We start from the raw sequence: 144179 nt of genomic DNA, 5'->3' as shown, positions 1-144179 counted from the left end.
CATTATTAATCCATGAAAGTCACTTAATTTTTAATTTTTTTTAATTTTTATTTTTTCATTTCATAAATTAACTTATTAAGTCAAGAGCCTTGTACTTGATTAAATGATATTTTCTAGTGTTTACAACAAAATTATTTAGGATTTAAATTAGGAACGGACCCAAGTAAGGGCCCAAGCTCGCCTGGGTCCAATTTTTTTTTTTTTTTTTTTGCCATTCTATATTTCATTTTTGTAGTTTGGCCTCCTTTCTCCCCAATCAGTCTAGCTAGCTTAACCTAAATAGCAACTATCCAACCTAGAAATTTAACAAAAAATAATAAAAATATTCACAATGGTGATTGTATTTTAATTAGCAAAAAAACTATTTTACTACTAAAAAAAAAAAAAAAAAAAAAAAAAAGTGTTAGAGAGGCTAAAGCTAAATTTTTTGCAATTACAGTATACTGGTATAAATACTAGTTGACTGTAGCAAGTTGTTAAAAATAAAATACAATATTTTATTAAGATTATATCTCTTCCTTTAATTAATAAACTCAACGACTCTCTCTTCCTTATTGTTTTAATGAGTTGTTTATATTATTTTAAATGAAGTGATAAAGAAAATAGAACATTTGATATTGGGTTTATTGTTAAATAGATAAAGTAGCGTTTTGAGGTATTAAAAACTAAAATTTTTAGCACCATTACTATGAATGTTTTATCTTCAAAAAAAAAAAAAAAAAAAAAAATCATAGCCAGCCTAGTATTTAAAAAAAAAAAAATTGTTTTTGTTTTTGTCTTTATTGGTAGATGATTGCATTTTAATGTATTTAGAAACAATGATTTTGTGTAATTATAACTTTTTAATACTATATGGATGTCTATTTGGAGTTTTCTTTTTTCTTTATACTCCTGCCCCTATTAATTTAAAATCCTAAGCCTGTCCCTGATTTAAATCCCCTTCTCTCTTCTGTAATAACTATCAAATTATTTATATATAAAAAAAAAACCATAATTTACTGCCAAAATATATATTTCACAAACTCATTTATTTATTAATTTTAATATTAAAGTGCGGTAACAAATTTATTAATATAGTATTATCAAACTGATGTGATTTTAACTAGAATTAATCAACACAAGACCTATCATATGGTAAAATCGAATATCTTTGAGATAATGTTTTACATCGCAAAAAAAAAAAAAAAAAAAAAAAGTCCATCAAGTTATCTCCATAAAAAAAAGTCCATCAAGTTTTAACAACAAAGAAGAGCCTAAATGCTAAGAGCATTAATGTCGGCCTTTTCAGCATTTTAGTCAAATTAACCCAAAACTTTTTAGTTTTGCTAATTTAACAGCTATACACACATATCAAACCCAATATTTATTTCACCACTTTATTTAAATATTATTTTTCTCTCTCTAAAAATTAATTAATTTTTTAATCCTCTTCCCTCTTTTCGACTTTCCCAACAAAACCTCCTTCTAAAACCCAATGGAATCTCCTTCAACAACATCACCAAAAACCCTTGCCTTCAAACAAAATCAACAACTTTTTTACAATTAGTAAAACAAAATCAACAAGTTGAACCCATCTCCCACCATCAGTTGAAAGAATTCCCTATTCCCTTTCACAGAAACCCAAACCAAAATCAATTGAATCTGACCTCCATTGTCGCTATTGAACTATACCACATCTACCGCACAAATCAAAGTAAAAATAAATACAAACCCAACAGCTACCGGACCCACCATCAGAAACCACCACACCCACCGCCCAAATCAATGCAAATAGCAAAAAAAAAAAAAAAAAAAACCACAAGAATCAATGTTCTTTACCCAAATCCATCATTGCTAGGTGGCAACATCTACTACCACCACCAGATTGTAACCAAAACTAGTACCACCACCACCACCAATTTATGTTGATCAGTGCATGAGAGAGAGGGAGAGAGAGAGAGAGAGAGAGAGAGTACTGAAAGGCAGAGAGTTAGGAGGGGAGAGAGAGAAGTGAGAATGAAAAAAACATTTTGGGTAAATTGCGAATTGCACCCCTAAAGTTTGGGGGTGTTTGGATTTTACATTTTGAAATTTCAAATTTTGGATTTTACCCCTTGAAGTTTGGGGTATTTGGATTTTACATTCTGAAATTTCAAACTTTGAATTTTACCCCTTAAAGTTAGGGAGTGTTTGGATTTTATACCTCCAAATTCTGAAATTGTAGGGTGTAAAATCCAAACATTCTCAAACTTTAGGGAGTAAAATCTAATCGTCTCTAAAATATAGGGGGTAAAATCCAAATTCTGAAACATTAGGGTATAAAATTCAAATATTTCCAAACATCAGGAGATAAAATCCAAATTCTAAAATTTCAGGATGTAAAATCTAATCATCTCTAAATTTTAGAGGTGTAATTTGCAATTTACCCAAACATTTTTATTAGGTGTAGCAAGGAATAGTATCTCACTAGTTGCGGCGAGATTACTGTTTAATATTAAGGTTTTTTTTTGATAATTTGCTAAGATTGATGCATTTTTTTTTGGGGGGGTGGGGGGGGGGTGAGCTATATTTTTAAATACCCTAATGTGAATGCTCTAAGGGTCGTTTGGTTGGGTGGATTTTAGGGAGGATGGAAAAAAGAGAAGAGAAAATGGGAGAGAAAATGCTTTTTGAAGTGTATGGTTTGGATTTTAAGGAGGGAAAACTAGTGGGGCTTCGGTGTTTTCTCCTTGGACCCACCAAAGTACTATCTTCCCAATTTGGGGAGAAAATAGAGAGGAGAGAGTAGTTGTAGTCAAATGATTGAACTACCCCTCATCTTACGTTTCGCTCTTCTTTTTTATTTTTTATTTTTTTTTTATTATATAGCTTTTTTTCTCTTTTTTACTAGCATGCTTTTTATTTTTTAATTAACTTGGGTGATTGCCTCTTTCTAAAAAAAAAAAAAAAAAAAAAAACTTGGGATTGCCTCTTTTTTTTTTTTTTTTGGGTTGGCTGTTTGATTCTTCTTCTTCTTCTTCTTCTTCTTTTTTTTTTTTTTTTTTTTTTTTTTTTTTTTTTTTTTATAAATAATTGAGCATCATCTTTTAATAAGGGCATATGTGTAAATTTATACAAACTCTATTTTTTATCTTCTCATTTTTCTTTTCAACCAAATAAAAAGGTTTTTCTTCTATTCTTTTTTTTAAAATTTTTTATTTAATTCCCTTCCCATTTTCTATCTAACTTTCCCATCCCCTAACCAAATGGACTCTAAGAGCATTCCCATCATCTCATGCAAAACATTCTATCTATTTTAACATAAGAATCTAATTTTCTATTTTACATACTTTTCAAAACATCTACATTAGATTATCTATTTTACACTACATTACATAAATATTAAAATTTTAAAATTGTTTTTCTTTCTTCACACGCAATAACCACCACCCACTCTCTTCATTCAATCTCTAGATATGTCGAGAAAGAATAAAAAATTATATGCAAAGTGAATAATGTCAGTGTAAATTTATACAGTTACTATAACAATTTTGCAAATTTACACATTTTTAGCTTAACGATGTAGATGATTTTTGAGGTTGAATATGTAAATAAGTAAAAGTGATACATTTTTCTATTTTGCATTGTTTGATGTAAATGCTTGGAGAATCTGTATCCACTCATGCTATTTGATTTAAAATCCAAACCCATTGATAGCATCATTGTATTCAAAATTTGTACTTAGGGTCTGTTTGGAATCCACTTATTTTATTGAAATTGAAAACTTTTTTACTAAAAGTACTGTAAATAAATGTAAATATTAGTAGAAATAGTACAGTGAGATTCATGAATAGAATCAAAAAGTGCAGTAGGACCCACGAATAGTATCAAAAATAAGTTGAATAGTAAAATAAGTTGGTAAAAAATAAGCTAGCCAAACAGACCCTTAATTATTTTGTCCTCTTTTATGAGTGAGTTTGGTTCAACTTTTTGAAACTTGGCTTTTTGAAAAAGCTGAGTGTTTGGTAAAAACTGTTAAAAAGTGCTTTTTGAAAAAGTTGAGTATTTAGCTAGCACTTATAAAAGTGGTGGTTTGAGTGGTAAATTACCAAAAAGAATAATGAATATTGTAAGGGCACGATTCCTTTGCGGCCCATTAACATTTTTGGGCTCACACACGAAAGATCCCTCACAATATGATTTGTAGAGAGTGGGCTTGAAAAGCTTGGGTTTGGTCGCGGGGCGATGTTCCGATCCTGATTTTGGAGGGATTCCTATAGGAAAAGGAGTTGGGCTTGAACATTTAAGCCCTAAGGCATCGCACCCTATGGGATGGGACTCCTCGGAGTTGATCTGAGGACCATTGAGGCCTTATCCCGATTACCCAACGACGGATTCTTCAGTGAGGTCCGGTGTTGTTGAGAGGTTCTCCCCCATGTAGTCTTTCTTTTTCGGAGGTGGGATGGGACTCCCTTTAGATTTACTTTCCTTCTTCTTTTATACTCGTCTGCGTTAATTGTCCTTCGTCCACGTGTAGGGTCAATCTTTACAAGGCTGATATTTGTCCCATCAGTCTAATCCCGGAATTGTTGGGGATGGTTGATAAGGCTGCAGAGTACGGCTCTGTCATGTGTTGGGTCTTATCTGGAAGGATAGTAAGGATAACTTCCCCAAGATATTTTGGATCTCCTTACAAATTCGTCCCTATACCAGTTTTACCCATTTATTCCGGTGGGATTCAAGATCTGCCGAGGACTGAACTGTCCTCGGCTGCCTCCCAAAATTTTTTTGTGCTCTGTATTGTAAAGCTTGGGCCACAGTTCTCCTCGGCCCGGGCCTTTGGACTCTCTAAGGGCAAATGGGCCTGGTCCATGAATTATTGGGCCCCACAAATATATAAAGGAGTTTATTTCATTTTTAAATTAACTACTTCATAATACTTACTAAAAAAAAAAAAAGCTACTTAATAATAATAATAAATATATTATTGTCATAATTATTTGTTATTACTATTACTATTATTGGTATTATTTTAATAATGTAGTTTTTTTTAGCATCAATGTTATTCTAAAAATTTTGAACCTAGTATGTTATCTGTCTTACTTTAATAATGTTATCTATTTTTAATAATATCAATATCACTATTTTAATAATGTTTTTGTCTTATTAAATATGATGTTATTTGTTCTGGCATGATGATTAGAAGGGGTCTCAAAGGGTAAAGTTGGGTTTTTAATAAATATCTATCTAGGTTAGTTATTGAGTACAGAAACCAAAGAGTCTAGAATTAATAATCCGTAAAAAAAAGTGCTTCACAATAATAAAAGAGTAATATTGCTACAGATACAAATTATTTTACAATATTTTTACAAAATGTTGATGTGACCAATCTCTAATTGGTTTTCATCTAGGCCCACCATTAATATCATTTTTTTCATTTACCAATAATTACTTACCACATTAACAGTTTATAAAATAGTTTGTATCTCTAATATTACTCATAACAAAAATTAAGAAGTAATACAAAAAATTTAAAATAAAATAAACAAGCATGGATAATTTACATTTTTTACCAAATGATATTCTTACAAGGCATTTTTTAAGGGTTAACAAAATATAGGAATGACGTTTAATAATATTTAAATTATATACATAGAATTATACTATGCATTTTATTATATACTTTTAAGTATATCCATGCATATGCATGAGGTTACAAGTGAGTAATATATTAAAGTGGAAGCACAAAGACAATCAAAAACTCTCAATGTTATTTATTATGTTCAATGATATTTATTTTCAAACTAAATAGCTGACCAACATTTCTTCATGAATCTTGTTAATGGATGTCCTAATCAAACTAGTGGTACTAAAAAACTAAGGTTGTCAACCTTAGTTTTTTATACTATCATAATCAAAATACAATGTTCGTATTAACAATTTTTTTTTTTTCATAATAATAATACTTATAAAATCGAAATGAATATTGGCAAAATTCTTTAAATATTTCCTTTTTACGAATATTGTTCAATGTTTCTTTCTCTTTTTTTTTTTTTTTTGAGAATCCTGTTCAATGTTTCTGTATGTACACAAAGATTACAACCAAGTATAACCTAAAATCTATATCAGATTTTTAAACCACAAAAAATAACTAAATTTTATCAGATAAAAAGAAAATAAATTCAATGAAATTCAATTGATAATAAACTTCAATTTTTGTTTTAGAGAACTAATTTATAAGGTCCACAGAAATTACTTCCTCAAAAAAAAAAAAAAAGGTCTACAGAAATTAATGAAATCTTATTTTGATTAAGAAAGCCCTCAAAATGAGGAAATAAATACATTAACCTAAAATTTTGAATATTAAATTAAAACATAAAGAAATTTAAAAATAAGAAAAATATGTCTTATATTTTTTTTTTTTTGAGAAGGATGTCTTATATATTTTGTCATTCTCATACATCTTTTAGTCACGTTAGCTTGTAATAAATTTATCTTATAACCCCTTGACATTACTATATATATTTAGACTTAGTATTTTGGGTGCAGAATAGCATAATAAATGTAACCGCATCAGTTTTGGGTGGTGGGAACGCTTATATCACAGCTGAAGCTCGAAGGAGCGACAAAGAAACCAATGGTTTTGTGTTCAAATATTGTTCAATAATAGGAACTGGCCCTGCATTTTTAGGGAGAGCATATGGAGACTATTCGAGAGTTGTGTTTTACAAATCAGTATTTTCTGGTATTATAAACCCACGAGGTTGGTATGAAAATCTTGAGCAGTTATAAAATTATTAATTTAATCATTTAATTGAGTTTATCATTTATCATTTTTTGTTACGTAGGAAAATGATCACATGTGCAGAGATAGAATGCACAGGACCAGGGGCAGACATGTCAAAGCGTGGGAAATGGGTGAAGAATTTATCAGAGAAAGAAGTGCGATGACTTGTCAGTGTACAACGATTCATAAACCAAGGAATGTGATTGCAAGAACAGCTCATCCACTTATAATCTCAGTTTCCCATATGTTATTGCCATGTTCCTTTGGTCATTCTTTATCAAGTGTCACATTATTATTTTTATTTTTGTTGTATATTTTTAGTTTTTCAAATATTTTGTCATTTTTTATGGGTGAATTTGGTTCAGTATTTTGAAACTGAATTTTTTGAAAAAGTGGGATTTTCAAAAAGTGCGGTATGAAATTGGGTTTTTTGAAAAAATTGAGTGTTTGGTAAAAGCTGTTAAAAAAATACTTTTTGAAAAAACTGAGTATTTGACTAATACTTATAAAAGTGGTGGTTTGAGTGGTAAATTAACAAAAAGAACAATGTATATATAAGAGAGTTTATTTCATTTTTAAATCAACTACTTCATAATACTTATTAAAAAAAAAACTACTTTATAATAATAAAAAATATATTATTGTCATAATTATTTGTTATTACTATTACTATTATTGGTATTATTTTAATAATGTTATTTTTTTTTAACATCAATTATTTGTTATTCTAAAAATTTTGAATCAAGTATGTTACTTGTCTTACTTTAATAATGTTATCTATTTTTAATAATATCAACATCACTATTTTAATAATGTTTTTGCCTTATTGAATATAGTGTTATCTGTTCCGCAATGATGATTAGAAGGAATCTCAAAAGGTAAAGTTAGGTTTTTAATAACATAAGTAGGCAATTTGGTAATTGAAAAAAATAATTACTGAAAGTTGAAGTAGTTTTTTTACAAAAACTGGTTGAAGGTCCTTTGACATTTTGAGAAGTTTTGCACTTAAAAAAAAAGTAACTTTCTTACTAAAGCAGCTTTTTAATATCCACTAAACTCCTAACATTTTAAACTTTGAAATAAAATGTATTTTTTGTCGTCTGAAAGTGCAAACAGACGGCACTATTTCTTGCTCTTCGTTATACTCCCAGGGCCTTCCTCCAAATGAAATCGTGGAAAATTTAAAAAGCAAATTGTGGCAGTCAGTAGCTTATCTTGTATGCGATGGGCTAAACATATGCAAGGCTCGCGGGATAATTATACAAGGCACGCCTAGTTCATAGAACTTCAACCTCAGATGCATCACCCTAGTGCAAATGGAAAGGTCCTTTCCACCAAAAGCTCCTGTACGATCGCTGAACCCAAAAAGCTGTCGACAACCTAACCCTACGTTCAGATAATAGATCACTCAAAACTTGGTCAGACACGTGTAGATATCTGTGTGTAACTCAATCTACTCTTTGCTTTTTACGTTCCAATACACTATTTACTAGTACCTAATGCTTGTCATCTTTTATTTTATATTATCCTTTGCTGAAGCTTGAACTTAATGCTCATCACTTTTTGCTTTTTTGATTTGACTCTTTCAACTTTCAAGTTTTGTTAATCTCTCTCGTTTTACTGTCAAAAAAAAAAAAAAAAAATTGTTAATCTCGTCCTCGGTTGGCTAAGCTTCTTCTGCACAAGCTATGGTCTCAACTTTCCAGTTCCACACCTCTACTCGCTATATTTAGCAATTCCTGTGCTTAATTGCAAACTTTTATTGCAAAGGAAAAGCTTGGAGGATTGGCTCAAAAAAAAAAAAAAAAGGGAAATTTTGGAGGAAAGTTCCTGAAATAGTAGGCAAAGGTTGCAGAATTCTAAGGTTCGTATAAAACTTTTTTTGTGTACTCCTCAAATCCCCTATCTCTCTAGCTCTCCCTTGTCTCTCTTCCGGGGTCTTGTTCTAGTCTAGCTCGTTATTACTTTGTGTGTACTAAAACATAATTGACTACCGTTTCGAGTCATAACTGCCTCACTTTTTCTCACCATTTCAGAGTGTTTAAGATCATTTTAAGCACAAATTTCGATGAGAGGAGAGGAGAGGACAAAAATGTTCTTGTAATGGGGGCGTTAGAGGTCAAATGCATTGCGAATCCCAGGTAAGTAGTACTATGGTCAATGCACAATGCTTGTTTAATGTAGTTGTTGGCTCATTTTTTTAGGGTTATGTGCATTCGCTCACTATTTATGCGTGCTTATTTTGAAATATAAATCGTCTTAGTCCACTTTTTATATTTTATATTTTGCTTTGTACCCTATTAATCATAACCGATCCTAATTTATTTTTGTACCGTTCTACCAAACTGTACAACTTTTCCCTAACTATCTTGTGTCATTCAAACTGATGTACGACTAGGCTGTGTTATTTATGGTACCATTAACAATAATTACAAATTTGCCAATGGTTTATAGTTTTTCAATAAGTGTTTTGGTATGGTTTATATTCATCGGATTATTTTGCTTAAAATATGAATTGTTTAAAGTAGAGTTTTTTTTTAGTTAAGTAGTAAAAATATAATTGTACTTTGAAAAATATATGATAGAGTGAAATTTCTGTTATACCACCAAACTAATGAAAATCAGTAAATGATTTTCATTTTTGCTGAGGAATAAGTTGATATATAAGTTCAATTACTACTATCATTCTAATCTATATTGCCATATCAATCTCAACATTAGTAAAGCGATAAAACAAATAAAAAAATAATTTGGTAATCAAGTGAAAACCAAAAATGAACTTCTTCAATGGAAAAACTACTCTAGGAGTAGTGTATATTTTTTGTTTTCGTTTTTTTAGCAACAGTAGTGTACCTTAACAAGAAAATTCAATACAAAAGTAATTTACAAGTACTCACAAAACCTTTGCGATTAGACTTTATTGACTCAGCAAACATCTCATTGACATAGTCAATGTAACTCTAGAACCTTTGGAACTTCTTTACGAAAAACGTGTCTGCTTCACTCTAGAACTTCGGTATCACACCACACGCACTAATGCAAGGTTGGGAATTATGTGAGTTCATCGGTACATGGTTTATCAAGGTTTTTAATCAAAGATATGTCATAAGGGTGCAAAACCAAGAACTAGAATGAACAGGGTTTATGGTTTTGAAACAAGGGAAGTGTTCTCAATGATACAAAGTGATATGATTGCCTCTCTTACTAATAGAAACGTACTCACAAAATCTACGTCTCTTGCTTGAGCGAGCCTCCAACGAGAGATAGCCGAAACTTACGGGTTGGAGCATTGTTTCATTCAAGTGACAAGGGGGTTCTCCTGGGTGCTCGAGCAAGCTTAGTGTTTCACTCGAGCGAGAAGGCAGTTTGCATGAAGAGCTTTCCCAATTTCCACTTCTTTGAGTCTCTTCAAATATGACTTGTTCTACAACACTTGCCCAACACATTACAACCCTTTTCCATATTACATTTTAATGGAGATTGCAAATCTTTTCATTTGACAATTCTGTGACGAAACTTCATTACAAACTTAAATCTTGATTATAGACTTAAATAGTACAATAAGCCTTGAGAAACCACTCGCCAAAAATGGGGACTCACTATCTACTATTAGAGACTCTCTCGGGTATGGGGTTTATTCACTCAAATTCAACTAGTTACAGAGAGGGTATCCTTGCTTATTTATAGTTCCATAAGTTAGCTACTGATTGGTTAGGAAGTTAGCTACAAAAATCTACCATGTGGCTACCATGTGATTGGCCAAAGCCTAAGCAAACTTTTCTAACTAACTGATAAGCTTTGCACTTGTTACTAAGAACCTATCAACTAACTAGCTTTTTATTACAAGTGACAAAGACTATTACAAGTAAAAAGAACTACTTATCAAACAACATAAGCAGTAGTGCTAATCATAAGAAACTAATGATTGAACTTGCTGGATGGTAACAAGCTGAAACAACTTGCTCTAAGAGGGGCAGTCCTGATGCAGTTCATTTTACTATCCAACAAATTCAATCATTAGTTTCTTATGAGCAGCACTAGTGCTTATGTTTTTTGATGAGTGGTTCCTTTTACTTGTAATAGACTTTATTAGTTGTAATAGAAAGCTGATAGGTTTTTAGTGACAAGTGAAATAGTTTGTTTTTTAGTTAGAGAAGTTTGTTAGGCTTTAGCCAATAATGGCCACATGATAGGTTTTTGTTGCTAACTTCCTAACTAATTAGCAACTTGCTTATGTAACTATAAATAAGCAAAGCTGCCCTCATTGTAACTATTAGTAAGTTGTCCGTGCGATGCACGGATAATATTATAATGTTTTATGTAAATTTGTTTTTGGAAATAGTTATACATATATTATAGCATATTTATTATAAAAATTTGTTAGTAATGATTTCATCATAAAATGGTAAAAATTATAAATTGCACATACATATCTATTATAATTATTTCATTCAAGTAATGAGCAATAATTGAAAAAAATTTGGAGTAATATTGTATAATAAAAGCTGATAAAAGCATATTAATTCATACTATATTATTGATTTTTATTATGTGATATAATAAAAAACTTCATTACGAAATCCTTTTTTTCTTCTTTGATGCGTTGTTATGGTGACGCTTATTATCATCATCAGTTTCTTCATCTTCAGCGTTTGAAGTTTTGTCCATCTATATTTGTTCAAATTTTGAGCTTTCATTAATTTTTTCCTTTTGTTACATTATTTGTATTAATCACTAATGAATTGGTATCGGGAGGTTCTTGATTGGATCTTACAAAGTTTGGACTTTATCGCTAAGATTTTTTGTAGGTATTTGCATTTATATTATATTTCAATGATGTTATAGTTTTTTGTAAACGTTTTTATTTATTTATTTATTTTTGTTAATTTTGGAATAGTGCAACAAAAAGAATTAATATAACATATTGGATTATATATATATATATATATATATATTTTTTTTTTTTCTTCCATACCTTTTTGTCATTTGACGGTGCATCAAAAATCTTAGCAACTATGTAATTTTCAAAACCATCCATTAAATTGAATTCATTCAAATGAATTAGGAAAATCAATTTTTTCCCTTTTTTTTTTTTTTTTTTTTTGCAATCACGTGGGATTCCTTCTCCAATATCAATAGTTTTACAATAATTTAAATAAGTTGTACCTCAATTTGTTTTTCAACAAGATCTCAATCAAATATCACAAAATTTGTTTTGTCAGTTGCATCAAAAACTTCAGTCTTAATCCTGTATCTAAAGTAGTTTGCAATTGTGTATATATATATAGTAGTTATAGTGAGATAAATATATTATAATATTTGGAGAGTATGTAGTTAATGTGAGTGTGGGGCCTGAAAATTGGAATCCCGGCCCACTTCACATTAAGGGCCCAAAGCCCAGGCCGAGGAGCCCTATCTTCAGGGACACACAATAAAAGCCCCTTGAAGGCCCAAGGATGTGGCCGAGGACGACTCTATGCCCGACATCTCGCAAAACGCCCGAATAAAAGGACAGATTCAGCACAGGGGAAAAGGCTGCCAGCACCTTAATGTGGAGCCCATCGCCTGACAAACCCGTACTCGTGCCATGCTATCCAGCTCTTCCCCAACCACTCCGACGTGAGGGTTGATAAGACGAGTAACCACCCCAAATAAGGAGAAACTGACACGTATCTGAGGAACGGGAGAAAATACCAATATAAAAGGGGGAGGGATATCATTGTGAAAGGGGGGATGCCCACAAGGAAAAATCCTGGCAGACACTGTTGCCCACGGGGGAGGATGAGATGCTACTCGGACTAAGTCCGAGGAGACGGACCTTTCAAACCCCATCCATGTAAGGTTTGCCCCTTCAGGCCAAATTCACCTTCGCATGGGTTTCCATGAAAATCCCGATCAAACCCCTGCCCAGCGCCCAATGGCAGGCCTTTCCAAACCCTCTCTCTACAAATCATATTGTTCGGGCCCTTTACACACGAGCCCAACGCCATCCTGGGGTCGTAAAAATCGTGTCCTTACAGTGAGCGTCTTTAACTTTGGGATAGAAAGATTTGTTTTTGTTTCACATTTTGCACACCAAAATGATTCTACATGTGGTTTGACATTCCTTTCACAAAGCACGTGCAAAATGTAATACTAACCCATTGTTGTATCCAATTACTTATTGTTGCAATACCCTAGCAACTCACATCTTGCAATGAACTTTGAAATTAATATGTATTTTTTTAATATAAATAATATGATGTATTGTTATTTTTTTATGTAAATGATGAGTATAATTTAAAATGATTAACAAACTTGTTTCGTAGGATATCATTCAATGCATCTTATATTTACTATTCAATGTATAGGATCGTGTTTTTGACCATCCCTATCATTGAATTTTTTTCAAAGAACATATTAAGTTAATGGCATTTTGTGAGATAGTATATGTTATTTATTAGACCTTTTGTTATTATAAATTTTAGATATATGCATTTGTCAATTATTTCAGCAACCTTAGAGATCTCAAGATTTATATATATTTTGTGTTGCATTGGTTGATGACAAAGAAATTTTGTTTGCATAAATTGCATAGAACATTGAATTGAAATTGGGGAAAAATGAAGACATGATTTCATGAGAATGAGATTTTCTAGAAGTATCATCTACATGTGGGGAGGTAGAAAAGAGTTTGTAACTGGGTAAGAGTTTTGGCTTTAATTTACACGTGGGAAGGATCATACTTGGTTTATAATATGTAAGGTAATAACTGGACTTGAGTTTTTCATAAGATTTGGTCTATTTTTAAAAGGTAGTCAATTTTGTAGAGAATAACTTTTGGTCTAATTGTCAAGAGCAATCCATATTGTATATAATAGTAAAAAGAAGTTACTATGATCTATTGGGTAACAATAAAAAAAAAACTTAATAAAAGGAGGTAAAAAATGCTAAATTTATATGATAGTAAAAATAAGTTACTATGATCTATTTGGTAACAGTAAAAAAAAAAAATTAATGAAAAGAGGTAAAAAAAGACTAAATGCAACATTAGAGTGCTACGTGGCAGGATCATATGAGCTGTTTTATATATATATATATATATATATATTGATGATTTGAATTTGAGTGAATAAACCCTATACCCGAGAGTTTTATTTTCTAAGAGTATGTCTCTTGAAAAGCTAGCCTAATCTTTCATTCTCTAAGTAACTTAGCATTCCAAACAGCAAACCCATCCTCCAATTCCCCCTTTTTTAGAGATATATATCTCTCTCTCTCATACATGACTAGGGCAAGGTCCCATTACGGTCTTGACATGGAGGAGAAAAAAATTGAAAAAAAAGGGAAAAGATATATACAGTCTCTCGTTGGTGATTCCTCATTTGTCTTGCTAATCTGGTTGATTTGCACCTCATTGATGTTGGGACTTGGCTTGTCGGAGCTCTTCTATTAGGTATGGCACTGCTCTCAACTCTCTTGCCATTCCGCTCCCTTGTCAGGGACGACACTACTCTCATTTCTCTCCAGACTTGTAATAATCTTTGATTGCACTAAATGATTACAATTGACATTGAAAAAAAATTACATTGAGCCTTGTCATTACAAGTAAATTTTTGTAAAGATTACAACCAAATTTGTCATGCAATTAGCCAACACTAGGTAACTTTTACTCTCATTAGGTGAATCATCTAATCCCTCACTTTTAAACTCATCACACAATGTCACATCAATTGCATTTCCTTTTGACCTTAAAAAGTTTAGACACTTGCTTCGAATATGCCCTAAACTAGAACACTCATGTCACTTTGTGCATTTGTGTTTTTCTCATTCTTAGCCTTAAAGTCCTTGTCATTTCGGGAATTGCGATTGGATCCATTCTTGGGCTTATTAATAGGTCTAAAGGATTTAATTTTTTAAAGTAATTATTCAGCCTAGGCATAAAGAACTTTCTAAACTTCATAGCAAACAAGGCTAGGTCATCATCGTTCAACCAGTCCTCATCAAAGATATCACTCTCTTCTTCCCTGACTATTTTAAGGCAGGAATTGTTTTTCTTAGACTGAGGTAAGCAGAATTTATATGTTTGAAGTGAACCAGTTTAGCCCTCAATCTTGACAGTGTCAAAGATCATGCTAATGGTAGTTACCTTGGGATGGAACCTCTCATGTAGAGATCTCGTGAATTTCCTAATCTCCTAGAATCTAGAGACATTTATAGCTTTTAGTTTCCCGCAGTCTTTGTTCTCTCATAAATTATTTCCAAGACAACCCTTGACCCTTTGATTGTTTCACTCATGGATATTCTCTTGAATTCCTCTTTTCAAACTGCCAAAAAGATGACATTGATGCCTTTACTATTGTTGGCTTCAATAAGTTCATATTTGGGCCATTTTTCTACTGGGGGTTTTGTTTTGGTTAAAAACTCTTTTCTACTAACAACCTTAACTCTTCTTCCATGGATTTGAGAACGCTTTTATGTGAACCTTCCAATAAGCACATATATATATATATTTATATATATATATATATATATATATATATATAAAAGCATGAACCTCAACTATAGTAGCTTGTGGCGCATTGTATAATATATTTTCATTTAAGCTTCAGCCTCATCAAAGTTTAGCATTCATTTCAAAATATAAATTAATGAGGTTCAAAAAAATTTGTATGCTTCTCTCTCTCTCTCTCTCTCTCTATACACACATGCAAAAATATAATTTACACTCTATAAGTTTGATGAATTGTCATTTTAGTTCGTTTAACATCTCTAGTAGTTGAATTGCCTAAGATTATACCATGTGATGCATTCTTAAAGAATAAAACAAATTCAAACAAAATCCATAAACAATTTAACACACAATGAATATAAAAATAATAATTATATTCTTAAGTTGGAAAAGTAATTAAATAGTGTTGAATTAAAGAAATTGACCTTAATTAATTAATCAATTTCCTAAGTTGATTAATTAGTCCAATTACATGCAAAACCAATTAAGGCACAATCATATCACTAAACTGAAGTTAAGTGCAACAGAAAATAAGTTTGACACGCGGTTTGATCACAATGCAAAATACCATTGCAAGAAAAATCTCATCGGGTGAGTTTCAAGTTACCACTCTCAAAGAATCTACTAACAAAAATATATGTAACAAGTATAAGGAGTTTTACCCTATTCCGAAGTACCTACCTACAATAGAACCTACTGATTTATAATGAAGCTCAGATTTAAGCCTAATCGGACTACTTATTGCAGCAAACTTCTTCTTTGCATGCCACTGTCCATGACTAATTCCCTACAACAATCCTTGATTGTTGCAGGATCTTCACACAAAAACAGTAATAAGATCTTCAACTGTTGGTGTCAAAGACTTTATTTGGTGCAAAACCCAAAGGCGCATTGGAGTCACAATAGTATCTCTTATTTATTTATTTATTTCTTTTATTCATTTATAATTTTTATGATCTCACCGGTTCAATAAGTGGAGTCTAGGGTTTCAATATGAAAGCCTTAGGTTTTCTGCCTTTACAACCTTATTTAAAGTGGGGCTTTATAATGGGCCTTTAAATAGGCTCTCCAACTAGGATTACTCAAACCCACAAATACCATCGGTTTAAATTAAAATGTTTTTGCCAAATTTTGAAATCAAGTAGTTCAATAGATTGAGAGGTATCGAGGTAGTATAGAGATTTAATAAATCTTGATTGGTTGAGTGTAGTCAAACTTGGTATCATGGCTGTAGATTCAACAATTCTTAAGTAGTGTTCTTGTGTCTTCAATACGTTCCACTTGTTCATATTTAGATACACTTAAAACTTAGTCTCAAATACATAAAAGCGTGTTTTGACTTGAATTATGCCAAGCATGAAAATTTGACCATAACAAATAGGTTCATATTCTAAATTATATTAATCATAAAAGTTTATATTTGACATTTTTCAAATATTATAATTGAATCTTATTTCTCAAATATTATAATATTTAATGAGAATTATAAATTTGTCATAAAAATAATTTCTTATCAAATATTTCAAATTGAACTTATAATATACACGCGCATAGGCTAGTTTACTATATACGGAGTTTACATACTTCTCTTAAAATCTTTTTCATTATACTTTGCTAACCCCCCAAAAAAAAATTAGTTGACATCATCATAGTAACTCCAGTACCTTTAGGCTTCATCTATATGAATCCCTTCACAAATTGCACGTTTACTTCGTTCCAAAACTCTAGGATCACATTTTATGCATTGATGCTAGGTTAGGAATATATTCTGTGGTTTTAGTAGTACATGGTTTCTCTAGGTTTTTATCAAAGATACGTCATAGGGGTGCAAGATCAAGAACTAGAATAATGGGTTCTATGGTTTGAAACGAGGGAAAAGCTCTCAATGTCACACAGTGATATGGCCTCAAAATTATGTACCCATAAGTATTTATGTTGGATGTATGAGTGAAGTCTTACATTGAATAATGATAAGAAGAATAAGTGATTAATATAACACAATTGAACTCATACGCATTGAGTTTAGGCCTTTTAGGTTAAGGTTATCTTTATATATTATATTAACTACTCAATTGGAATATCCCCAAGATGTTATCTCCCCAACAAGTGATATTAGAGCTTACGGTGATGTATGGCAAAAGTGACAAGGTTATTAAGGTTCATTTTGTAGTTGGAGCAGGGACGGGGGTGCGTGTACTTGGAGCCCTTTTGCATATGAAGTAGGGATAGGTCCCTTTCGTAATTGAAGCAGGGATGGTATATTGCACCAAACAAGCTCATAAAAGCTCACACAAACAATCCTGAAAAAAGACCCAACAAAGAAAGTATTGTCAATGGTGCTAGATCATGGTGTGGCGCAAGGTTCCCATGGACATTGAAGTGTAGGCCAGTTTCCTATGGATGAGCATGTGGAATTGCAATTGACACATGGCTCTCATGGATAGCGTACAAGAGGCCGACAAATGACAAATTGATGAAGAAAAAAGCCATTATGGGAAGATGGAGCAAGTAGGAATTGTTCATGACCCACAGAGAAGTCTTGAAACTCAGAGAGAAAGTAACTTACATGTGAGAGGGAGTTGTTGGGTATAAAGGTGTAAGTGAAGTTCTACATTAAATAATGATAAGAAGAATTAATGGTTAACATAACATAGTTAAGCTCATATCTATTGAGTTTAAACCTCTTGAATTAAGTGCGTCTCTATACAGTAAATTAACTACTCAATTAGAGTACTCTCCCTAATATATATTCTCCCCCAACAATTTATATGTAGGGTAAACTTTCCTAGTCTCCTTTTAAACAAATATGTCTTGTTCTTCAGCATTTAACCAACACATTACAACCTTTTTCCATATTACAATATTACACTATCCTTGGATATCGCCAATCTAAATTCTAACATATAGTGGATGCTTTATTGCTCTTTTTTTTTATTCAATAGTTCTCTTGTCTATTAATAAGCTTCATTTGTTTTTTATATGAATGCTATTAATAGAGTTGTTGCTACAGCGAATGTACTCTCATTTCTTTTTACCCGTACTTCTGCTCCCTTATTAATATTTTGTGAATATTGCTATGGTGGGATTCTACATTATAGGTACCAGTACCACAGCGGTAGCAGTACTTATACCATCTACAAAATGTTACAAGTTACAATTATAGAATTGAAATTTGTTTTCCAACTTTCATATTTAAATATGTTTTAATCATAATTTTGTCATAAAGCACACTAAGTTGGCATTGCAGTAGTCAAAGCTGGTACGATTCTAGGTTCATTCAAGGATATCTAACAACACAAATTTGATCCCTTATGAATGAAATTATTTGTCACATAATCTTTATTTATAAATATTTTTTTAGAAATTGTACATTTTTAGACCCTTAACACAAGTTGTTTAACCTAGTTATTTAGCCAAGTGATTACTTAGATAAATTATTCAGTCCTAAGTTAACACAATAAAATCATATCATGTAAATAATGCGAAAATATAAAGAACACAACGATATGATAACCCAGGAAAGCCTAACCGATAAAAAAATTGGGGAGGATTTAACCTAGTTATCCTTAAAGTAAAACAAATCCACTATGAAAGAATTGAAGTTTGTACAATAAAACTTAGACCACTAACATCCTATTACTACCTTGAGTAGAAAACTTACTACCACAATCACATGACAGCTCCGAGTCCACGAACTACTTCTTTCTTTGATCCACTGCAACCACAAGTTCTCCTACTTGTGACTTTGAGACTCCACTCAAAGGTTTTAGATCTTCTTTAAGTTCTTTAAGCAGCAACTGAAGAGATCAAGTTCTTGACACGAATCTTGATCTTGATAACCCTAAGTGTGTGTATGAAGGTGAACACCTCTAGATCTCACAAAAGATTCAACACACAACTCTTTAAAGACTTCTAAAACGAGCTAGAGTCTTTCCTTTTATACTTAGAGTAAAACACAAAACCCTACACGTCAAATGGGCTTGGGCTGAATTGGAATTTCTGCAGAAAAATAAATCTGCACGAGATTCGATCGATCGAGTCTAATTTTCGAGCGATCGAGCCTTGCAGATTTAGTCCAATAATTTTTGCAACCACTCGATTCCAATTTTACAAGAAAACACACTTTGAGCAAGCCCAAACCTAGGCTCTATGTTTTGATCATGGTTTGCCAACACATTACAAATTGAAGTTCTAATACATTAGTTCCTAAAGTCTTAAAACTCAAACTCCCCATTTGGCAATCCGTGACAAAACACATCACAAAAGTAAAATGCTCAAAGTTAAAAACAGCTCATTCAAATTTCAAATGCCCTAAATACCATTCAACCTAACTACTATCTACCAGTTGTTAAAGTAGACTACAGCCACGACGGAATTAACCTGTAGATTCCTGAAACACTCAACAAACACATAAATGCACGTGATGAAAATACAAGTAAAACAAACTAAACTTCTTGATTTCACAAAACATAAAATAAAAGACATATATCATGAATATCCTCATAAATATAAATCAATAATCAAATGTACCATATGTGAAACAAGAAACAAAGAAAGAAACAAAAACATAAAGCATAATGTTCTCCCCTTAACATATACAACCCATAAAAATAAATACATCAAATCCAAAATGAATACATCATAAAGCCAAAACCAAAAATACATCATGTAAAGCTCCTAGATACAATCTATCATCTCCAATCTCCCCATATCTCCATATATATGTACTTCCCCTTTTTGTGACAAATTGCTAAAGGGCAGTCAAGAATCTCCATCAAAAGGTGGAGCTAGTGGAGTAGAACCTCTAACACCTGCCAAATCTGCTCCTAAAGCCTGAAGCTCAGTGAGCACATCCAACAAAATCTGTCAATGCACTGCCTAAATGGTCATAACTGTATCCAGCATGCTCCGCAAGGACGAGTCGCTCAATGAAGAAGGTGGAGGATCCACAGCAGCTGTAGGTTCTACGTACTCTTCAACAGTAGGGTCACCAAAAGAAGGAGGCCTAGATGCATAACCTGTAGAAGACTCAACTCTAGGGTGCTTAGAGCTAGCTTTCAACTGAGCTACTTTTTACCTAAGAAAGGTGGCACCTATAGGAGCTATGATATGGACAGTCTCGGATGCAGGAAAGTCCTCTAAACCTAAGTCCAACAAAATCCTATGAATAAAAACTGGAAAGAATAAACCATGAAATTTTGCACTACTCCTATGAACCTCAACAAGAGAAGTTGGCCACTTACTTATAGGAGTAGTCGATTTCTCCCATCTGTATTCAATGGAATTCCAAACTCTCTCATCAATAGATTTCAAGAATGTTTTTATCCTTATTTTCCAATAGGCATAGTTGTTTCCATCGAAGTGAGGTGGGATCACAAGAGAGTGACCGTGTTCCAAAACAACAAGGGTCAAGAATTAACTCTTAAATCAAAAAATCTAAAAACATAAGAGCTAACCTTCTTTGATACCACTTGTACGTTTTTAGACTCCTCAACACAAGTTTTTTAACCTAGATATTTACCCAAGTGATTATTTAGATATATTATTCAGTCCTAGGTCAACACAATAAAATCATATCATGTAAATAATGCGGAAATATAAAGAACACAACGATGTGATAATGCAGGAAAATCTAACGAATAAAAAACCTGGGGAGGATTTAACCGAGTTATTTTCAAGGTAAAACAGATCCACTATGAAAGAATTGCAGTTTGTACAATAAGACTTAGACTACTAATATCCTATTGCTACATTGAGTAGAAAAATTACTACTATGACCACGTTACAGCTCCGAGTCCATAGACTACTTCTTTTTTTGATCCACTGCAACCAAAAGTTCTCCTACTTGTGACTTTGAGACCTCACTCAAAGGTTTCATATCTTCTTTAAGTTCTTTAAGCAACAACTGAAGAGATTATCAAGTTCTTGACACAAATCTTGATCTTGATAACCCTAAGTGTGTGTATGAAGGTAAACACTTCTAGATCTCACAAAAGATTCAACACACAACTCTTCAAAGACTTCTAAAACGTAGTTAGAGTTTTTCCTTTTATACTTAAAGTAAAACACAAAACCCTACATGTCAAACGGGCTTAGGCTGAATTGAAATTTCTGTAGAAAAATAAATTTGCACGAGATTCGATCGATCAAGTCTAATTTTCGATCGATCGAGCCTTGCAAATTTAGTCCAATAATTTCTGCAATCACTTGATTCCAATTTTACAAGAAAACACACTTTGAGCAAGCCTAAACTTAGACTCTATGTTTTGATTATGGTATGCCAACACATTATAAATTGAAGTTCTAATACATTAATTCCTAAAGTCTTAGAACCTAACTGAAACATTTATAAAGATATTGTTAATGCCTTGCATCAATTTGTATACATTGATTTAATTATAAGACATGTAGTTGAGATTAGAACCTAAATGTATAGAGAGTTTTCTAGATAAATGAACAATTTCCTCCTAGACTTTTCATTGCCAAATTGTCAAATTCTCTCCATTAAATTCCTAGTTTAACACAATTAACCTTGCTAGAGCCTTGAAATTCAGTTTTTAGTATTTCCCATGTAAGTTTGGCTTTGTTCATGCTAAAAATTATAGGGAAGATGGATTAACCACACCTTGTTGGCTGTACCGAAAAGTTGTTGCATCAAGTGGTGATTGGAAGTTGCTGCCATATGGAGACAGTGATGTGGGCTAAAATGAGGCTGCAAAGATTGGCTCTGACGATAGTGATAGATGCTAAAATTCAAGGAAACATTAATGGCCATACAAAACAAACGGAGAGTCTTATTTAGAAAACAAAGGGAACTTGATGTACTTTTGTTGACACACCTAGGACTGGAAAACTCTTACACTGTATTTAGTTGGAGTAAAGGGGCGGATGGAAAACTTAAGAAAGAAAAATGAAATAAAAAATATGATTTTTCCTTGATTTGGTTCACAAGGGAAGTAAAATAAGATGCCTCGATGAATTCTGCCAAAACCTACCAAAAACTGATCTTCACAAATTTGGGTCCATAAGGATGTACTTTTTGTGTATGTTTTGAGAAGATGTAAGGATGTACTGACTTAACTACACTTCAGCAATTACCCAATGAACCAAATACTTACACATAACTACTATGCATAATAATTCAACCATCTTTTCAAAGGTGTCAGCATCATAAACCAATAGGTACAAAAGAAAAGAAATCACTTTTCCATACATTTTCCCACTAGCATAAAACAAATAATTGATAGAAAAATTAAACAAATAATGTTAGTTTTTAGACCCTTGAGACAAATATTGTTTAACCAATTTTAAGGCCAAGTTGTTAATTAGATTAATTATGCAAGCCTTAAGTTTAAAAAATAATCAAACATATCATGCACAATAGAAAATTAAATAACACAAGATATGATAATTCATGAAAACAAATTAAACAAACTAGTTTCAAGGTAAAAAAATCTAGGAGGACCAACCCAAGAAGAACAATCTACAATCAGATAGAGATTTATAGTCAGAATATTTAATTCATAGTAATGTAAGATAAATTTAGAGTTGCGGAATAAAATACACATACCTCTAGCCATAGTTGTTTAAGTCTTTGAAGAAAAGAAGACTCACTATATGATGATAGTGTATATAAAAGGGTCTTCTAGTCTATGGCCTTTAATTACCTCACACATATCCTTTTGATGGAAACACAGGCTATATATATATAGGCTAGACTAGGGACCCTTTTAGATGAAGATTTCCATACCTCTCCTTCCATCAAGGAGCTTAAAAATTGTAACTTCATGGTGTTTATTAATCAAATGGGTCACACCATTTGAGAGTTACTAAAAGATGTTATATCTAAAATGTAACTTTCACAAATAGGAAACTTAAGACATGAAATAAGAAACTTAAGACATGAGTTTCTTCTTCAAATGTGGGCCACATAAAATTTTCTTTAAGGAGATATAATCCTACATTCTCCCACTTGGCCCACATGAAATTTAAATAACTCAATAAGTGCTTATCATTATGCTATAGCCACGATATTATCCATGTCACTAGTTGTGAAATGCTCCCACTCAATTAAAGAATCCAATACATGAATCATGGCGGTAATCCCCTCAATTATAACGAGTATTTCCTTCCATGTATTACAATGTAATGTAATCCTTACATGAGTACTTTATGGGCCATTAATTCTTTATGAATGGACTACCTATTAGCCATTCAGGTCCTCCTCTAAGCATCCCCACAGATATATTGTCTTTTATTTATCCCCATGGATTAAATAAACTTTATATATATACTTTATGTGCACAAAATATATATTATCTTTTATTCTCTAAGAATAAGCAAATATGTGTCCCAAATACAAGACAACTAAAGATAAATTAAACATCAAATCAGTTATTAAGTCCCATATGTTCCATGTGGTCCTTATATGGTTTGGTCGGCAAACCTTTAGTCATGGGATCAACAATCATGAGCTTAGTACTAATATTCTCGATGGACACCTTTTGTTTCTTAACATTCTCTCTAACCTTGAGGTACTTTATGTCTATATACTTACTTCGGCTTCCACTTTTATTATTCTTAGAGAAGAAAATTGCAACCGAATTATCACAAAAAATCTTTAGAGGTCTCGATATAGAATCGACAATCTTGAGACCTATGATAAAATTTCTTAACCATAATGCCTGTGTTGTTGCTTCATAGCATGCAACAAATTCTGCCTCCATGGTAGACGAAGCAACAAGTGTTTTCTTAGTACTTCTCCAAGATATAGCTCCTCTAGAAAGAAGGAAAATATATCCTGAAGTAGACTTTCTTGTGTCTACACACCTAGCAAAATCTGAATCTGAATAACCAATCACCTTCAATTGATTAGTATGTTTGTAAGTCAACTTGTGATCCTTGGTACCTTGCAAGTACCTCATAACCTTTTTCGCAGCTTTCCAATGATCCAAACCAGGGTTACTTTGATATCGACCTAATAACCCCACTGTAAGCCCGATATCAGGCCTTGTGCAGACCTATGCATACATCAAGCTCAAGGAAGTCAATACCGTACTGGAGGCTGTACCGGTTTGGCCAATGGTACGATATATTTCGGATATCGGTCAATACTAGTGTATCGTTTCGGGTTTACCGCTATTATATATAAATATATATATATATTTATAGACACACACTCATTAGGACCATAATAATAATTATATATATATATATATATATATATTAGCAAAGAAAATTTATAAGTTTAAAGTTAAAAAAAAAAAAAAATTATCCAGCAAAGATATAAATTATAAATTATATATATATTAGCAAAGATAATCTATATCTCTAATATGAGTTCTGGACAAACAGCCCCCACCTATTCGCGTAGCCAAACACAGTTAACAAAAAATAGATCAAATGGTGTAGAAGCACCTTTAAAACCCTTGAACCAATTTGTACCGTCCATTATTAGGTCAACCTCCTTATAAAAGCCTACAGTACAAATTTGCATTCTCCTCTGTCTCATACTCTCATTGCCGCCTCTGTCTGAAGTCTATGGTTTTCAGTCTCAACGTATGCTTCTCAGTCTCCATCTCCTTTTTCTCACTTTTCAGTCTCTACTACACTTCGTCTTCCCCAGTTTTTCAAACACAGAGTAAAGCAACAAATTATTTCTCTCTCACAGCCAACCTTCACTTGCTCTACCTCTTTCTCTCCCTTTCTCACTTTTTCTTTTCTGAAGAATAGATCCAGCAAACAGGTAGTTGCTCTCCATGAAGACCCAATCCGTGGGTTTGCTACCATCTGTAATCTGTTCATTTTGATGTTGGGTTTTTTTCTCATCTTCTTCTTCCTTCTCTTTTCCTTTTTTCTTCTTTTTTGTACCGGTCCGAAACATCTTTACTGGCTGAAACAACCGAATTTTGCCATTACGGCCGGTATTTTTTCCGATACAAAACAAGGGGTGTACTTGTACCGGTGCACTAGCCGGTATGTTATATACCGGCCGGTACGGTATGAAATTGACTTCCTTGATCAAGCTACCTACCGCAGATGCATATGGTATGTTCTTCATTTGCTCTCGCTTCAAATCATTTTGAGATCATTGATTCTTACTAAATTTGTCTCCTTGCATAATGTGTGCTACTGTAGGTATACAATCTTTCATTCCGAATCTCTTCAATACTTTTTCAATATAGGCCTCTTGAGACAGTTCTAACACTCTTTGTGATTTGTCTCTATGAATCTCAACGCCAATGACATATGAGGCTTCACCTAAATCCTTCATCTCAAAGTTTTGGGAGAGAAATTGTTTTGTCTCATGTAACAAGCCCAAATCACTACTTGCAAGTAGAATGTCATCCACATATAGGACTAGGAAAATGTATTTCCTCCCACTGACCTTAAGGTATATACATTGATCAACAATGTTCTCAACAAATCCATATGAAGCGATAACATTGTGAAACTTTATATACGATTGTCGTGAGGCCTGCTTTAGCCCATATATAAATTTCTTTAACTTGCAAACCAAATGACTGTCTTTATCATCATAAAATCCTTGAGGTTGGACCATGTATACCGCCTCTTCTAGATCCCCATTCAAGAATGCCGTTTTCACATCCATTTGATGTAACTCTAAATCAAAATGAGCTACTAAGGCCATGATTATTCTAAACGAATCCTTCTTAGAAACCAGAGAGAAGGTTTCATGGTAATCAATGCCTTCTTTTTGAGTAAAACCTTTGGCTACAAGTCTAGCTTTATATCGTTCAATGTTACCAAAAGCATTTCTTTTGGTTTTATAAACCCATTTGCAGCCAATAACTACTGCTTCCTTGGGCAACTCAACGAGATCCCAAACTTTATTTTTAGCCATAGACTCCATCTCTTCCTTCATGGCATCATACCAAAGTGTGGAATTACTATCACTCATGGCTTGAGAAAACAAAGTTGGATCATCTTTAGGCTCGATATCAAAATTAGACTCTTGGAGATGTACAATATAATCATTAGTAATTGCTGGTTTCCTCATTCTTGAGGATCTTCTTACACCTTCTGTTTCTCTTGTATTTTCAGAAATTTCAGTAGTTGGTTTAATATGAGCTTGTTCTTGATGGGTTTGTTGCTCCTCAAGGATATCATTTGAGGGTAGTTCAATAAAATCTTGTGCCTTCTCAAACTCTATCATTCTAGGAAAAGCACTCCCACTAAGCTCGAAGTCCTCAAGAAATTTAGCATTTCTAGCCTCAACTATTCTTGGAGTGTGAGAAGGACAATAAAGCCTAAACCCTTTGGAGTTTACTGCATAGCCAATAAAATATCCGCTAATTGTCCTTAGGTCTAGTTTCTTTATATGTGGATTATAAATCCTTACTTCAATAGAACAACCCCATATGTGCAAATGATTTAAACTCGGCTTCCATCCATGCCATAATTCAAAAGGTGTTTTGGAAACAACCTTAGATGGAACCCTGTTTAAGATATACACAGCGGTTTTTAAAGCTTCACTCCATAAGGATAAAGGAGTATCGGAGTTACTCATCATACTCCTTACTATATCCATATGCGTACGATTCCTCCTTTCAGAAACACCATTTTGTTGTGGTGTACTTGGCATTGTATATTGAGCAATGATGCCCTCTTCTTGAAGGAACTTAGCAAATGGACCTAGAATTTGTCACTTTTCTATGTACCTACCATAATACTCCTCACCTCTATCTGATCTAATTATTTTAATTTTATTTTCTCTTTGTTTCTTTACTTCTGCCTTATAGGTTTTGAAAGCATCTAGTGCCTCAGCCTTATCATATAAAAGATAGAGATACATATATCTTGTATGGTCATCAATGAATGAGATAAAATATCTCTGACCATTTAGGCAAGGAGTAGCAAATGGTCCACATATATCAGTGTGTATGATTTCAAGAATTTCAGAGCTCCTCTTGGCACCCTTAGTGCTCTTGTTGGTCTGCTTACCCTTAATGCAGTCCACACAAGTACCAAAATCAGTAAAATCAAGAGTTTTAAGAACTCTATCTTTCACCAATCTTTTAATTCTCTCTATGGAGATATGTCCCAATCTCCTATGCCATAGCATTGAGAAATTCTCATTAATCATGCTCCGCTTTATACCAACATTAACATGCATATTTAAATAATTGCATTCAAAACTGGGGTCAATATCAATTTTAAATAAACTATCAACTAAGGTTGCACCTCCAATATGAACTTTATTTTTAAAAATACTTAAAATTGAGTTTTCAAATAAAAATCCATAACCAACAACAAGAAGTTTGGAAATGGAAATTAAGTTTCTGGAAAATGAAGGTACATAGAAAACATTATTTAAATCTAATACATATCCAGCTTTTAAAATCAGACGAAAAGTTCCAACTCCCTCAACTCTTGAACACAGTCGATTTCCTGAATAGATGCATTGTTCATTTCCTTTCGGCTTCCTTAGATTTAGAAAACCCTGCATGGAGTTGACAGTGTGAATTGTGGAACCAGAGTCAACCCACCATGTATTATTTGGAGCTTCAACAAAAAAAGATTCATGACACACTAATGAAATGAGATTACCTTTCTTTTCAAGCCATTTCTTGTACTTTAGGCAGTCTTTCTTCATATGCCCTTCTTTCTTGTAGAATAAACACTTAGCATTTTCATTCTTACCCTTCCTAGCATTTTCTTTAACATGAGTGGCCAAATGAGCACTTTCAACTTTCTCATGTTTTTATCTCTCTTCATCTTGAACACACATAGTCAAAAGTTCATTTACTGACCATTTATTTTTATGTGTGTTATAAGATATTTTGAAAGGACCAAATTCAGAGGGGAGAGAATTCAATATGAAATGGACTAGGAATGACTTAGAAATCTCAATTTCTAAGGACTTAAGTTGAGCAACCATGTCCCTCATTTCCATAATGTGCTCACGCACATTCTTAGAATATTAAAATGTTTTACTTGAAAACCTTTTCATCAAGATGCTTGCCAAAGCCTTATCAGATCTCATGAACTATTCTTCAATGGCTTTCATAAAATCCTTAACCTTATTACATTGAGGGATAGAACCCCTAATGTTCTTATTTATATGGGATTTTATGAACATTAAACTTAAGCGATTAGATCGCTCCCACCGTTCATAGTCGAGTTAGTAGGAATTGTTGCAATAACCAAGAAAAAAAATAAACTTTAATGCTATGAAATATAGACCTTAGTTCTAAATCAACCAATGTCAATTTAGTAGTAAATTCCAACTTTCCTATGGGTAGAGGTGCATCACACGTGAATTTACTAAAATACTTTATTAATAAGACTAGTAAATATAAACAATAAAAATAAAATTTTCCATACCTTTGGGCCTAGGAAAATTATATTCTTAATGCCTAATTCACCATATTATTCCAATTAAATCATAAAAATAATAACCTTCCCTATGGGGCCAAGTTATTGCTTTTCACGAATGAATTACAATTTAGATGTCTTTATTCTTAATGAAGTATTATAAAAATTAACTTGATGTGATTATCATTATGGCTTAAGATGCTATGGCTATTCTTAAGTCATTTTGATATTCATCCCTTCAAATGACATCATAAAGATAAACTAAACGTCATATTTGTCAATTAAAATAAACCGTAAAATCATATTTAAAGACAAGTGTAAGAAACTATAAATACACTAAAAATATCATAAATTTTAACTATGTAATGATTAAATTTCCATATATAGTCACAAACTTTATAAAATTACTGCACACTATATGTAAGTCAAACAAGATAAGTTCTTCTAAATAACAAAGAAGCATAATAATCTATATGCAAAGATATCAATTATAATGATAGGTGTTGACTTTCATGAGAAGCTTAAATTTGAAAAGCCAATCATAATCTCCACAGAAACATTCGGCCAATGCCAAATGCAAAAGGAATAATTTTCCATAGATAGTCATCTATATCCGAAAACTATCCCATATTAAAGCCATCCAGCCCAAATGATGGTAAAAGTTATTAGGCTTCAATACTATATGCTATGACCCACACATGAGATACATGGCATAAAACTTAATTCTATTCCATGCTTCTTAAAACTGGGTTTGTTGACATTAGTTAAAAGGTCAGATTTTGATGTCATAGTTAATTTAGTTGAAAGGTCCTAGCACAAAAGAATATGCAATGCAAATACTTTATATCCTTAGATCCATATGTTCCTTGGAAATTTAGCCAAATCATAGAAAAATCTATGAATGAAAAATTACTAAACAACATAGCATGAAGGAGGCTCTGATACCAAATGTAAGATAAATTTAGAGTTGCAGAATAAAATACACATACCTCCAGCCATAGTTGTTTAAGTCTTTGAAGAAAAGAAGACTCAAAGTCTTTGAAGAAAAGAAGACTTACTATATGATGATAGTGTATATAAAAGGGTCTTTTAGTCTATGGCCTTTACCTCACACATATCCTTTTGATGGAAACACAAGCTATATATATATATATATACATATAGGCTAGACTAGGGATCCTTCTAGATGAAGATTTCCATAACTCTCCTTCCATCAAAGAGCTTAAAAATTGTAACTTCATGGTGTTTATTAACCAAATGGGTTATAGCATTTGAGAGTTACTAAAGGATGTTATATCTAAAATGTAACTTTCACAAATAGGAAACTTAAGACATGAAATAAGAAACTTAAGACATGAGTTTCATCTTCAAATGTGGGCCACATAAAATTTTCTTTAAGGAGATATAATCCTACAAGTAAACCTAACTAAAATTAACAAACTTAGCTCTAAATCCAATAGACTTCTCTGAGATGAATTTGTTCCAACATGAAGGTCTAGTTCACGCTATGATCTTCAGTACACTTGATATTTGAAGCTTGGGTTGCAACTTGATTCTGCCGATACTTATGGTGTGAGTGTGATTACCGATAAATGCTTGAAAGAGTAAAAGGCACAAAATTTCTCAGATCTCAAAAGAGTAGCTCTCCAAAACTTGAAAAACATGCATTAGGGTTTTCTTTATATACTTAGTGAATTTGGACTGAAACCCTAAAGTTTGATGAGCTGTAGGGCTTTAAATAAAATTCTATAGAATCGAGTTTCAATCGATTGAGCTACAGCTTCCATTGGTCGAACCTATTAGACTTTGTTTTCTTGAACTTGCAGCTTCTTTGTTATGGAGCTACAGCTTCTTTGTTATTGGTCGAATCTATTATTTGCATGCTCTTAATTAGGAACCCTGAACATTTCGATAGCCACACCTCTCCATCCCCCCTTCAGAAAACATTAATGTTTCTTTTTAGTTTCTTTATTTGCTTTCCTGATGAACCTACATGTCTATTGTGGGAATTTAATTTCCTTGCCTGTCATGTGATGCAATGAGATGATTGATAATGATATGTTGAAATTGCACTACTAGGTGCCAATAGACTTTGAAAACATGACCTGAAAACGGATCGTTGATCACTCAAGTCTCTATTCAATCAAATCTCAAAAGAAACACCAAATTCATCCACTGCACTGCACTTGGGAAGTTAATCCACAAACATGAAACCATAGCAACCCTAACACTTTTCCAAATATAAAAGAGGGGAGAAAATATCAAAAATCAAGGATGCTCTAATATATAAATCCTATAATGAGTTCATTTTAACGTACACTCCAACATAGCAAAAATGTAACTGTCAGGCCAAACCATGTTAAATCTTTATTTTGCTTCTATTTTTCTCTTTACTCTCTTTCAATCACTCAACAACTTCAACATAGTAATAAAGCCAAATTCCATCTTGGACAATGTTTTGATACACCTAAAAAACTAGTTACCTATTCAGTCACGTTGAACCTCATGGCCACATCTACCACAATCATTACCCATCAAAGCTTGCAACACCATCACCAACCCTAGAATGACCCTAAGATTAGCGTGCTTACTCTTTAAGGACATGATCCTATAATAGGTTTGGACTTTTTGGGCCATGATATTAGAAGACCAAAGGAAGCTGAAATAAGTTGAAAAATCCTAGCATTAAAGGATTTACTGACCGGAAAATAGATTGCTCCAATTAGTAGTTGATTTGGTCCTTGAAGTGATGATTGGCACTAGCTTGTCGAATGGTGCTCAAATTTCATGAACTGCCATGCATTTGCAGAAGCCTTGACTGAACATACATAAGATCAGTTGTGATTGTGACACATGCTTGGATTGATTAAAGCACAGGTCTTGTAGTTAGTTCAAGAGTCTGTTACAATTAGTTAGAGTTAGTGCACATGTAACACATTAAACACATGGAAATTATTTAAGCATACCTAATTAGTTAATCCAATAAGAATGAGCCATTTGTAGCCAATGGGAATAATGCATGAGTTGTAGAAACGAGACAATGAAATCATTACTGATTATAACAAAGAGGAATCCAATTGTTGCATTGTTTGTTGTTAATTCTCTTTAGTCTTTCTCCTTTTCTTGGAGGTGGTGACGCCCCTTAAGTAGTCTCATTCTTGCTCTCATCTATATTTTTCTTCGATGTCGTGGCTTTCCCGAAGTAAGCTACATTTTATGCAAACCATTAAACACCCAAAATTCTAGAGGTGCTTCCACATAAACTATAGATCCATTCAACTTCAAGAACCCACTCAACACATCAATTACACTAACTCTAAAGCCATACCCAAAACCCTAAAGGAATTAACACAAAATCCTAGCATCCAAATCATCAAGAACCCACTTGAATACCAAGAATATCCAAATTCTAAACCAGGCTGCATACAATTGGTATTAGAGCATCAATTCATAATAGTCGAAGGAATTTCACAACTCCCTAAAACCATTGCAACTTGCCAAAACTCCATTGACCATTTAGGGAGAAGCCTTTGCTCCAAATCTGTTGAAGTCCATCAAGATTGAGCTCCTAAGATTCAAGGGAGAAGATCCGTCTTGTTAGGTATACAAGGCAAACCAAATCTATAAATTTTACAACACCCTAGCACGCCAAAAGATTCTTATTACCTCCCTACACATTGAGGAAGAAGCCTTAGTATTGTTCAAAGATGCGTAGGAATTAGGCATATTCAATAGCTCAGAGGCTTTCTTAAGGGCTCTACAAATCATGTTTGGATCAACAACTTATGATGATCCATTGGGGGCTCTTATAGGATGAAGATAAACATCAATGATGGGTAGTTAAAAAGAATAATTCAAGTCTCTTTCCAACCGAATTAAGGGGTTCTCAGAGAGTCACAAATTGAACTGCTTCCTAAGTGGCTTAAGGGATCAAATAAGGATTCTAGATAGGATATTGAATCCTCCCTTATTAAACGCTTCCTTCGGCCTCACCTCATGTAAGAAGGTCATCAAGGCACCACAAGATAAGGGCAAGCTTCCCATCAAAGATGTAAAACCAATGAGTGACCCCATCATAGAACAAAATCCTACGATACTCATCCAAAAGATTTCTTTGGTGCAAACGGAAGGATGACTAAAGAAGCGCTTGTGCTACAATTGTGATAAAAAAAAGGGTATGTTGGTCACAAGTGCAGGTCCTTGAAACTCTACTCAATAGAAGGGTGCCAGCCATTCCAAGTGCACAAGCGATAGCCTATGTTCAAGAATTGGATGAAGAAGTAAGTAATGTCTTCCATGATGAGCATGGAAATATTTGGTGTTATGTGACAATTTCCTCACCTTATAGACAAGGTGCCTTAGGGAGGGATAATGTTGTGAGACTAAAGGAAGCTGAAACAAGTTGAAGGTTGTAATAAGGTGCCTTAATTCCCATGAAGTAGTCTCATTCTTTGTCTCACCTTTATTTATTTTGGAGGTTGTAACTCTCTCAACGTATGCCACATTTCATGCACCATTTAACATCTTAAACCCCAGAATTTCTTCCAAACAAACCCTGGACACATTCCACTTCAAGAATTGACTCGACACATCAATTACCCTAACCCTATAGCAATACCCGAAATCCTAAAGGCCTTAAATACCAAAATCCTAGCATCCAAATTATCAAGAACCCACTTAAATATCAAGAATAACCAAAACCTAAACTGAGTTCCTTACACCATAATATCTCTTAAACATCTATTGGAATTTAAAATTGTTAGTGCATATTTACCATTGCATGAAAGACCATAAGTTTGCATTTGAGACATAAGCAAAAGAAAGATACACATTCTTATAAAGAGAAAGGCACAACAATCTTTCACGAGATAGTTGAGAAAAAATTGCACAAGGAGAGATACTTTTGTTATATATTACATTTCAAAAAGAAAGCAAGCATCATCTGTCATACTTCAAATGTTTATTCTCTTGACGCATCTGAGAGATAATCCTTGTTAGCATATTTTATTTGTAGGCGTCCCATGGTTCGTCAAAGAATTCAAAGTCTGCAAATTGACGCTGCAACCAATTATTTGAGGTGGTCAGAAATATGAAGAATGTACAACTTGACACGATTTGTTTGACTATGCATGCTTAGATTGAGTACATTTATAGGACTATTAATTACACAACATATTTGTAAATTCCAGAATTGTTTTTTTGGAATTTACCTCCGGGAGAATTCCAGTATTGTGAGAATTGAAAATCAGCAAATAATCATCGTCAACCATGTCTTCCGAAGCCCCTAAATGTTCTCCGGCGTGAACGCTTCCTTCTTCAGCCTCAGGTAGCTCCCTTGGCTCAAAAGTGTTCATGTTATGGCTTTGGGTTCCAGATTCTTCTGCAGATTCAAATTTACTCCAAGAACCTAATTGGCTTAAGTTACAATTGCTTGCCACTTCACATAACTTCGATTCATCTACCCAACTCCTCGTCTTTACTCTTGCCCTCTCCCGAGCCCTCTCCCGTGCCCTTTCCCTTGCTTTCTTCCTTGACTCCCTTGCAAGAGGGTGAAATGCACTCTTGCGTAACACTGACTGCCCAATCTTCTTCTCTTTCGTCGAAGTTTTCTCTTCCAAAACACTGTCCAGCTGATCTCTGTCATGAATTGCCACAGGATCAATGCCAGACACAGTTTGATACTTAGAAGTAGAAGAAGCACTCTTGACACCAACGCCGAAACTATGCTTCTTCTCTATTTCCAGCTTCTTGATTTCATCTTTTGAATTTATGAGTAACCACTCAAGGGTTTCGCTGGCCGTGTCACAGCCTAGCAAATCTTGCAGTTTGAAAAAATCCGGGGCAACTTTAACGGACAATCTCATTCTCCTTTCCCTTGGTCCTCGAGCAGTATTAATCTTGACACGCTGATTTCTCTTTCTTGATCTTTTTCTGGGGATGTGCTCGGCCATGTGTACATTGATGTCGCTGCTGTTGAAATTCACCATGTTACTGTTAGCTACAGCTTCAGTTACGGTATTCTCATCTCTCATAATAAAGGAATGCTGGTGAAATAACTGGTCATATATGTGTTGGAAGAAAACGTCGTTATCTTCATAAGAAGGATCAAGGAGAAGGGTTTGTGTTTCTACAACTGGAGTCGAAGTCATTGAAAAGAGGCCTCTGCAAAAATGTTTGGTCACAAAACACCAGGAGAAGGATAAAGGTGTTACTTCTCTAACAGGGTTTTGATGTTTTCGAACTTTTTGTTTTATGCTTTTAGCTCATTAATTTGTCTTATTTTTGTTTTGTTTTTGTTGCGTATCTAGTATATTTATTGCAACATCTTGTGAAGCAATCTCGTTGCAGAAAAACAAAAGTAATTATTAACCTTTACTAATTTCATATTATACACTCCACTGAATTGGGATTAGATTAAATATAATAGATTCTACTAATTAAATTCATCATAAAACTCTCTTTTCGTATGGGAAAATTTAATATTTATTTATTATACTCCAGAGTATTTTATGATTTTCCCTATTTTTATATACATATTTCCAGTTACACTGCCAATAAATAAAAATAAATCAGCCTGTAATTTGAGCAGAAGTGGAGACATATTTAGTCTTAAGCTGTTATATTTGATTTGGCTAGTGTAGGTTCATGTTGTGACCTGATTCTTAATAAATAATTAAATAAGGGGAAAATAGGGTTCATGTTGTGACTTGGACTGGTTTATTCATCCCTAGCTCCTTGCAAAAGCATGTCTAATTCCATCAGCTCAGCTTGAACCCTGTTATTTAGGGTCCGTTTGGATTGAACTTATTGTTGTTGAAACTGAAAACTGAAAATTGAAAATTGAAAGTACTGTAACAAAATAATTTTTAAATATGTGAATAGTATCGTGGAATCCATTTTTAATATTTTTTAATACGTAAACAGTGATAAATAGTGCTGCTACAGTGTTACTACAGTGTTAGTTGTCCCCTGGAACGCGTGAAGTGAGGAAAAAAAAGAAAAAGTGGAAAAACGCAACTTTGGATTCTGCGGAAAACGCTGAATCCAAACGGCACCTTAATATGGCAACAATATTCAATCTGTTTAATTTCTCTCATATCTTTATTCAGAGTAGATTTACTCTAATCATGTAATTGACTCCTTGTATATGCATATGATGTTATCCTAGCTGTTCTAATTTCAATTTAATTTTTTAGATTGTTCTTGTTTGTTAAATTTCACCTCGTCTCCAGTATTGATGGACATGCGTAGCTGCCAATCTTAGATGTTTTAGCAGCCAAGAAGTGCTTTCATAGCAGACAATGCTGCAAGGGACAAGCTGCACAGGATCATTAAATTAAAGAAACAAGGCATCAATGCGGATACTTTGAAAATCAAAATTGAAAAGAAGATGGTTAATCCTTCCGAAGTGAGGCACATGCATATAATAGATGCTAGAATTATAGTGTTAAAGAAGAACATGTCTGGATTTTTATTCAATAAAATTGTGGCTTTACGAAATAGAGGGGAGGCATTGGATTTTTGGAGAAAAGCATGGGATTGGAATAAATGAAAAAATTGATCTTTTGGGGGAAAAAAAAAGATTGATAGAGAAAATTGCGGAATTGAAGCAATCAAATCAAATTTCAAAATTTTGGTTGTGTATGTAATTCCCATTATAAAAATGGGTTATATTGAAATGTATTATCATGTATTATAAAACTGGGTATTCAAAGGATTACTTCTATGTCTTATATACGAAAAGGTTCTCCTTCCCTTCCTTGTTTTCTTTTTCTACAATTTGTTTATGGTCCTGGCTCCTGGTTTGTGAAACGTGTTCTAAGTATTAGCAAGGTATTCTTACTCCTTTCTTTCTTTTGTCTTCACTTAATTCCTCTTTGGTTGCTGAGAAAATCATGGAAAATGAAAGTGAAAGGGAAAGAAAATGACCTTGTGTATTTGTTAGTATTTTTGTTTGAAATTGTTGTTTTTCTAATTGTTATGTTTGGTTAATGAGAAAACTTAAAAAAGGAGAACTGTGTGTGTGAAACTTTGGGTTATTAGTCAAGTAAAACTTCGCATTTTTAGGTGGTAGTTTCAAAGGGGTTAATGAAAATCATAGTTTTACCAATAAACAATACACTCTAACGACTGTTTCTGTGGTTTTTCAAACACCCAATAAGAATGCTTCGTGGGTATTGTAGATAGTTGGTATTAATGTACATGTAACTGGTACTAATCATGGTTTTTGTCTACATGGCTGGTTTTCATGAGGGTTGGTGAAAGAAATAACCTAGCAAATGCTAGTTGTAAGATCAGTCTAATCTTACAACTAGCATTTGCTAGGTTATTTCTTAGTGTGCTGGAATTTCTTTGTGTAATTATAGTTATTGTATTTTAGTTTTCACGGATTTTTTTTGTTATTATGTATGAGAAATTGTGACGTTATTTTTTTCAATCTATGAAATATATACCTTAAATCATAAGGTTACTAAACCATCTTGTGATTGAAAGTGATTTGCATTTTTAATTGTTATTAGGACACAACTTGTGCCTAGTGTATCAGTACACTGGATACGTTAGGATGCAAACATATGTTATTAGAATTATTATATTATATAATTAGTGCTTTAAAAATTGAAAGCCATAATTCAGACTCAGTGTGATTCCTTGGCTATATATGGTAGGATATTTTGTTATGTTCCTAGTATCCCACATGAATTTAGTGTAAATTTAACTATATGTTTATAAGCTCTTGTGCACCTTCCTCATGTAAGTTGGATATAAATACCCCATTACACAAGTTTTATTCAAACTAATATTTTATATCTTTAATAACCACTGCAATTGAACACTTTCGTGCACATAAATCTCCCATATTTTTCTTGTTCTCTATCACTCCATCACAAGTTTTCTACATGGAACGAGAGCACTAGCCTTGGAGCTTTTTTTATTTTTATTTTCCTCTTCTTGTCATTGCTTCTGCATCTTTAGCCGCAACAATCAACCTAATCTCAAAAGAGTCAAAACTACCACATGCTTGCCATCAAAAGGCCCATACCCAAACTAAAACTCACAACACTAAACAAATTCTCACATCCTCTCTCCCCCACTCAAAAACATGTCCTATATATATATATATATATATATATAACTCAAGTCCTCTTCTCTTTCCTTTTTTTTTTTCCCCAAATCATACGGATCCTTGTTTCACATTTTTAAAAATCTCAACTCTTTTTCTTTTGATCCCATTTTGAAGAAATACTTTCACCAAAAAATAAAAATCAAATTTTGTAAATTTTTTCATTTCTTTAAGGATTCCATGCATAGCTTGAGGGAGCGAAAGTACATAAGCGTGGCGAATTCCTCTCACTTCAATGAACATGATCCAGTCTAGAGATGACAACCAAGAGCACGATTGGTTGCGATTCTAAGGGTTTTACATTATTGGGATTGTTAGTGTGATACCACAAATTGTATAAATTGAATTGTTTAAATGTTTGTTGTGCAGTCATGTGCTAAGTTCCATATCAAATCCATGTTTACTAAGTGAATCTTGAGTTCATAAGTAATTATGAGGAGCCTTATAACATGACTAGTCATTTTGGGATGTAAGTGCTTGGTATAACACCATGGATCCATAGATCTAGCCACTGTCATTTGCAATCCAATGACCTAGTCATCTCTAGAGAGAGAATCACCAATGAGAAAATAAATATATTAAACCCAAATCTGTGTTGATCATTACATGAGAGAGAGAGAGAGAGAGAGAGAGAGAGAGAGAGAGAGAGAGAAGAGAAAAGAGTTACAGACAAAGAGAGATAGAGAAACGAGAAAATAAATAAAAAAATAGTTTTTTTTTTTTTTTTTTTTTTAATGTAATGATGAACCATGTAAAAAAAAAAAAAAATTGAAAATTTATTAAGCCCAATGCATGAGCTTTTTGGGTGGATTTAGTTATATTTTTGGCTAAATGTTGTTTTGAAGAGTTTGCTATGAACGCTCTTAGAGCATTAGCATCCAACGTTCTAAAGGACATTTTTATCTATTTTGCATTTCAATGTAGCACCATATGTGTAAAAAACTAAAAAGACCCCACACCTAGTAATGCAACAATGTTAAGATTTTTTCATTTTGCTATGATTACATCTAAAAATAAATGTTTATTGTAACAACCTAAAACAATATTATTTTATTGCACCCTAATTATTTTAATCTCACCAAACAGTCTCTCTCTCTCTCTCTCCACTATAGCAATCTCTCTTTTCTGTCTCTCTGTTCAGAATAAAAATAAAAATAAGAATAATATTAATATTTAAATAGAGTATAGGATAGAGGATGTGTTATTAGAGCAATTACATCAATTTGGCCAAATTTTTCCAACTATTTTACACTAACAACCTACTTTTTCTATCTTACAAAGCAGTCAAATTAAAATATCTATTATACTTTATACACTCTAACTTATTTAAATAATATTTTTTATTATTTTATTAATAAATATCTCTTCATTAATATATATATATTTTTTCCACCCCCAAGCCCCGACCGTATCTCTCTCTCAATTGTCCTTTGTTTCTACTTCTCCCTAAACTCTCTTCCTCTCTCAAATCTCAAACCCAGATCGGCGGCAGTCGGCAGCAACCTAGTGGCGACAGATCGACAGCAACCTGGTAGCGGCAAATCGGCAGCAACTTGGTGGCAGCAGATCGGTGGCAGATCAATGGCAAATCCAACGGGTTTTCTGGTGGGTTTTTCATGTGAATTTTTCTTATGGGTTTTCCATTGGATTTAGTTTTTATTGGTTTTGGTTTGGGTTTGGGATGAGTTTTTCTTCAAGTTTGGGTTGATTATGGTTGGCGATGCTGGGTTGCGGTGGTGGTGTTTGGCGGTGTTGAGTTGTGGTGATGTGGGTGGTGGTGCTGGGTCTGTGTGGTTGGCGCTTAAGGGTTATCACTGTGTGGTTGGCGCTGGTGCTGAGTTGTGGTGATTGAGTTGAAGAGAGAGAGAGAGAGAGAGAGTAAGTGGAAGAGAGAAATAATGTTAAAATAATGTATAGAGGTTACAGTAACCGTGTATATGCATAATTTTAGTAACTGTGTATATGCAAAATTTTACACCTATTGATGATGTAGGTTTTTTTTTTTTTTTTTTATAATTTTTATCAAAATGTGTAAAATCACTTACTATATATATATTATCATACATCTTTTAGTCACGTTAGCTTGTAATAAATTTATCTTATAACCCCCTTGGCATTACTATATATATTTAGACTTAGTATTTTGGGTGCAGAATAGCATAATAAATGTACCCGCCATCAGTTTTGGGTGGTGGGAACGCTTATATCACAGCTGAAGCTCGAAGGAGCGACAAAGAAACCAATGGTTTTGTGTTCAAATATTGTTCAATAATAGGAACTGGCCCTGCATTTTTAGGGAGAGCATATGGAGAGTATTCGAGAGTTGTGTTTTACAAATAAGTATTTTCTGGTATTATAAACCCACGAGGTTGGTATGAATGGAACCACCACGGGAAAGAGTAAGATCGAAATCCTTTTCATTCTACATTCATCTTTTTGTTAATGATGTGGGTACAAATTTGAACTAGGAGTCCTAATATTATTTTGATATAAGACAATTATTTGAGCCTTGAAAATCATATCTCGAGCAACATTTTAGCCCTTATGTTTTCTGTTAAAATTATATTTAAATGATTAAATTCATAATTTTATTAACCGCTCAAGATTTTGAGGCAATTGATAGTTTATTATTTTTCATTTTTTGCTGTGCAGGAAAATGATCACATGTGCAGATATAGAATGCACAGGACCAGGGGCAGACATGTCAAAGTGTGTGAAATGGGTGAAGAATTTATCAGAGAAAGAAGTGCGACGACTTGTCAATGTACAACGATTCATAAACCAAGGAATGTGGTTGCAAGAACAGCTCATCCACTTATAATCTCAGTTTCCCATATGTTATTGCCATGTTTTTTTGGTCATTCTTTATCAAGTGTCGCATTGTTATTTTTATTTTTGTTGTATATTTTTAGTTTTTCAAATATTTTGGCATTTTTTATGGGTGAGTTTGGTTCAGCATTTTGAAACTGAGTTTTTTAAAAAAGTGGGATTTTCAAAAAGTGCGGTATGAAATTGGGTTTTTTGAAAAAGTTGAGTGTTTAGTAAAAATTGTTAAAAAGTGTTTTTTGAAAAAATTGGGTGTTTGACTATCACTTATAAAAGTGATGGTTTGAGTGATGATTTGAGTGATAAATTACCAAAAAGAACAATGTACATATAAGAGAGTTTATTTCATTTTTAAATCAACTACTTCATAATACTTACTCAAAAAAAAAAAATTTAATAATAATAATAAATATATTATTGTTATAATTATTCGTTATTACTATTACTATTATTGACATTATTTTAATAATGTTATTTTTTTTAGCATTAATTATTTGTTATTATAAAAATTTTGAACCAAGTATGTTATCCGTCTTATTTTAATAATATTATCTATTTTTAATAATATCAATATCACTATTTTAATAATGTTTTTGTCATATTGAATATGGTGTTATTTGTTTCGTAATGATGATTAGAAGGAATCTCTTTTATGTTTTTAATAAAATAAGTGGGTGATTTGGTAATTGAAAAAAACAATTGCGAAAAGTTGAAGTGATTTATTTCCAAAAACTGGTTGAAGGTCCTTTGACATTGGGGGGGGGGGAGGGGGGGGGGGGGGGTGGTGTTTGCACTTTCTGAAAAAGTAACTTTCTTACTAAAACAGTTCTTTAATATCCACTAAACCCCAAACATTTTAAACTTTGAAATAAAATGTATTTTTTGTGGTTTGAAAGTGCAAACAGACGGGCACTATTTCTTGCTCTTCATTATACTCCCAGGGCCTTCCTCCAAAAGAAATCGTGGAAAATTTAAAAAGCAAATTGTGGCAGTCAGTAGCTTATCTTGTATGCGATGGGATAAACATATGCAAGGCTCGCGGGATAATTATACAAGGCACGCCTAGTTCATAGAACTTCAACCTCATCAGATGCATCACCCTAGTGCCAATGGAAGGTCCTTTTCACCAAAAGCTCCTGTACGATCGCAGAACACAAAAAGCTGTTGGCAACCTAACCCTACGTTCAGATAATAGATCACTCAAAACTTGGTCAGACACGTGTAGATATCTGTGTGTAACTCAATCTACTCTATGCTTTTTACGTTCCAATACACTATTTACTAGTTAGGGCCGGAGTCAGAAATTTTTGTTTGGGAGACCAAGTTGTAATACTAATATATTTATCAAGACAACCATATATACACACACATAAATACACATGTTTTTTTAAATTATATACACACTTTTTTATTTGATAAGTTATATATATACATACATCAAACAAAAAAAGAGCTTAATATTTTCAATCAAAATTATATTTGATGGCTATCTTTCATAAAATTAATAAAATACATTTTCACAATTTTCATAGTGAAATTCTTAAAAAAATTTCATTTTCTATAAAAATTATCAAATTTTATACTAATATAAGTAAAATTATTCAATTGAACTAATGTAATTTTCAAAAACAAGAATGATCCAAAACTTGGAGGAACAAATTAGGCTTCAAACATATTTGAAGATATTTTGCTTTGACCCATTATGTGGCAACTAAAAAGACATTTCGTGTGTAATTTTAGTGATAATAATTTTTTAATGAGTCAATGACTTGTTAATCGTCACTAATGAGGCCGTAAAATCACCAGTGAGCTACACGATACTCGCACGCTTGAAATAGCGACCTGCAAGAAGAAATAAGTGATCTAACAGAGGGAATCGGTGTGGTGCTGGCCAAATACCTTCCGAAGGTTAAGTTAGAACTATTCTCAATTCTAGAGTGCTAGAGAGGGGTAAATTATGCGTACATTGATTTGTGAGGGTATTGGAGTTTTTATAGTAGTAAAATGTTGGCCTCTTTTCCTTGATGTAGAAGTCATTTTCTTATAAGAATCCTCTTGAATAATCCCAAACGTGATGGGTAAGACATTTCCTTATAGAGAGAGTCTTTCGTTAATGCGTGTATCTTCCCAAATTCTTCTTGTACTAGGATTTCTATTTCCTTTAGGATTCTACCAGGATTCAAACATTTGTAACAAATATTTTAAGTTAGAGTTCCTGCTATGTCTTGGGCTTACCCATTGTCGGCCCATGGACTAGGATCCGTCAGCCCAATTTTCACCACTTCAGTCACATAACAGGTTGAAAAAGATAAATTTAAACATGTTTGGTACCAAACTTTTTTCAAATATTTAATAGATATAAAAGCACATTTTATAATAAAAAATAGAATTGCGAAAAATAAAGTTATGTCTCTATAACTATTAGACCAACTTTTTTTTAAAGCATCATTGGACTAATTCAAATACTTAGGGAGAGCAACTCTTATTTTTGTAGTGTAAATTTTGAAAACATTAAAACAACTATATATATTTAAAAAAATTTCAAAATTTTGGGGGGCCATGCCCCACCCCCTTCAACATGGCTCCGCCTATGTTACTAGTACTTAATGCTTATCACCTTTTATTTTATATTATCCTTTGCTGAAGCTTGAACTTAATGCTCATCACTTTTTGCTTTTTAGATTTGACTCTTTCAACTTTCAAGTTTTGTTAATCTCTCTCGTTTTACTGTCAAAAAAAAAAAAAAAAAAAAAAATTGTTCATCTCGTCCTCTGTTGGTTAAGCTTCTTCTGCACAAGCTATGGTCTCAACTTTCCAGTTCCACACCTCTACTCGCTATATTTAGTAATTCCTGTGCTTAATTGCAAACTTTTATTGCAAAGGAAAAGCTTGGAGGATTGGCTCAAAAAAAAAAAAAAGGGAAATTTTGGAGGAAAGTTCCTGAAATAGTAGGCAGAGGTTGCAGAATTCTAAGGTTAGTATAAAACTTTTATTGTGTACTACTCAAATCCCCTATCTCTCTAGCTCTCCCTTCTCTCTCTTCCGGGGTCTTGTTCTAGTCTAGCTCGTTATTACTTTGTGTGTACTAAAACATAATTGACTACCGTTTCGAGTCATGACTGCCTCACTTTTTCTCACCATTTCAGAGTGTTTAAGATCATTTTAAGCACAAATTTCGATGAGAGGAGAGGAGAGGACAAAAATGTTCTTGTAATGGGGGCGTTAGAGGTCAAATGTATTGCGAATCCCAGGTAAGTAGTACTATGGTCAATGCACAATGCTTGTTTAATGTAGTTGTTGGCTCATTTTTTTAGGGTTATGTGCATTCGCTCACTATTTATGCGTGCTTATTTTGAAATATAAATCGTCTTAGTCCACTTTTTATCTTTTATATTTTGCTTTGTACCCTATATAACCGATCCTAATTTATTTTTGTACCGTTCTACCAAACTGTACAACTTTTCCCTAACTATCTTGTGTCATTTCAAACTGATGTACGACTAGGTTGTGTTATTTATGGTACCATTAACAATAATTACAAATTTGCCAATGGTTTATAGTTTTTCAATAAGAGTTTTGGTATAGTTTATATTCATCGGATTATTTTGCTTAAAATATGAATTGTTTAAAGTAGAGTTTTTTTTAGTTAAGTAGTAAAAATATAATTGTACTTTGAAAAATATATGATAGAGTGAAATTTCTGTTATACCACCAAACTAATGAAAATCAGTAAATGATTTTCATTTTTGCTGAGGAATAAGTTGATATATAAGTTCAATTACTACTATCATTCTAATCTAAATTGCCATGTCAATCTCAACATTAGTAAAGCGATAAAACAAATGACAAAATAATTTGGTAATCAAGTGAAAACCAAAAATGAACTTCTTCAATGGAAAAACTACTCTAGGAGTAGTGTATTTTTTTTTTTTTTCGTTTTTTTAGCAACAGTAGTGTACCTCAACAAGAAAATTCAATACAAAAGTAATTTACAAGTACTCACAAAACCTTTGCGATTAGACTTTATTGACTCAGCAAACATCTCATTGACATAGTCAATGTAACTCTAGAACCTTTGGGACTTCTTTACGAAAAACGTGTCTGCTTCACTCTAGAACTTCGGTATCACACCACATGCACTAATGCAAGGTTGGGAATTATGTGAGTTCATCGGTACATGGTTTATCAAGGTTTTTAATCAAAGATATGTCATAAGGGTGCAAAACCAAGAACTAGAATGAACAGGGTTTATGGTTTTGAAACAAGGGAAGTGTTCTCAATGATACAAAGTGATATGATTGCCTCTCTTACTAATAGAAACGTACTCGCAAAATCTACGTCTCTTGCTTGAGTGAGCCTCCAACGAGAGATAGCCGAAACTTACGGGTTGCAGCATTGTTTCATTCAAGTGACAAGGGGGTTCTCCTGGGTGCTCGAGCAAGCTTAGTGTTTCACTCGAGCGAGAAGGCAGTTTGCATGAAGAGCTTTCCCAATTTCCTCTTCTTTGAGTCTCTTCAAATATGACTTGTTCTACAACACTTGCCCAACACATTACAACCCTTTTCCATATTACATTTTAATGGAGATTGCAAATCTAAATCCTAAAAATCTTTTCATTTGACAATTCTGTGACAAAACTTCATTACAAACTTAAATCCTGATTATAGACTTAAATAGTACAATAAGCCTCGAGAAACCACTTGCCAAAAATGGGGACTCACTATCTACTATTAGAGACTCTCTCGAGTAGGGGGTTTATTCACTCAAATTCAACTAGTTACAGAGAGGGTATCCTTGCTTATTTATAGTTCCATAAGTTAGCTACTGATTGGCTAGGAAGTTAGCTACAAAAATCTACCATGTGGCTACCATGTGATTGGCCAAAGCCTAAGCAAACTTTTCTAACTGATAAGCTTTGCACTTGTTACTAAGAACCTATCAACTAACTAGCTTTTTATTACAAGTGATAAAGACTATTACAAGTAAAAAGAACTACTTATCAAACAACATAAGCAGTAGTGCTAATCATAAGAAACTAATGATTGAACTTGCTGGACAGTAACAAGTTGAAACAACTTGCTCTAAGAGGGGCAGTTTTGACGCAGTTCATTTTACTATCCAACAAGTTCAATCATTAGTTTCTTATGAGCAGCACTAGTGCTTATGTTGTTTGATGAGTAGTTCCTTTTACTTGTAATAGACTTTATTACTTGTAATAGAAAGCTGATAGGTTTTTAGTGAGTGCAATAGTTTGTTTGTTAGTTAGAGAAGTTTGTTAGGCTTTAGCCAATAATGGCCACATGATAGGTTTTTGTTGCTAACTTCCTAACTAATTAGCAACTTGCTTACGTAACTATAAATAAGCAAAGCTGCCCTCATTGTAACTATTAGTAAGTTGTCTGTGTGATGCACGGATAATGTTATAATGTTTTATGTAAATTTATTTTTGGAAATTGTTATACATATATTATAGCATATTTATTATGAAAATTTTTTAATAATGAGTTTATCATAAAATGGTAAAAATTATAAATTGCACACACATATCTATTATAATTATTTCATTCAAGTAATGAGCAATAATTAAAACAAATTTGGAGTAATATTGTATAATAAAATTTGATAAAAGCATATTAATTCATACTATATTATTGATTTTTATTATGTGATATAATAAAAAACTTCATTATGAAATCTTTTTTTTCTTCTTCAATGCTTTGTTATGGTGACGCTTATTATCATCATCAGTTTCTTCATCTTCAGCATTTGAAGTTTAGTCCATCTATATTTGTTCAAATTTGGAGCTTTCATTAATTTTTTCCTTTTGTTGCATTATTTGTATTAATCACTAATGAATTGGTATCGGGAGGTTCTTGATTGGATCTTACAAAGTTTGGACTTTGTCGCTAAGATTTTTTGTAGATATTTGCATTTATATTATATTTCAATGATGTGATAGTTTTTTGTAAACGTTTTTATTTATTTATTTATTTTTGTTAATTTTGGAATAGTGCAGCAAAAAGAATTAATATAACATATTGGATTATATATATATATATATATATATTTTCTTCCATACCTTTTTGTCATTTGAAGGTGCATCAAAAATCTTAGCAACTATGTAATTTTCAAAACCATCCATTAAATTGAATCGTTCAAATGAATTAGGAAAATCAATTTTTTCCTTTTTTTTTTTTGGCAATCATGTGGAATTCCTTCTCCAATATCAATAGTTTTAAAATAATTTAAATAAGTTGTACCTCAATTTGTTTTTCAACAAGATCTCAATCAAATATCACAAAATTTGTTTTGTCAGTTGCATCAAAAACTTCAGTTTTAATCCTGTATCTAAAGTAGTTTGCAATTGTGTGTATATATATATATATATATAGTAGTTATAGTGAGATAAATATATTATAATATTTGGAGAGTATGTAGTTAATGTGAGCGTCTCTAACTTTGGGATAGAAAGATTTGTTTTTGTTTCACATTTTGCACACCAAAATGATTCTGCTTGTGGTTTGACATTCCTTTCACAAAGGACGTGCAAAATGTAATACTAACCCATTGTTGTATCCAATTACTTATTGTTGCAATACCCTAGCAACTCACATCTTGCAATGAACTTTGAAATTAACATGTATTTTTTTAATATAAATAATATGATGTATTGTTATTTTTTTATGTAAATGATGAGTATAATTTAAAATGATTAACAAACCTGTTTCGTAGGATCTCATTCAATGCATCTTATATTTACTATTCAATGTATAGGATCGTGTTTTTGACCATTCCTATCATTGAATTTTTTTTAAAGAACATATTAAGTTAATGGCATTTTGTGAGATAGTATATGTTATTTATTAGACTTTTTGTTATTATAAATTTTAGATATATGCATTTGTCAATTATTTCAACAACCTTAGAGATCTAAAGATTTATATATATTTTGTGTTGCATTGGTTGATGACAAAGAAATTTTGTTTGCATAAATTGCATAGAACATTGAATTGAAATTGGGGAAAAATGAAGACATGATCTCATGAGAATGAGATTTTCTAGAAGTATCATCTATATGTGGGGAGGCAGAAAAGAGTTTGTAACTAGGTAAGAGTTTTGGTTTTAATTTACACGTGGGAAGGATCAGACTTGGTTTATAATATGTAAGGTAATAACTGGGCTTGAGTTTTTTATAAGGTTTGGTCTATTTTTAAAAGGTAGTCAATTTTGTAGAGAATAACTTTTGGTCTAATTGTCAAGAGCAATCCATATTGTATATAATAGTAAAAAGAAGTTACTATAATCTATTGGGTAACAATAAAAAAAAAAACTTAATAAAAGGAGGTAAAAAAAAAATTAATGAAAAGAGGTAAAAAAAAGACTAAATGCAACACTAGAGTGCCACGTGGTAGGATCTTATGAGGTCTCTATTTATATATATATATATATATATATCGATGATTTGAATTTGAGTGGATAAACCCTATACCCGAGAGTTTTATTTTCTAAGAGTATGTCTCTTGAAAAGCTAGCATAACCTTTCATTCTCTAAGCAACTTAGCATTCCAAACAGCGAACCCATCCTCCAATTCCCCGTTTTTTAGAGATATATATCTCTCTCTCTCAAACATGACTAGGGCAAGGTCCTATCACGGTCTTGACATAGAGGAGAAAAAAATTGAAAAAAAAAAAAGGGAAAAGATATATACAGTCTCTCGTTGGTGATTCCTCATTTTTCTTGCTAATCTGGTTGATTTGCACCTCATTGATGTTGGGACTTGGCTTGTCGGAGCTCTTCTATCAGGTATGGCACTGCTCTCAACTCTCTTGCCATTCCGCTCCCTTGTCAGGGACGACACTACTCTCATTTCTCTCTAGACTTGTAATCATCTTTGACTAAATGATTACAATTGACATTGAAAAAAAATTACATTGAGCCTTGTCATTACAAGTAAATTTTTGTAAAGATTACAACCAAATTTGTCATGCAATTAGCCAACACTAGGTAACTTTTACTCTCATTAGGTGAATCATCTAATCCCTCACTTTTAAACTCATCACACAATGTCACATCAATTGCATTTCCTTTTGACCTTAAAAAGTTTAGACACTTGCTTCGAATATGCCCTAAACTAGAACACTCATGTCACTTTGTGCATTTGTGTTTTTCTCATTCTTAGCCTTAAAGTCCTTGTCATTTCGAGAATTGCGATTGGATTCATTCTTGGGCTTATTAATAGGTCTAAAGGATTTACTTTTTTAAAGTAATTATTCAGCCTAGGCATAAAAAACTTTCTAAACTTCATAGCAAACAAGGCTAGGTCATCATCGTTCAACCAGTTCTCATCAAGGGTATGACTCTCTTCTTCCCTGACTATTTTAAGGCAGGAATTGTTTTTCTTAGACTGAGGTAAGCAGAATTTATATGTTTGAAGTGAACCAGTTTGGCCCTCAATCTTGACAGTGTCAAAGATCATACTAATGGTAGTTACCTTGGGATGGAACCTCTCATGTAGAGATCTCGTGAATTTCCTAATCTCGTAGAATCTAGAGACATTTATAGCTTTTAGTTTCCCGCAGTCTTTGTTCTCTCATAAGTTATTTCCAAGACAACCCTTGCCCCTTTGATTGTTTCACTCATGGATATTCTCTTGAATTCCTCTTTTCAAACTGCCAAAAAGATGACATTGATGCCTTTACTATTGTTGGCTTCAATAAGTTCATATTTGGGCCATTTTTCTACTGGGGGTTTTGTTTTGGTTAAAAACTCTTTTCTACTAACAACATTAACTCTTCTTCCATGGATTTGAGAACGCTTTTATGTGAACCTTCCAATAAGCATATATATATATAAGCATAAACCTCAACTATAGTAGCTTGTGGCGCATTGTATAATATATTTTCATTTAAGCTTCAGCCTCATCAAAGTTTAGCATTCATTTCAAAATATAAATTAATGAGGTTCAAAAAAATTTGTATGCTTCTCTCTCTCTCTCTCTCTCTATACACACATGCAAAAATATAATTTACACTCTATAAGTTTGATGAATTGTCATTTTAGTTCATTTAACATCTCTAGTAGTCGAATTGCCTAAGATTATATACCATATGATGCATTCTTAAAGAATAAAACAAATTCAAACAAAATCCATAAACAATTTAACACACAATGAATATAAAAATAATAATTATATTCTTAAGTTGGAAAAGTAATTAAATATTTGTCAATTTACGAAAAAAAATATTACAATAGTGTTGAATTAAAGAAATTGACCTTAATTAATTAATCAATTACCTAAGTTGATTAATTAGTCCAATTACATGCAAAACCAATTAAGGCACAATCATATCACTAAACTGAAGTTAAGTGCAATAGAAAATAAGTTTGACACGCGGTTTGATCACAATGCAAAATACCTTTGCAAGAAAAATCTCATCGGGTGAGTTTCAAGTTACCACTCTCAAAGAATCTACTAACAAAAATATATGTAACAAGTATAAGGAGTTTTACCCTATTCCGAAGAACTTACCTACAATAGAACCTACTGATCTATAATGAAGCTCAAATTTAAGCCTAATCGGACTACTTATTGCAGCAAACTTCTTCTTTGCATGCCATTGTCCGTGACTAATTCCCTACAACAATCCTTGATTGTTGCAGGATCTTCACACAAAAACAGTATTAAGATCTTCAACCGTTGGTGCCAAAGACTTTATTTGATGCAAAACCCAAAGGCACATAGGAGTCACAATAGTATCTCTTATTTATTTATTTATTTTATTCATTTATAAATTTTATGATCTCACTGGTTCAATAAGTGGAGTCTAGGGTTTCAATATGAAAGCCTTAGGTTTTCTGCCTCTACAACCTTATTTAAAGTGGGGCTTAATAATGGGCCTTTAAATAGGCTCTCCAACTAGGATTACTCAAACCCACAAATACCATCGGTTTAAATTAAAATGTTTTTGCCAAATTTTGAAAGCAAGTAGTTCAATAGATTGAGAAGTATCGAGGTAGTATAGAGATTTAATAAATCTCGATCGGTTGAGTGTAGTCAAACTTGGTATCATGGCAGTAGATTCAACAATTCTTAAGTAGTGCTCTTGTGTCTTCAATATGTTCCACTTGTTCATATTTAGATACACTTAAAACTTAGTCTCAAATACATAAAAGTGTGTTTTGACTTGAATTATGCCAAGCATAAAAATTTGACCATAACAAATAGGTTCATATTCTAAATTATATTAATCTTAAAAGTTTATATTTGACATTTTTCAAATATTATAATTGAATCTTATTTCTCAAATATTATAATATTTAATGAGAATTATAAATTTTTCATAAAATAATTTCTTATCAAATATTTCAAATTGAACTTATAATATACACGCGCATAAGCTAGTTTACTATATACGGAGTTTACATACTTCTCATAAAACCTTTTTCATTATACTTTGCTAACCCCCCAAAAAAAAACTAGTTGACATCATCATAGTAACTCCAGTACCTTTAGGCTTCATCTATATGAATCCCTTCACAAATTGTACGTTTACTTCGTTCCAAAACTCTAGGATCACATTTTATGCATTGATGCAAGGTTAGGAATATATTCTGTGGTTTTAGTAGTACATGGTTTCTCTAGGTTTTTATCAGAGATACGTCATAGGGGTGCAAGATCAAGAACTAGAATAATGGGTTCTATGGTTTGAAACGAGGGAAAAGCTCTCAATGTCACACAGTGATATGGCCTCAAAATTATGTACCCATAAGCATTTATGTTGGATGTGTGAGTGACGTCTTACATTGAATAATGATAAGAAGAATAAGTGATTAATATAACACAATTGGGCTCATACGCATTGATTTTAGGCCTTTTAGGTTAAGGTTATCTTTATACATTATATTAACTACCCAATTGGAATCTCCCCAAGATGTTATCTCCCCAACAAGTGATATTAGAGCTTATGATGATGTGTGGCAAAAGTGACAAGGTTATTAAGGTTCATTTTGTAGTTGGAGCAGGGACGGGGGTGCGTGTACTTGGAGCCCTTTTGCATATGAAGTAGGGACGGGCCCCTTTCATAATTGAAGCAAGGATGGTATATTGCACCAAACAAGCCCATAAAAGCCCACACAAACAATCCTGAGAAAAGACCCAACAAAGAAAGTATTGTCAATGGTGCTAGATCATGGTGTGGCACAAGGTTCCCATGGACATTGAAGTGTAGGCTAGTTTCCCATGGATGAGCATGTGGAATTGACACTTGGCTCTCATGGATAGCATACAAGAGGCCCACAAATGACAAATTGATGAAGAAAAAAGCCATTATGGGAAGATGGAGCAAGTAGGAATTGTTTATGACCCACAGAGAGGTCTTGAAACTCACAGAGAGAAAGAGACTTACATGTGAGAGGGAGTTGTTGGGTATAAAAGTGTAAGTGAAGGTCTACTTTAAATAATGATAAGAAGAATAAGTGGTTAACATAACATAGTTAAACTCATATCCATTGAGTTTAAACCTCTTGAATTAAGTGCGTCTCTTTACGTTAAATTAACTACTCAATTAGAGTACTCTCCCTAATATATATTCTCCCCCAACAATTTATATGTAGGGTAAACCTTCCTAGTCTCCTTTTAAACAAATATGTCTTGTTCTTCAGCATTTAACCAACACATTACAACCTTTTTCCATATTACAATATTACACTATCATTGGATATCGCCAATCTAAATTCTAACATACAGTGGATGCTTTATTGCTCTTTTTTTATTATTCAATAGTTCTCTTGTCTATTAATAAGCTTCATTTGTTTTTTATATGAATGCTATAAATAGAGTTGTTGCTACATCGAATGTACTCTCATTTCTTTTTACCCGTACTTCTGCTCCCTTATTAATATTTTGTGAATATTGCTATGGTGGGATTCTACATTATAGGTACCAGTCCCACAGCGGTAGCAGTACTTATACCATCTACAAAATGTTACAAGTTACAATTATAGAATTGAAATTTGTTTTCCAACTTTCACATTTAAATATGTTTTAATCATAATTTTGTCATAAAGCACACTAAGTTGGCATTGCAGTAGTCAAAGCTGGTACGATTCTAGGTTCATTCAAGGATATCTAACAACACAAATTTGATCCCTTATGAATGAAATTATTTGTCACATAATCTTTATTATAAATATTTTTTTAGAAACTGTACATTTTTAGACCCTGAACATAAGTTGTTTAACCTAGTTATTTAGCCAAGTGATTACTTAGATAAATTATTCAGTCCTAGGTTAACACAATAAAATCATATCATGTAAATAATGTGAAAATATAAAGAACACAACGATATGATAACCCAAGAAAGCCTAACCAGTAAAAAACCTGGGGAGGATTTAACCTAGTTATCCTCAAAGTAAAACAAATCCACTATGAAAGAATTGAAGTTTGTACAATAAAACTTAGACCACTAACATCCTATTACTACCTTGAGTAGAAAACTTACTACCACAACCACATGACAGCTCCGAGTCCACGAACTACTTCTTTTTTTGATCCATTGCAACCACAAGTTCTCCTACTTGTGACTTTGAGACTCCACTCAAAGGTTTCAGATCTTCTTTAAGTTCTTTAAGTAGCAACTGAAGAGATCATCAAGTTCTTGACACGAATCTTGATCTTGATAACCCTAAGTGTGTGTATGAAGGTAAACACCTCTAAATCTCACAAAAGATTCAACACACAACTCTTCAAAGACTTCTAAAACGTAGCTAGAGTTTTTCCTTTTATACTTAGAGTAAAACACAAAACCTTACACGTCAAATAGGCTTGGACTGAATTGGAATTTCTACAGAAAAATAAATCTGCACGAGATTCGATCGATCGAGTCTAATTTTCGAGCGATCGAGCCTTGCAGATTTAGTCCAATAATTTTTGCATCCACTCGATTCCAATTTTACAAGAAAACACACTTTAAGCAAGCCTAAACCTAGGCTCTATGTTTTGATCATGGTTTGCCAACACATTACAAATTGAAGTTCTAATATATTAGTTCCTAAAATCTTAAAATTTAACAAACTCCCCCTTTTGCAATCTGTGACAAAACACATCACAAAAGTAAAATGCTCAAAGTTAAAAACAGCTCATTCAAATTTCAAATGCCCTAAATACCATTCAACCTAACTACTATCTACTAGTTGTTAAAGTAGACAGCAGCCACGACTGAATTAACTTGTAGATTCCTGAAACACTTAACAAACACATAAATGCATGTGATGAAAATACAAGTAAAACAAACTAAACTTCTTGATTTCACAAAACATAAAATAAAAGACATATATCATGAATAACCTCATAAATATAAATCAATAATCAAATGTACCATATGTGAAACAAGAAACAAAGAAAGAAACAAAAACATAAAACATAATGTTCTCCTCCTAACATATACAACCCATAAAAATAAATACATCAAATCCAAAATGAATACATCATAAAGCCAAAACCAAAAATAAATCATGTAAAGCTCCTAGATACAATCTATCATCTCCAATCTCCCCCTATCTCCATATATATGTACTCCCCATTTTTGTGACAAATTGCTAAGGGGCAATCAAGAATCTCCATCAAAAGGTGGAGCTAGTGGAGTAGAACCTCTAACACCTGCCAAATCTGCTCGTAAAGCTTGAAGCTTAGTGAGCACATCCAACAAAATCTGTCAATGCAGTGCCTAAACGGTCATAACTGTATCCAGCATGCTCCGCAAGGACGAGTCGCTCGATGAAGAAGGTGGAGGATCCACAACAGCTGTAGGTTCTACATACTCTTCAACAGTAGGGTCACCAAAAGAAGGAGGCCTAGATGCATAACCTGTAGAAGACTCAACTCTAGGGTGCTTAGAGCTAGCTTTCAACTAAACTACTCTTTACCTAAGAAAGGTGGCACCTATAGGAGCTATGATATGGACAGGCTCGGATGCAGGAAAGTCCTCTAAACCTAAGTCCAACAAAATCCTATGAATAAAAACTGGAAAGGATAAACCATGAAATTTTGCACTACTCCTATGAACCTCAACAAGAGAAGTTGACCACTTGCTTACAGGAGTAGTCGATTTCTCTCATCTGTATTCAATGGAATTCCAAACTCTCTCATCAATAGATTTTAAGAATGCTTTTATTCTTATTTTCCAATAGACATAGTTGTTTCCATCAAAGTGAGGTGGGATCACAAGAGAGTGACCGTATTCCATAACAACAAGGGTCAAGAATCAACTCTTAAATCAAAAGATCTAAAAATGTAAGAGCTAACCTGCTCTGATACCACTTGTACGTTTTTAGACTCCTTAACATAAGTTTTTTAACCTAGATATTTACCCAAGTGATTACTTAGATATATTATTCAGTTCTAGGTTAACACAATAAAATCATATCATGTAAATAATGCGGAAATATAAAGAACACAACGATGTGATAATGCAGGAAAACCTAATCGATAAAAAATCTTGGGAGGATTTAACCTAGCTATCCTCAAGTTAAAACAGATTCACTATGAAAGAATTGAAGTTTGTACAATAAGATTTAGACTACTAACATCCTATTGCTACCTTGAGTAGAAAAATTACTACCGTGACCACGTGACAGCTCCGAGTCCATGGACTACTTCTTTCTTTGATTCACTGCAACCACAAGTTCTCCTACTTGTGACTTTTAGACCTCACTTAAAGGTTTCATATCTTCTTTAAGTTCTTTAAGCAACAATTGAAGAGATTATCAAGTTCTTGACACAAATCTTAATCTTGATAACCCTAAGTATGTGTATGAAGGTAAACATCTCTAGATCTCACAAAAGATTCAACACACAACTCTTCAAAGACTTCTAAAATGTAGCAAGAATTTTTTTCTTTTATACTTAAAGTAAAACACAAAAACCTACATGTCAAACGGGCTTAGGCTGAATTGAAATTTCTGTAGAAAAATAAATCTGCACTAGATTCGATCGATCAAGTCTAATTTTCGATCGATCGAGCCTTGCAAATTTAGTCCAATAATTTCTGTAATCACTTGATTCCAATTTTACAAAAAAACACACTTTGAGCAAGCCTAAACTTAGACTCTATGTTTTGATCATGGTTTGCCAACACATTATAAATTGAAGTTCTAATACATTAATTCCTAAAATCTTAAAACCTAACTGAAACATTTATAAAGATATTGTTAATGCCCTACATCAATTTGTATACATTGATTTAATTATAAGACATGCAGTTGAGATTAGAACCTAAATATATAGAGAGTTTTCTAGATAAATGAACAGTTTTCTTCTAGACTTTTCATTGCCAAATTGTCAAATTCTCTCCATCAAATTCCTATTTTAACACAATTAACCTTGCTAGAGCCTTGGAATTCAATTTTTAGTATTTCCCATGTAAGTTTGGCTTTGTTCATGCCAAAAATTAGAGGGAAGATGGATTAACCACACCTTGTTGGCTGTACCAAAAAGTTGTTGCATCAAGTTGTGATTGGAAGCTGCAACCATATGGAGACAGTGATGTGGGCTAAAATGAGGTTGCAAAGATTGGCTTTGACGATAGTGATAGATGCTAAAATTCAAGGAAACATTAATGGCCATACAAAACAAACGGAGAGTCTTATTTAGAAAACAAAGGGAACTTGATGTACTTTTGTTGACACACCTAGGACTCGAAAACTCTTACATTGTATTTAGTTGGAGTAAAGGGGTGGATGGAAAACTAAAGAAAGAAAAATGAAATAAAAAATATGATTTTTCCTTGATTTGGTTCACAAGGGAAGTAAAATAAGATGCCTTGGTGAATTCTGCCAAAACCTACCAAAAATTGATCTTCCCAAATTTGGGTCCATAAGGATGTACTTTTTGTGTGTGTTTTGAGAAGACGTAAGGATGTACTGACTTAGCTACACTTCAGCAATTACCCAGTGAACCAAATACTTACACACAACTACTATACATAATAATTCAACCATCTTTTCAAAGGTGTTAGCATCATAAACCCAATAGGTACAAAAGAAAAGAAATCACTTTTCCATACATTTTCCCACTAGCATAAAACAAATAATTGATAGAAAAATTAAACAAATAATGTTAGTTTTTAGACCCTTGAGACAAATATTGTTTAACCAATTTTAAGGCCAAGTTGTTAATTAGATTAATTATGCAAGCCTTAAGTTTAAAAAATAATCAAACATATCATGCACAATAGAAAATTAAATAACACAAGATATGATAATTCATGAAAACAAATTAAACAAACTAGTTTCAAGGTAAAAAAATCTAGGAGGACCAACCCAAGAAGAACAATCTACTATCAGATAGAGATTTATTGTCAGAATATTTAATTCGTAGTAATGTAAGATAAATTTAGAGTTGCGGAATAAAATACACATACCTCCAGCCATAGTTGTTTAAGTCTTTGAAGAAAAGAAGACTCACTATATGATGATAGTGTATATAAAAGGGTCTTCTAGTCTATGGCCTTTAATTACCTCACACATATCCTTTTGATGGAAACACAGGCTATATATATAGGCTAGACTAGGGACCCTTTTAGATGAAGATTTCCATAACTCTCCTTTCATCAAGGAGCTTAAAAATTGTAACTTCATGGTGTTTATTAATCAAATGGGTCACACCATTGGAGAGTTACTGAAAGATGTTATATCTAAAATGTAACTTTCACAAATAGGAAACTTAAGACATGAAATAAGATACTTAAGACATGAGTTTCATCTTCAAATGTGGGCCACATAAAATTTTCTTTAAGGAGATATAATCCTACATTCTCCCACTTGGCCCACATGAAATTTAAATAACTCAATAAATGCTTATCATTATGCTATAGCCACGATATTATCCATGTCACTAGTTGTGAAATGCTCCCACTCAAATAAAGAATCCAATACATGAATCATGGCGGTAATCCCCTCAATTATAACAAGTATTTCCTTCCATGTATTACAATGTAATGTAATCCTTACATGAGTACTTTATGGGCTAATAATTCTTTATGAATGGACTACCTATCAGCCATTCGGGTCCTCCTCTAAGCATCTCCACAGATATATTGTCCTTTATTTATCCCCATGGATTAAATAAACTTTATATATATACTTTATGTGCACAAAATATATATTATCTTTTATTCTCTAAGAATAAGCAAATATGTGTCCCGAATACAAAACAACTAAAGAGAAATTAAACATCAAATAAGTTATTAAGTCCCATATGTTCAACGTGGTCCTTATATGGTTTGGTCGGCAAACCTTTAGTCATGGGATCAGTAATCATTAGCTTAGTACTAATATTCTCGATGGACACCTTTTGTTTCTTAACATTCTCTCTAAACTTGAGGTACTTTATGTCTACATGCTTACTTCGGCTTCCACTTTTATTATTCTTAGAGAAGAAAATTGCAACCGAATTGTCACAAAAAATCTTTAGAGGTCTCGATATAGAATTGACAATCTTGAGACTTATGATAAAATTTCTTAACCATAATGCCTGTGTTGTTACTTCATAGCATGCAACAAATTCTGCCTCCATGGTAGACGAAGCAACAAGTGTTTTCTTAGTACTTCTCCAAGATATAGCTCCTCTAGAAAGAAGGAAAATATATCCTGAAGTAGACTTTCTTGTGTCTACACACCTAGCAAAATCTGAATCTGAATAACCAATCACCTTCAATTGATTAGTATGTCTGTAAGTCAACTTGTGATCCTTGGTACCTCGCAAGTACCTCATAACCTTTTTCGTAGCTTTCCAATGATCCAAACCAGAGTTACTTTGATATCGACCTAATAACCCCACTATAAGCCCGATATCAGGCCTTGTGCAGACCTATGCATACATCAAGATATAGCTCCTCTAGAAAGAAGGAAAATATATCCTGAAGTAGACTTTCTTGTGTCTACACACCCAGCAAAATCTAAATCTGAATAACCAATCACCTTCAATTGATTAGTATGTCTGTAAGTCAACTTGTGATCCTTGGTACCTTGCAAGTACCTCATAACCTTTTTCGCAGCTTTCCAATGATCCAAACCAGGGTTACTTTGATATCGACCTAATAACCCCACTATAAGCCCGATATTAGGCCTTGTGCAGACCTATGCATACATCAAGCTCAAGGAAGTCAATACCGTACCGGAGGCTATACCGGTTTGGCCAGCGGTACAATATATTTCGAATATCGGTCAATACCAATGTACCATTTTGGGTTTACCGCTATTTTATATATATATATATATATATATATAGACACACACTCATTAGGAGCATAATAATAATTATATATATATATATATATATATTAGCAAAGAAAATTTATAAGTTTAAAGTAAAAAAAAAAAAAAATTATCTAGCAAAGATATAAATTATAAATTATATATATTAGCGAAGATAATCTATAAATTATCTTTGATATATATATATATATATATATATATATTAGCCGAAGTCTATATATATATTAGCAAAGATGATCCATATCTCTAATATGAGTTCTAGACAAACAGCCCCTACCTATTCGCGTAGCCAAACACAGTTAACAAAAAAATAGATCAAATGGTGTAGAAGCACCTTTAAAACCCTTGAACCAATTTGTACCGTCCATTATTAGGTCAACCTTCTTATAAAAGCCTACAGTACACATTTGCATTCTCCTCTGTCTCATACTCTCATTGCCGCCTTTGTCTGAAGTCTATGGTTTTCAATCTCAACGTATGCTTCTCAGTCTCCATCTCCTTTTTCTCACTTTTTAGTCTCTACTACAATTCGTCTTCCCCAGTTTTTCAAACATAGAGTAAAGCAACAAATTATTTCTCTCTCACAGCTTCAACCTTCACCTGCTCTACCTCTTTCTCTCCCTTTCTCACTTTTTCTTTTCTGAAGAATAGATCCAGCAAACAGGTAGTTGCTCTGCATGAAGACCCAATCCGTGGGTTTGCTACCATCTGTAATCTGTTCATTTTGATGTTGGGCTTTTTTCTCATCTTCTTCTTCCTTTTCTTTTTCTTTTTTCTTCTTCTTTGTACCGGTCTGAAACATCTTTACCGGCCGAAACAACCGGATTTTGCTGGTACGGCCAGTATTTTTTCCGATATGAAATAAGGGGTGTACTTGTATCGGTGCACTAGCCAGTATGTTATATACCGGCCAGTACGGTACGGAATTGACTTCCTTGATCAAACTACCTACCGCAGATGCATATGGTATGTTCTTCATTTGCTCTCACTTTAAATCATTTTGAGGACATTGATTCTTACTAGTGTGCTACTGTAGGTGTACAATCTTTCATTCCAAATCTCTTCAATACTTTTTCAATATAGGCCTTTTGAGACAGTCCTAACACTCTTTGTGATCTGTCTCTATGAATCTCAATGCCAATGACATATGAGGCTTCACCTAAATCCTTCATCTCAAAGTTTTGGGAGAGAAATTGTTTTGTCTCATGTAACAAGCCCAAATTACTACTTGCAAGTAGAATGTCATCCACATATAGGACTAGGAAAATGTATTTGCTCCCACTGACCTTAAGGTATATACATTGATCAACAATGTTCTCAACAAATCCATATGAAGCGATAACATTGTGAAACTTTATATACCATTGTTGTGAGGCCTGCTTTAGCCCATATATAGATTTCTTTAACTTGCAAACCAAATGATTGTCTTTATCATCATAAAATCCTTGAGATTGGACCATGTATACCGCCTCTTCTAGATCCCCATTCAAGAATGCCGTTTTCACATCCATTTGATGTAACTCTAAATCAAAATGAGCTGCTAAGGCCATGATTATTCTAAACAAATCCTTCTTAGAAACCAGAGAGAAGGTTTCATGGTAATCAATACCTTCTTTTTGAGTAAAACCTTTGGCTACAAGTCTAGCTTTATATCGTTCAATGTTACCAAAAGCATTTCTTTTGGTTTTATAGACCCATTTGCAACCAATAGCTACTGCTTCCTTGGGCAACTCAACGAGATCCCAAACTTTATTTTTAGCCATAGTCTCCATCTCTTCCTTCATGGCATCATACCAAAGTGTGGAATTACTATCACTCATGGCTTGAGAAAAGGAAGTTGGATCATCTTTAGGCTCGATATCAAAATTAGACTCTTGGAGATGTACAATATAATCATTAGTAATTGCTGGTTTCCTCATTCTTGAGGACCTTCTTACACCTTCTGTTTCTCTTGTATTTTCAGAAATTTCAGTAGTTGGTTTAATATGAGCTTGTTCTTGATGGGTTTGTTGCTCCTCAAGGATATCATTTGAGGGTAGTTCAATAGAATCTTGTGCCTTCTCAAACTCTATCCTTCTAGGAAAAGCACTCCCACTAAGCTCGAAGTCCTCAAGAAATTTAGCATTTCTAGCCTCAACTATTCTTGGAGTGTGAGAAGGACAATAAAACCTAAACCCTTTGGAGTTTACTACATAGCCAATAAAATATCCGCTAGTTGTCCTTAGATCTAGTTTCTTTATATGTGGATTATAAATCCTTACTTCAATAGAACAACCCCATATGTGCAAATGCTTTAAACTCGACTTCCATCCATGCCATAATTCAAAAGGTGTTTTGGAAACAACCTTAGATGGAACCCTATTTATGATATACACGGGTTTTTAAAACTTCACTCCATAAGGATAAAGGAATATCAGAGTTACTCATCATACTCCTTACTATATCCATAAGCGTACGATTCCTCCTTTCAGAAGTACCATTTTGTTGTGGTGTACCTGGCATTGTATATTGAGCAATGATGCCCTTTTCTTGAAGGAACTTAACAAATGAACCTAGAATTTGTCACTTTTCTATGTACCTACCATAATACTCCCCACCTCTATCTGATCTAATTATTTTAATTTTATTTTCTCTTTGTTTCTCTACTTTTGCCTTATAGGTTTTGAAAGCATCTAGTGCCTCAGCCTTATCATATAAAAGATAGAGATACATATATCTTGTATGGTCATCAATGAATGAGATAAAATATCTCTGACCATTTAGGCAAGGAGTAACAAATGGTCCACATATATTAGTGTGTATGATTTCAAGAATTTCAGAGCTCCTCTTGGCACCCTTAGTGCTCTTATTGGTCTGCGTACCCTTAATGCAGTCCACACAAGTACCAAAATCAGTAAAATCAAGAGTTTTTAGAACTCCATCTTTCACCAATCTTTTAATTCTCTCTATGGAGATATGTCCCAATCTAGCATAGAGGAATTCTCATTAATCAAGCTCCGCTTTATACCAACATTAACATGCATATTTAAATAATTGCATTCACAACTGAGGTCAATATCAATTTTAAATAAACTACCAACTAAGGTTCCACCTCCAATATGAACTTTATTTTTAAAAATACTTAAAATTGAGTTTTCAAATAAAAATCCATAACCAAAAACAAGAAGTTTGGAAATGGAAATTAAGTTTCTGGAAAATGAAGGTAAATAGAAAACATTATTTAAATCTAATACATATCCAGTTTTTAAAATCATCCGAAAAGTTCCAACTCCCTCAACTCTTGAACACATTTGATTTCCTGAATAGATGCATTGTTCATTTCCTTTCGGCTTCCTTAGATTCAGAAAACCCTACATGGAGTTGACAATGTGAATTGTGGAACCAGAGTCAACCCACCATGTATTATTTGGAGCTTCAACAAAAAAAGATTCATGACACACTAATGAAATGAGATTACCTTTCTTTTCAAGCCATTTCTTGTACTTTAGGCAGTCTTTCTTCATATGCCCTTCTTTCTTGCAGAAAAAACAATTAGCATTTTCATTCTTACCCTTCCTAGCATTTTCTTTAACATGAGTGGCCAAATGAGCACTTTCAACTTTCTCATGTTTTAATCTCTCTTCCTCTTGAACACACATAATCAAAAGTTCATTTATTGACCATTTATTTTTATGTGTGTTATAAGATATTTTGAAAAGACCAAATTCAGAGGGGAGAGAATTCAATATGAAATGGACTAGGAATGACTCAGAAATCTCAACTTCTAAGGACTTAAGTTGAGCAACCATGTCCCTCATTTCCATAATGTGCTCACGCACATTCTTAGAATAGTAAAAAGTTTTACTTGAAAACCTTTTCATCAAGATGCTTGCCAAAGCCTTATCAGATCTGATGAACTAGGAATGACTCAGAAATCTCAACTTCTAAGGACTTAAGTTGAGCAACCATGTCCCTCATTTCCATAATGTGCTCACACACATTCTTAGAATAGTAAAATGTTTTACTTGAAAACCTTTTCATCAAGATGCTTGCCAAAGCCTTATCAGATCTTATGAACTATTCTTCAATGGCTTTCATAAAATCCTTAACCTTATTACATTGAGGGATAGAACCCCTAATGTTCTTATTTATATGGGATTTTATGAACATTAAACTTAAGCGATTAGATCACTCCCACCGCGTTCATAGTCGAGTTAGTAGGAATTGCTGCAATAACCAAGAAAAAAATAAACTTTAATGCTATGAAATATAGACCTTAGTTCTAAATCAACCAATGTCAATTTAGTAGTAAATTCCAACTTTCCTATGGGTAGAGGTGCATCACACATGAATTTACTAAAATACTTTATTAATAAGACTAGTAAATATAAACAATAAGAATAAAATTTTCCATACCTTTGGGCCTAGGAAAATTATATTCTTAATGCCTAATTCACCATATTGTTCCAATTAAATCATAAAAATAATAACCTCCCTATGGGGCCAAGTTATTGCTTTTCACGAATTAATTACAATTTAGATGTCTTTATTCTTATTGAAGTATTATAAAAATTAACTTGATGTGATTATCATTATGGCTTAAGATGCTATGGCTATTCTCAAGTCATTTTGATATTCATCCCTTCAAATGACATCAAAAAGATAAACTAAACGTCATATTTGTCAATTAAAATAAACCATAAAATGATATTTAAAGACAAGTGTAAGAAACTATAAATGCACTAAAAATATCATAAATTTTAACTATGTAATGATTAAATTTTCATATATAGTCACAAACTTTATAAAATTACTGCACACTATATGTAAGTCAAACAAGATAAGTTCTTCTAAATAACAAAGAAGCATAATAATCTATATGCAAAGATATCAATTATCATGACAGATGTTCACTTTCATGAGAAGCTTAAATTTGAAAAGCCAATCATAATCTCCACAGAAACATTCGGCTAATGCCAAATGCAAAAGGAATAATTTTCCATAGATAGTCATCTATACCCAAAAACTATCCCATATTAAAGCCATCCAGCCCAAATGATGGTAAAAGTTATTTCAGTGATAGGCTTCAATACTATATGCTATGACTCACACATGAGATACATGGCATAAAACTTAATTCTATTCCATGCTTCTTAAAACTGGGTTTGTTGACATTAGTTAAAAGGTCAAATTTTGATGTCATAGTTAATTTAGTTGAAAGGTCCTAGCACAAAAGAATATGTAATGCAAATACTTTATATCCTTAAATCCATATGTTCCTTGGAAATTTAGCCAAATCATAGAAAAATTTATGAATGAGAAATTACTAAACAACATAGCATGGAGGAGGCTCTGATACCAAATGTAAGATAAATTTAGAGTTGCAGAATAAAATACACATACCTCCAGCCATAGTTGTTTAAGTCTTTGAAGAAAAGAAGACTCAAAGTCTTTGAAGAAAAGAAGACTCACTATATGATGATAGTGTATATAAAAGGGTCTTCTAGTCTATGGTCTTTACCTCACACATATCCTTTTGATGGAAACACAAGCTATATATATATAGGCTAGACTAGGGACCCTTCTAGATGAAGATTTCCATAACTTTCCTTCCATCAAGGAGCTTAAAAATTGTAACTTCATGGTGTTTATTAACCAAATGGGTTACACCATTTGAGAGTTACTAAAGGATGTTATATCTAAAATGTAACTTTCACAAATAGGAAACTTAAGACATGAAATAAGAAACTTAAGACATGAGTTTCATCTTCAAATGTGGGCCACATAAAATTTTCTTTAAGGAGATATAATCCTACAAGTAAACCTAACTAAAGTTAACAAACTTAGCTCTAAATCCAATAGACTTCTATGAGATGAATTTGTTCCAACATGAAGGTCTAGTTCACGCTATGATCTTCAGTACACTTGATATTTGAAGCTTGGGTTGCAACTTGATTCTGCCGATACTTATGGTGTGAGTGTGATTTCCGATAAATGCTTGAAAGAGTAGAAGGCACAAAATTTCTCAGCTCTCAAAAGAGTAGCTCTCCAAGGCTTGAAAAACATGCATTAGGGTTTTCTTTATATACTTAGTGAATTTGGACTGAAACCCTAAACGTTTGATGAGCTGTTGGGCTTTAAATAAAATTCTATAGAATCGAGTTTCAATCGATTGAGCTACAGCTTCGATTGGTCGAACCTATCAGACTTTGTTTTCTTGAACTTGCAGCTTCTTTGTTATTGTATTCTGATTTGCAAAACCTTGAGCATTGTCTAATATACCCTATAGATTCTATGATCTATACCTAGACAAGTTTGTGTTCTTAGTTTTGCCAATTATTCTTATTACGGTCATATTTTTCATGTATTGGCCTATCCTTTGACAAAATGTACTTTATTTGTAATTGGATAAATCAAAATTAGGTTTAATGTAACAAGTGTGTGAAGTTTTCTTTACAAGTGGTATCATTAAAAACATGAAGATAGATCCAAGAAATAAGTGAAGAAAAGTCGTTTCATTAAAACTTGACACTATGCTCGACACTAGCATCTATCAAGGTTTAATGAGGAAACTCGACACAAACTCAATCTATTGAGACTTACAAATTCAAAATTCTCAGATTTGAATTTCGTCCCAGGATAACTTGGATGATTATAGTTTCTCTCTCTACAGCCCTAGTCATATAAAAGGCTTATTTTAAAAATCATCAAGTACGGAAACATAGACTCAATTAGAGAATTCATATACTTTATGAGAAGCTACTGTGTTTTGTGTACCTTAGAGTTTTGTAACCAAGTGCTTTCTGATCTTTAACGTACTTTGAAATGAAGAACTTTGCAGCCAACAATAATCAATCAAGTTGCTGGAGTTAGTCACGTACTGAGATCTGTGCATGCAAAGAAGTCAACTACAAGATCAAGTTCAATTGGATATTGAAGTGAAGGTTCAATTACAGGTTAGTATTTTGGGATAGACCAAGGTAGTGGTAAGATCCCTCATACTTGTAACCGTTTGATTCTTGATTAGTGGATTCTTGGGAGTGGTGACTTGAAATTCATCCAGTGGAGTTTTTGCTTTGCGAGAGGTTTTCTCCATTCATCAACAAATCACCATGTTAATTTAATTTCCGCTGTATTTAGTTTATTTGGTCATTTGTTGGTGTCTCCACGATCTGCATGTAATTTAACCTAATTAATCAACTTGGATAATTGAATTAATTAACCAGGGTCAATCTATATCCCAAAAATTCTAAACTTTTAGAACCTAAATAATAATTTAAAAAATATTAAACTATATATATATATATATTTATAATGTGTAAAAAGAATTAATTTTTATGTAATAAGAGCATGACAATAAATTAATTTAAACAAATTACGTTTTCCATCGTCTTATTTTCTTAACAAAACAAAGGAAATTTATATTTATTTTTTCTCATTCTAGTTTTTATCCTCCATAGCAAACACACATGATAGAAAGCACAAATATTTTTCATCTTTTCATATTTCCATCCTTCCAACCAAACATAGTTTTAATTATAGAGTTATAGGAGAAAACTGGAGAGAGAACTTTTGAGTTGATAGATGCAATTAACATAAGATCCTAGACAAATAAAAATTTTCCCTATAGACTTTTCAAAATTAATAATTTTCGACAATTTCTAAGAACCAAATAAACTCTTTATAATATTTTCAAAAAAAAAAAAAAAAAAAACTCTTTAGAAAGGAAGCTTTAATAAATAGTTTGATTTTAAATTTTAAATATGTCAATCACGGTAAATTTAACTTGAAGATTTTATTTTTATTTTTATAAATAGATTGAAGTTAGAGTTTTTATTTTCTTAGAAAACAAAATATACAATGGATACATCCTCAGCTACTAAGCTGATAATGAGAGATGGAGTTTCCTCCATACATACAACTTTAGAATTACAAGATTCTGCCCAAATTTGGCTAATAAAACAATCAGCTTGTTCAGAATATGAAAAAACTAGATCTAAAATTTAAAAAATGAAGAAAAAAAAAAAAAAAAAAAACTAATCAACTAAAGTTTAATACGTAGATCAGAGAAGTCGCATATAATTTTATGTATACACTACAAAAAACGCGGGTTTTAGCTGCCTTTTTTTAAGCCAAGTTTACAAAAATTTCAGTTACCAGAAATTGCAATTACAGTCCCCACAGGAACTCAAACCTTTTTCCTCTGGTAACTATAGCTCGCCAAAAAGGATGAAGGTAATTTTTTAAAGTGAAAACAGTCCTACTTGAGCTAAATTACATCACTATTCAAGAAAAGGCTAGCAGATCCACATGTTTAGGATGTTGATGTCGTCTTCTATAGAATAATACTTATTCTAGGGTTGTTGTTTTAATGTTTTATACTACTTTTATTGATACTTATTTTTAATATTCTTAGTTCTTTGGTCATACATATCAAATTGAATTCGAACTTTACTTTTTCGTCAAGCTAATTGTGTAGTATCATTGTTATTATTTGCATGCTCTTAATTAGGAACCCTGAGCATTCCCATAGCCACACCTCTCCATCCCCCCTTCAGAAAACATTAATGTTTCTTTTTAGTTTCTTTATTTGCTTTCCTGATGAATCTACATGTCTATTGTGGGAATTTAATTTCCTTGCCTGTCATGTGATGCAATGAGATGATTGATAATGATATGTTGAAATTGCACTACTAGGTGCCAATAGACTTTGAAAACATGACCTGAAAACGGATCGTTGATCACTCAAGTCTCTATTCAATCAAATCTCAAAAGAAACACCAAATTCATCCACTGCACTGCACTTGGGAAGTTAATTCATAAACATGAAACCATAGCAACCCTAACACTTTTCCAAATATAAAAGAGGGGAGAAAATATCAAAAATCAAGGATGCTCTAATATATAAATCCTATAATGAGTTCATTTTAATGTACAACATAGCAAAAATTTAACTGTCAGGCCAAACCACGTTAAATCTTTATTTTGCTTCTATTTTTCTCTTTACTCTCTTTCAATCACTCAACAACTTCAATATAGTAATAAAGACCAAAGGAAGCTGAAATAAGTTGAAAAATCCTAGCATTAAAGGATTTACTGACCGGAAAATAGATTGCTCCAATTAGTAGTTGATTTGGTCCTTGAAGTGATGATTGGCACTAGCTTGTCGAATGGTGCTCAAATTTCATGAACTGCCATGCATTTGCAGAAGCCTTGACTGAACATACATAACATCAGTTGTGATTGTGACACATGCTTGGATTGATTAAAGCACAGGTCTTGTAGTTAGTTCAAGAGTCTGTTACAATTAGTTAGAGTTAGTGCACATGTAACACATTAAACACATGGCTATTATTTAAGCATACCTAATTAGTACATCCAATAAGAATGAGCCATTTGTAGCCAATGGAAATAATGCATGAGTTGTAGAAACGAGACAATGAAATCATTACTGATGATAACAAAGAGGAATCCAATTGTTGCATTGTTTGTTGTTAATTCTCTTTAGTCTTTCTCCTTTTCTTGGAGGTGGTGACGCCCCTTAAGTAGTCTCATTCTTGCTCTGATCTATATTTTTCTTCAATGTCGTGGCTTTCCCGAAGTAAGCTACATTTTATGCAAACCATTAAACACCCAAAATTCTAGAGGTGCTTCCACATAAACTATAGATCCATTCAACTTCAAGAACCCACTCGACACATCAATTACACTAACTCTAAAGCCATAACCAAAACCCTAAAGGAATTAACACAAAATCCTAGCATCCAAATCATCAAGAACCCACTTGAATACCAAGAATATCCAAATTCTAAACCAGGCTGCATACAATTGGTATTAGAGCATCAATTCATAATAGTCGAAGGAATTTCACAACTCCCTAAAACCATTGCAACTTGCCAAAACTCCATTGACCATTTAGGGAGAAGCCTTTGCTCCAAATCTGTTGAAGTCCATCAAGATTGAGCTCCTAAGATTCAAGGGAGAAGATCCTCCTTGTTAGGTATACAAGGCAAACCAAATCTATAAATTTTACAACATCCTAGCACACCAAAAGATTCTTATTACCTACCTACACATTGAGGAAGAAGCCTTAGTATGGTTCAAAGATGCGTAGGAATTAGGCATATTCAATAGCTCAGAGGCTTTCTTAAGGACCCTAAAAATCATGTTTGGATCAACAACTTATGATGATCCATTGGGGGCTCTTATAGGATGAAGATAAACATCAATGATGGGTAGTTAAAAAGCATAATTCAAGTCTCTTTCCAACCGAATTAAGGGGTTCTCAGAGAGTCACAAATTGAACTGCTTCCTAAGTGGCTTAAGGGATCAAATAAGGATTCTAGATAGGATATTGAATCCTCCCTTATTAAACGCTTCCTTCGGCCTCAACTCATGTAAGAAGGTCATCAAGGAACCACAAGATAAGGGCAAGCTTCCCATCTAAGATGTAAAACCAATGAGTGACCCCATCATAGAACAAAATCCTACGATACTCATCCAAAAGATTTCTTTGGTGCAAACGGAAGGATGACTAAAGAAGCGCTTGTGCTACAATTGTGATAAAAAAAAATGGTATGTTGGTCACAAGTGCAGGTCCTTGAAGCTCTTCTCAATAGAAGGGTGCCAGCCATTCCAAGTGCACAAGCGATAGCCTATGTTCAAGAATTGGATGAAGAAGTAAGTAATGTCTTCCATGATGAGCATGGAAATATTTGGTGTTATGTGACAATTTCCTCACCTTTATAGACAAGGTGCCTTAGGGAGGGATAATGTTGTGAGACTAAAGGAAGCTGAAACAAGTTGAAGGTTGTAACAAGGTGCCTTAATTCCCATGAAGTAGTCTCATTCTTTCTCTAATCTTTATTTATTTTGGGGTTGTAACTCTCTCAACGTATGCCACATTTCATGCACCATTTAACATCTTAAACCCCAGAATTTCTTCCAAACAAACCCTGGACACATTCCACTTCAAGAATTGACTCGACACATCAATTACCCTAACCCTATAGCAATACCCGAAATCCTAAAGGCCTTAAATACCAAAATCCTAGCATCCAAATTATCAAGAACCCACTTCAATATCAAGAATATCTCTTAAACATCTATTGGAATTTATAATTGTTAGTGCATATTTACCATTGCCTGAAAGACCGTAAGTTTGCATTTGAGACATAAGCAAAAGAAAGATACACATTCTTATAAAGAGAAAGGCACAACAATCGTTCACGAGATAGTCAAGAAAAAATTGCACAAGGAGAGATACTTTTGTTATATATTACATTTCAAAAAGAAAGCAAGCATCATCTGTCATACTTCAAATGTTTATTCTCTTGACGCATCTGAGAGATAATCCTTGTTAGCATATTTTATTTGTAGGCGTCCCATGGTTCGTCAAAGAATTCAAAGTCTGCAAATTGACGCTGCAACCAATTATTTGAGGAGGTCAGAAATATGAAGAATGTACAACTTGACACGATTTGTTTGACTATGGTCTATGCATGCTTAGATTGAGTACATTTCTAGGACTATTAATTACACAACATATTTGTAAAATTCCAGAATTGTTTTTTTGGAACTTACCTCCGGGAGAGTTCCAGTATTGTGAGAATTGAAAATCAGCAAATAATCATCGTCAACCATGTCTTCCGAAGCCCCTAAATGTTCTCCGGCGTGAACGCTTCCTTCTTCAGCCTCAGGTAGCTCCCTTAGCTCAAAAGTGTTCATGTTATGGCTTTGGGTTCCAGATTCTTCTGCAGATTCAAATTTACTCCAAGAACCTAATTGGCTTAAGTTACAATTGCTTGCCACTTCACATAACTTCGATTCATCTACCCGACTCCTCGTCTTTACTCTTGCCCTCTCCCGAGCCCTCTCCCGTGCCCTTTCCCTTGCTTTCTTCCTTGACTCCCTTGCAAGAGGGTGAAATGCACTCTTGCGTAACACTGACTGCCCAATCTTCTTCTCTTTCGTCGAAGTTTTCTCTTCCAAAACACTGTCCTGCTGATCTCTGTCATGAATTGCCACAGGATCAATGCCAGACACAGTTTGATACTTAGAAGTAGAAGAAGCACTCTTGACACCAACGCCGAAACTATGCTTCTTCTCTATTTCCAGCTTCTTGATTTCATCTTTTGAATTTATGAGTAACCACTCAAGGGTTTTGCTGGCCGTGTCACAGCCTAGCAAATCTTGCAGTTTGAAAAAATCCGGGGCAACTTTAACGGACAATCTCATTCTCCTTTCCCTTGGTCCTCGAGCAGTATTAATCTTGACACGCTGATTTCTCTTTCTTGATCTTTTTCTGGGGATGTGCTTGGCCATGTGTACATTGATGTCGCTGCTGTTGAAATTCATCATGTTACTGTTAACTACAGCTTCAGTTACGTTATTCTCATCTCTCATAATAAAGGAATTCTGGTGAAATAACAGGTCATATATGTGTTGGAAGAAAACGTCGTTATCTTCATAAGAAGGATCAAGGAGAAGGGTTTGTGTTTCTACAACTGGAGTCGATGTCATTGAAAAGAGGCCTCTGCAAAAATGTTTGGTCACAAAACACCAGGAGAAGGATAAAGGTGTTACTTCTCTAACGGGGTTTTGATGTTTTCGAACTTTTTGTTTTATGCTTTTAGCTCATTAATTTGTCTTATTTTTGTTTTGTTTTGTTTTTGTTGCGTATCTAGTATATTTATTGCAACATCTTATGAAGCAATTTCGTTGCAGAAAAACAAAAGTAATTATTAACCATTACTAATTTCATATTATACACTCCACTGAATTGGGATTAGATTAAATATAATAGATTCTACTAATTAAATTCATCATAAAACTCACTTTTCATATGAGAAAAGTTAATATTTATTTATTATACTCCAGAGTATTTTATGATTTTCCCTATTTTTATGTACATGTTTCCAGTTACACTGCCAATAAATAGAAATAAATCAGCCTGTAATTTGAGCAGAGGTGGAGACATATTTAGTCTTAAGCTGTTATATTTGATTTGGCTTGTGTAGGTTCATGTTGTGACCTGATTCTTAATAAATAATTAAATAAGGGGAAAATAGGGTTCATGTTGTGACTTGGACTGGTTTATTCACCCCTAGCTCCTTGCAAAAGCATGTCTGATTCCATCAGCTCAGCTTGAACCCTGTTATTTAATATGGCAACAATATTCAATCTGTTTAATTTCTCTCATATCTTTATTCAGAGTAGATTTACTCTAATCATGTAATTGACTCCTTGTATATGCATATGATGTTATCCTAGCTGTTCTAATTTCAATTTTAACCTTTTAGATTGTTCTTGTTTGTTAAATTTCACCTTGTCTCCAGTATTGATGGACGTGCCTAGCTGCCAATCTTAGATGTTTTAGCAGCCAAGAAGTGCTTTCATAGCAGACAATGCTGCAAGGGACAAGCTGCACAGGATCATTAAATTAAAGAAACAAGGCATCAATGCGGATACTTTGAAAATCAAAATTGAAAAGAAGATGGTTAATCCTTCCGAAGTGAGGCACATGCATATAATAGATGCTAGAATTATAGTGTTAAAGAAGAACATGTCTGGATTTTTATTCAATAAAATTGTGGCTTTACGAAATAGAGGGGAGGCATTGGATTTTTGGAGAAAAGCATGGGATTGGAATAAATGAAAAAATTGATCTTTTGGGGGAAAAAAAAAAGATTGATAGAGAAAATTGTGGAATTGAAGCAATCAAATCAAATTTCAAAATTTTGGTTGTGTATGTAATTCCCATTATAAAAATGGGTTATATTGAAATGTATTATCATGTATTATAAAACTGGGTATTCAAAGGATTACTTCTATGTCTTATATACGAAAAGGTTCTCCTTCCCTTCCTTATTTTCTTTTTCTACAATTTGTTTATGGTCCTGGCTCCTGGTTTGTGAAACATGTTTTAAGTATTAGCAAGGTATTCTTACTCCTTTCTTTCTTTTGTCTTCACTTAATTCCTCTTTGGTTGCTGAGAAAATCATGGAAAATGAAAGTGAAAGGGAAAGAAAATGATCTTGTGTATTTGTTAGTATTTTTGTTTGAAAGTGTTGTTTTTCTAATTGTTATGTTTGGTTAATGAGAAAACTTAGAAAAGGAGAACTGTGTGTGTGAAACTTTGGGTTATTAGTCAAGTAAAACTTCGCATTTTTAGGTGGGAGTTTCAAAGGGGTTAGTGAAAATCATAGTTTTACCAATAAACAATACACTCTAACCACTGATTCTGTGGTTTTTCAAACACCCAATAAGAATGCTTCGTGGGTATTGTAGATAGTTGGTATTAATGTACATGTAACTGGTACTAATCATGGTTTTTGTCTACATGGCTGGTTTTCATGAGGGTTGGTGAAAGAAATAACCTAGCAAATGCTAGTTGTAAGATCAGTCTAATCTTACAACTAGCATTTGCTAGGTTATTTCTTAGTGTGCTGGAATTTCTTTGTGTAATTATAGTTATTGTATTTTAGTTTTCAACGATTTTTTTTGTTATTATGTATGAGAAATTGTGACGTTATTTTGTTCAATCTATGAAATATATACCTTAAATCATAAGGTTACTAAACCATCTTGTGATTGAAAGTGATTTGCATTTTTAATTGTTATTAGGACACAACTTGTGCCTAATGTATCAGTACACTGGATAAGTTAGGATGTAAACATATGTTATTAGAATTATTTTGTAGTTTATATTATATAATTAGTGCTTTAAAAATTGAAAGCCATAATTCAGACTCAGTGTGATTCCTTGGCTATGGTAGGATATTTTGTTATGATTCTAATATCCCACATGAATTTAGTGTAAATTTAACTATATGTTTATAAGCTCTTGTGCACTTTCTTCATATAAGCTGGTTATAAATACCGCATTACACAAGTTTTATTCAAACTAATATTTTATATCTTTAATAACCACTGCAATTGAACACTTCCGTGCACGTAAATCTCCCATAATTTTCTTGTTCTCTATCACTCCATCACAAGTTTTCTACATGGAATGAGAGCACTAGCCTTTGAGCTTTTTTTATTTTTATTTTCCTCTTCTTGTCATTGCTTCTGCATCTTTAGCCGCAACAATCAACCTAATCTCAAAAGAGTCAAAACTACCACATGCTTGCCATCAAAAGGCCCATACCCAAACCAAAACTCACAACACTAAACAAATTCTCACATCCTCTCTCCCCCACTCAAAAACATGTCCTATATATATATATATATATATATATATATATGTAACTCAAGTCCTCTTCTCTTTCTTTTTCTTTTTTCTTTTTTTTCCCCAAATCATACGGATCCTCGTTTCACATTTTTAAAAATCTCAACTCTTTTTCTTTTGATCCCATTTTGAAGAAATACTTTCACCAAAAAATAAAAATCAAATTTTGTAAAGTTGTTCATTTCTTTAAGGATTCCATGCACAGCTTGAGGGAATGAAAGTACATAAGCGTGGCGAATTCCTCTCACTTCAATGAACATGATCCAGTCTAGAGATGACAACCAAGAGCACGATTGGTTGCGATTCTAAGGGTTTTACATTATTGGGATTGTTAGTGTGATACCACAAATTGTATAAATTGAATTGTTTAAATGTTTGTTGTGCAGGCATGTGCTAAGTTCCACGTCAAATCCATGTTTACTAAGTGAATCTTGAGTTCATAAGTAATTATGAGGACCCTTATAACATGACTAGTCTTTTTGGGGTGTAAGTGCTTGATATAACACCATGGATCCATAGATCTAGCCACTGTCATTTGCAATCCAATGACCTAGTCATCTCTAGAGAGAGAATCACCAATGAGAAAATAAATATATTAAACCCAAATCTGTGTTGATCATTACATGAGAGAGAGAGAGAGAGAGAGAGAGAAAAGGGAAAAGAGTTACAGACGGAGAGAGATAGAGAAACGAGAAGATGAATAAAAAAATAGTTTTTTTTTTTTTTTTAATGTAATGATGAACAATGTAAAAAAAAAAAAAAATTGAAAATTTATTGAGCCCAATGCATGAGCTTTTTGGGTGGATTTAGTTATATTTTTGGCTAAATGTTGTTTTGAAGAGTTTGCTATGAACGCTCTTAGAGCATTAGCATCCAACATTCTAAAAGGCATTTTTATCTATTTTGCATTTCAATGTAACACCATATGTGTAAAAAACTAAAAAGACCCCACACCAGTAATGCAACAATGTTAAGATTTTTTCATTTTGCTATGATTACATCTAAAAATAAAAGTTTATTGTAACAACCTTAAACAATATTATTTTATTGCACCCTAATTATTTTAATCTCACCAAACAGTCTCTCTTTCTCTCTCCACTATAGCAATCTCTCTTTTCAGTCTCTCTGTTCAGAATAAAAATAAAAATAAGAATAATATTAATATTTAAATAGAGTATAGGATAGAGGATGTGTTATTAGAGTAACCACATCAGTTTGGCCATATTTTTTCATCTATTTTATACTAACAACTTACTTTTTCTATTTTACAAAACATTCATATTAGAATATTTATTATACTTTATACCCTCTAACTTATTTAAATAATATTTTTTATTATTTTATTAATAAATATCTCTTCATTAATATATATATATATATATTTTTTCCACCCCCAAGTCTCGACCGTATCTCTCTCTCTCAATTGTCCTTTGCCTCTACTTCTCCCTAAACTCTCTTCCTCACTCAAATCTCAAACCCAGATCGGCGGCAGTCGGCAGCAACCTAGTGGCGACAGATCGACAGCAACCTGGTAGCGGCAAATCGGCAGCAACTTGGTGGCAGCAGATCGGTGGCAGATCAATGGCAAATCCAACGGGTTTTCTGGTGGGTTTTTCATGTGAATTTTTCTTATGGGTTTTCCATTGGATTTAGTTTTTATTGGTTTTGGTTTGGGTTTGGGATGAGTTTTTCTTCAAGTTTGGGTTGATTATGGTTGGCGATGCTGGGTTGCGGTGGTGGTGTTTGGCGGTGTTGAGTTGTGGTGATGTGGGTGGTGGTGCTGGGTCTGTGTGGTTGGCGCTTAAGGTTTTTCACTGTGTGGTTGGCGCTGGTGCTGAGTTGTGGTGATTGAGTTGAAGAGAGAGAGTCAGGGGAAGAGAGAAATAATGTTAAAATAACGTATAAAAAAGCTACAATAACTGTGTATATGCACAATTTTACACCAACATCAATTTTTTTTTTATTTTTTTTTTATCAAAATGTGTAAAATCACTTCCTATATATATTATCATACATCTTTTAGTCACGTTAGCTTGTAATAAATTTATCTTATAACCCCCTTGGCATTACTATATATATATATTTAGACTCAGTATCCATTTGTTTCCACATTTTGAGTCCAAAGGACTTTTTGAAAAAAGTTAGGCCTAAAATTGCATTTGGTTAAGCCCAAAAATGTATACTAAACGCATAAATTTTATGGACCTCTGAGGTTCATAAATGAAAACGTCTACTGTGCATTTTGATGGGTTACCGTTGTTGAAGATAAAATTATGGAAATACTCATAAATTTATTCAGTTCTCTCAACGCCTAACCTCACGCCCCTCATCTCATCTCTCTGCTATAGAACAAACACAACAATCTTTCTCTCAAACATCTCTAAACTCAAGCATAATCAAATTACCAAAATACAAACTCAAAAAAACAGTTCTAAAATTAATCAAATCATAACAATAAAAGAAAAAAAAGAAAAAAAAAAAAGGACAGAAGCCAGTTGACCCATTTGGACTGGGTTGGGAACGAAGATGAGCAACAACACGAAGATGAGAGCTGCTTGGAATGTTCTTGAATGGGCGAGAAAAGGAAAATTTTCTTATCACTGAAAGAGTTTTGGAATCAAGTAAAAAAAAAAAAAAAAAAAAATAGAGAGGGAGCTGGAGAAAGAAAGAGCTCCTGGAACGTTATGATGAATGAGGGAGAATGAGGGAGAAAAGGAGAGTAACAGAGGGGTAGAGATAGTTGACAGTGTGTGGAGGAGAAAAAAAAAGAAAAAAAATAAAACGTATGGTTGAAAGTGAAATGAAAAAAGAAAAAATAATATAAAAAATAAAAAATCTTAATTGAGAAATGCTACTGTAATATTTTCACAATAAATTTTAAGTAACAGATTGTTATTAGTTAATATTGGTTAGTAAAAAAATAATTTCAGTTGTGGGTTCAAATTAGAACTAGTAACAACTTTCCACATAAATTTTGTTGTAAAAATATTGCGAAAAATGTTGTGAACGTAACACTTCTCATAATAAATTTTACACAGTAATTTGTTATTGGTTCTCATTTGAACCTACTAATGACATTATTATTTTTCTTATCTACCATTAACAACTTGTCATATAGACTTTATTGTGAAATTTTTGTAAAAATATTGTGTCCATAACTTGCATTAAGAGAGATAATTAAAACAAAAAATTCACTTATATATATATCTTGTCCTTTTTGGTAATTTATAACTCAAACCTTCACTTTTATAAGTGCTAGCCAAATATTCAGCTTTTTCAAAAAGCACTTTTTAACAGTTTTTACCAAATACTCAGTTTTTTAAAAATGCACTTTTTCATTATGCACTTTTTGAAAACTTCACTTTTTCATGATGCACTTTTACAAAAAGTTAAATCAAACTCACCCTTAGTATTTTGGGTGCAGAATAGCATAATAAATGTAACCGCATCAGTTTTGGTTGGTAGGAATGCTTATATCACAGCTAAAGCCCGAAGGAGCGACAAAGAAACCAATGGTTTTGTGTTCAAATATTGTTCAATAATAGGAACTGGCCCTGCATTTTTAGGGAGAGCATATGGAGACTATTCGAGAGTTGTGTTTTACAAATCAATATTTTCTGGTATTATAAACCCATGAGGTTGGTATGAATGGAACCACCACGGAAAAGAGTAAGATCGAAATCCTTTTCATTCTACATTCATCTTTTTGTTAATAATGTGGGTACAAATTTGAACTAGGAGTCCTAATATTATTTTGATATAAGACAATTATTTTGAGCCTTGAAAATCATATCTCGAGCAACATTTTAGTCCTTATGTTTTCTGTTAAAATTATAGTTAAATAATTAAATTCATAATTTTATTAACCGCTCAAGATTTTGAGACAATCAAATAGTTTATCATTTATCATTTTTTGTTGCGCAGGAAAATGATCACATGTGCAGAGCTAGAAGCCTAGAATGCACAGGACCAGGGGCAGACATGTCAAAGCGTGTGAAATGGGGGAAGAATTTATCAGAGAAAGAAGTGCGACGACTTGTCAGTGTACAACGATTCATAAACCAAGGAATGTGGTTGCAAGAATAGCTCATCCACTTATAATCTCAGTTTCCCATATGTTATTGCCATGTTTATTTGGTCGTTCTTTATCAAGTGTCGCATTATTATTTTTTATTTTTGTTGTATATTTTTAGTTTTTCAAATATTTTGTCATTTTTTATGGGTGAGTTTGGTTCAGTATTTTGAAATTGGGTTTTTTGAAAAAATGGGGTTTTCAAAAAGTGCAGTATGAAATTGGGTTTTTTGAAAAAGTTGAGTGTTTGGTAAAAGCTGTTAAAAAGTGTTTTTTGAAAAAACTGAGTGTTTAATTATCACTTATAAAAGTAGTGGTTTGAGTGATAAATTACCAAAAAGAACAATGTACATATAAGAGAGTTTATTTCATTTTTAAATCAACTACTTCATAATACTTACTAAAAAAAAAAAACTATTTAATAATAATAATAATAAATATATTATTGTCATAATTATTCGTTATTACTATTACTATTATTGGCATTATTTTAATAATGTTATTTTTTTTAGCATCAATTATTTGTTATTCTAAAAATTTTGAACCAAGTATGTTATCTGTCTTACTTTAATAATGTTATCTATTTTTAATAATATCAATATCACTATTTTAATAATGTTTTTGTCTTATTGAATATGGTGTTATTTGTTCTGACATGATGATCAGAAGGGATCTCAAAGGGTAAAGTTGGGTTTTTAATAAAACAAGTAGGCAATTTGGTAATTGAACCAACAAGAGATGGGTTCAAGTTACACCTGGTGTAACTCCTTAAGAGTTACACCTTTTTTGTACCGTAGATTTCTAATAGATCCAACGGTTGAAAAAATAGCATTAAATGGTTAAGGATTTCCACTTTATTTACTTAATTAATAACATATTTTCTCTATCTTCATTTATTATTTTCCATAGACCTCCTTAGGTGTTGTTTAACTGTGCCCCTTTCTTCCTTAAAAAAAATAAATAAAAAATAAAAAACATTGTACCACTGATTCACACCAACCTCTTTCTAGTTTCTTCTTCTTCCAGATGGAATTAGGCCAAATCTATTTCAATTAGCAGAATATTGTAGACATTATACATAATACACATTTCATTTATAATTAGAAGGTGTTGTAATGAAAATATCCCTTGCCTGTAACTCTTGTGTCAAGGAGTATATATATGGTTCAAATATTTCTTAACCACAAAAACAAATTCAACACGGTGACAGTAAAACAGGCCAAATTTATCATGTTAGATGTTAACTACCTGAATCAAGCAAGTCCATTCATAATCAATCTGATTATTACATGCTTTTCATAACTGTATGAACATCAATCCGCCAATTTTTTCAATTAACCAAATGGATGCTTCTTTGTAGATTCTGGTCATCATTTATTTTCAACATTATAATAAAACATATATATATATATATATATGTTCACTTCTTTATTTTATTTTGTGATCTCATATCCGCCCTATCTTTAATAGATTTGAGTTTTGTCATGTGTTTTTGGTATAATGTGTTGCTGGAAACCACAAGGCTCTTGCTCATTTTGTGAATTGTTTAGGGGTAGTTCTGGCAGACTAAGTGTACTTATAAAATTACAAATTATAGTATATCTTTAGATCCTACTCACCGGCACCCAAGGATTTTGAGAGAAGAAAAATTTGAACTTTTTTAGTCCTTGTTTTTTGCCTAGATTCATATATATCCAGCAATTTTAGGAAGAAAGAGACACAATTAAAGACCCAATGAAGTTTATGGAAAGTAATAAATGAGGATAGAGAAAATCTGTTATTAATTAAGTAAATAAGGTGGAAATCCTTAATCATTTAATGCTACTTTTTCAACCGTTGGATCTATTAGAAATCTACAATACAAAAAAGGTGTAACTCTTAAAAAGTTACACCAGGTGTAACTCTTAAAAAGTTACACCAGGTGTAACTTGAACCCATCTCAACCAACAATTCCTGAAAATTGAAATGGTTTTTTTTTGCAAAAACTGGTTGAAAGTCCTTTGACTTTTTGGGGGGTTTTGCACTTTTTGAAAAAGCAACTATCTTACTAAAGCAACTTTTTAATACCTCCAAACCAAGGGCGTAGCCAGGATTTTTCACTTGGGGGGGCCGAATCATGTATTCATAGGTTAGTCATAACTCATAACCAATAACCATATTTTATTATTGAAATATAACTATAACTATGATGATAATGTGAGAAAAGAAATATATAACTATGAGGAAAACAAATTGATGATATGAGAAAAAGATCAAATTTTGTGGAAAAAAAATGATGATTGTGATGATAATGATGAGAAAAATAAATATATTAAATTTGAAGACCAAGAATGAAAAAGAAAAACACACCGATTCGAGCAATGCACATTGCATTTCACAATTGTAAACAATTTGTATTCTTAGAAAAAATAAATAGAAAGGCACCTAGAGGTTAGGGTTTTATTTGGTTTTGGTAAAAGTGTGTGTTTTGTTTGGGTGTACACTTGAGAAACTAACTAAATATTGAAATTTTAAATAGCTAAATGCGGTCATTGCTAGATTTTAAAGGGAAAAAACATAAAAACTAACATTGGACTAACATTTGTGATTTTTTTTAAGGAAAGTCATAAGTTTTCATTATTCAAAAACAAAGCAAAACAACTGTAAAAAATGAGCATGAATTGTGAAGATGATGAACATTTATAGCTAATTGGAACTCTAAAACTAGGGTTCTTCTATCCAATAGTTTAGAAAACTCTAGTTTTTTTGGCATGTAATGCAAGTAGGTGGACTGCTTGATTATCTTTTCTTTTAGTATGATATGATTTAAGCTAAGTTAAGATAATCTTGCCTCTGTAAAAAATTTTGGAGAGGCCAATCATTAAATTTTGTAGGGTCCAATTTATTTTTATACAAAATTATAAGGATTTCAAATTTTGGGGGGGGGGGGGGGGGGGCAAGGCTATATGTCCCTCCGCCGCTGCTCCAAAACCCCTAATATTTTAAACTTTGAAATAAAATGTGTTTTTTTTTTCATCTGAAAGTGCAAACAGACGGGCACTATTTCTTGCTCTTCATTTTACTCCCAGGGCCTTCCTCCAAATAAAATCGTGGAAAATTTAAAAAGCAAATTGTGGCAGTCGGTAGCTTATCCTGTATGCGATGGGATAAACATATACAAGGCACGCGGGATAATTATTCAAGGCACGCCTGGTTCATAGAACTTCAACCTCAGATACATCACACTAGTGCCAATGGAAAGGTCCTTTTCACCAAAAGCTCCTGTACGATCGAGAAACACAAAAAGCAGTTGACAACCTAACCCTACGTTCAGATAATAGATCACTCAAAACTTGGTCAGACACGTGTAGATATCTGTGTGTAACTCAATGTACTCTATGCTTTTTACGTTCCAATACAGTATTTACTAGTACCTAATGCTTATCACCTTTTATTTTATATTATCCTTTGCTGAAGCTTGAACTTAATGCTCATCACTTTTCACTTTTTAGGTTTGACTATTTCAACTTTCAAAGTTTTGTTAATCTCTATCGTTTTACTGTCAAAAAAAAAAAAAAAATTGTTAATCTCGTCCTCTGTTGGCTAAGCTTCTTCTGCACAAGCTATGGTCTCAACTTTCCAGTTCCACACCTCTACTCGCTATATTTAGTACTTCCTGTGCTTAATTGCAAACTTTTATTGCAAAGGAAAAGCTTGGAGGATTGGCTCAAAAAAGAAGAAGGGAAATTTTGGAGGAAAGTTCCTGAAATAGTAGGCAAAGGTTGCAGACTTCTAAGGTTAGTATAAAACTTTTTTTGTGTACTACTCAAATCCCCTATCTCTCTAGCTCTCCCTCTTCTCTCTCTTCCGGGGTCTTGTTCTAGTCTAGCTCGTTATTACTTTGTGTGTACTAAAACATAATTGACTACCGTTTCGAGTCATGACTACCTCATTTTTTCTCACCATTTCAGAGTGTTTAAGATCATTTTAAGCACAAATTTCGAGGAGATGAGAGAACAAAAATGTTCTCGTAGTGGGGGTGTTAGAGGTCAAATGTATTGCGAATCCCGGGTAAGTAGTAATATGGTCAATGCACAATGCTTGTTTAATGCAGTTGTTGGCTCATTTTTTTAGGGTTATGTGCATTGACTCACTATTTATGCGTGCTTATTTTGAAATATAAATTGTCTTAATCCACTTTTTATATTTTATATTTTGCTTTGTACTCTGTTAATCATAACGGATCCTAATTTATTTTTGTACCGTTCTATCAAACTGCATAACTTTTCCCTAACTAGCTTGTGTCATTTCAAACTGATGTACGACTAGGCTGTGTTATTTATGGTACCATTAACAATAATTACAAATTTTCCAATAGTTTATAATTTTTCAATAAGTGTTTTGGTATAGTTTATATTCATCGGATTATTTTGCTTAAAATATGAATTGCTAAAAAGTAGAGTTTTTTTTTTTTTTTAGTTAAATAGTAAAAATATATGATAGAGTGAAATTTCTGTTATATGCCACCAAACTAATGAAAATCAGTAAATGATTTTCATTTTTGCTGAGGAATAAGTTGATATTTAAGTTCAATTACTACTATCATTCTAAACTAAATTGCCATATCAATCTCAACATTAGGAAAGCGATAAAACAAATAACAAAAGAATTTGGTAATCAAGTGTGATAGGCCAAAAACGAATGGACTCTTTGTGATGAATTATTTGATTAATTAGTCAAATTTATTAATTAATCAAATTAACATACAAACGTGTGGTAGCACAAATAAATCACCAATTAAACTAAGTAGAGGTGTTTATTAATTAATCAAATTAACATACAAACGCGTGGTAGCACAAACAAATCACCAATTAAACTAAGTAGGAGTGTGCGTGGTTTGATAGGGGCGGTTTTTTTCCAAATTTATTACCGAACCAATAGAGATTGGTTTTTTTTATAATTGGAACCGATGCTCTCCGCCTAAGGTCGGTTTTCCGACCTATAGCGATGCGGTTTTTTGCGGTCGGTTTGAAATATTTAAAAAAAAATGTTTTTTTAATAATAAAAAAATTGGGCTTTCAAGCCCAATATCAATATATCAACCTGTTCAAGATACAAATAGTTTTTTTTTATTTAGCAAGCCATCTGTGCAAAAAATCTATGTAAAACCTGTGCAAAAAATATGTTCACATAAAATCTGTTCAACATAAAAAAAAATAAAAAATAAAAACTGCTCAACAGATTTGTTCACATAAAAAAAAAAACTGTTCAACATAAAAAAAAAAATCTGTTCACATAAAAATATATGTTCACCCAAATAGTAATGATCCAAACTATCCAAATTTTTTCATTTCATTCACCATGCAAAAAATATTTTGAAATTGCCTCAATAAGAGTTCAACTCCCAAAATACTATCATGTAGTATATAATAATATTATTAGTGTCACTGTGTGTGTCAGTGTCAATAACAATAAGCGTTAATGTATCCACTTAATAACATGTGGGGCCAGAGAGTTTGTGACCCCAGCCCATTTCATGTTAAGGCCCAAGGCCTGCACCGAGGAGATACAGGGCCGAGGACGAATAGGGAAAAGCCGAAGTGTCGGGGGGAACAGCCGAGGATGACCCTGTCCTCGGCACTCCAAGACTTCAAAGGAAAGAGCAACATCCCGTTAAAGGTTGCCCCCAAAAAGCCCCCTGAAGAAGAGGCGAGTAGAATGGGACCCACGTGGGGAATGGTGCGAAACTGGTTCAAGGCAAATACGTCCCCTCCGCATTAAATGCACCCGCCAACGTCCTAATCATATTAATGAGAAAAGACACCTGGACAGGATGACTTCGATCATCGCAACTAACAAAAAGTAAGGGAGGACAGCTGATGGGACGGGTACTGAAGTAGGCACCTGCCTGATCAACAAGTGGAGGGCTAAGATCAACCAGGAAGGGTTATATAATGTGAAGGTTGATGCGCCTAAAAGGAGGCTGGGAAAAAAGGCCAAGAACTAGAGCCTCCTAGCCCACCTCCAGGAGAAAGACTCTTCAAGCGAACACGATTTAATTCTATATGAACACCACGACTAACCACCGTCTGGTGACCAAGGCCTAGCCTTTTAAACCCACGCTCTACAAATGATATTGTTTGGGCCTTTTTACGTGCGAACCCAATATCATTTTGGGTCGTTACAAATCGTGTCCTTACAATTGGCGCCGTCTGTGGGGAAGACTTGTGTCTTGGCATAGGTGGTGGGTTGAGACAATCCCTCACATTATTTCCAACAACCGAATGTAGTGATCTAGCGTAAAGTTCCACTAGGGGCTACGTTTCTTCACTAGGGGCTGCATTTCGTAGCGTCAGCAACACGGATGGTTCTAGGGGCTTGGCCGAGGAGCTAGTCCCCCCAAACCAAGGTCCCACACCATAGCCGAGGGGTTAATTCCCTCGGACTCAAACATATGGGGAAACCAACTACTTAAGAATCAAGTTTTGGACAGAACCAAGGTATTGCATGGTCCTCGGACTCAAACCTATGGGGAAACCAACTACTTAAGAATCAAGTTTTGGACAGAACCAAGGTATTGCATGGTCCTCGGACTCAAACCTATGGGGAAACCAACTACTTAAGAATCAAGTTTTGAACAGAACCAAGGTATTGCATGGTCCTCGGACTCAAACCTATGGGGAAACCAACTACTTGGAAATCAAGTTTTGGACAGAACCAAGGTATTGCATGGTCCTCGGACTCAAACCTATGGGGAAACCAACTACTTAAGAATCAAGTTTTGGACAGAACTAAGGTATTGCATGGTCCTCAGACTCAAACCTATGAGGAAACAAACTACTTAAGAATCAAGTTTTGGACAGAACCAAGGTATTGCATGGTCCTCGGACTCAAACCTATGGGGAAACCAACTACTTAAGAATCAAGTTTTGGACAGAACCAAGGTATTGCATGGTCCTCGGACTCAAACCTATGGGGAAACCAACTACTTAAGAATCAAGTTTTGGACAGAACCAAGGTATTGCATGGTCCTCGGACTTAAACCTATGGGGAAACCAACTGCTTAAGAATAATGTTAGGTTACTCAGACCCATAGGAAGATCATTTACTAAAAGTCGGATTAAGTCCTAGGCATAATGAAGAGCCCTATCTGTCCTCAGAGCCTCAGCTCTAAGGGAATTGATGCAAACGAGCGTTTGAGCTCGGCATGATCGTACCTCGGTCCTCGGACTGGATACCAAAAAAGGACCAAAACTACAAAAGCCATTAGGAAGGCGACGAAACACTCTAAGTACTTGGCGGCCCCTATGGACGGTCCACCTTTGAACCACCCATCCTCGGATGGTTACCTACACCGCACCGAGTATTCAGTTGTCATCTCGGCTGTTTTGGGGTATGTACCGCTTTCTCAGGTCGGCATTGTTGTGCCGAACAGCTCTATTAAGTTCATAATAACATCTTTTTCTTAACAACTTTTCCTTAGCAGGGGTTTCAGCCCTAAGTATTGTTTTTTTAGGACGGCATTATCAAGTCGAATAGCCCGATAAGTACAAAATTGCATCTTTCTCTCAAACAAAGGTTTTTTCCCTAAATATCATTTGTTCAAGTCGGCATTATTGTGCCGGATAGTTTCAATAAGCATAGAGCAAGGTCCTTTTATTAACTGGGATTTCGGCTCTAAGCATCGTTCAGATTATAAAAATAAAAAAGAAGTCATATGGTAGTACGTCTATTCACGGCATAACCATTTCAGAAAAAAGAGGTAGAATATACAAAATAAAGCGATGTTGACTTTTATTAATATAAAGAGGTATTACAGCGTATAATGAAGGGCTTAAACAAACCTATACAGAAAACGAATTGCGAAAACAATAAAAAAAAATAAAATAAAACAAACGACTAAAAGTCTTTTTAAGCTCTGCTCCGAAGTCTTTCCAAATTCTGCCCCGGTAGCACCCATATTGAGAAGAGGACCTCCCTTGGTGGAAGAGGAGAAGAAGAGGAAGAAGGAAAAGCACCAGGATGGATTTGGAGATGGGAAAGAAGAAGAAGGGGAAGCAAAAGGAGGAACCAGTGAAGGAAGAGAGGAAGAAGCAGGGATGCTTTGTCCCTACGTCAGTCCTGACTCCTAACACGCTGGTACCATGTTAGCTATACTCATAAGAGAGCGGCTGGTACTGATAATGGGTGACCCCAGCTCAGTCGCACCAAAAGTGTGACGCGACGAGCCCTTGCTTCGGATTTTGGCTGAAGGGAGGATGAGAAGTATCTTGAGTCTCTGTCATCCCTGCCCTAATCGAGCCATTTTAAGTTTCAAAAGAACATGGCATTTCTGGGAAGGGTATGGTCCCTTCATTCCCGCTCCTATCTCGAACGTATCACAATTCAAGGTGTAAACTAGCAGATAAAGGAAACTCTGGGGGAGGTTAAGGGTTTCAGACTTTAAAATGATTAAAAGGTCTCTGTGTAAGAGAAGTAACCTCTTGCCTTTCTTCTTATATAAAGGGCAAAACGGGAGGCATTTAATCTATCCAAATTTCCAAGAAAATCTGTAAACGAGAATATACCCACTCCATTTCCCCACGCCGTCAGTAACCGTCGAATTTAAATGGTCTCGTAAAGGGAAATCATTAAAGGCGCGTTTCGGATAATGAAACGACAGGAACGCAGCGTGAATGAATTCAAAGGAATGTCTCGTAGTCCGGTGTGTTTCCTGGATAGATGAAGAGACACCCACATTGATGAAGGGCAGATCCAAGCAGACCGCAATAAAGGCGTGGCATCACCCAAAACCCTCCTCTCCGACCAAGAGGTCAGACAGCAGAATTTTGAGGGGCTATTGTGGGGCCAGAGAGTTTGTGACCCCAGCCCGTTTCATGTTAAGGCCCAAGGCCTGCGCCGAGGAGATACAGGGCCAAAGACGAATAGGGAAAGGCCGAAGTATCGGGGGGAACAACCGAGGATGACCCTGTCCTCGACACTCCAAGACTTCAAAGGGAAGAGCAACATCCCGTTAAAGGTTGCCCCCAAAAAGCCCCCTGAAGAAGAGGCGAGTAGAATGGGACCCACGTGGGGGACGGTGCGAAACTGGTTCAAGGCAAATACGTCCTCTCCGCATTAAATGCACCCGCCAACGTCCTAATCATATTAATGAGAAAAGACGCCTGGACAGGGTGACTTCGATCATCATAACTAACAAAAAAGCAAGGGGGGATAGCTGATGGGACGGGTACTGAAGTAGGCACCTGCTTGATCAACAAGTGGAGGGCTAAGATCAATCAGAAAGGGCTATATAATGTGAAGGTTGATGCGCCTAAAATGAGGCTAGGAAAAAAGGCCAGGAACTAGAGCCTCCCAGCCCGCCTCCAGGAGAAAGACTCTTCGAGCGAACACGATTTAATTCTATATGAACACCACGACTAACCACCGTCTGGTGACCAAAGCCTAACCTTTCAAACCCACGCTCTACAAATGATATTGTTTGGGCCTTTTTACGTGCAAATCCAATATCATTTTAGGTCGTTACAAATCGTGTCCTTACATAACATATTACAGAACCATTTGTTACAATCCACAAATGCCAAAAGAAAGATATACAAATTAAATTAGTATTTAGGCAAAAGAATGCTAATTGCTTGTATCCCCAATGATAATCCCACCCATGTATACCTAAATAACTACCATTAGTGAAAAGTCCACTACCAATAACATGTACAAATATAATTAGCATATAGGCAAAAGAATGTTAATTCTTGTAAGTCCTTTGTCCAGTAAGTATGCACTATGCATCATTCTAGAACTCCTACAAAATACTAAACAAAACAAAATAAACATGTGTTAATAACAATAAAACATTTATGAACAATAAAATATTTATAATTAACACAAACGAATGATAATAACAAGTATACTTACATAATACTAACTACTAATTAACTCTAAGTAAAGAGTAGCACATTACTTATCATCATCCAACATAACGGTGCTTGGATCCTCCTCCATAGGCATTGGGTAAACCGATGCAATTTCTACAATCTCATTCAAAATAAAATGACTCGTAAGCATTGAGCAAATAAAAAAAAAAAATTGATCTATACAACAAACAAAATGAACATATATATTTTTTTACTAGTGTCAATCTCAAAACCATCCATATCCTCCACATTATCCATGCACTCCCGAAGTTTTAGTGGTCTTTTTCTCTTTGCATCCTTCAAACAATTTTGGGTACAAATAAGGGCGTTAATTGTATTAGGAGATAGTGAACTACGAAACGAATCCAGAACACGCCCACTCGTACTAAAAGCAGACTCATATGCAACTGTAGAGACAACAATAGCCAACAGATCACGGGCAATTTGGGAAAGGACTCAATATCTAGAAGAATTCATTTTCCACCACATCAAGATGTCAAAATCTTCCACATTAGGGTCCTCAGAAGATTCCAACAAATACCTATCCAACTCAGATTTGTTTTCCACACTGTCCTTGTCCGCCAAGTGTTGCTTAAACCTATTATTATAACTTTTAATGCGATCAGACAATGAAGCATTACCAACACTTGGCCTGGAGTCCCTAGACAATGAAGCACCACTACCACTACCACTAGAACTCAAAACTCCATTTTGACCCACTTTCTCCACATACAACCTTTTCAATGCATCCCGAACCTTAGAACTCATCGCATCCCCCTTGTCCTTTCCGTACCACTCCCTAAACCAAAACTTTACATACTTCAATCTATACCTTGGGTCAAGAACAATAACAACAAAAAACATCAAATTGATATTATCAATACTTCCCCAATACTTATCATATTTTTTTTTCATCTCTACCGCCATACTCTTCAAAAGTGGATCGCCATCAACACCACACAATTGTTGCAATTGATCTTCAATACTAATTAGCTCATGGAAGTATGTATTAGAAGTGACAAACAAGGACCCAGAAAATCAAAGTGTCGCCTCATAAAATATGCCAAGAAATTTCACAAAAGTCTTGACATTTTCCCAATCAAGATAGTTAGGAGGACTAATAGGCCTTTTCCCATTCCCATCCGCTTCACAAAAATAATGTTTATAATACCCATCCTCCTCTTCTAACCTATCAAATGCTCTCACAAATTTCAAAGCGCACTCTAACATGAGATAAGTGGAATTCCACCTTGTTGGCACATCAAGGGACAACAAACATTTGGCTTTGATTTTCTCATTTTCAACACATTCTTGAAACTTCTTAAATCTTGGGGGAGAGGCTCTCACATATCGCACCGCATTCTGAACTTTGGCAATTGATTCATGAATGGACTTCAACCCACTTTTCACTATCAAATTCAAGATATGCGCACAACAACACATATGCATGAACTCACCACCTAATATACTACTATCTCTTTCTTTTGTTTTCTTCTTCACATAATCTGTTGCCACTTCATTAAAATTAGCATTGTCTGCGGTAATTGTAAACAACTAGCCTATATCCCACTTCAACAAACATGACTCAATCGCTCTACCTATGGCGTCCCCTTTGTGATTAGCTATAGGGCAAAAGTTTAAGATTTTCTTTTGGTAAGTCCAATCCCCATCAGTGAAGTGGGCGGTGACTACCATGTAGCTCAAGTTTTGTATGGATGTCCAAGTATCCGTTGTCACACAAACCCGTTGCCCCACAAAAGCCTTTCTCAAAACATCCACCTCACTAGAATAAATCTTCATACAAGCCCTTGCAATGGTAGTGCGATGGGGGAATAGGAAACTTAGGCTTAACTATTTCCATAAATTCTTGTAAGTCTTGATGCTCTACAAATTTAAAAGACAATTCATCAATGACAATCATCCTTGCCAATACCAACCTTATCCTTTCTTCATTATAATTTGTAACCACTAACACATTTGAACCACTGTCCCCTTCTCTCTTAGTTTGAAAAAACAAAGTTTTTTGCTTATTATCACGAGGAAAAAGCCACTTCTTACACACCTTTATGTGTTGCAACATGCCCGAAGTACCATTTTTCTTACCATGACATTTATATTGATTTTTACAATAATTGCATTGAAACCTAGGATTATTGGGATCAAAACCTGCCAACTTAATGAAGTGTTGTCATACTATAGATGGGTCCTTACCACCTTGTTTAGGTGATAGTGGGGGAAGTGATGCACCAAGTCCAATTGGTGCTGCAGGTTTAGGTGGGTTAGGGTTAGCACTACCAGGACTAGGAGGAGGTGGGTTAGGGTCCCCAGGTGCACCAAATCCAGGTGGAGCATCGACATCCATCTAATAAAAAAATTTCCAACCAACAAAAAAACAAAATTTCACAACAATATCAAAATATAATTAATCAGTTTAGTTACAACAATAACAAACTAATAAATTAACAATCATCAGTCATTACTCAACAATTCATGTCACTAATATTAACAAGGGATTTATTATATTGTTCACAATATAAATATAAAATAAAAGCTAATTATATATAATATAAACTTAAAGCAGTTGTTACTAAGTACTAAAAATTTAAAATCAAAATGCTGAATATGGTGAGTGATTAGTGATTACCTCTCCGTGAATGATTGAAAGCGTGAACTATCTCAATCTTTATCTCCCTCAAAAATTAAAATGCTGAAGAAGAAAAAAAAAAAGGTTAGTACTTAGTAGACTAACAGTTACTATAAACTTACTAAAGTAACAACTAAGACTAATGACATAGTTATTTTATATTATATTATTTTTTTGGGGGGCTAACAGGATACTTATTAGACTATATAATATAATAGTCTATCCAGCAGTTTACAGTCCACTATTAAAGTCTTATATAAAAATCAGTAAATCACAACCTTAATCAAACAGCCAACCTTAATATTATGTATGTAAGCGTCCGTGTATTCCGTGTATATATAATATTGTTATTATATATGTAAGCAGCTACAATACAAACAGCCAAATGAGCCAACCTTAATAGTTAATATTATATTATTATATATGTTAATGTAAGCATTTGTCTCTACAGCCAACCTTAATAGTTACTAGTTAATACTTAATATTATATATGTAACTTTGTAAGCATCCAACCTTAATATAATATTATATTTATATATGTAACTGTGAGCAGCTACTTGGAGTTGGACCCCCACAAAATAGAAATACACAGACGGCAGTCACACTCACACACTCACACAAGCTTTGCTTTGAGAGATTCAAACCAAGTAAAAATGCTTTGCAAAACAGAAGTGTGTCGGCGTACAGTGACTCAGTGAGGCTTAGCTGCTAAACTTAATCAAACATTCAAACCAACTAAAAATACTTATTCATGCTTTCAGCTTTCCCAAACAAATGAAAAGGAAAAAATAGTAAAACAGGAAGACAAACAAAACTGAAAACATGAAGAAGCTCACCGTCGTTCTGCGTCAGGCGAGACTCAAGACTGAGAGCAAGAGAGAGAGAGTTAAAAGATACTTGAGACAAATATGAACTTATATACTTTGAGAATCTGAAAACCTAACATAAAACGCACCGTTTTGCTTTTATTATAACACCCATACACAGTACATACGATGTTGTTTTATCAGCTTCATAAAAAAAAAAAAAAAAAAAAAAAATAGAACTACAGATCCTGTATCGGTTGGGTTCGGCACAATCTCAGTTTCGGATTTCTCAATCCGATGATTTCATCGCACCGGCATCGGAACAGAGGGAAAAGTCCGAATGCCGGCCTAGGCTCATTCGGTCGGCGCTACAGTTGGGACGGTGTTGTCGGTGCCAGTCGATTGGATCGGCTCTGGTGAAGTTTTGCACACCCCTAAAACTAAGTATGCAGCAGAAAATAAATTGACACGGTGATTTGTTTACGAATGGGGAAAACTAACACAGCAAAAACCCTACCTGGTGATTTTAAGGTCACCACTCCTGAGAATCTACTATTATCAAAACAATCGGTTACAAGTAAAGGAATCTCAGTACCTTATACCAACCTACAGTTGAACCCTTACCCCAATACCCAATTAAACTTGTTTTGTAGTGACAATCTCTCCTTGTAATACACGACTCTTAGTATGTGACTAACCAATTGCGCGGATCCCAGTATGCGACTTCAATTACCAACTAGAGAAGGTTGTTGGCTGTAAAGTTTTTCAGTTCATCACATGATGAAGATCGAGAAACTCCTTGGTTACAAAACCCTATGGTGCATAAACACAATAGCTTCTTTACAAGAAAGATAAACTAAGACAAATTCTGTCTCCGGTCACAATTTGCTTGAATAAACTTTTGCTCAACACTTGTGCAACTTGTTCCATCTTTGATGGGCCTTAAAATAATCCTTTTATATGTTTAGGGTTGGGAGAAAAGAAAATCCAAATATACAATCACGGATTGGAGTCAAAACAGTCCTGAAAAACAAAACTTCATAAACCTCAACAAATGCCTGTCTGTCAAGCAGCTGTCGAGCCACGAGCTTGAATAGCTCTACAAGTCTCGATAAATGCTAGTTGTCGAGTTTTAATGAACAACACTTTTTACACTTGAATCTTGGACAAACTTACATGGATTTAACAATTGAACTTGAAACAAGATTTCTTGAAGTATTAAACACATTCTAGATTTACCCAAATACAAGTAAAGTACGTTTTGTCAAAGGATTAACCAATTACATAAAATAGTGACATATGTTCCTAACAAGTGAATCACATATGTCCTAACAAAGTGAAAACCAAAAATGAACTTCTTCAATGGAAAAACTACTCTAGGAGTAGTGTATCTTTTTTGTTTTCCTTTTTTTGGCAACATTAGTGTACCTCAACAAGAAAATTCAATACAAAAGTAATTTACAAGTACTCACAAAACCTTATTAGAGTCTATTGACTCAGCAAACAACTCATTGATATAGTCAATGTAACTCTAGAACCTCTGGAACTTCTTTAATATGAATCTCTTTAAGAAAAACGCGTCTGCTTCACTCTAGAACTTCGGTATCACACCACATGCACTAATGCAAGGTTGGGAATTATGTGAGTTCATCGGTACATGGTTTATCAAGGTTTTTAATCAAAGATATGTCATAAGGGTGCAAAACCAAGAACTAGAATGAACAGGGTTTATGGTTTTGAAACAAGGGAAGTGTTCTCAATGATACAAAGTGATTGGATTGCCTCTCTTACTAATAGAAACTTACTCACAAAAACTACGTCTCTTGCTTGAGCGAGCCTCCAACGAGAGATAGCCGAAACTTACGGGTAGGTGCATTGTTTCATTCAAGTGACAAGGGGGTTCTCCTGGGTGCTCGAGCAAGCTTAGTGTTTCACTCGAGCGAGAAGGCAGTTTGCATGAAGAGCTTTCCCAATTTCCACTTCTTTGAGTCTCTTCAAATATGACTTGTTCTACAACATTTGCCCAACACATTACAACCCTTTTCCATATTACATTCTAATGGAGATTGCAAATCTAAATCCTAAAAATCTTTTCATTTGACAATTCTGTGACAAAACTTCATTACAAACTTAAATCCTGATTATAAACTTAAATAGTACAATAAGCCTCGAGAAACCACTTGCCAAAAATGGGAATTCACTATCTACTATTAGAGATTCTCTCGGGTATGGGGTTCATTCGCTTAAATTCAACTAGTTACAGAGAGGGTATCCTTGCTTATTTATAGTTCCATAAATTAGCTACTGATTGGCTAGGAAATTAGCTACAAAAACCTACCATGTGACTATCATGTGATTGGCCAAAGCCTAACCAAACTTTTCTAACTAACTGATAAGCTTTGCACTTGTTACTAAGAACCTATCAATTAACTAACTTTTTATTACAAGTGATAAAGACTATTACAAGTAAAAAGAACTACTTATCAAACAACATAAGCAATAGTGCTAATCATAAGAAACTAATGATTGAACTTGCTAGACAGTAACAAGTTGAAACAACTTGCTCTAAGAGGGGCAGTCCTGATGTAGTTCATTTTACTATCCAACAAGTTCAATCATTAGTTTCTTATGATCAGCACTAGTGCTTATGTTGTTTGATGAGTAGTTCCTTTTACTTGTAATAGACTTTATTACTTGTAATAGAAAGCTGATAGGTTGTTAGTGACAAGTGCAATAATTTGTTTGTTAGTTAGAGAAGTTTGTTAGGCTTTAGCCAATAATGGCCACATGATAGGTTTTTGTTGCTAACTTCCTAACTAATTAGCAACTTGCTTACGTGACTATAAATATTTTATGATCTCACCAGTTCAATAAGTGGAGTCTAGGGTTTCAATATGTAAGCCTTAGGTTTTTTGCCTCTACAACCTTATTTAAAGTGGGGCTTAATAATGGGCATTTAAATAGGCTCTCCAACTAGGATTACTCAAACCCACAAATACCATCGGTTTAAATTAAAATGTTTTTGCCAAATTTTGAAATCATGTAGTTCAATAGATTGAGAGGTATCGAGGTAGTATAGAGATTTAATAAATCTCAATCGGTTGAGTGTAGTCAAACTTGGTATCATGGCAGTAGATTCAACAATTCTTAAGTAGTACTCTTGTGTCTTCAATATGTTCCACTTGTTCATATTTAGATACACTTGGAACTTAGTCTCAAATACATAAAAGTGCGTTTTGACTTGAATTATGCCAAATATAAAAATTTGACCATAACAAATAGGTTCATATTCTAAATTATATTAATCTTAAAAGTTTATATTTGACATTTTTCAAATATTATAATTGAATCTTATTTCTCAAATATTATAATATTTAATGAGAATTATAAATTTGTCATAAAAATAATTTCTTATCAAATATTTCAAATTGAACTTATAACATACACGCGCATAGGCTAGTTCACTATAAAAGGAGTTTACATACTTCTCATAAAACCTTTTTCATTATACTCTGCTAACCCCAAAAAGAGAACTAGTTGACATCATCATAGTAACTCCAGTACCTTTAGGCTTCATCTATATGAATCCCTTCACAAATTGTACGTTTACTTCGTTCCAAAACTCTAGGATCACATTTTATGCATTGATGCAAGGTTAGGAATATATTCTGTGGTTTTAGTAGTACATGATTTCTCTAGGTTTTTATCAAAGATATGTCATAGGGGTGCAAGATCAAGAACTAGAATAATGGGTTCTATGGTTTGAAACAAGGGAAAAGCTCTCAATGTCACATAGAGATATGGCCTCAAAATTATGTACCCATAAGTATTTATGTTGCATGTGTGAGTTGTGAGGGATTTCACAATTTGCTCCAATACCAATGGGCTTGGTCTGCGATCGAATGCTATAAAAGATATGTGCCCCCTTATCCTTCACCAATTGGTGGTTGGATGGATTGGTAAGGCACACGGTCCGACAAGTGGTATCAGAGCCAGGTTATAGGTTCGAGTCGTTGGAGCCGCATTGTGAGGGAGGGATTGTGAGGGATTTCACAATTTGCTCCAATACCAATGGGCTTGGTCTGCGATCGAATGCTATAAAAGATACGTGCCCCCTCATCCTTCACCAATTGGTGGTTGGATGGATTGGTAAGGCACACGGTCCGACATGAGTGAAGTCTTACATTGAATAATGATAAGAAGAATAAGTGATTAATATAACATAGTTGAGCTCATACCCATTGAGTTTGGGCCTTTTAGGTTAAGTGTATCTTTATATATTATATTAACTACACAGTTGGAATCTCCCCAAGATGTTATCTCCCCAACAAGTGATATTAGAGCTTATGGTGATGTGTGGCAAAAGTGGCAAGGTTATTAAGGTTTATTTCGTAGTTGGAGCAGGGACAGAGGTGCGTGTACTTGGAGCCCCTTTGCATATGAAGCAGGGACAGGTCCCTTTCGTAATTGAAGCAAGGATGGTATATTGCACCAGACAAGCCCATAAAAGCCCACACAATCCTGGAAAAAGACCCAACAAAGAAAGTATTGTCAATGGTGCTAGATCATGGTGTGGTGCAAGGTTCCCATGGACATTGAAGAGTAGGCCAGTTTCCCATGGATGAGCATGTGGAATTGACACATGGCTCTCATGGATAGCGTACGAGAGGCCCACAAATGACAAATTGATGAAGAGAAAAGCCATTATGGGAAGATGGAGCAAGTAGGAATTGTTCATGACCCACAGAGAGGTCTTGAAACTCACAGAGAGAAAGAGACTTACACGTGAGAGGGAGTTGTTAGGTATACAAGTGTAAGTGAAGTTCCACATTGAATAATGATAAGAAGAATGAGTGGTTAATATAACATAGTTAAGCTCATATCCATTGAATTTAAACCTCTTGAATTAAGTGTGTCTCTATACGTTAAATTAACTACTCAATTAGATTACTCTCCCTATTATATATTCTCCCCCAAAAATTTATATGTAGGGTAAACTTTCCTAGTCTCCTTTTAAACAAATTTGTCTTGTTCTTCAGCATTTAACCAACACATTACAACCTTTTTCCATATTATAATATTACACTATCATTGGATATCGCCAATCTAAATTCTAACATACAGTGGATGCTTTATTGCTCTTTTTTTTTTATTCAATAGTTCTCTTGTCTATTAATAAGCTTCATTTGTTTTTTATATGAATGCTATAAATAGAGTTGTTGCTACAGCGAATGTACTTCCATTTCTTTTTACCCGTACCTCTGCTCCCTTATTAATATTTTGTGAATATTGCTATGGTGGGATTCTACATTATAGGTACCAGTACCACAGCGGTAGCAGTACTTATACCATCTACAAAATGTTACAAGTTTTTTTTTTTTTTTGGTAAATCAAAATGTTACAAGTTACAACTATAGAATTGAAATTTGTTTTCCAACTTTCATATTTAAATATGTTTTAATCATAATTTTGTCATAAAGCACACTAAACTAAGTTGGCATTGCAGTAGTCAAAGCTGGTACGATTCTAGGTTCATTCAAGGATATCTAACAACACAAATTTGATCCCTTATGAATGAAATTATTTGTCACATAATCTTTATTATAAATATTTTTTTTAGAAACTATATGTTTTTAAACCCCTTAACACAAGTTGTTCAAACCTAGTTATTTAGCCAAGTGATTATTTAGATAAATTATTTAGTCCTAGGTTAATACAATAAAATCATATCATGTAAATAATGCAAAAATATAAAGAACACAATGATATAATAACTCAGGAAAACCTAACCGGTAAAAAACTTGGGGAAAATTTAACCTAGTTATCTTCAAGGTAAAACAGATCCACTATGAAAGAATTGAAGTTTGTACAATAAGACTTAGACCACTAGCATTCAATTGCTATATCGAGTAGAAAACTTACTACCACGATCACGTGATAGCTTCGAACAGACTACTTCTTTCTTTGATCCACTGCAACCACAAGTTCTCCTACTTGTGACTTTAAGACTCAACTCAAAGGTTTCAGATTTTCTTTAAGTTCTTTAAGCAACAACTAAAGAGATCATTAAGTTCTTGACACGAATCTTGATCTTGATAACCCTAAGTGTGTATATGAAGGTAAACACCTCTAGATCTCACAAAAGATTCAACACACAACTCTTCAAAGACTTCTAAAACATAGCTAGAGTTTTTTCTTTTATACTTAGAGAAAAACACAAAACCCTACACATTAAATGGGCTTGGGTTGAATTGGAATTTCTGTAGAAAAATAAATCTTCACGAGATTTGATCGATCGAGTCTAATTTTCAATCGATCGAGTCTAATTTTCAATCGATCGAGCCTTGCAAATTTAGTCCAATAATTTCTGCAACCACTCTATTCCAATTTTACAAGAAACCACACTTTGAGCAAGCCTAAACCTAGACTCTATGTTTTGATCATGGTTTGCCAACACATTACAAATTGAAGTTCTAATACATTAGTTCCTAAAGTCTTAGAACCTAACAGAAACATTTATAAATATATTGTTAATGTCATGTATCAATTCGTATACATTGATTTAATTATAAGACATGCAGATGAAATTAGAACCTAAATATATAGAGTTTTCTAGATAATTGAACAGTTTCCTCCTAGACTTTTCATTGCCAAATTGTCAAATTCTCTCCATTAAGTTCCTAGTTTAACACAATTAACCTTGCTAGAGCCTTGGAATTCAGTTTTTAGTATTTCCCATGTAAGTTCAGCTTTGTTCATGCCAAAAATTATAGGGAAGATGGATTAACCACACCTTGTTGGCTGTACCGAAAAGTTGTTCATCACAATTTCTATATTAAGTAATCAATCACAATTTCTACATTATTTATCGCATAAGTTTGAAAGAGATTATCACTTAAAGAGTTACATCATATAACTCTCACATCTCCTAGAAAATAAGCTTGCAATCATGTAATTTTTTTTTTTTTTTTGGCCTCATAACGTACACACCATTTTTATTTCATTGTGAAATTGATATTTTAGTCAGATAGTGTACACACCAATTTTATTTCTTAGTGTCATCTATATTATAGCCCAATAATGTACACACCAATTTTATTATTAATCTGAAACAACACCTTATGTTCTTTTTGTGCATGTGCTACACTTTCTCGAGCACAAAATCTTATGATATGCACTAAGGTGTTCATGATTGGCTAGTAAATAGTGGTGAGATGGTTATTTATGCCTTTTTCATTAGGTTCTAATCCTAACAATTAAAAGCATGTGACTTCAAAAACAAGATCATGTGATCAAAAACTATAAACAACTCCCACACAACATGCACTACATAGCTAAAACTAGCAAAGTGCAATAAAAATAAGCTCATCCAAGCTAAACAAGGTGCACAAGTATGTTATGTAAAGATAATAGGTCAACCTTGATTACAAGTCCAAGATATATAATATAAAACATATTTCTTCTTCCCTTTTTTTTATTTTATTTTTAATTTTATTAAAAGGAATAGCAAAAACAACCTATCATGAAATGCATGAATGTAATGCAATGCAAATCCTAAAAGCAAAAAGAAAACAGAACATCAAAAGAAAGAAAGATCACAAAGAGTATTAAGATGAAGCACAAAGACCACGTCAAAAAGACTCAATTAGATTGAGCCTTTTGCATCCAAAACTTCTTAGATGTAACTTTGACATTGGAGTTATTATTCATATTAGAATGATGTGCAACTTCAAGTTTGATATAAAGGTTTAAAGTCTTTATCAATTTACCAATAAGTACCATAGGATCTTGTACTTATGGCACAGGTACTTTTGGCTTATTTGCTCGCTTTGCAGCTTGCAACTTGAAACAGTTTTGGTGAATATACCCAGTCTTTCCACAAAAATGATAAACCCACAAAGGTCTATCATGCATCTTATCCTTAGGGAGGTTAGGATTCTTAGGCTTAGACTCTCTAAGATCAACCCTAATCTTCTTAGGAGGTGGTGTAACTTCTACTAGTTTGACAATCTCACTCTTGGGGGGCTCAGAAGAAAAAACAAAGTTTGTGAAATGAGTTTCAGACATCGAGATACTATCTACAAAACCTAGACCAGTTTTGTCAAATGAAGACTTTTAAACACTTAACATATGATTAAGTTTAGAACTAGCATACCTATTTGTTTGTTCTCTAGTAACAGATAATTCTAGTTCTAAGTTCTTAATCTTATCAAGTAACATCATGTTTTCAGTCTTCACCTTATTAATCAATTCTTTAGCATCAAGCAATTTCAACAACAAATTTTTCTTACCAAGTTCAAGGGAAGCAATCTTCTTTAAACTTAAGTCAACACTCAGTGTATCCTTTGCAGCAACCTTGCATAGCTTATTAAAAGTTTCTTGCAAATCAACACATTCATAGAGTTCCCCATCAGAAAGGTTCTCTTCAATCACAACACTTTCATCAACCACAGCAGTAGCTGTGAAAGTAATGAAATTTCCATCCTCATCACTACCAGATTCATGATCTGAAATTTCATCATCACTAAGGGTTATAGTCATAGATTTACCCTTTGACTTCAAGAATGTAGGACATTCAGATTTCACATGATCATACCATTGACAACCAAAACATTGTTGACCAAGTGAATTCCTAGAGGTTTGACCTACTTTTTCTTTAGATTTATTAGTATTGTTCACTTTAGTGGATTCATTCCTCTTAAAATTCCTAGGTTCAGTATTGTTTTTACCTCTTGCCCTTCTATTGTTATTCCTAAGAAAGTTTTTAAAGTTCTTAGCAAGATATGCAATCTCTATAGAAAAGAGTTCATCATCAAATCCATTCCCATCAACATCATCAACTGACTTAAGCACCATTAATTTGGATTTGTTTGTCTTAGGTAGGTCAAGCTCATAGGACTAGAGAGATTTTACAAGCTCATCAACAGGGATGGAGTTCACATCCTGACTTTCAGTAATGGCAGTCACTTTGGGTCTAAAGTCCTCAGTTAATGATCTAAATATCTTCCTAACAATCTTAGGTTAGTCATAAATTTCACCCAAATTATAAGCAAAATTAACAATATCATTTAGTTTAGCATAGAATTCATCCAAACATTCATCATCAGGCATTCAAATGCCTTCAAATCTAGTAGTTAAATGTTACAATTTATTAATCTTAACTGCATTTGTGCCTTCATGCACAATTTGAAGAATATTCCATGCAGTATAAGCAACCTCAACATTTGAAATTCTCTAGAATTCTTCCATAGAAATAGTATTAAAAATAGCATTCATGACTTTGCTATTACAAGCAGTTGCCTCTTTTTGAGAAGTTGACCACTTGCTTATAGGAGTAGTCGATTTCTCCCATTCGTATTCAACGGAATTCCAAACTCTCTCATCAATAGATTTCAGGAATGTTTTCATTCTTACTTTCCAGTAAACATAGTTGTTCCCATCAAAGTGAGGTGGGATCACAAGAGAGTTACCGTGTTCTATGACAACAGGGGTCAAGAATCAACTCTTAGATCAAAAGATCTAAAAACACAAGAGCTAACTTGCTTTGATACCACTTGTATGTTTTTTGACCCCTTAACAGAAGTTGTTTAACTTAGTTATTTAGCCAAGTGATTACTTAGATAAATTATTCAGTCCTAGGTTAACACAATAAAATCATATCATGTAAATAATGCAGAAATATAAAGAACACAACGATATGATAACCTAGGAAAACCTAACCGGTAAAAAACCTGGAGAGAATTTAACCTAGCTATACTCATGGTAAAACAGATCTACTATGAAAGAATTAAAGTTTGTACAATAAGGCTTAGACCACTAACATTCTATTGCTACCTCAAGTAGAAAACTTACTACCATGACCACGTGACAACTCCGAGTCCACGGACTACTTCTTTATTTGATCCACTACAACTTGAAGTTCTCTTACTTGTGACTTTGAGACCCCACTCAAAGGTTTCATATCTTTTTTAAGTTCTTTAAGAAGCAATTGAAGAGATCATCAAGTTCTTGACACGAATCTTGATCTTGATAACCCTAAGTGTGTGTATGAAGGTAAACACCTCTAGATCTCACAAAAGATTCAACATACAACTCTTCAAAGACTTCTAAAACGTAGCTCGGGTTTTTCTATTTATACTTAGAATAAAACACAAAACCCTACATGTCAAACGAGCTTGGGCTGTATTGGAATTTTTGTAGAAAAATAAATCTGCATGAGATTCGATCGATCGAGTCTAATTTTCGATCGATTGAGCCTTGCAAATTTAGTCCAATAATTTCTAAAATCACTTGATTCCAATTTTACAAGAAAACACACTTTGAGCAAGCCTAAATCTAGACTCTATGTTTTGATCATGGTTTGCCAACACATTATAAATTGAAGTTCTAATACATTAGTTCCTAAAGTCTTAGAACCTAACAGAAACATTGATAAAGATATTGTTAATGCCCTGTATCAATTTGTATACATTGATTTAATTATAAGACATGTAGTTGAGATTAGAACCTAAATATATAGAGAGTTTTCTAGATAAATGAACAGTTTCCTCCTAGACTTTTCATTGCCAAATTGTCAAATTCTCTCCATTAAGTTCTTAGTTTAACACAATTAACCTTGCTAGAGCCTTGGAATTCAGTTTTTAGTATTTCCCATGTAAGTTCAGCTTTGTTCATGCCAAAAATTATAGGGAAGATGGATTAACCACACCTTGTTGGCTGTACCGAAAAGTTGTTGCATCAAGTGGTGATTGGAAGTTGCTGCCATGTGGAGACAGTGATGTGGGCTAAAATGAGGCTGCAAAGATTGGCTCTGACGATAGTGATAGATGCTAAAATTCAAGGAAACATTAATGGCCATACAAAACAATGGGAGAGTCTTATTTAGAAAATATGATGTACTTTTGTTGACACACCTAGGACTCGGAAACTCTTACACCGTATTTAGTTGGAATAAAGGGGTGGATGGAAAACTTAAGAAAGAAAAATGAAATAAAAAATATGATTTTTCCTTGGTTTGGTTCACAAGGGAAGTAAAATAAGATGCCTCGATGAATTCTGCCAAAATCTACCAAAAACTGATCTTCCCAAATTTGGGTCCATAAGGATGTACTTTTTGTTTTGCCCTTTTTTTTTTTTTTTTTAAGACGTAAGGATGTACTGACTTAGCTACACTTCCAGCAATTACCCAATGAACCAAATACTTACACACAACTACTATACATAATAATTCAACCATCTTTTCAGAGGTGTCAACATCATAACCCAATAGGTACAAAAGAAAAGAAATCACTTTTCCATACATTTTCCCACCAGCATAAAACAAATAATTGATAGAAAAATTAAACAAATAATGTTAGTTTTTAGACCCTTGAGACAAACGTTGTTTAACTAATTTTAAGGCCAAGTTATTAATTAGATTAATTATGCAAGCCTTAAGTTAAAAAAAAAAAAAAAAAAAAAAATCAAACATATAATGCATAATAGAAAATTAAATAACACAAGATATGATAACTCAGGAAAACTAATAAAACAAACTAGTTTTAAGGTAAAAAAATCTAGGAGGACCAATCCAAGAAGAACAATCTACTATCAAATAGAGATTTATAGTCAGAATATTTAATTTGTAGTAAACCTAACTAAAGTTAACAAACTTAGCTCTAAATCCAATAGACTTCTTTGATATGAATTTGTTCCAACATGAACGTCTAGTTCACACTATGATCTTCAGTACACTTAATATTTGAAGCTTGGGTTGCAACTTGATTCTGCCGATACTTATGGTGTGAGTGTGATTTTCGATAAATGCTTGAAAGAGTAGAAGGTACAAAATTTCTTAGATCTCAAAAGAGTAGCTCTCCAAGACTTGAAAAACTTGCATTAGGGTTTTCTTTATATACTTAGTGAATATTGGACTGAAACCCTAAATGTTTGATGAGCTATTGGGCTTTAAATAAAATTCTATAGAATCAAGCTTCGATCAATTGATCTACAGCTTCAATTGGTCGGACCTATCAAACTTTGTTTTCTTGAACCTGTAGCTTCTTTGTTATTGTATTCTGATTTGCAGAACCTTGAGCATTGTCTAATATACCCTATAGGCTCTATGATCTATACCTAAACAAGTTTGTGTTCTTGGTTTGCCATTATTCTTATTAGAGTCATATTTTTCATGTATTGGTTTATCCTTTGACAAAACATATTTTACTTATAATTGGATAGATCAAAATTAGGTTTAATGTAACAAGTGTGTGAAGTTTACTTTACAAGTGGTATCATTAAAAACATGAAGATAGATCCAAGAAACAAGTGAAGAAAAGTCGTTTCATTAAACCTTGACACTAGCATCTATCAAGGTTTAAAGAGGAAGCTTGACACAAACTCAATCTATCGAGACTTACAAATTCAAAATTCTCAGATCTGAATTTCGTCCCATAATGACTTGGATGATTATGGTTTCTCTCTATACAACCCTAGTTATATAAAATGCTTATTTTAAAAGTCATCAAGTACGGAAACATAGACTCAATTAGAGAACTCATACACTTTATGAGAAACTATTGTGTTTTGCATGTATACCGTAGGGTTTTGTAATCAAGTGCTTCCTGATCTTCAATGTACTTTGAAGTGAAGAACTTTGCAACCAACAACAATCAATCAAGTTGCTGAAGTTAGTCACGTACTAGGATCCGTGCATGCGAAGAAATCAACTACAAGATCAAGTCCAATTGGGTATTGAAGCGAAAGTTCAACTGCAGATTGGTATTTTGGGATAGACCAGGGTAGTGGTAAGATTCCTCATACTTGTAACCGTTTGATTCTTGATTAGTGGATTATTGGGAGTGGTGACCTGAAATTCACCCAGTGGAGTTTTTGCTTTGCGAGAGGTTTTCTCCATTCGTCAACAAATCACCATGTCAATTTAATTTCCGCTGTATTTAGTTTATTTGGTGATTTGTTGGTGCCTCCACGATTTGCATGTAATTTGACCTAATTAATCAATTTGGGTAATTGAATTAATTAACCGGGGTCAATCTATAGCCAAAAAATTCTAAACTTTTAGAACCTAAAAAATAATTTTAAAAATATTAAACTATATATATATATATATATTTATAACGTGTGTAAAAGGAATTAATTTTTATGTAATAAGAGCATGACAATAAATTTAAACAAATTACATTTTCCATCGTCTTATTTTTCTTAACAAAACAAAGGAAATATATATTTATTTTTTCTCATACCACTTTTTTATCCTCCATAGCAAACACACATGATAGAAAGCACAAATATTTTTCATCCTTTCATATTTCCATCCTTCCAACCAAACATAGTTTTAATTATAGAGTTATAGGAGAAAACTGGAGAGAGAACTTTTGAGTTGATAGATGCAATTAAGATAAGATCCTAGACAAATAAAAAATTTCCCTATAGACTTTTCAAAATTAATAATTTCCAACAATTTCTAAGAACCAAATAAACTCTTTATAATATAAAAATAAAATAAAATAAAAAACTCTTTAGAAAGGAAGCTTTAATAAATAGTTTGATTTTAACTTTTAAATTTTAAATATGTCTATCATGGTAAATTTAACTTGAAGATTTTTTTTTTTTTTTTTAAATAGATTGAAGTTAGAGTTTTTATTTTCTTAGAAAACAAAATATACAATGGATACATCCTTAGCTACTAGGCTGATAATGAGAGATGGAGTTTCCTCCATCCATACAACTTTAGAATTACAAGATTGTGCCCAAATTTGGCTAATAAAACAACCAGTTTGTTCAGAATATGAAAACACTAGATCTAAAAAAAAAAAAAAAAAAAAAAAAAAAAAAAAAAAAAAAAAAAAACTAATCAACTAAGTTTAATACGTAGATCAGAGAAGACGCATATAATTTTATGTATACACTACAAAAAACACGAGCTTTAGCTACATTTTTTTAAGCTGCGTTTACAAAAATTGCAATTACCAGAAATTGCAATTACAGTTCCCACGGGAACTCGAACCTTTTTCTGCTGATAACTATAGCTCGCCAACAAGGATGAAGGTAATTTTTTAAAGTGAAAACAGTCCTACTTGAGCTAAATTACATCACTATTCAAGAAAAGGCTAGTAGATCTACATGTTTAGGATGTTGATGTCGTCTTGTATAGAATAATACTTATTCTAGGGTTGTTGTTTTAATGTTTTATACTACTTTTATTAATATTTATTTTTAATATTCGTAGTTCTTTGGTCATACATATCAAATTGAATTCGAACTTTACTTTTTCGTCAAGCTAATTGTGTAGTATCATTGTTATTATTTGCATGCTCTTAATTAGGAACCCTGAACATTCCCACAGCCACACCTCTCCATCCCCCCTATAGCAAACATTAATGTTTCTTTTTAATTTCTTTATTTGCTTTCCTGATGAACCTACATGTCTATTGTGGGAATTTAATTTCCTTGCCTGTCATGTGATGCAATGAGATGATTGATAATGATATGTTGAAATTGTACTACTAGGTGCCAATAGACTTTGAAAACATGACCTGAAAACGGATCGTTGATCACTCAAGTCTCCATTCAATCAAATCTCAAAAGAAACACCAAATTCATCCACTGCACTGCACTTGGGAAGTTAATCCACAAACATGAAACCATAGCAACCCTAACACTTTTCCAAATATAAAAGATGGGAGAAAATATAAAAAATCAAGGATGCTCTAATATATAAATCCTATAATGAGTTCATTTTAACATACACTACTCCAACATAGCAAAGATGTAACTGTCAAGCCAAACCACATTAAATCCTTATTTTGCTTCTGTTTTTCTCTTTACTCTCTTTCAATCACTCAACAACTTCAACATAGTAATAGAGCCAAATTCCATCTTGGACAATGTTTTGATACACCAAAAAAACTAGTTACCTATTCAGCCTCATGGCCACATGTACCACAATCATCACCCATCAAAGCTTGCACCACCATCACCAACCCAAGAATGACCCTAAGATTAGTGTGCTTACTCTATTAGGACATGATCCTATAATTGGTTTGGACTTTTTGGGCCATGATATTAGAAGACCAAAGGAAGCTGAAATAAGTTGAAAAATCCTAGCATTAAAGGATTCACTGACCGGAAAATAGATTGCTCCAATTAGTAGTTGATTTGGTCCTTGAAGTGATGATTGGCACTAGCTTGTCGAATGGTGCTCAAATTTCATGAGTAGCTCCTACAAACTGCCATGCATTTGCAGAAGCCTTGACTGAACATACATAAGATCAGTTGTGATTGTGGTACATGCTTGGATTGATTAAAGCACATGTCTTGTAGTTAGTTCAAGAGTTTGTTACAATTAGTTAGAGTTAGTGCACATGTAACACATTAAACACATGGATATTATTTAAGCATACCTAATTAGTTAATCCAATAAGAATGAGCCATTTGTAACCAATGGGAATAATGCATGAGTTGTAGAAACGAGACAATGAAATCATTACTGATGATAACAAAGAGGAATCCAATTGTTGCATTGTTTGTTGTTAATTCTCTTTAGTCTTTCTCCTTTTCTTGGAGGTGGTGACGCCCGCCCTTTAAGTAGTCTCATTCTTGCTCTCGTCTATATTTCTCTTGGATGTCGTGGCTTCCCCGAAGTAAGCTACATTTTATGCAAACCATTAAACACCCAAAATTCTAGAGGTGCTTCCACATAAACTATAGATCCATTCAACTTCAAGAACCCACTCGACACATCAATTACACTAACCCTAAAGCCATACCCAAAACCCTAAAGGAATTAATACAAAACCCTAGCATCCAAATCATCAAGAACCCACTTGAATACCAAGAATATCCAAATTCTAAACCAGGCTGCATACAATTGGTATTAGAGCATCAATCCATAATAGTCGAAGGAATTTCACAACTCCCTAAAACCATTGCAACTTACCAAAACTCCATTGACCATTTAGGGAGAAGCCTTTGCTCCAAATCTGTTGAAGTCCATCAAGATTGAGTTCCTAAGATTCAAGGGAGAAGATCCTTCTTGTTAGGTATACAAGGCAAACAAAGTCTATAAATTTTACAACACCCTAGCACACCAAAATATTTTATTACCTCCCTTCACATTGAGGAAGAAGCCTTAGCATGGTTCAAAGATGCGTAGGAATTAGGCATATTCAATAGCTCAGAGGCTTTCTTAAAGGCCCTACAAATCATGTTTGGATCAACAACTTATGATGATCCATTGGGGGCTCTTATAGGATGAAGATATACATCAATGATGGGTAGTTAAAAAGCATAATTCAAGTCTCTTTCCAACCGAAATAAGGGGTTCTCAGAGAGTCACAAATTGAACTGCTTCCTAAGTGGCTTGAGGGATCAAATAAGGATTCTAGATAGGATATTGAATCCTCCCTTATTAAACGCTTCCTTCGGCCTCACCTCATGTAAGAAGGTCATCAAGGCACCACAAGATAAGGGCAAGCTTCCCATCAAAGATGTAAAACCAATGAGTGACCCCAGCATAGAACAAAATCCTACGATACTCATCCAAAAGATTTCTTTGGTGCAAACGGAAGGATGACTAAAGAAGCGCTTGTGCTACAATTGTGATTAAAAAAATGGTATGTTGGTCACAAGTGCAGGTCCTTGAAGCTCTTCTCAATAGAAGGGTGCCAGCCATTCCAAGTGCACAAGCGATAGCCTATGTTCAAGAATTGGATGAAGAAGTAAGTAATGTCTTCCGTGATGAGCATGGAAATATTTGGTGTTATGTCACAATTTCCTCACCTTATAGACAAGGTGCCTTAGGGAGGGATAATGTTGTGAGACTAAAGGAAGCTGAAAAAAGTTGAAGGTTGTAACAAGGTGTCTTAACTCCCATGAAGTAGTCTCATTCTTTCTCTTATCTTTATTTCTTTTGGAGGTTGTAACTCTCTCAACGTATGCCACATTTCATGCACCATTTAACATCTTAAACCCCAGAATTTCTTCCAAACAAAGCCTGGACACATTCCACTTCAAGAATTGACTCGACACATCAATTACCCTAACCCTATAGCAATACCCGAAATCCTAAAGGCCTTAAATACCAAAATCCTAGCATCCAAATTATCAAGAACCCACTTCAATATCAAGAATATCCAAAACCTAAACTGAGTTCCTTACACCATAATATCTCTTAAAACATCTATTGGAATTTATAATTGTTTGTGCATATTTACCATTGCATGAAAGACCATAAGTTTGCATTTGAGACATAAGCAAAAGAAAGATACACATTCTTATAAAGAGAAAGGCACAACAATCGTTCACGAGATAGTTAAGAAAAAATTGCACAAGGAGAGATACTTTTGTTATTTATTACATTTCAAAAAGAAAGCAAGCATCATCTGTCATACTTCAAATGTTTATTCTCTTGACGCATCTGAGAGATAATCCTTGTTAGCATATTTTATTTGTAGGCGTCCCATGGTTCGTCAAAGAATTCAAAGTCCAGAAATTGACGCTGCAACCAATTATTTGAGGTGGTCAGAAATATGAAGAATGTACAACTTGACACGATTGTTTGACTATGCATGCTTGTGATAGCACACAAAAGCAAGCTTAGATTGAGTACCTTTATAGGACTATTAATTACACAACATATTTGTAAAATTCCAGAATTGTTTTTTTGGAACTTACCTCCGGGAGAATTCCAGTATTGTGAGAATTGAAAATCAGCAAATAATCATCGTCAACCATGTCTTCTGAAGCCCCTAAATGTTCTCCGGCGTGAACGCTTCCTTCTTCAGCCTCAGGTAGCTCCCTTAGCTCAAAAGTGTTTATGTTATGGCTTTGGGTTCCAGATTCTTCTCCAGATTCAAATTTACTCCAAGAACCTAACTGGGCTAAGTTACAATTGCTTGCCGCTTCACATAACTTCGATTCATCTACCCGACTCCTCATCTTTACTCTTGCCCTCTCCCGTGCCCTTTCCCTTGCTTTCTTCCTTGACTCCCTTGCAAGAGGGTGAAATGCACTCTTGCGTAACACTGACTGCCCAATCTTCTTCTCTTTCGTCGAAGTTTTCTCTTCCAAAACACCGTCCTGCTGATCTCTGTCATGAATTGCCACAGGATCAATGCCAGACACAGTTTGACACTTAGAAGTAGAAGAAGCACTCTTGACACCAACGCTGAAACTGTGCTTCTTCTCTATTTCCAGCTTCTTAATTTCATCTTTTGAATTTATGAGTAACCACTCAAGGGTTTTACTGGCCGTGTCACAGCCTAGCAAATCTTGCAGTTTGAAAAAATCCGGGGCAACTTTAACGGACAATCTCATTCTCCTTTCCCTTGGTCCTCGAGCAGTATTAATCTTGATACGCTGATCTCTTTTTCTTGATCTTTTTCTGGGGATGTGCTCGGCCATGTGTACATTGATGTCGCTGTTGTTGGAATTCATCATGTTACTGTTAGCTACAGCTTCAGTTACGGTATCCTCAGCTCTCATAATAAAGGAATGCTGGTGAAATAGCAGGTCATATATGTGTTGGAAGAAAACGTCATTATCTTCATAAGAAGGATCAAGGAGAAGGGTTTGTATTTCTACAACTGGAGTCGATCTCATTGAAAAGAGGCGTCTGCAAAAATGTTTGGTCACATAACGCTAGGAGAAGGATAAAGGTGTTGCTTCTCTAACGGGGTTTTGATGTTTTCGAACTTTTTGTTTTATGCTTTTAGCTCATTAATTTGTCTTATTTTTGTTTTGTTTTCTCTTGTTTTTGTTGTGTATCTAGTATATTTATTGCAACATCTTATGAAGCAATCTCGTTGCAGAAAAACAAAAGTAATTGTTAACCTTTACTAATTTCATATTACACCCTCCACTAAATTGGGATTAGATTAAATATAATAGATTTCACTAATTAAATTCATCATAAAACTCACTTTTCATATGAGAAAAGTTAATATTGTTTATTATACTCCAGAGTATTCTATGATTTTCCCTATTTTTATGTACATGTTTCCAGTTACACTGCCAATAAATAGAAATAAATCAGCCTGTAATTTGAGCAGAAGTGGAGACATATTTAGTCTTAAGCTGTTATATTTGATTTGGCTAGTGTAGGTTCATGTTGTGACCTGATTCTTAATAAATAATTAAATAAGGGGAAAATAGGGTTCATGTTGTGACTTGGACTGGTTTATTCACCGCTAGCTCCTTGCAAAAGCATGTCTGATTCCATCAGCTCAGCTTGAACCCTGTTATTTAATATGGCAACAATATTCAATCTGTTTAATTTCTCTCATATCTTTATTCAGAGTAGATTTACACTAATCATGTAATTGACTCCTTGTATATGCATACGATGTTATCCTAGCTGTTCTAATTTCAATTTAACATTTTAGATTTTTCTTGTTTGTTAAATTTCACCTTGTCTCCAGTATCGATGGACATGCCTAGCTGCCAATCTTAGATGTTTTAGCAGCCAAGAAGTGCTTTTATAGCAGACAATGCTGCAAGGGACAAGCTGCACAGGATCATTAAATTAAAGAAACAAGGCATCAATGCCGATACCTTGAAAATCAAAATTGAAAAGAAGATGGTTAATCCTTCTGAAGTGAGGCACATGCATATAATAGATGCTAGAATTATAGTGTTAAAGAAGAACATGTCTGAATTTTTATTCAATAAAATTGTGGCTTTACAAAATAGAGGGGAGGACTGATTGCTCAACCTAATGACTCATTGACCCTATTTATAGAATCAAAATAGAATTCAAGAGAGAATTCAAAATTACATATACTGTCCCTATTATTTGAGACAAAATTGAGGCATTGGATTTTTGGAGAAAAGCATGGGATTGGAATAAATGAAAAAATTGATCTTTTGGGGGAAAAAAAAAGATTGATAGAGAAAATTGTGGAATTGAAGCAATCTGTTAGATTCTAAAGACTTAGGTATTTATGTATTTAGAACTCTAATATATGTTGTTGGCAAACCATGATCAAAACAATGTGTTTAGAAGTGTTTTAGTCTTGCTCAAAGTTGTGCATTTATGTAAAGTTGGAATCGAGCTGATGCAGAAAAGTTTTATGCATTTCGGCCTGGCTCAATCGATCGAAACTCGGGCAGAATATTTTTTTTGTAGATTTTCCAACTCAGCCCTAGTTGTTTTGGAATGTTTTAAGGGTTTTCTAATTTGTCCTAAGTATAAAAGGCAAACCCTAGCCACGTTTTAGTGTTGCTCATATTGCGGTTTGTGTAAATCTCTTGTGAGATCTAGAGGAGCTTTCTTTTACACAAACTTAGGGTTTTTAAGGAGAAGATTTATCTACATCTTGATGATCAACTCGGTTGTTGCCATTGAAGTTTAAAGAAAACACAAGCGGGTGTGCTTGTATCTGGTGGTGAATCCAAGAAAGAAGGAGTCCGTGAATTCGGAGTTTGCACGTGGTCGTGTCAGTAAGTTCTACTGGTTGGTAGCAATAAGAAGTCGAGCATGGGGGCTTGTAAGTCTTATTATATGAACTTCGATTCTTTCAAGATAGTAGATTCAAGTTTACCTTGAGAATAGCTAGGTCAAATCCTCCCTAAGTTTTTACTGGTTTGATTTCCTGGGTGATCATATCTTGTGTTATTTATCTTTCTGTTGCTTTTCATGATATGATCTTTGTTATTGTGATAACCTAGATTTGTTAAATTGGACTAAGTAACAACTTGGCTAATTATCTAGATTAAATCAATTGTGTTTTAAGGGGTCTAAAAACTATCACAATCAAATCAAATTTCAAAATTTTGGTTGTGTATGTAATTCCCATTATAAAAATGGGTAATATTGAAATGTATTATCATGCATTATAAAACTGGGTATTCAAAGGATTACTTCTAAGTCTTATATACGAAAAGGTTCTCCTTCCCTTCCTTATTTTCTTTTTCTACAATTTGTTTATGGTCCTGGCTCCTGGTTTGTGAAACATGTTCTAAGTATTGGCAAGGTATTCTTACTCCTTTCTTTCTTTTGTCTTCACTTAATTCCTCTTTGGTTGCTGAGAAAATCATGGAATATGAAAGTGAAAGGGAAAGAAAATGACCTTGTGTATTTGTTAGTATTTTTGTTTGAAAGTGTTGTTTTTCTAATTGTTATGTTTGGTTAATGAGAAAACTTAGAAAAGGAGAACTGTGTGTGTGAAACTTTTGGTTATTAGTCATGTAAAACTTCGCATTTTTAGGTGGGAGTTTCAAAGGGGTTAGTGAAAATCATAGTTTACCAATAAACAATACACTCTATCCACTGTTTTTGTGGTTTTTCAAACACCCAATAAGAATGCTTTGTGGGTATTGTAGATAGTATTAATGTACATGTAACTGGTACTAGTCATGGTTTTTGTCTACATGGCTGGTTTTCATGAGGGTTGGTGAAAGAAATAACCTAGCAAATGCTAGTTGTAAGATCAGTCTAATCTTACAACTAGCATTTGCTAGGTTATTTCTTAGTGTGCAGGATTTTCTTTGTGTAATTATAGTTATTGTATTTTAGTTTTCACGGATTTTTTTTGTTATTATGTATGAGAAATTGTGACGTTATTTTGTTCAATCTATGAAATATATACCTTAAATCATAAGGTTACTAAACCATCTTGTGATTGAAAGTGATTTGCATTTTTAATTGTTATTAGGACACAACTTGTGTCTAGTGTATCAATACACTGGATACGTTAGGATACAAACATATGTTATTAGAATTATTCTGTAGTTTACATTACATAATTAGTGCTTTAAAAATTGAAAGTCATAATTCAGACTCAGTGTGATTCCTTGGCCATAGTAGGATATTTTGTTATAATCCTAGTATTCCACATGAATTTAGTGTAAACTTAACTATATGCTTATAAGCTCTTGGGCACTTTCCTCATATAAGCTGGTTATAAATACCCCATTACACAAGTTTTATTCAAACTAATATTTTATATCTTTAATAACCACTACAATTGAACACTTCCGTGCACGTAAATCTCCCATATTTTTCTTGTTCTCTATCACTCCATCACAAGTTTTCTACATGGTATGAGAGCACTAGCCTTTGAGCTTTTTTTTATTTTTATTTTCCTCTTCTTATCATTGCTTCTGCATCTTTAGCCGCAACAATCAACCTAATCTCAAAAGAGTCAAAACTACCACATGCTTGCCATCAAAAGGCCCATACCCAAACTAAAAACTCACAACACTAAACAAATTCTCACATCCTCTTTCTCCCCCACTCAAAAACATGTCCTCTGTATATATATATATATATATAACTCAAGTCCTCTTCTCTTTCTTTTTTTTTTTTTTTTTTTTTTTTCCCAAATCATAACGGATCCTCATTTCAAATTTTTTAAAATCTCAAATCTTTTTCTTTTGATCCCATTTTGAAGAAATACTTTCACCAAAAAATAAAAATCAAATTTTGTAAAGTTGTTCATTTTTTTAAGGATTCCATGCACAGCTTGAGGGAGCGAAAGTACATAAGCGTGGCGAATTCCTCTCACTTCAATGAACATGATCCAGTTTAGAGATGACAACCAAGAGCACAATTGGTTGCGATTCTAAGGGTTTTACATTATTGGGATTGTTAGTGTGATACCACAAATTGTATAAATTGAATTGTTTAAATGTTTGTTGTGCAGGCATGTGCTAGGTTCCACATCAAATCCATGTTTACTAAGTGAATCTTGAGTTCATAAGTAATTACTTATGAACTCAAGATTCACTTATGACTAGTCTTTTTGGGGTTTAAGTGCTTAGTATAACACCATGGATCCATAGATCTAGCCACTGTCATTTGCAATCCAATGACCTAGTCATCTCTAGAGAGAGAATCACCAATGAGAAAATAAATATATTAAACCCAAATCTGTGTTGATCATTACATGAGAGAGAGAGAGAGAGAGAGAGAAGAGAAAAGAGTTACAGACGGAGAGAGATAGAGAAACGAAAAAATGAATTAAAAAATAGTTTTTTTTTTTTAATTTTTAATGTAATGATAAACAATGTAAAAAAAAAAAAAATTGAAAATTTATTGAGCCCAATGCATGAGCTTTTTGGGTGGATTTAGTTATATTTTTGGCTAAATGTTGTTTTGAAGAGTTTGCTATGAATGCTCTTAGAGCATTAGCATCCAACGTTCTAAAAGGCAATTTTATCTATTTTGCATTTCAATGTGGCACGATATGTGTAAAAAACTATTTATTGCACCCTAATTATTTTAATCTCACAAAACACACTCTCTCTCTCTCTCTCTCTCATGTTCCCTCCACTATAGCAATCTCTCTTTTTTGTCTCTCTATGTTCAGAATAAAAATAAAATAAGAATAATATTAATATTTAAATAGAGTATAGGATAAAGGATGTGTTAAAAGTGGTAATATAAAATACTAAATACAAACATTCTGTCTTAATATATGCTCTACAAATCACATTCTGTCATATATTTGTTCAACTTTCTTATATATATATATATATATATATTGAGTTTCAATTTATGACGTCTGCTATTGATGATAACTTTTTTTTATCAAATTAAGACACCAATCGGTTTTTTGGTGTAGGCGGAAATTGAACCCCAGATCTCTTATTCAACCATCAAAGATTTTACCAGTTAATTGAAACCCACTTTTATAAAATAATTAAACATATGACATATCATGATTAATGAAGAATAAAGTAAGATACATAAAGTGAAACAGAAAAAGTAAAGGAATATGTTGTGCAAAAAGTGAGATACATAAAGTGGGGGTTAGTGAAAGTGTTTTCACATGAATAATAAAATAAAGGGATAATTACACATTACCCACTTGTGATTTACCTCGAATTCTAAGTGCCTACCCGTGGTTTGAACTTTGACACTTTACCCACCTGTGATTATCTCCGTCTATTTGCCATGTGCCCACCTCTCCCTCACCGTTACTCTAACATAGGAATAGATCAAAGTCACTCCCATCCAGATCAAAACACTCACTTTTCCAAAAACTATTCAGTCACTCTCATCCCGCTTACTCACTAGAAATCACTTAGTGTCACTCTCAAAAATCACTCAAAATCACTCACTCACTCACTCACTCCCATCATTCATGCAAACCGAACCGAGATAGACAGCTTCTCCGTTCAGCTGTGGCAGGAAGACTCGCTCATGGGTATCGCGCTTCGCTTCACTTGACTGGGAGTTGAAAGCTTGAGGTCGTGCATGCAAACCGATTTGAGGAAGATTAAGATTATTGCTGTTCTGTTCAGCCGTTGCAGGTAGATTAGGATTTTGCGTTTTAATCTTTGAAATCTAGGGTTCTGAATTGGGTCTTAAAATGCCGGTGGATTTTAAAATGCCGGTGCCGGTGGTGGGTTTTAAAAACCCATTTTTGCCGGTGGTGGGTTTTAAAATGCCCGGTGATAATTGTATTTCTTTCTTCCTCACTTAATATGCACGGTCACTTTGTTAAAATTCCTGTGGGTTTTAAAATTGGGTAGTCTTTCTTCCAAATTCTTTCTTCCAAATTCAGTTCTTGCTTAACCATGGAACTGGTTTATATCTGCATTTTCTTATTACTGGCTTAACAATTATGAATATATATCTGCATTTTCTTGTTACTTTAAAATACAAGTCTGTGGCCCATCAACGTTTTTAACAATGTGGTTGTAGCATGAGTAGTTGTTACTAAATTTAGATGAGTTGATTCTTGCCACTCGTAACAGATTTGTTGGTCTATAAGCTTGTAACAAATTTTTGCTATGTCTTCATCAACTGGCAATGGCTCTACAACTAGTGGTTTCTACCGTGCCGGAGATGGTCATTTATGTACCCTTGAGAATTGTGCCCTAAGAACAAGTTGAAAAGCTGGTAACTATGGAAGAAGATTCGTTGGTTGTAGTCAATTTAATGTAAGTAACAATTACATTGTTGTATTTGAATTGAGTTGAATTGAATTATTAGTTGTGATTAATTGTGAACTGTGAAATTAATTGTTATAATTGTAATGCTCAGGTTGGTCCCAAATGTGGCTTCTTTCAGTGGGTGGATAACGAAACTTGTAAGAGTGACCGTGAAAGGATAAGTATGCTTGAGAATGAATTGCAGCTTGCAAATCAGAGAGAAATGACAACTAAGGAAATGGAAGAAAGATGTAACCGGAGGGAAAGAGAAACTCATGAGCTTTATGTAGAAATTAGAGAGAAACTTAAGAGAGTTAGAGAGAGTGAGAGATTGTACAAGATGGCATTAGTTTTGTCATGGTTATTTTTCATTTTTGTAATGTTGTTATTGTGTTTTGCCTCAGTGAACAATAATGTAAGAGCGAGGAACCTTAATTTGCCATGATACTTGGTGGGATGTTGAAATGTTATTGGGTAATTGAAATGGAAAATGTTGTTTTTGTGCAAATATTGTTTAGTATAATTTTTTTATTCCTTTTTACTTCATCCTGTGATTGATATATATTGGCATAATCTGCCATGATGCTTGGTGGGATGTTGAAATGTTATTGGGTAATTGAAATGGAAAGTGTTGTTTTTGTGCAAATATTGTTTAGTATAATTTTTTTATTCCTTTTTGCTTCATCCTGTGATTGATATATATTGGCATAATCTGCCATGATGCTTGGTGAGATGTTGAAATGTTATTGGGTAATTGAAATGGAAAGTGTTGTTTTTGTGCAAATATTGTTTAGTATAATTTTTTTATTCCTTTTTACTTCATCCTGTGATTGATATATATTGGCACATTGTGTTATGTGGAAATGTTAATAACATAATAACTTGAATGGAACATGTTGGTTCAATATATACACCTGTGTCAATGCACAGCTGCCTATAAATGGAACATGTTTTACACATATACATGATTTGTTGCACACCTGCCTATAAATGGAACATGTTTTACACAGACACAGGATTTGTTGTGTGAATACATACACCTGTGTAAATCCACCAAAAGAACAAGACAAGAAAAACAAAGTCCACCAAAAGCACAAGACAAGCACAACACAAGAAAATACTTTATCCTATTTCAATGCACGTTAACATTAATAAAAGTGAAGAGTCATTAAGCACATCCTGTGACTTCACAAAATAAAAGAAGAGCAACCTATTCAGTGACTTTACAAAATAAAAGTGGAGACATTAACAAAGTTTTATGTCACGTGCATACAAAATTGCCAACATTGTTTTTGGCACATCCTGTGACTTTACACATCTTCCAATTAAAACCCACCAACTAGTCCACTAGTGCTCAGACATACACATTTCCAACCGAAATTGCCAATATTGTTTTTGACACTTGACATATACATTAAACAAGTGAACTATAACAAAAAAGTTGTTGAAACTTTAACATCTTCCAAGTTGTCATTTAATACTTTAGGTGCCTTTGCCAGCTGCATTCTTGCCCTTGCCAGCTGCATTCTTGCCCTTTCCACCAACTGGTTGAAACTTTCTGCCTTTAAACCCCCTACCCCTAGCAGATGCACTTGGCTGCATAACCAAAATCCAACAATTAGCAAGATGATCCAACAATAGCAAGTAAGAGGAAAAAAATAAACAAAATAGATCAAGCCAGAGGTGCCTGAGATGGTAAAGAATCCCATGTCTCTCTAGGGGTATGGAAGCTTGGTTGTGAGGATGAAGAGAACCAGTTAGCCTTAGATCTAGTTGCAGGTTGAGTTGCAGCCTCAGATCTATTGTTTGGTGCAGGTTGAGATGCAGTTTGACCAAAAGCACTGTATGAACTCTGAGATCTAGTACTTGGTGGCTGAGATGCAGTTTGAGGTGTTGCAGTCTGCTTTGTTTTTGTAGATTTACTGCCCTGTGCCTACAAAGAGGGTAGTACAAGTTACATACACACGAAATACTTGAGGAAATGAATATAGTTCAAAGCATGGAAATACTTACAGCTGCTGATTTAGCAAGTCTATCTCTTCTCTGCCATGGAGTTTCACCAGTGATGCCTGCCTTGCACCCTCTTGCATTATGTCCTTCTTTCTTGCACTTCCCACACTTGATTGTCTTGTTCATCCTAGAAACTCTATAAGGGTTCCTTGGCTCTTCAGGATCTCTTTTTCTTTGCTTTGGTGGTCTGCCAGGTGGTTTATACATATGAGGAGCAACAGGAGCAGGTTGGTTAGTCTTAACCCACTCAGACTGGCCAGGCATTGGCTGTATTATCTCTTTGTATGTTTCAGCAAATGACTCTTTTAAGTAACAAGGATACACATAGTCCTCCAGGTTCTTAACAATAGCAGAGATCCCATGTTTGCAGGGAAGTCCTGTCAAATCCCAAATCCTACAGCTGCATGCTTTCTTAGCCAAGTCAACCACATGTCTCTCACGACCATTATCAACCTCATACATGAAGCTGCCTGCTGGAGTAGCACTGAAAGGTATAGATTCATGTTTTAACCTCTCTAATTTGTCTTGAATATTAGGACAAACTTTTCCAGTGTATTTTGCTATACCTCTCATCTTTTTGTATTGTTTGGTCATGAGCCTAACTGTAATCCACTCCAACATTGCTAAAATTGGCTTATCCCTAGCTTCTAAAATCATGGCATTAAAAGACTCACTCAAGTTATTAGCTAAACAATCACACAAAACTCTACTACTAAAGTGAGACTTAGACCATTGTGCAGGGTTGATGTCAGCAAGATACTCCCATGCCTTGACATCCAAATCCTTCATTTCCTGCATTCTTCTCTCAAACTCCCTGACTGTTGTGGCTCCAGCACATCTCCACAGTGCATCCTTCAACTCCAAGCCCTTATGATCCACTTTGAAATTATTATAGATATGCTTCACACAATATCTATGCTCACAAGTTGGGAACAGCATCTCAATTGCAGGTATAAGGCCCTTATACAAGTTACAAAACAGAACAAGTAAATATGTTAGTACAATTGTTACAAAATAGCATCTTTGTTATAAAACAGCATCTCAGAAATTATTGAACTTTAAAAATGTCTACTAAATATGTTAGTACAATTGTAGGTCATACCTTTTGTCTATCACTGATGAAGACCAGATTAAGTTGCTCTGGATCCCCAATGTCATCTGAAAACTGCTGCAGAAACCATACCCATGAATCTTTGTTTTCTTGCTCAACAACAGCAAATGCAACTGGGAAAATGTTGTCATTTGCATCTCTAGCTACGGCAGAAAGTATTTGCCCCCCAAATCTGCCTTTCAAGTGGCACCCATCTAAACCAATAATTGGTCTACAACCTCCCAAAAACCCAAGTTTTTGTGCATTATACCTAATATACATTCTCTTAAATTTCGGCTGTGCATTTTCATTTTCCATTTCAATTTGCAAAATAACCCTACTTCCTTTATCAGTCAATCTTATCATCTCTGCATAATCCCTAAGTTTCCCATATTGCAGCTGTTCATCCCCAGTAACCAAGTCAGTAGCTTTCCTTTTTGCCCTATACACTTGACTGTAACTTATGTCAACTTCAAGTGCTTGCTTCACATGATGTTGAACACCAGCCACTTTCCAATTGGGGTTTTTGTCAAACTCCTACATAAACTTCTTTGCAACATAAGTTGAAGTCACTTAGCTATGTTTGAAGGATCTAGGGCAATTGCACTCCGGATTGAATGTTTTTATTTGGAATGTCAACTCTTCAGGTAGTTGAGATGCATAACACCTCCATCCACATTCATTGATACAATAAACTGATATCTTCTTCTTCTTATTCAGCTTGAACTTGATATTTACTGGCTTCTTTATCGCATATTCCCTCAATGCCTCCCTAAATACTTTAGAGTTTGGAAACTTCATTCCTTTCCTTAACTCTGGCTTTCTCATGTCAGTTTGGACATTAAACTCAGGTTCTTTTGCAGCTGGTGCTGGCTGATCATCATCAGACCCTACTAGACTTTCCTGGTCATCTTCAAGAGGTGGGTCAATCCATTCACCCTCTTCAAGAGGTGGGTCAGCTGCAGTATTCCTATGTGGGGCTGCATCCTCATGGGTAGATGGCCCATCATCTCCTTCAGAGGGCCTATGTGGGGCTGCACGTGTAGATGGCCCATCATCTACATTTCCAAAAACATCATCATCAAAATCTGGCCCCTCAAACCCTTCCTCTAACCAATCAGAATCACCTCCTTCAGCATCCACATTACCTCCCTCATGCACCTCATGCACATCATCATCACTCTCACCCACCTCATGCACATCATCATCGTCATTTGCTACTTCCTCATTACCAAATGGTTGTTCAACAGCAAGTGGCTCCTCACCACCCTCAACATATAGTGTTATCTTATCTGTAGGCCATGCAGCATGGATCTCACACATATAAACAACATCATCATCTTCATTTATAAGCCTTAACCCTTGCTCCAAATTACCTCCAGGAATAAGATAATGATATCTACTTATACTAAGTGCCCCCACATCACAACAAATATCTTGTATTTCAAAATAACTAAGTCTATCTGGGTCAACATTATCAACAAAAGAAGTACTACCTCCTAAATATACCAAATCTGGGTTCCACACAAACTGCCCACCATGATGAATCTCAAAATTGAATACTAAGTCAGCCATCTGCATGTAAAACACAACAAAATAAATGAAGATGATAAAACTTATAAATGAAAGATGATCAAAGCCTTAAAGCATACATATAAAAATGAGGCATCTAGTTCTATTGTTAATAAAGACTCAATACCTATATGGATAAGAGTAGTAATAAGAGCAGCACCATTAGTTAACTGGTCGATTATTATCACAAACTTATTTCAAAACAGAATTGAGCAAACAAGAGAACTCAGAATGCAGTTGGACTTATTTTAAAATGCATATATAACCATCCAGCCTATATCATAATTGACTGAATAATTATTTCAATAAAATCATGAGCATTATTCAACTTTTAAAGGGAATGGAGGGTTTTTAGTTCACTGGTCCATTAGTTCACTGGTCAAATTCATAATTAGTTCACTGGTCCATTAGTTCACTGGTCCATTAGACACTAACTATAACATGCTGTCCACAACAGACTCAACCAGTAACATTCTAATTAATCTGAAAATCAGAACCAATGATCAATTTGGTAACAGAAGCAGTAAATCAAACTAATTTCAAATTGACAGAAGCAGTAACCAATGATCAAACTGATTTCAATTTGGTAACATTCCACAAAAACAATTAAACAATACAAATCACGGCAGAGAGAAAGCCTACAACAGAACAATCATGAGCATGATCGGGTGAGGGAGAGGCGGGTAATACTAAACAGAACAATCATCAAAGCCTACAACATAAAAAAATGAGGAGCAACTGTAAAAACAAAATTGGGTTTCAACTGGAAATTTCTCCAACTCTATAAAAAAATTAAAAAATGGGTTTTTAAAACCCACCACCGGCACCGGTATTTTAAAACCCACCACTGGCATTTTAAAATCCACCGGCATTTTAAGACCCAATTTAGAACCCTAGATTTCAAAGATTAAAACGCAAAATCCTAATCTACCTGCAACGGCTAAACAGAACAGAGGCAATAATCTTGATCCTCCTCAAATCGGTTTGCATGCACGACCTCAAGCTTTCAAATCCCAGTCAAGTGAAGCGAAGCGCGATACCCAGGAGTGAGTCTTCCTGCCACAGCTGAACGGAGAAGCCGTCTTCGTCGGTTCGGTTTGCACGAACGATGGGAGTGAGTGAGTGAGTGAGTGATTTTGAGTGATTCTTGGGAGTGACACTCAGTGATTTTTGGTGAGCAAGAGTGACCGAATGGGAATGGGAGTGACTTTTCAACTATTTCTTACGTTAACGGTGAAGGGGGAGTGAGTGAGTGATTTTGAGTGATTCTTGGGAGTGACACTCAGTGATTTTTGGTGAGCAAGAGTGACTGAATGGGAATGGGAGTGACTTTTCAACTATTTCTTACGTTAACGGTGAAGGGGGAGTGAGTGAGTGATTTTGAGTGATTTTTGAGAGTGACACTAAGTGATTTCTAGTGAGTAAGTGGGATGAGAGTGACTGAATAGTTTTTGGAAAAGTGAGTGTTTAGATCTGGATGGGAGTGACCTTTGATCTATTTCCTATGTTAGAGTAACGGTGAGGGAGAGGTGGGCACACGGCACATAGACGGAGATAATCACAGGTGGGTAAAGTGTCAAAGTTCAAACCACGGGTAGGCACTTAGAATTCGAGGTAAACCACAGGTGAGTAATGTGTAATTATCCCTAAAATAAAATATCCATATAAGACAATGATACAAACTCACAATCCCAAACCCCCAATACACCTAAAATCTCTCTCAGTCACAAAATAACAAACTCTTAACACAACCACGAGTATCTTTCAACCCCAAAAATCTATCAAACTTTACTTTGAATTAACCCACCATATGTTCTTCTAGGAGGCTTCTTTCCTCTTCTCATGCCAGAGGTCTCTTGGACAAAAACAACCAAACTTTTTGCAATAATACTTATTTATAAGGCTCAATTCTATTTCTTAATGGACATGAATATCAATTACTTCTTGAACAAGGAATACATTTTCTTTCCATATAAAAAAGAGAATTTTTTCCACACCAATAAAATTCTTGCCTTCTATGCCTAGAGAGAGCCTTTTTAGAGAAAACATTTTTCATGGAAACACAAACCAATTCTAATTAGGGATCTAAAACAATTTCTAACAATGGTGTTATCAAAGAATGCATTTTTCAAGCTATTAAATGGCATGTGAAACTGCAATTAGTTGCTACGGGAATTTTAAGAGCTCATTATAGAGAAAAATCTGGTGTAATTTGTGGGGCATTTCTTGTACGGTTTTAATGAGGGTAAAGGACAATTTTAACTAAGGATTTGAGTTGATTCCTTTAAGTTGTGTTGGACAGTAGCTGTATTTGTTTGTAGCTATTGGTTTCTGTTGGTTGTTTGCACTTTAGTTTTTCGTTTATCTGTTTGTTGCAGGTGTATTGTACTTAATAAATTTTCGCTTATATCTTGGAACAACTTATATAGCTGAAACTATACAATTTTTGCTGAAAATACGATAGATAAAACTAAAAAGTAACTGAAATAGTACAGTGAGACCTATAAATAGTACCAAAAAGTGTAATAGAACCCATAAATAATAGCAAAATTAAGCTGAATAGTAAAAAATCTAGTTTTTTAAGCCAATTCCCAATACACACTCAATTTTATTATTGAAAAAAAAAAAAAAAAAAAAAGCCCCTACAGCCCTCACATAAACCAACCAATTTGCTCTTTTACACTCCGTTTGTTTAGGTGAAAACATGCAGATGGAAAACTCATGAGAGAAGATGAGGAGCAAATACTCTTTTCTTACATTAGGATTGGGTGCAAATGAGAGTAAAAAAAAAGGGTGTACTAAATATTTTCTCTTCGGGCTCACCAAAATTTGTCCCTCCGATTTGAGGAGAAAACAGGAGCAAAAATCGAAATGACATTTGTACAATAGGCTTAACACTCTTCTCTCTCACTAATTTCACTGTATAAAAAATTCTATATCTATCTTTCTATGTAATTTATCAACCTCCAAACCATAGTTCCGTGATAAAGAAGAAGTGCGTTGACTGCAACGACAGTTCCGGCAATGAAATGATGACCACGAAGCAGAAGAATTTCTTGGACGAACCATTGGTATCCAGCAGTAAAGTTCCGCAAGCGCTCAGGGAGGCAGCATCTTTTGTCCTCCAAATTCACTAATCAAATGGTTCTGTTGATTTCTTTGTTCCGTACTATCATACTGTGGCATATGGGACACGTGTAAAGCAAATGGAGAGCATGATGAAATCACAATGGTGGACATCTCAAAGAAAGGAGACCAGTTTACATGATACATATTTCCTAAAAAATGCTTTTGATTACTTTTTTTCATTTGGCCAGAAAAATTAGACTTTGTTAAATGTATCTAACTAAAAACTACATGGTTTAATGTATCTAACCACATATTAGTCATGATTTTATGCGATTAGGGCATTAGAGTAAATTTATATAAACTATATTTTTCATTCTCTCATTTTTATTTTCAATCAAACAAAGAGTTTACTATTTCTCTACTTTTCCATCCTCCTAACCAAACTCGCATAAGAAAAAACTAAATCATTTTTATTCCCCACTTTTCTACTTTTTCATCATCCAACTAAATAGATCCTAATTAATGGGCAAAATCATGTGCCATGTGCCCCACTTACTAACAAATCTATTTGAGAGTTGGGGCAAGCTTTTGCACAAACCTATGAAGAGCTGAAGATGCTTTCTTGGGTTTTATTGATGTTTGTTTGAGTTGCTCCTAATGCCTAACTCACAATGAGCTCTATAAATCTCCTAATTAATACGGTAAATGTTGCATTGTACTTGCTTGCTCACTCTCAAGTCCAAATGATCGTAGCAACATATTATTCTTAGAGTACCAAGGTCAAACCACAAGGAGCAAGATAAACTCAAAGAGAATGTAACTAAATAGCAATTTTAGTGAAGAAGAAAAATATTTTTGCTTGGTCCTTATTAACAAAAACAATAATAATGATTGATTTAGGGCAGTCTAATTGAACTGATAACCTGCCGGAATCGACGACGAGTCTCCTACTTCAGAACCCAAGGGGTGTCAGTCAAGTGGCAATTTTGGGTTTCGAAACCCGATGGAAACCGAAACGACTCGACGACATCTCTCTCTCTCATCCTTAGTATGTCGAGATTTGGACCAAACCCAACGAAATCTAGTCAAGATCCGTCGAGATCTAATCTAGATCCTTCGAGATTTGTTGAGATCTTGACAAATTTGGCTAGATATTGACCAGATCTCAACGAATACGGCCAAATCTCGGCCCTGGGGACAAAACCCAAAACCAACTGGTACAACCCAAAGCCCAAAAAGACTTGAACTAGTCGATTCAACGAGAATTTCAGGTCGGTTTTGGGTTTTGGCTTTACCCACCCAAATATTTTGGGTAGAGTTCGGGTCGGGCACAAACCTACCTGGCTCAACCTGTGGATAGCCCTAGATTGATTGAAATCAGTAATATAAATACTAGAGCATCAGGGTGTTTCCTTATAACAATATGAAATTCTTTGTGATATAAAAAGAAATATGTTTCATAATTAATTGTTCTTAGACAATGAAAAAAATTAACTATGATTCGGTTGAATTGAGACAATCCAAAAACACATGGTTACCTAAATTAAAAATGTGATTTTGAGAGAAATTCATCTAACAAAAAGGAAAAAATATGATTGAACTTATTGAAAGTATGGAAAAACTCATACATCAAAAGAAATCTCATTGAACAATTAAATATGTTGGTGTCTTAAAGCTTAGGAAGAATCACAATTAATTATCATACTGTATAGAAGAAATAAAACCCTTAGCCCTAGTTGAGGGCTTAAGCTGTCATGAGAGAATAAGAAAATAGAAGTTTTTTGTTGTGAAAGACCACGCCACCAGCCCGTTTTAGAAGTGATTGGTTTGAGCCAAACCCATGTGAATGGGTTAAGTCGTATTATTGCTTCTCAAAATAGAGGTTACTGATTACATTTTTATCTTTAGATTAAGGGTTTTACAATGAAGTCACCACTTATTTAATTATTGGAATAAATAAGAAAACCATAATTAAAAAATTCATCATTTCATTAATTTGAGAATAAATGTACATTAATCATAGGAAATTACATGGCTTTGGTTCTAAGTTCTAGATACAATCTAAGATAAAATGCATGACTTTGTTTCCTAGTTACAATCCAAAGATTAAAAATTACATGGATAAGCATTTGATCTACTAACCCTTAATCTAATCTTGAAGGCTATGTTACAAAATAGAAATGTATTAGGCACCCACCTTGTCCAGTGAAACCGGTTTTTTAGACTATAGTGGCCAACATTCATGTCATATCATCCAACATATTATCAATCAATTGCATGTTCATTGCTTTGCTTGAATTTAATGTGTATGCATGTGATAAACCCTAATTTCTGTTAGGACATATGTGATTCATGTTAGGAACATATATCAACATTTTATATAATTGGTTAATTTTTTAACAAAACGCACTTTATTTGTAATTGGGTAGATCTAGGATGTGTTTAATGTTTCAAGAAATAAGGTTTCAAGTTCAAGTGTTAAAGCCATGCAAGTCTATCCAAGAATCAAGTGAAGAAGTGTTGTTCATTAAATCTCGACAGCTAACTCAACAGCCAGTATCTATTGAGGTTTAAAAGAGTTGTTTCAACCTGAGGCTCAACAACTGCTCGACAGATAGGGTATCTATCGAGATTTATGAAGTTCAGTTTTTCAGAGCTGATTTTCATCCAATCCGTGAATGTATGTTTGAGCTTTCTTTTCTCACAACCTTAAACATATATAGGGACTATTTTAAGGACCGTAAAAGGTGATGCAAGTTGCATAAGAGCACAAGTCCACAAGTGTGAAGAAAAGTGTGACCAGAAACCTAGTTTGCCCTAGTTCTTCTTTCTCTTGAAAAAGCTGCTATGTTTGTACACTATAGGGTTTTGTGACCAAGCAACTTTATGATCTTCACCATATGATGAACAGAATAACTTTGCAGCCGACATCCTTCTCAAGTTCGTGATCAAGTTGCATACTGGGATCTGCGCATCTATTAGTTAGTCACATACTGGAAGCCGTGTATTGAAAATGAGAGATTATCGCTACAGAACAAGTCCAATTAGATATTGTGGTAAGGGTTCAATTGTAAGTTGGTATAAGGTACTGGGATTCCTTTACTTGTAACCGCTTGCTTTGATAATAGTGGATTTTCGGGAGTGGTGACCTTAAAATCACCCGGTGGGGTTTTTACTGTGTAGGTTTTCCCCATTCGAAAATAAATCACCGTATCAATTTATTTTCCGCTGCATACTTTAGTTAATTGGTGATTTGTTTGTGTTACCACACACTTTGCATGTTAATTTGATTAATTAATAAACTTGACTAATTAATCAATTAATATATCACAAGGGGTCAATACATTCTTAGTCTATCAATTTCACTTATTAATTATTGCAAAAATAACTTAAAGTGAATGGGTGTGAATGGTAATATCCTAAATTTAGGTATTTGGAAAAATTATGAAATTGACATGTTTTTCATATTTTGGATATGGATTTAAGATCAAAGTTAGTGTCATGCATGAATATGTGATGAACAACCAAGAACATATGAATAACATTCAAGCATATTCAAGCACTTTAAATAATCCACTAGCATGATTTAATCTTATATTCACGTTATAGCAACATAAAAAAAGTTAGGGAAATGGATTATACTCGCATGCAAGATCTACACGATAGAGGGGGGAGGCTTTTGGTGGAGGTCTTTAGGGTGGAGTAGAGAAGAAGAACTTGGAAGTTGCATGTGTGCTCTGTCCATCACATACAACAAACAAGGAAACTAGTAGACAAGCAAATGAACAAAGAAAGGAAGCGGAAAATAGGCATGCTAAAAGTAAATAATTAAGCAAAGGAAGGAGACATGCTAACAAACAAACAAAGAAGGAAGCATGTGAACAAACAAGCACATAAAGAAAGCATGTGTCCTCAGGGGACAAATGTAGGTTTGAATTTGGTGTTCGTAGATCCATTGAATTGAATTACAAATGACACAGGTGCCAATAGGCAAGGTTCTTGGAAAGGGACTAAGGATCCCATGTGTAAAGACAAGTATGAACCCATACGGAATCAATATTTGGATCAATGCTAGAAGACACAAACAAACAAGCAAAGACACATGCATGAGCAAGATAAATAAATATGCAAAAGATGCAACCAATCGCATGAGAATTGTACATGATGGCATAAAGCAAGCAAGGCAAGCAACACAAAAAGAGACAAAGCATGTTATTACACTCAAGGATAAAAGCTAATCATGTCATAACGCACACTCAAGGCTAACATGAGAAACTCTAACATGCAAAGCAAAGCAAGAGAGAGAAGCAAGAGTACAAGCATGCCAACATCATCATGATAAGATCTCATACAAGCAGTTACATCCAAACAACCAACAAAAAGGGAAATGATTCAACCAAACAAGACAAGAAAAGCATAAAAGGTGTAAACAAGCATATGCTAAAAAGGGAGAATAAAACATGTAAAGCATGGTAAAGATGCAAGAAGCTAGATCTAAATGTGCAAGCATGGATCTAAAGTTGAACATGGATCTAAACATGGATCATCCAGACATGGCATCACAAGATGATAGATCCAGGAATAAAAGCAAGTAAAAGCATGAACAAGCAATTAAGACTCTAATCCAAACCCTTTATTGGACTTTGGTGTTTGGATGTGAACCTTGACCAATGGATCAATATCTACACCCTACCTATGACACAAATAAAGAAAACAAGGTGTAGACAAATTAATTGAAGTTGTAGGCACTCAAGCAAAATATCCAAACATGTAGATATGACATAAGGAGCACAATCATGAAATATCGGCATATCCTAGCCCAAGAAGGCTAGGCCAACATCTTTAAAGCAGTAAAAACATGCTAGAGAAGTAGATAAAGCAATAGACATACTAGGAAATTGAAATAAAGCAATAAAAGTGCCAGGAATTAAATGAGTGTAGATTGTAGCTAAAAAGCTACATCTACACCCGCCAAATCTCAAAACCAAGATGGACCAAGGAGAAGGACATGGAAGCAAGAACACTAACTCTTGATATATGGAGGATGAGAGAATCAAGAATTTGTGTGTATGTGTTTAAAAGAGAATTTAGGTAAAAAGATAGAGGGAGAATTGCTCCAGAAAATGCCCCAAATGCCCTTTTTTTTTTTAAATTCTGAGAATTAGGGTATTTATAATAATTTTTGTGACCTTTCGGCTTCTAGTGTGCACTAAGTGTATACTGGTTGGTTATGCTAACATCAGCAATCTTGACTTTTTCTCTAGATTTTTTAGTTCAGACTTTGACAACTCATTTAAAGGCCTTTCCAAACTCAAATTGACTTAATTATGGTGGCAATTGAAAGATATGGATGTCTAGTTTCCAAATCACTTAACCTTTCGAAAATCAACAGTCAGATAAAAAGTTATGGCCTCGTGGAGCAAGCTGACATTAGGGGTATGCAGAAAACCCACCGACCCACCAAACTCGACCTGACCCGCCGGGTTGGGTTGGTTTTTAAGGCTTGGTGGGTTGGGTTGGGTTACAAAAAAAAAATTTATAACGGGTCAGGTTGGGTTTAGGTCATAAAATTACAAACCCGCCAAACCCGACCCGACCCACCATATTTAAAATATATTATATATTTAATCAACTTTTAAAAAAAAAAAAAAATCAGCTGTAGGGTACTTATATATATATATATATATATATATATTTAAATATATATTATATATTTAATAATTTTAAAAAAAAAAATCTAGCTGTAGAGCAGCATTTCCTCGGTTCCTCCTACTAATACTAATTTAATATATATAAATAATATATTATATAATTTTTTTTTTTAAATAACTAGTTCTTCCTATCCTATATAAAAGCCAATTAATTCACACAAATTCTAATAAATTACTATTGTTGTTTGGTCATAAATGTTGTTTACCTTTAAGGAGTTACATTGATACTAATCTTTAGGTTTTTTCAATATATTAATATTTATATTTTTTCTACTAAATTTAATAATAACAAAACAAAAATTTGTCAAACCCATGGGTTCAACCCGACCCATGTGGGTTGAGTTGGGTTGGGTTGGACTTATGTGATGGGTTGAGTTGGGTAGAATTTTTTTTGACCCACCATGGTGGGTTGGGTCAAAAAATCCCCTCAACCCGACCCATGCACACCCCTAACTGACACGCCCAACCCGATTTTTAAGATATCTTAACCGTTTTAGCTCTGATTTCAACCCATAAGCAGTCATTTAAAAGAAAATTTGATATTCTTTGTAATGGCATTAGTTTTATTCTGATTGAATAGTCAAATCAAAATTTGATTTTTGGTCCCCGTTGGCAGTCAATTTTAGGTCAAATTTGGTCAAAATTGATAAAATTATCCGAAAATCCTAGTTTTATGGTTTTATAAATATCTAATTGTAATCACATTTCTATTCATTGAAAAATAAATCAATTCATTGCTAAGTACATTTCCTCTTTCTCTTAATATTTCTCTATGGAGGATGACTACCTCGAATTGAGTCTAGTTCTCCACAATTCTCATACGTTCCCCTACAATTCCTATCCATCCCTATTAGGAATCACTAGGTTCCTAATAAATTTGAACCTTCCAAACATGGTAAAATACCTAAGCACTCCAGTTGCACCTCCTTAGACAGTTAAACATGATATTAATGGTCCTCTAACTCCTTTTTTAATTCTAGTTTGACCTCTATTCTCCCTTACTTCTCCCAAAAATCCTTGTAAGCTCATTTTTCACATGATTTCCTAAAAATAGAAAATTACACACAATAAATGGCATTTTATTCAAGAAATTATATAAAAATAAATAATATTGACTAATGCAAATTGTAGGGACTAAAATTGTATTAATCCCAAAACCGGATTGGGCTCTAATGTTAATGGCCCAAACAATAAATTTGTAGAGCGTGGATAGAAGAACTAGATTTTTCCAGAAGAAAAACGATTAAACTTAACTATTCAAGATGATATGACACAAACAAGATTATCGAATTTATCCTCGGAACAAACTAACTTATTTGTTTCATATGGTTTTCTTCAAGACATAAATTGTATATGAGTTCCAATCCCCCTTTTAGTGCATTCTTCCAGGTTATATATTGCAATTTTCGTGTCATCCTTACCACACATGTGTATGTTAGATTAGGGGGATTCCTTCCTGTCCCATCCAATACTTCCTGGAACCATCAACCAGTAGCTGTAAGGCTGCTTGATCACTGTTCAGACATCACTTCCACATGAATGCGACCAGAGAGTTGCTTGAGAGGCAATTAATGCAGAGGTCGCAGCCTTTGAAGATATTTGTCTGCCCTTTTATTCTTATCCCTAGTCCAATGTCCTACCCTCAGCTGTGACATAACCCCGAAGTAAGTCCGTGATGATAAGGCACTCAGATTCACCTCGAACACATGTTGCCAAGAATACTTTTGTCCTCGGACGCTTATTGAACCCATCTCACATTACCTCTACTCCTCTCTTAACTTTATTCTACTCATAGAATTATTTGGGCCTCCTCGGATGGTCTAACATCCTCGGATAGGGCCATAGGCCCAGTTAATACCGCTTTTAACAATACTTCTTGATTAACTGGCCCCCACAGTAGCCCCTCAAAATTTTGCTTTTTGACTCCTCGGAAGAAAATGATGATTTTGATGTCCTTATCCCGTCTTGTTTTTGGCTTTACTCCGTATTCCTGACCTCCTTCATGTCTTTTGGTATGCTTTGGATACGTTCCTGACGCTTCAGCGTGCTCTTTTGATGGTCGCCGAGGTGGCTGTCTCTTTAGAGTAATTGAAGGATTCACATTGAGTTGATGACAAATGAAGCTCGAATCTATACCCAGGGCTTCGTATGGACTCCATACGAACACATCGACATTTTCTCTGAGGAATTCTATCAACTGCTCCTTTTCTAGTGAAGGTAGTTTAGCCCCAATCTGGAAGAATTTCTCCGGATCATCAGCAACAATTACCCTCTCCAGATCTTCACATTTTTCCTCATCAGCTAGTCCATTTAAGGGTAATTATGGGGCTTTTAATTGCTATAAACCATTATCGGCGATAGCCGAGGTCTCCGCCTCTAGCCGATGTTAGATAGCCGTTACCAGGCATTGCTGGGCTGCAGCCTGACTTCCCACTATCTCCAAAACTTGGCCTCCGGATGGGTACTTTACCTTCTGGTGTAGAGTAGAGGAGATTGACCCCAGGGTATGGAGCCAAGGTCAGCCCATAATAGCCGTGTATGGAGAGAAAACATCTACAACGATGAAGTCCACCTCCACCACATTCGTACCGGCCTGCACAGGTAGCTTGATCTGACCTATTGGGACAACCATTCTTCCTTCAAAACTCACCAGAGGTGAACTGTAAGTTGTCAAGTGCTCAGGCTTCAAACTTAGCCCCTTGTATAAGTCAGGGTACATTATATCAACAGCGCTGCCCTGGTCAACCATTACTCTCCTCACATCGTACTCGCCGATTCTCAGTGTGACCACCAGAGCATCATCATGCGGCTATATGGTTCCTACTTTGTCATCATCTAAAAAGCCCAAGACCAACGGGATGTCCATCCTGGCTCTTTTAGACGTTGAGCTATACTTCTCGACTGGAGATCGAGATACTGACAGTACCCTGGATGGACAAGAGCTAGTCCTCCCCGAGGCAGCAAAAATAACATTTATTGTGCCAAGGGGGAGTCTTGAAGAAGCATCCCCCCGCATCTTCGAGCCTGATTGGCCTACCCGACCACTGGAGTGGTACAAGAGTTGCTTCAACTTCCCCTCTCGGACTAGTTGTTCCAGATGGTCCTATAAATTCCTGCAACCATCAATTGTGTGTCCATGATCTTGATGATAGTGGCAGTAAATATTTTGGTTGTGTCTCGTAGGCTCCCCTGCCATCTTGTTGGGCCATTTAAAAAATGGTTCGTTCCTAATCTTCTCCAGCACCTGTTGCACCGGCTCCCGAAACACAGCATTAACCGTCTGGGTGTTGGCAGAACCTGACTGCCCAACAAAGTCTTTCTGAGGCCGGTTACTGTTGCACCTGTCTGACCTGAAATCCCTCCTCTCCTAAGGGATTACCTTAGCCTTTCCTTTTCCCTGAAGTTGGTCTTCTTCTACTCTTCTGTACTTGTCAATCCGATCCATCAATTGATGTATACTAGTAACAGGTTTACTGGTTAAAGACTTCCTCAAATCATGCTTAGTTGGAAGACCGGCCTTGAAAGTACTTATAGCCACATCATCATGCTCTCCCTCTATCTCATTAAACATCTCCCAATATCCATCCGAATAAGTTTTAAGAGTCTCATCCTCTCGCATAGACATAGACAACAAGGATCCTAGCGGCCGACGAACCCTACTGCAGGTTATAAAACGAGAGCCAAAAGCTCGGGTAAATTTCTTGAAGGAATCGATAGAATTAGCCCTTAAACCGTTGAACCATCTCATCGCCATTGGGCCCAAGCTTGATGGAAAGACCTTACACATCAAAGCCTCATCTCTGAAGTAGATAGTCATCCTTTGGCTGAAATGACTAACGTGTTCCACCGGGTCTGTCCGACCATTATATAGGGTGAATGTAGGCTGATGAAATCGCCAAGGAAGATTCGCGTCCTCTATATTTCTTGTGAAGGGTGATTTGGAAACTTGGCTTAACGCTTTGTTCATGGCATTATTCCCCACGCCTCTGCGAGGCAGACTTTTGTACCTACATCGATGGTGAGGCTCCTTTTCATAGGAAAAGGTCTCGCTAGGCGGGGTTCTGGATCTCCGTCTATAACTAGCACCATCTGTCTCCTCAGAGGAAGGCTCGGAGCTGGGTGGAGAACATCTTCGTCGAGCGTGACGCAAATCTCTTTTCAATTTATCAATTTCATGTTGCATGGCTCTATCATTCTTTGCATGTGATACACGACTCTTCCCTCGAGACTGGCTTTTGCTGGTATGAGTTGTGCATACACTTCCCTCATGGTCCTCTCTCCGTTCGAGGCTCCGGTGTGGATTGCCATGCTGGGAGCCTCTTGATTCTGCTTGGTGTGGGTCAACATCTGTCTGGTGCGGTCCCGCTGCTACCTGGTGTGGACCCGCTTCCTCCATCGTGAATGTTGTAACCGAATTTCCTTTGGCCTAGATCAAGCTCTTCCCATAGATGGCACCAATTGTAGGGACTGGAATTGTATTGATCCCAAAACCGGATTAGGCTCCAACTTTAACAGCCCAAACAATAAATTTGTAGAGCGTGGATAGAAGAACTAGATTTATCCCAGAAGAAAAATGATTAAACTTAACGATTCAAGATAATTCGACACAAACAAGATTATCGAATTTATCCTCGGAACAAACTAAGTTATTTGTTTCATATGGTTTTCTTCAAGACATAAATTGTATATGAGTTCCAATCCCCCTTTCAGTGCATTCTTCCAGGTTATATATTGCAATTTTCGTGTCATCCTTGCCACACACGTGTATGTTAGATTAGGGGGATTCCTTCCTGTCCCATCTAACACTTCCTAGAACCATCAACCAATAATTGTAAGGCTGCTTGATCACTGTTCAGACATCACTTCCACATTAATGCGACTAGAGAGTTGGTTGAGAGGCAATTAATGTGAAGGTCGTAGCTTTTGAAGATATTTTTCTGCCTTTTTATTCTTATCCTTGGTCCAATGTCCTACCCTCAGCTGTGACGTAATCCCGAAGTAAGTCCGTGATGATAAGGCACTCAGATTCATCTCGGACACATGTTGCCGAGAATACTTTTGTCCTCGGATGCTTATTGGACCCATCTCACATTGCCTCTACTCCTCTCTTAACTTTACTCTACTCATAGAATTATTTGGGCCTCCTCGGATAGTCTAACGTCCTCGGATAGGGCCATAGGCCCAATTAATACCACTTTTAATAATACTTCCTAATTAACTGGCCCCCACACAAATCATAACTTAATTATACAAATTAAGCATAGTATTAATAAGATAATGCCCAAAAATAGATAGATATATAAATATATATATATATATATATAAAATAAATATACATTTTAAGGTGTTATCAGTACCTTAGGAAAATGAGAATGATATTGTCATATAGACAACAATCTCCTAATGCAACCATTATCTATTCAAGAGAATTTGTGTTAATGACAAATCAATGTAAAAACAATGTTTTTCACTTCAACAAGCTATGAAATAGACAAGCTATGAAATAGTAGTTTATGAAAGAAGTGGCTGTTTTGGTTTCGCCTTTTGGAGTCCAAAACACAATAACATTTCGCAAATGCATCTATTTGGCATTTGGTAGATCTTACAAAATCGTACTTATTGGGCCACTATCATGATTTTACATGTTAACGCATTTGCACCCTTTGAGTTGCGATTGCAAAACACATCTGCAAAACAAGTTTGAAAAATGCCCGAAACATAAAATTGAACTACACTAACTACGTCGGGTTGTTTCTTATTAGTATTAATTCACACTGTGTCTGTAAAGGAAGGAAGGGATAAGTAAGGACCGCATGTCGTCATTTCCTCTATTTGGTTGCACGCGAAAAAAGAAAAATAAATGTGGTGGAGTGATGCTTTTCCATTATCCAAACACATCAATATTTTCTTTTCTTTTTTTCTTTTCTTCCTGCCCTTTCCGTAGCTACATAGCCTACATTCAAACATGGTGACAATTTCTATAGGTGTTGACTAATTGGTATTTCTGCATCGGAAGTGATGCTTTTGGGAGTGATTCCTTTGCATCCTATAATAGAGCTAGGTTGAAGTCCCACGTGAGACCCAGGAAGGAGCATGAGAGCGTCACCTCGGCACAGAAATAACAGTCTAAAAATTCGTGAGTAAAGCTTATTGGTACATCAAATAATGATGAAAATGTAAAATAAATGAAACTAGGTAGTACTAAATATAGCATAAGATAGATTGGACTGCAGTCGTAGCATAGGCCTGTGAGGTATTGATTACCCCATCCTGTAGGTGTATTGCTGTTTGATTTTGGTCCAAAAGAAATGGTCTACAACTGAAAAGCAAATGGTCAAAAAATGACCCACTAGGACTCTCTATCCTTTCTTTGGATTCACATCAGGTGCAATACCTAGGGTATTGCACCTGATGCAATACCTCCACTTTTTTCACAATTTTTTTAATTTTTTTAACTTTTTAACTTTAATCTTTTTACTCTTTTTAAATATATTTTATTTAATGACTGAGGTTGAAAATTATTTTTTCAATCTTTCAATCTTAATCATTGATTAGGTATTGCACCAAGTGCAATACCCTAAGTATTGCACCTGATGTGAACCCCCTTTCTTTCACTGTCTGCACGCTCTAGCTGCCTCTGCAACACTGTGCCATGACTATGACTCATGAGTCTCCTATGTAGTTCTGAGTTCTGACTATGAAAACTATTAAAAAATAGTGCCCATATATAAATAATAATAAACGGCTATGCACGTATTCAACTTCAGGTACATTGCGGATAGGCCATGGCAGTAAGTTGTTGATTGCTTGCAGAAACAAGCTTTTTTTTTTTTTTTGAACTGCGAGAAAAATTTATTGAGGATCGAAATTTTCAGAAACAAGCTAGCTTTGGATTTGTCATTCCCCAACATCAACGAGTTATTAATTAAATGTTGATTTAGACCCTAAATTTTAATTATGGTTGAGTTAATTAAGATTATTTAAAAACTAATAAGAAATTTATGTAATTAACCAATTACATGCTACTATCAATTTGCATAGATAGACATAATTGAGCAAATGAATTACTGTAGAGTGCAAAAGATAAAAAGGAATCAAACCAAAGATAATATTGGATGTGTTATCCAAAAGAAAAACTAAAAAATTTAACGGAAAAATCTCTCCGCGGTCCAACAAGTTAGAAATGATTCACTAATTAATAAGTTAGAGTACACAAGTATATTACCTTGTAAGCCTAAGTTACTCAATGTACTTGAATCACTAAGCTCTAGTCACCAACAGATTTCCTAAAGTCTTGTCTTCAACTAGCTTTCTTGATTTCGCAATGCTAACTAATTGCCCCACCAAGCCTCCATGGTTGAAAATGGTTAAACTTCAATGCTTTCACAACTCCAAAAAACTCATAACACCTCATGTAAATGAAATTTGTGTTTGGGTAAATCACCTATCATAGGTATGGCAATGGTGAGAGAGAAAAATGTAGAGAAATTAAGGTGTTTGACTCTCACAACGGAATGCACAATTCTCACACTCTCAAGGTGGGTGTATTTGATCTCTCTAATGGATGTAAAAGAGGTATTGTAGATTATTTAAATAATTGAATTGCCTACAGTACCGAGTCACTCGCGCATGGACCACAAGTCATCTTGAGAGTTGCTATCTCAACTAATTTTTGAACTCTCACATGTAGGGCACTTGCATAGTTGCTTGGTCTTCTAGTTAACTTGTGAGTTCCACTAGCAATAACTAGGGCTATAAACGAGCTGAGCCAAGCCAAGCCAAGTTGAGTATTAAAAGTTAAAACTTGGTCATTTAAAAAAACAATAATAACACAAGCTAAGCTGAGCTCATGCTTATCACCAAACAAGATTTTATATTAAAGCTTGACTCATTTTCTTGTTGAGCATGCTCGAGTTTGTTCACAAGTTATTTAATTAACTTATTCTCTTCCTATATATTGTGAAACCATGACTAAAATGTTTTACCTTTTCATAATTTCATGAATTTTTACTATGAATAAACAGTTTATATCATCAATAAGCTACAAACAATAAGTTAATATTATGTGAACTATTGACAAACTAATTCAATCCAATTTCAAGTCTATATAAATATATTTTTAGACAAACATAAACATAAATGTAAATATAAAATATTATATATAGTTAAATCGAACTCTCATGTTCATGAACATATTATTATATTTGAACTTGACTTATTTAATAATCGAATCTAAAATTAAGGCTTGAACTTAGCTTATTTTCTGAACAAACTAATATAAACAAGTTTTTTCTCGAGCCAAGCTTAAGCATTTGATTAATTTACAAACCCTAGCAGGAACCTCTTAGTTGATTATGTTTGTTTGTTTAGACCCCTTAAAACCAAATTATTTAACCTAATGAATTAGCCAAGTAGTTACTTAGATTAATTATGAGAACTAAGTTAAACAGTAATAAATCATATCATGCACAACGCAAAAGTAAATAATACAACAATATGATTATCCAGCAAAACCAATGAAACCAACCGTTTCAAAGTAAAAACCTGAGGAGGATTTAACCTAACTATACTCAAGGTAAATAAATCCACTATGATAGAATAGAAGATTATAATAGACTTAACCCTAAATTTAAAACTACCTCAAGTAGAACTTACTAATACGACCACGTGCAGCTCTCACTCCATGGACTCTTTTATCTTGGATTTGATGAACACAAACTCCCACGTTTGTGACTTTGAGATCTCATTCAAAGGTTTAGCAACACAAACTCTCCAGTTTGTAACTCCAAGACCACCCTTAAAGGTTTAAATCATCAACTATGTATGATCTTGTTGCAACAACTTCAAATCTACCGGTTCTAATGATATGAGAATGATTTTTGATAGTGAATTTGAAATGAGAAGGCACAGCACATTTTAGATCTCACAAGAACAACTCCAAAGTCTTATCAAAACGTGTCTTAGGGTTTCTTTTAAATACTATGTGAAATAGATCTGAAACTCTAATCACTTAATGGGCTTATGAACTGTTGAGTTTTAATTAAATTTTGTAGAACCCATCTTTCGATTGGCCAAACATGTTTTTCGATCGGTCGAACCTAGCATATTTCGAAATCTTCTTTCTTCAGCTTGTATGTTCTTGTGTTCTGACTTGTAACACTTTGAGTAATGTTTAATAAATCTTATAGATTTTAAGATTTATATCTAGACAAATTTGTATTTACCATTTGTCAATTATTTTAAACTTTTAGACCCTAACAGATACATGGAAAATTTGCATGAAGATACAACGAAATTGATATAGAATAAGGCTGTGTTTGGTTCTATGTAAAATGTTTTCCAAGTATAAAATATTTTCAAGTGAAAATATTTTTCGGAAAAAAACATATTTTCAGGTGTTTGGTGGTATTTTAAAAAATACTTCGGAAAATATTTTTTAGTATTTGGTTGTGTTGTTGAAAATATTATAGAAAACACATTTTCTACTTATTGCTCACATTTTCTTAGCTTCCAAACAAATATATAATATCATTCTCAGTCCAGAAACACAAAAGAAACAAAACCCAAAAAAAAAAAAAATCATCAAATCCGGTCAAATTGAAAGAAGAAGGAAAAGAGTGAGGCGACTGGGTTTGATCTAGAGGCGAGAGATCACACGGCAGAGGCGAAGGCGAGATCGCGCAGTGAAGGTGAGATCGCCTGGCGGAGGTGAGATCGCGCAGCATTGGAGTCGATTTTTGTTTGATCGGCGGTGAGAGGCACGGCCCCGACAATGATGGAGTTGATCTCAAGTTCAAGTGACCGGCCTCTCTCTCTCTCTGATGGTGGGTGGCTCTCTCTCTCTCTCTCTCTGACAGTGACCGGCCTCTCTCTGTCTGGGTTCGATTCTTCTTCTTCTTCTTCTTCTTCTTCTTCTTTTTTTTTTTTTTTTTTTTTTTTTTTTTTTTTTTTTTTTTTTTCCTGGAAATGGTTTGAAGGTAAGCTTGGAGATGGGTTTTGGATCATGGGGCGGCACGATCTAAGCTAGTCGAAGCTTGGTTGAGGTGAGCTTGGAGATGGGTTTTGGACCGTGTGAGGAGTGTGCTCGAGCTTGCTCTCTTCAGGTGTGATTTCTGGAAGTGGTTTGAAGGTAAAATCAAAGTGTAAATGATTTTACGCTTAAAGTAGGTTATTTTATGGTCAAATCGTAAATGATTTTTCGTTGACCGAATTTTCCGTAGCTGCCAAACATGCACAAAGGTGTAAAATAATTTCAACACTGAAACAAACGCACCCTAAAGCGAACGAAGGACGTCGGAAAATTCAACTTAACAGATTGGACCATGACCTAGAGCAGCTAACTCATGGGAAAGATACACTATACAGATAAAGTGGTTGATTAAAGTAGTTTATAGGCGGCAAAGATACGTAAATCCAAATAGAGTTTACAGGCAAAAGAAGAAAAGAAATGGTAGGCTAAAATTTCCCATATCAGGGTAAGATTTCCTTGCTTATGTGTTCGGATTCTCCTACAGTACGAGAAAGATACAATATTTATGCCCGTGGATTTATAGGTGCACCGTTCATTCGGATTTTTTCGCAATAGTGATCATGGTTTGTCAGAGGCCTTTCTTTACAGATAATTGGCTAAATATGTGCCAACCTTTTTTCTTTTTTACCTTTTAATCCGAATACGGCTACCACTTGCTGGACTTGACTAATTCAAATCTTATAAAGATGAAAGAAAGAAAAAAATCTGTGCTTTTTATCTGTTTGGTTGTTAGGAAAAAAATAAAGTTCTATTCAAAGGACTAGGAAATTATGGGTAACTGTAAATCTAATCTTAGGATTCCAGTATCAATGTTTTTTGACATCTTTCAGTTCCTAAGGTGTTTTTTTTTTTTTTTTTTTTGGGTAAAATTCAAGTTAAAACAAAATAATAATTCAGGAAAAAATGTTAACCCATAATAAATAGAAAATTAAAAAATAAAATAAAATATTTTATATACTGATTTTTTTTTTTTTTTAGTAAAAGTACTATTGGTTAAGCATCATAGTCATCTATGGTCGTCAAACCAACTCCGAAAGCTTCTTCACTTTAGCCGCAAATAGGGGCAGCTCAACCATTAGTCGTTTCTCACTAGGATTTAATTATTTGTTTAAAACTACTTAAAATACCTATATGAAACCTCATAAGAGCATCTACAACAGCTTTTTCATATTTTTGTACTGTTTAAATAGTGAACAGTGACATTTAACTTTTACCTACCTATTTTTTCAAATACCTCTTTCAACAAATTTTCTATCATTTCTCTATCTCATTTAAATATTATTTCTTTTTTCATTATTTATTCATTTTTTAACAACTATATTTTTCAATGAAAAGTGTTACGTCTACAACATTTTTTGCAATACTTTCACAACAAAATTTATGTGAAAAGTTGTTACTAGTTCTAATGTGAACTCACCACTGAAATTATTTTTTTACTCACCAATATTAACTAATAACAATCTGTTACTTAAAATTTATTGTGAAAATATTGTGGTAGCATTTCTCAATTAGGATTTTTTATTATTTATATTAATTTTCCTTTCTTTCATTTCATTTTTCATACGTTTCATTTCTTTTTTTCTTGTTTTTCTCCTCCACACACGTGTCTTTTATTTTCTTTTTCTCCCTCATTCAAGAACATTCTAGCAAGCTCTCATTCTCTCTTTTTTTCTCCAGCTCTCTCTTTCTTTTTTCTTTTTCTTTTTTAACTTGATTCCAGAACATTCACTAGCTCTCTTTGTAAGAAAAGAAAGAAAAGAGGTATAGAGAGAAAGAACAAGAGAGATAGGTCACTATGTTGTCGCTCATCTTCGTCCCCAATGCAGTCCAGATGGGTCAGATGACTTCTGTCTTCTGTCTTTTTTTATTTTTGTTTTTGGCTTTTATTGTTATGATTTGATAAATTATAAAATTATGTTTTTGAGTTTATATTCTGATAATCTAATTATGCTTGAGTTTAGAGATATTTGAGAGAAAGATTGTTGTGTTTGTAGCCGTTGTGTTTGTAGCTATGAGAGGAGAGAGAAAGAATTGTTTTTTTTAATTGAGATGTATGATTTTTTTTTAAGTAGAAAAATTCATTTGGAGTCTGTAGCAACTTCAAAAATTATTTGAAAAAGTTTTGCATTTAGAGAATCTGTTGGAGTGTAAACAGTGAGGTTTTCTCTCCAAAAAATAGATATAACTAATCTACTAGAGATGCGCTAACATGACTTCTAGAGAGGTCAGAAAGGTAGAAGCTCAGTTTGATCCAAAGAGAAAAATATAGGGTGCTTTTGTATAAGTTACTGCAAAATTGGGTTTTAAGTTTAAAATGAGCGTTTGTAAAAAAAACTACGGAGAGTTGTTGTTGCGAAATAGAGTTTTGGATTTTAAACACTCATTTAAGTTTCCAAAATGCCTAACCAAACAAACCCATAACATCCTTTGTTGAGTTTTCATGAGAGATTAATTCCTCTAGTGTAATCAAAAGTGTATAATCAACACTTAAAACCACTAGGCCTCTATTCCAATGAGTTCACTACAAATCAAAATTTGATTTTCTTAAGGTTTGAACTAAAATGAAATTGTTAGAGTTCTATCAAAAAACTCGTTATCAATTTTATTTTAATCTAAATTTTAAGGGATTAAAATGTAAATAAAAATTTTGTGGGATTAAAATGTAACTAGTCCAATCCATAAGGGTGTAAGGATTTTTTTTTTTTTTTTTTTGTTAATGGATCAATTAGAACATTTTAGAGCATTAGCATTAGGGGTGTTAAACCCCCCCCCCCCCCCCCCCCCCCCTCCCCCTCCCCCCAAGTTGCTAAAATAGCCACTAATTATCTAAAAAAGAGTTTCATCCGGAAATGTATACCTAAATTTTTTTATAACCTGTAAATAGTAAGTTCTCATATTTAAAACTTATTATTCATGAGTTTGTAAACTAAAATAATATATTTTATTCAATTTCTCTCTCTCTCTCTCTCTCTCTATATATATATATATATATTTATATTATTAATTGATGGGATGATTTATATTGTTTTAATGAGTTGTATGTAAAAATAAAAACTGAAATGCTGGGTGAGTTGTAAAATAAAATGGTAAAATTGATAAAGTTGTGTTTGAGAATGTAAAATAAAGTTTTTTTTTTTTTTTTTTTTGCATGCTAATGCTCTAAGAGATAAGTTATAATTGAATGTTTGTCTACAAAATGAAAAGTGTATTGATTTGGACATAACCTAATATTAATTCAAACTTTAAGAAATCAAATGTATGCAGTAAAAATGTACTGTAATTTTCTTTTTTTACTTAGTACTTAGTTGATTCCTTTTTCTTCTTCGCCCGCATGCCTTCCTCTTTGAGTTTGGGACAGTGGGTTATACAGACTAGCTTATCTTTCCTCAATAAGAAAACCCACCTACCCTTTGCACGATCCTCAACTTCTACAGAAAATGAATGAAAATACCACATACCCGTATGACCTGATGCTCGGGGGTTCTAGCCCCCGCAATCACCTAGCCAAAAAAAAAAAAAAAAAAATCACTTGCTCCATCACTCAAAGAGAGCCCAAGGAGGCAAGGAAAAGATGTTTGTATACCAAAAGCCCGTACCTAACCCAGTGGGGTTGGCCAAGTGGTTCGGCGCTTGGTCTCAGAGTGTTTGTACTTAGTTCGACTAGGTGTGCTCCCTAGTTCGAGTCATGCTACCTGCACTTTGAAAAGAATCCCTGGGTCAGTGTTTTACCCCTTCGTGGGCCGACCCGACACGAACAGTGATTAATCTCTGGTTGAAAGTTTTGAAAATACACTATGGGAAACCAAAAAAAAAAAAAAAAAAAAGCCCGTACCTTGCTATTGCTTTCCCTTTCTATCAACAACAACCTTTGCTATATATTGCTAATAGTAGATCACGCAAACTGAGTCATACACACGTACCAAGGTAACTACCATTTCTTAATCAATGTAGAGCCTCCCCTAGCTAGAAGCCTCTCTCTCTCTCTCTCTCTCTCTCTCTCGCTCTCTCTCTCTCACATTCTGACAATGTCACTGTAATGGTTTTCAGTACAAACCCTAGTATAGTGCTGTGCATCTAAGAACTTCAAGTCTTTTCAACATCTTTATTGCCGTATCTTTCTTTTCTAGATTTGTCTCTTTCAGTTTCCGTTAATTTCGTCCTCTGTTGCCTTCTTTTTGCAGAAGGGATGTGGAAATTGGGCTTGCTATAAATGATTACTGCTGCCCTCTTTTTACCTTTTTTTTTTTTTTTTTTTTTGGGGAGAGAGACTTATGTTTTTATGTGTTCTTTTGTTTGATGTAATTTTTTTTAATGTACTCTTTTTTTTTTTTTAAGGATGATAGAATTTATTTATTAAAAATCAAGTTTTATAATGAGAAAGAAAAAATAGAAAAGAG

The 144179-nt window shown here is 34.1% G+C and overlaps 2 protein-coding genes across 7 annotated transcripts; both read right to left on the bottom strand.

Moving 5' to 3' along the window:
* Window positions 1–31277: 31277 nt before the first annotated feature.
* Window positions 31278–34766, bottom strand: LOC115962646 (transcription factor TCP12-like). 3 transcript variants are annotated; one of them, XR_004085506.1, is made up of 3 exons: window positions 33785–34766; window positions 33492–33632; window positions 31278–31392 (listed from the first exon to the last, which is right to left on the bottom strand). XR_004085506.1 is itself a non-coding variant. In XM_031081539.1 (2 exons), exons 1-2 carry the CDS (start codon window positions 34721–34723, stop codon window positions 33579–33581), a joined length of 993 nt encoding a protein of 330 aa, XP_030937399.1. In that variant the 5' UTR covers window positions 34724–34766; the 3' UTR covers window positions 33434–33578. The 3 variants fall into 3 exon arrangements, 2 of the variants coding, with proteins under 2 accessions (XP_030937399.1, XP_030937400.1); XM_031081539.1 differs by lacking the exon at window positions 31278–31392 and having other exon boundaries at window positions 33434–33632; XM_031081540.1 differs by lacking the exon at window positions 31278–31392 and having other exon boundaries at window positions 33434–33619.
* LOC115962645 (transcription factor CYCLOIDEA-like) lies at window positions 31410–110106 on the bottom strand. 4 transcript variants are annotated; one of them, XR_004085505.1, is made up of 4 exons: window positions 70358–71419; window positions 70057–70197; window positions 67876–68072; window positions 31410–31473 (listed from the first exon to the last, which is right to left on the bottom strand). XR_004085505.1 is itself a non-coding variant. In XM_031081537.1 (2 exons), the coding sequence occupies exons 1-2, from the start codon at window positions 110019–110021 to the stop codon at window positions 70144–70146; spliced, it is 981 nt and encodes a 326-aa protein (XP_030937397.1). In that variant the 5' UTR covers window positions 110022–110106; the 3' UTR covers window positions 69956–70143. The 4 variants fall into 4 exon arrangements, 3 of the variants coding, with proteins under 3 accessions (XP_030937397.1, XP_030937396.1, XP_030937398.1); XM_031081537.1 differs by lacking the exons at window positions 31410–31473; window positions 67876–68072; window positions 70358–71419 and adding an exon at window positions 109095–110106 and having other exon boundaries at window positions 69956–70197; XM_031081536.1 differs by lacking the exons at window positions 31410–31473; window positions 67876–68072 and having other exon boundaries at window positions 69970–70197.
* Window positions 110107–144179: the final 34073 nt, after the last annotated feature.

Source organism: Quercus lobata, chromosome 10 (genome assembly GCF_001633185.2).
Source record: "Quercus lobata isolate SW786 chromosome 10, ValleyOak3.0 Primary Assembly, whole genome shotgun sequence".
NCBI lineage: Eukaryota > Viridiplantae > Streptophyta > Magnoliopsida > Fagales > Fagaceae > Quercus > Quercus lobata.
The sequence above is the reverse complement of the archived record's forward strand: the minus strand, read 5'-3'. Positions and strand labels throughout refer to the sequence as shown.

What these genes read in the sequence shown, in the direction of transcription:
- LOC115962645 (XM_031081536.1), bottom strand. Translation starts at nt 71,296, where the DNA reads ATGACATCGACTCCAGTTGTAGAAACACAAACCCTTCTCCTTGATCCT. An exon ending in ATACTGGAACTCTCCCGGAG is followed by an intron (nt 70,198 to 70,357) that starts GTAAGTTCCAAA and finishes AATTGGTTGCAG; the next exon opens with CGTCAATTTGCAGACTTTGA.
- LOC115962646 (XM_031081539.1), bottom strand. Translation starts at nt 34,723, where the DNA reads ATGACTTCGACTCCAGTTGTAGAAACACAAACCCTTCTCCTTGATCCT. An exon ending in ATACTGGAATTCTCCCGGAG is followed by an intron (nt 33,633 to 33,784) that starts GTAAATTCCAAA and finishes AATTGGTTGCAG; the next exon opens with CGTCAATTTGCAGACTTTGA.